Source organism: Oncorhynchus mykiss, chromosome 30, assembly GCF_013265735.2.
Source record: "Oncorhynchus mykiss isolate Arlee chromosome 30, USDA_OmykA_1.1, whole genome shotgun sequence".
Lineage (NCBI taxonomy): Eukaryota > Metazoa > Chordata > Actinopteri > Salmoniformes > Salmonidae > Oncorhynchus > Oncorhynchus mykiss.
In genome coordinates, this window is record NC_050570.1 from 38,037,362 (window position 1) to 38,151,921 (window position 114,560).

A 114,560-nucleotide genomic window follows, 5' to 3' on the forward strand; every position below is an offset into this window, starting at 1 on the left:
CAAAAAATGGACCTGCTGTAGAGCATGCTGGCTAAAATGTTCATTTGTTATTATAAATGTAAAAGATTTAGTTGATGTGTCTTCTCGTTTAGTTGAGCCAGTACCACCTAAACATTTGAAGTAAAAATGACTTTTCAATGACTGAGTTCAACTTGCTAGAAGTATTTGAGTAAAAAAATGCCTTGGGGTTCACAATGCAAACTTAGTTCTAAAGCTAAATCAATGTGGCCCAAAAACTAGTTTATTCACTGTTTCTGCAAGTTCCCAGAATCAGATGCGTCACAAAATCTGTTTTAAAACTCTGGCCCAAACAGCAAAGATGTTTAATTCTTTGATAGGAGTTGGATGGAGAGGAGAGGACGATGAAGAAGACTAAGTCGCCATCTGTTCCAGAGAGGTGAAGTTAGCACAACACACACACGCTGCATACACACAAACATACACACACAAAGTATGGCAGGTTGATAAACTAATCAAAAATACATATTTTGACAAATAGGTAAAAAATAATATGTTAATTGTGTAGATAACCCTCTACAAAAACCAATGGTCCAAACCTCATCCCAATGCGCAAAAACTGGTTGAATCAACGTCGTTTCCAAATCATTTCAACAAAATAATTCATTGTGATCACATTGAATAAACGTGGGAAAATGATTCGATTTGCAAAAAGTCATCAACGTAAATGTCGTCTTTTTTTGTATCCAACTTTGAACCTAAATCCAATGACATGGTAAAATGTTTTGGTGATTTCACGTTGAATTCACGTTAGTTGACCACTCAACCAAATGCAAATAAAAAATACACGTCGAACTGATGTCTGTGCCCAGTGTGATGTCTCTATCAGAATCCGTTCCAAAAACTTTTCCCACAGTCCCGTTAGGGGGAGTTCTCCCCTTCTCAGGTGTCTACCACAGCCTCCTGGTTTCCACCAATCAGAGTGCCTGCATGCACATTTGGACTTTGACCCCTCCCACTCTAGGTCAGAGTGGCTATCATTGTTGGCAGATGAAGACACATGTTTGGCTGCCAACACAGTTATCAGTGTGTTTAATCGGAAGATTGTGCGTGCATCCAAAAAGTGAGTTGTGGGTTTACTGTTGTGGGGTTTTTTTTGTTAGCAATGCTCAGTCACTTATATTTACTTTCTAACATTTGGAACTGCGCGTAACAGTACTGTTTGTAACACGCAGCTAATGTTTGTGTATATTTCAGATACAACATCTGCATGCTGTTTATATTGTCTGTGCCAGCATTCCCTAAATTGCATGAGTATTTATGCATAGTATGTTAGTTTAGAGATGGTTATTGTATAGCCTGTAATTCTTGCACATGCTACCACTGCACATTCATAGTTCACACTTGTGCTATGCCATGGCTAGTTTCTGGAACCTAATAGAAAGTTCACAGATGGTTCTTGGAGCTTGTGCATGTGCAGAGTAGTTTATGACCCTCTGGTACCAGGGCAGAACAGATCTCCGACAGTCACATGTTTTGTTGATGTGTACAGTGCATACGGAAAGTATTCAGACCCCTTGACTTTTTCCACATTTTGTTACGTGACAGCCATATTCAGCAACGAAAATATCCTCATCAATCTATAGACAAAACCCCACAATGACAAAGCAAGAACAGGTTTTTATACATTTTAGAAAATGTATTAAAAACAAAAAACTATCACATTTACATAATTATTCAGACCCTTTACTCAGTACTTTGTTGAAGCACCTTTGGCAATGATTACAGCCTTGAGTCTTCTTGGGTATGACGTTACAAGCTTGGCACACCTGTATTTTGGGAGTTTCCCCCATTCTTCTCTGCAAATCCTCTCAAGCACTGTCAGGTTGGACGGGGAGCGTCGATGCACAGCTCTTTTCAGGTATCTTTAGAGATGTTCGATAGGGTTCAAGTCCGGGCTCTGTTTGGGCCACTCAAGGACTTTCAGAGACTTGTCCCGAAGCCACTCCTGCACTCCTGGCTGTGTGCTTAGGGTGCTTAGGGCCTGCTCTGGAGCAGGTTCTCATCAAGGATTTCTCTGTACTTTGCTCCATTCATCTTTCCCTCGATCCTGACCAGTCTCCCAGTTCCTGTCGCTGAAAAACATCCCTGCAGCATGATTCTGCCACCACTATGCTTCACTGTAGGGATGGTACCAGGTTTCCTCCAGAAGTGACGCTTGGCATTCAGGCCAAAGAGTTCAATCTTGGTTTCATCAGACCAGAGAATACGGTTTCTTATGGTCTAAAAGTCTTTTAGGTGCCTTTTGGCAAACGCCAAGCAGGCTGCTATGTGCCTTTTACAGAGCAGTGGCTTCCATCTGGCCCCTCTTACCATACAGGCCTGATTGGTGGAGTGCTGCAGAGATAGTTGTCCTTCTGGAAGGTTCTCCCATCTCCACAGATAAACTCTGGAGCACTGGCAGAGTGACAATCAGGTTCTTGGTCAACTCCCTGACCAAGGCCCTTCCCTATTGCTCAGTTTGGCTGGGTGCCCAGCACTATGAAGAGTCTTGGTGGTTCCAAACTTCTTCCATTTAAGAATGATGGAGGCCACTATGTTCCTGGTGGACTTTCAATACTGCAGAAATGTTTGGTACCCTTCCCCAGATCTGTGCCTCAACACAATCCTGTCTCTGAGCTCTATGGACAATTCCTTCGACCTCATGGCTTGGTTTTTGCTCTGACATGCACTGTCAACTGTGGGACCTTATATAGACAGGTGTGTGCCTTTCCAAATCATGTCCAATCAATTGTATTTACCACAGGTGGACTCCATTGGATTTTAGGGGAGTTGCGGGACACTGTACAGAGTTTCTGTAAGCTACATAGGCCAAACTGACTTCACCGTTTCTCTTCCCTCTCAGCGATGATCTGTTCTTGTTCTGTGTGAAAGAGATTTAATGTGAGCATCTCATCCATCCATGGTCGCTGTGTTACTAAGAGAGAAAGAGAGGAAGAGATAGGACTCTATCGCAAAAAAAATAAAAAAATAAAACAAGTTATTGATTAAAACGATATATTGAGAGATGTTATGTTCTCATCTATGTTGATTGTTGATCACTGCATGAATGGATAATAACATGATAGTTGTGTGGTCGCTTGATTCCTTAGTTTTTTTGTGCCAAACCATTTGCTTGCAGCTCCACTAGATATATTGTAGGGTTGTGTTCCCCTGCTCAGACGTTGCATGCCTCAACCAATGGTTGCGTGCCACGTCATTGACTGTGCCATCGGGCCATGCATGACCCCAATGCATTTACAAACTACACTATGTCCAGGCCAGTATATATTTTTACCTGACCAGGTCATGAGATCAGGAAAAACTCCAGGCCGCAGAAAATACACACATTTTGCCACACCAATTTTGAACATGTGATGCCACCTCTACGAAGACCTGTTAACATTCAGACAGAGCGTCAGGGATCTTATTCTCTTCCGCATGCATGGTAAGACGAGGGATAAGACGAGGGGTGGTGTTCTGTGTCTATTTGTCAATAACAGCTGGTGCGCGAAATCTAATATTAAAGAAGTTTCAAGGTTTTGCTCGCCTGAGGTAGAATACCTCATGATAAGCTGTAGACCACCCTATTTACCAAGAGAGTTTTCATCCTTATTTTTTGTAGCTGACTATTTACCACTACAAACCGATTCTGGCACTAAGACCGCACTCAATGAGCTGAATTCCGCCATAAGCGAACAAGAAAATGCTCATGCAGAGGCGGCGTTCCTAGTGGCCGGTGAATTTAATGCAGGAAAACTTAAAGCCGTTTTACATAATATTTACCAGAATGTAACGTGCAACCAGAGGAAAACAAATCTAGACCACCTTTACTTCACACAGAGATGCGTATAAAGCTCTCCCTCACCCTCCATTTGGCAAATCTGACCATAATACTATCTTCCTGACTCCTGCTTACAAGCAAAAACTAAAGCAGGAAGCACCAATGACTCGCTCAATACGGAAGTGATCAGATGACGCAGATGCTAAGCTACGGGACTGTTTTGCTAGCACAGACTAGAATATGCTAGCACAGACTAGAATATGTTCAGGGATTCATCCAATGTCATTGAGAAGAGTACCACACCAGTCACCGTCTTATCAATAACTTCATCCCCACAGTGACCATACGTACATACCCCAACCAGAAGCCATGGATTACAGGCAACATCCGCACTGAGCTAAAGGGTAGAGCTGCTGCTTTCAAGGAGCGGGACTCTAACCCGGACGCTTATAAGAAATCCTGCTATGCCCTCAGACGAACTATCAAACAGGCAATATAGGATTAAGATTGAATCCTACTACACTGGCTCTAACGCTCGTCAGATATTGTAGGGCTTGGAAACTATTACGAACTACAAAGGGAAACCCAGCCGCGAGCTGCCCAGTGACACGGGCCACCAGATGAGCTAAATTACTTCTATGCGTGCTCCAAGGTAAGCAAAACTGAAGCATGCATGAGAGAACTAGCTGTTGCGGACGACTGTGTAATCATGCTCTCTGTAACCGATTGTGAGTAAGACCTTTAAACAGGTAAATATTCACAAGGCCGCAGGGCCAGATGGATTACCAGGACGTGTACTCAGAGCATGCACGGACCAACTGGCAAGTGTTTTCACTGACATTTTCAACCTATCCCTGACCGAGTTTGTAATACCAACATGTTTCAAGCAGACCACCATAGTCCCTCTGTCCAAGAATGGCAAGGTAACCTGCCTAAATGACTACCGACCCGTAGTACTCAAGTCTGTAGCCATGAAGTGCTTTGAAAGGCTGGTCATGGCTCACATCAACACCATCATCCAAGAAACACTAGACCCACTCCAATTTGCATACCGCCCCAACAGATTCACAGATGACGCAATCTCTATTGTACTCCACACTGCCCTTTCCCACCTGGACAAAAGAGACACCTACGTGAGAATGCTGTTCATTGACTACAGCTCAGCGTTTAACACCATAGTGAGTGCCTTCAAAGCTCATCAGTAAGCATTTCAAGGTTGTATTCAGTGTATGTTACAAATACAATTTGATTTGAGATAGCTTTGTGAATGGACAGTAAGGAGCTAGCAATTCTTCCCCATGCTATCCTTTTCTGCCTCTATCTCACAGTCAATAAAGAAGGCTCATGGTTCCATCACAAGCTCACCATCCGTTTTATTAATTTTTCTATTCAGGGCCACAACTTTCTCTGTCTACATGTACCCCCGCATTCAGAAATGGCTTTTTGACCCCCCCCCCCCCCCCCCAGTTTTATCATTGGAATGTGATACAAAACAAGGCAAATGGATAAAAAAAACAAACAACATTGTCTCTCCCACTTCTAAAACCAAAGATTTATTTATCCTTTATCTAAGGTAGTGGTTCCCAAACTTTTTATAGTCCTGTACCCCTTCAAACATTCAACCTCCAGCTGCGTACCCCCTCTAACACCAGGGTCAGTGCACTCTCAAATGTTGTTTTTTTGCCATACATTTATTAAACATAAGAATGAGTGAGTTGTCGTCACAACCCGACTCGTGGGAAGTGACAAAGAGCTCTTTTAGGACCAGGGTACAAATAATAATAATCAATAATTTTGCTCTTTATTTAGCCATCTTACATATAAAACCTTATTTGTTCATCAAAACTTGTGAATAACACCACAGGTTAATGAGAAGAGTGTGCTTGAAAGGGTGCACATAACTCTGCAATGTTGGGTTGTATTGGAGAGAGTCTCAGTCTTAAATCATTTTCCACACAGTCTGTGCCTGTATTTAATTTGCATGCTAGTGAGGACCGAGAATCCACTCTCACGTAGGTACAGTGGTTGCAAAAGGCATCAGTGTCACATCACCCAGATGGGCCAGTCGTGTGAGAAACTCGTCATCATGCAAGCAGTTAGACAAGTGAATATTGTGGTCCATAAATAAAACTTTAAGCTCGTCTCTCAATAAAAATAAAAAAAACGTGTCAATACTTTGCCCCTTGATAACTAGCGTATGTTGTAAAGGCGTTACATGGTCGCTGCCCATATCATTGCATAATGCAGAAAATACACGAGAGTTCAGGTGCCTTGCTTGGGCCTTGCTTTAACAAAGTTAACCATTTTCACTGTAGTGTCCAAAACATCTTTCAAGCTGTCAGGCATTCCCTTGGCAGCAAGAGCCTCTCGGGGGTTGCTGTAGTGTACCCAAATGGCGTTGGGAGCTGCTGCTTGCACACGCATTACCACTCCAAAATGTCTCCCTGTCATGGCTTTTGCGCCAACAGTACAGATACCAACACATCTTGACCACCAAAGTCCATTTGATGTCACAAAGCTGTCCAGTACTTTAACAATATCCTCTCCTGTTGTCCTGGTTTCCAGTGGTTTGCAGAAGAGGATGTCTTCCTTAATTGACCCCCCATAAAGGGCCTGCCAAGTCTGTTGACTCATCCAGCTGTAAGGCATATAATTCACTGGCTTGTATGCGAAGCAGTAATTATTTAAAAACATCTCCTGTCATGTCACTGATGCGTCGTAAAACAGTGTTGTTTGATGAAGACATTGTCTGTATATTTTTGGGGGGGCCTATTCCCCCAGCCATATCCGTAGCAGCAGGAAGAATTAAGTGCTCCACAATAGTATTGGTCTTGCCTGTCCTAGCCACTCGGTAGCTCATCATATAAGACACTTCTAGACCCTTATTATTAATGGTACCTGTTGCTTTTATACACGTCTTACTACTCGAAAGTCGTCTTTATTCTCGCTCCAAAAACTCCTGTGGCTTATTTTTCAAATTGTCATGTTTCGTTTCTAAATGTCTGCATGTGAATCACATTTTAATTTGGCGTACCCCCGACGGCATTGCGCGTACCTTGGGAATACCTGATCCAAGGCAAGTGTTATGGAGATAGTAATCTGAAATGTTTCCATCTTCCCTCAAACAGAGCCCCAGCTAGTAGAACCCAATAACAATATGGCGACAACATGGCCGCTTCCCCGGTTATAAAAAGGTGGTGAGGGAATGATAGAGTGCGAAGGTGTCAGAGAATTAGTCACAACCCTCTGGGCCTGGCAGACTCTGGAAAAGGGAGCACAATATGCATCCCAAATGGCACCCTATTCCCTACATATTGCACTACAAAACTAGTGTAGGAAATAATGTGACATTTAGGGATGAAGTCCCCCCCCCCCACCCACCCATTCAATCCAATCCAATCGGTTTCATCTTAGCAAACTCAATCAGGAATTCTGCCCGGGTTATTGTATTACAGGCGCTAGGGCCTTCACTTCCACTTGAACTCTGGCTTTCTAAACACAAGAGTGACAGCCCAGCCACCTCACCCATGTCTGCTGCTCACTGTAATGTCATTCCCGCAGGTTCGAGGCACAGCCTGGGTCTGTGAGTAGCCTACAGGCTGCAACAATCACATGGTGTTATTATATCATTCCACAGGTGACTAAGTCAATATACAACCAAATATAATGGTTCAGGATGGCAGCTCCTGGATCTCCTAGGACTGTCCGTCTGCAACCCTAACCTGTTTTTTTTACCTCCTCTGCTCTCTGAGTGACCGATAGCCTTGGTAACGGTGGAAGAGAAAATGCTTTTGTATTTTATATTTCTCAGCGCGGACAACCTTCAACTTGTTCACCCGTTCTCAATAAGTCGACAGTCGCGGCCATACATATTTACTTTTGAGCACGAAAAATAGACGAGGGACCGCGACACACATTGAATATCATTCTGCCTCCTACAGCAAGGGATAGTCTTCATTTTATTAATTGGTTTCAAAATGTACATTCTTCCATCAAATGTATACCTAGCAATAGCTTTTTCAATAGCAAATGGCACGCAATGAAAATAGATGGCACATTTTTTTTACATTTCGTAACACAGTTTCAAATACAGTGCAAACAACGAAGAAAAGCGACATTCATTTTTTGAGGGCTCAGTCAGCGCAAGTGCCGATCTGAACGGCAATTCTCCACAACAGTTACGGTAAATGTTCCAAAAGCATCCAAATTCACCAGCATCATGATGATCATCATCATTTGTGCACCACCAGTCAAACTATTCAGTACCAGCTGCTTTGAGACAAGATCCTATCACGTGCTTGTGTTGCGCTCAGAGCAGCCATCGGAAAGGAAATAGACCTATTCAGAAAATAGGCCTTTTTTTCCCTTTCTCTTTTTTTTTAATGACGTTCCCTTCATCACAGCATAATAGTTCCTGAAAGTGTGCAGCACTGGATAAAGGAGTCTCCTCTCCTCAGCTCTGATACATGATAGAGCTGGCCTTCTGTGGACTGAAGGTGCAGAGTAGCAGTGTGCCACTGTAGACAGGGAGGGAGCATGCTTATAAAATGGCACCCTATTCCTTATGATGTCGGCAGAGGCTTAGCACCTAGTAAGCCTAGCCCCCTCGGACACCTTGTCCCTGTTTTCTAAATTTCTGATACAAGTGCACTACTTTTGCCCAGGGCCCATAGGGATCTAAGTGCACTATACTATATAGGGAATAGGGTGTCATCTAAGACACAGCCAAGGTTCAGTGGCTGAACACCGGCCACGGAATATTGTCTGTCTCTCCTGAGTGCTGTCCCTCCGGAGGGACTAAACAGCAGCATTAGAGTAAAACAACACATTAGGCACTACCAGGTCTTACAGCTTGGGGGTGCTGCCCTGTGCTTTGAGTGGCCTGGAGGGAGAAGTTCTGAACTGGGGAAGGTAGAGGGGGACAGAAATCATCCCTATCCCTACCACCGCCGCCTCGTCACTGGACTCACTAAACATAGAGTCCCGACACCCAAGTAGAGGGTTGGACTCAATGGATGAGCCCTTTCTCCGCAGAACCACCGCCTCTTTGAGCAGCATAGCCCCGGTGTTTTCCTCCCTCTTCTCCTCCTCCTCCTCCTCCTCACTCTCCTCCTGGTAGCCCATTCCCAGGTAATACAGGTCCTTCTCCTCTATCCCCCCATCCCTCTCTCCTCCCAGGGCCTCATCCTCCTGTTCCGACGTCTCAGAAAACTCCTCCACATAATTGTAAGAGCAAGAACACTGTGGGTCCAGGTCCGACTCTACGGCTCGGGAATGGGAATTCTCCAGCTCCCACAGGCCTCCGGGGAAGGAGCCGGAAATGTCAGAGTTGTTGGCGGAGAAGTTGCCCTCGTCGCTGGAGCGGCTGAGGCTGCCGTTCTGCTTGTAGCGCCGGCAGGGGTCGTCTGAGAGCAGGACCATAGCATAGGTCACTGTCGACTGGGATGAGCTCTCCACACTCCTGGGGAGATCTGGGGGCTGGGGGGTCTCCTCCTCCTCTGGGACCTCAAGCACCTCTAAGTCCAAGAGGGATGGGGTGGAGGCTGGGATCAGAAAGCTGTCCTTGTCTGGGGCTGGGGGACAAGTCTTCTCTACGATGGTGGCCTGGGAGATAGTCTCTGAGATGAGGAGTGGTGGCCAGGCTGGCAGGCCCTCTGGTTGGCGGAACAACTGCTCCATAGTCTCAGCCTGGACAGGACCACAGAACAGTAGAGTTAGGAACACAGCAAGGTAAACTGGCCTGCCAACTGTAAGCTATAGAGTTCATGTAGTTTATAGTATAGTTGATCTAAATAGCAGCCCTACAAGTAGCCTAGTGGTTAGAGCGTGGGCCAGTAACCAAAAGGTTGCTGGATCGAATCCCCGAGTTAACAAGGCAAAGATCTGTTGTTCTGAGCAAGGCAGTTAACCCACTGTTCCCCGGGCCACGAAGAAGTGGATGTTGATTATGGCAGCCCACAGAAACTCTCTGATTCAGAGGGGTTGGGTTAAATTCGGAAGACACATTTCAGTTGAATGCATTCAGTTATACAACTGAATAGGTATCCCCCTTTCCCTACAGGTGATCTTAATTGGATCACTCTGTTGCAAGAGAACTTTAAAGGCTTCTGAAGTTCGTCATTTCAGACTTGATTTTTCCTTGTGAAAAAATTTATCAACCCCTACAAAAATCTCCATTAATTATAATCCACATTTCCTGTTGCTGCAGTATTATTTTCCTGTTGTATACAACAAGCTCAAATTAAGATCCTACATCTGTATACAGAGTGTGTTCTGGTAAATGTGGTGTGTTTTTCATGGTCTCTGCTATTTAGAGATAGTATGATTATATTCAAGAGTAAATGGGTTTGTTGTCCATCTCACCTTCCTGAAGTCCACCCCCTGGGCCCAGGAACAATTGCTTGGGTTGGGAACATCCTTCCACATGAACTTCTTCATGCTGGGATTCAGACAGAATAGGAGTTAACAACAAGGCAGGGAGCCTCTGTCTCCAATCCACCTATCTCTCCCCCCTCTCACACCCCCTTTCTCCATGTCTCCCTCTTCGTCAGAACACATTCAGCCAATCACGACAGTAATTGAACCCTCAGGACATTCTTTCTATTGTTGAAATGTCATGTAGACTCTAATTACATTCCTAATCAGTGTGTCTGACACATTCCTCAGATCAATAATCACCACCTAGAATGACCACTTTAGTCTTCACCACCTACCCAGAGGCCAAAACCATAGGTCCTCTCTTTCTTAGTGACAGACCCACTACACATAGCATCTGTTATATAATTATTGAGTAATGTCCTTATGTAGAAGAATGCAGTAAACACAGTGTTTGATCAATTATATGAGATATAATCTTACTGGTTTTGGGATATGACCAGGGTGACGAAGAGGACAATGGCAAGGAAAGCGATGATCATCATCAGCATGTAGGCAGCAGGCCCAGCGTTGGCCCCCCTAAAGGCTGGAGGACAGGACAACACTGTGGTAAGGCTATCAATCAATCCATATTGGATCACATTCAGAGGACCGTCAATAAATATATATCCCTAAGGGATACGCTGCAATGTACATATAATGTACTTATGTCCTACTGCCCAATATACATAGACTTGAAATCACTGGCCACTTTAATAATGGAACACTGGTCAATTTAAAACATTTTTTTAAACTAGGCAAGTCAGTTAAGAACAAATTCTTCTTATTACAATGACAGCCTACCAGGGAACAGTGGGTTAACTGCTTAGTTCAGGGGCAGAATGACAGATTTTTACCTTGTCAGTTCAGGGATTTGATCCAGCAACCTTTCGTTTACTGGCCCAACGCGCTAACCACTAGGCATATATTACTTGTTAGATATTACTGCACTGTTGGAGCTAGAAAAACAAGCATTTTGCTACGCCCACAATAACATCTGCTAAGCACGTGTACGTTACAAATAAAATACAATTTGTATCCTTCAGAAATATTGGTGCAAGGGTGGATTGTATTGGTTGTATTCATCCCTGGAGGTAGAGTAGAGCTTACCTTTAGTATACACTGGCTCTCCTTCTCCATCTGTAAACACTGGATACAAGATGAACACATACTCCTCAGAGCCATAGAAATCACCTGGAAAATAAAGGCAGAGAACAGAGATGCTCAGATTAGTCCGACTGAAGCATGAATATGTACTGTCACTAGAGGGCGCCAGATATTCACAGCCAACAATCTCTCAAACTGGAACTCAAAGTGGACTGAAATATTCACCTCCATTTGACAAAATCAATTGTCCTGCAGTGGTTGTGTGGGTTTATTTAGGCCATTCTAGATCCATTTAGAATGAAAATGTTAAATGGAACTGAGTGTTGCGAAAGAAAAGGAGACCCAGAGAAGAGAATACAATGGCGCTGGAGGGGATGGCTGCCGTTTTACGGCTCCTAACCAACTGTGCTATTTTGTTCATTTTTTCGCATTGTTTATAACAAATTTTGTACATAATGTTGCTTCTACTGTCTATTATGACCGAAAAGAGCTTCTGGACATCAGAACAGAGATTTCTCACCTCGAACTGGACAATATTTTTTTCTTTAATGAGTCCAGCGCAAAGGATATACTGCTTTGTCCAGACAAGGCCAAAATCCCCGTCACCAACGTGAAGAAAAGGGGGAGGAGGATTGGGTACCTTGTAAGAATTCGCTAACAAGTAGGTAAACCACCACTTCCCTTCGTATTATTGGCCAACGTGCAAACATTGGAAAACAAACTGGACAATCTACGATTAAGACTATCCTACCAACGGCACATTAAAAACTGTAATATCTTATGTTTTACCGAGACGTGGCTGAACGACGACACCAGCATCGGCAGGACAGAGCAGCTACGTCTCCTAAGACGAGGGGCGTCTATTTGTCATTAACTGCTGATTCGCGATGTCTAATATTAAAGAAGTCTCGAGGTATTGCTTGCCGGACGTAGATTACCTCATGATAAGCTGTAGACCACACTATCTATATTATTCGTAGCCGTATATTTACCACCACAAACTGATGCAGGCACTAAGACCGCACTCAACAAGCAGTATAAGGCCATAAGTAAACCAGAAAATGCTCATCCAGAAGCGGCGCTCCTAGTGGCCGGGGACTTTAATGCAGGCAAACTTAAATCCGTTTTACCTTATTTCCACCAGCGTGTCACATGTGCAACCAAAGGGGGAAAAAAACTCTCGACCACCTTTACTCCACACACTGAGACGCATACAAAGCTCTCCTTCACCCTCCATTTGACAAATCTGACCATAAATATATCCCCCTGATTCCTGCTTACGAGGTAAAAACTAAAGCAGGAAGTACCAGTGACTCGCTCAATACGGAAGTGGTCAGATGACACGAATGCTACGCTACAGGACTGTTTTGATAGCACAGACTGGAATATGTTCTGGGATTCGTCGAATGGCATTGAGGAGTGTATACAGTGGGGCAAAAAAGTATTTAGTCAGCCACCAATTGTGCAAGTTCTCCCACTTAAAAAGATGAGAGAGGCCAGATTCTCGATTGGATTCAGGTCTGGACTTTGACTTGGCCATTCTAACACCTGGATATGTTTATTTTTGAACCATTCCATTGTAGCTTTTGCTTTATGTTTTGGATCATAGTCTTGTTGGAAGACAAATCTCCGTCCCAGTCTCAGGTCTTTTGCAGACTCCATCAGGTTTTCTTCCAGAATGGTCCTGTATTTGGCTCCATACATCTTCCCATCAATTTTAACCATCTTCCCTGTCCCTGCTGAAGAAAAGCAGGCCCAAACCATGATGCTGCCACCACCATGTTTGACAGTGGGGATGGTGTGTTCAGCTGTGTTGCTTTTACGCCAAACATAACGTTTTGCATTGTTGCCAAAAAGTTCAATTTTGGTTTCATCTGACCAGAGCACCTTCTTCCACATGTTTGGTGTGTCTCCCAGGTGGCTTGTGGCAAACTTTAACCGACACTTTTTATGGATATCTTTAAGAAATGGCTTTCTTCTTGCCACTCTTCCATAAAGGCCAGATTTGTGCAATATACGACTGATTGTTGTCCTATGGACAGAGTCTCCCACCTCAGCTGTAGATCTCTGCAGTTCATCCAGAGTGATCATGGGCCTCTTGGCTGCATCTCTGATCAGTCTTCTCCTTGTATGAGCTGAAAGTTTAGAGGGACTGCCAGGGCTTGGTAGGTTTGCAGTGGTCTGATACTCCTTCCATTTCAATATTATCGCTTGCACAGTGCTCCTTGGGATGTTTAAAGCTTGGGAAATATTTTTGTATCCAAATCCGGCTTTAAACTTCTTCACAACAGTATCTCGGACCTGCCTGGTGTGTTCCTTGTTCTTCATGATGCTCTCTGCGCTTTTAACGGACCTCTGAGACTATCACAGTGCAGGTGCATTTATACGGAGACTTGATTACACACAGGTGGATTGTATTTATCATCATTAGTCATTTAGGTCAACATTGGATCATTCAGAGATCCTCACTGAACTTCTGGAGAGAGTTTGCTGCACTGAAAGTAAAGGGGCTGAATAATTTTCAGTTTTTGATTTGTTAAAAAAGTTTGAAATATCCAATAAATGTCGTTCCACTTCATGATTGTGTCCCACTTGTTGTTGATTCTTCACAAAAAAATACAGTTTTATATCTTTACGTTTGAAGCCTGAAATGTGGCAAAAGGTCGCAAAGTTCAAGGGGGCCAAATACTTTCGCAAGGCACTGTATATATATATATATATATATATATATATATGAGTGCATCAATGACGTCATCCCCACAATGACCGTACGTACATTTCCCAAACAGAAGCCATGGATTACAGGCAACATCCGCACCGAGCTAAAGGCCAGAGTTTCCGTTTTCAAGGAGCGGGACACTAAACATCAAACAGGCAAAGTGTCAATACAGGACTAAGATAGAATACCTACTTTTTTATTTAACCAGGCAAGTCAGTTAAGAACAAATTCTTATTTTGCAATGAAGGCCTACCCCAGCCAAACCCTCCCCTAACGACACTGGGCCAATTATGCGCCACCCTATGGGACCCGGGATCAAACCAGGGTCTGTAGTGATGCCTCTAACACTGAGATGCAGTGGCTGCGCCACACAGGAGCCTCAGCTTTACACTGGCTCTGACGCTCGTCGGATGTGGCATGGCTTGAAAAATATTACGGACTACAAAGGGAAGCTAAGCCGCGAGATGCCCAGTGACATGAGCCTACCAGATTAAATAAATGCCTTTTATGCTTGCTTCAAGGCAAGCAACACTGAATCATGCAACAACACATCTGCCACATCTGATCCTCAACACTGGGGCCCCTCAGGGGTGCGTGCTTAGGCCCCTCCTGTACTCCCTGTTCACCCATGACTGCGTGGCCAGGCACGACTCCAACACCATCATTAAGTTTTCTGACGACAGAGCAGTGGTAGGCCTAATCACTGACAACAATGAGACAGCCTATAGGGAGGTGTTCCGAGACCTGGCAGTGTGGTGCCAAGACAACAACCTCTCCCTCAATGTGAGCAAGACAAAGGAGCTGATCGTGCACTAAAGGAAAAGGAGGGCTGAACAGGCCCCCATTAACATCGACGGGAAGGTAGTGGAGCAGGTCGATGGTTTCAAGTTCCTTGGTGTCCACATCACCAACGGTCCAAACATGGTCCAAACACACCAAGACAGCTGTGAAGAGGGCACGACAACACCTTTCCCCCCTCAGGAGACTGAAAAGATTTGGCATGGGTCCCCAGATCCTCAAAAAGATCTACAGCTGCACCATCAAGAGCATCCTGACCGGTTGCATCACGTCCTGGTATGGCAACTGCTCGGCATCTGAACGTAAGGCGCTACAGAGGGTAGTGCGCACTGCCCAGTACATCACTGGGTCCAAGCTTCCTGACATCCAGGACCTATATACTAGGCGGTGTCAGAGGAAGGCCCTAAAAATGTTCAAAAACTCCAGTCACCCAAGTTGGGTGAGAGACTATACTCTCTGCTACCGCATTGCAATCGGTACCGGAGCCAAGTCTAGGTCCAAAAGGCTCCTTTACAGTTTCTACCACTAAGTCATAAGATTGCTGAACAATTAATCAAATGGTCACCCGGACTATTTACATTTACCTGCCATCCCCCCCTTTTTGTTTATACGTTTTGTATATGCATCGTATACGTTCTGTCTATGCATAGTTACTTTACAAATTACCTCGACTAACCTGTACCCCCACACATCGACTCGGTATTGGTTCCCCCTGTATATAGCCTCATTATTGTTATGGAATGAGAAAGAGCGACATGAGAACGTACCATGTAGGTAGAAGACTTGGTCAGTAGGGGGGACCCTGGTCCACCTCTCCCTGGCCACTGTGGTCTGACCCTGTCTGTTCTCGTGGTTCTGACCCGACCACTCTACGACCAGGGAACACGGTACACTGCTGTTGGGCTGCAGAGACCACGACAGGACCACACAACTACTGTTCACACGGGACACACAGAACGAACGCACACACTGGCCTGGAGAGAGGGAGGAAGAGGGAAGGGAGAGAGGCAAAAGGAGGGAGAGTGATAGAGGGAAAAAGAAAGATAATAACATGTTTATATTTTCTGTCCGTGTCTAACATTTTCTGTTACTCTTCTTCTACCACTGTGTGTTTTCTGCTACTTCTGACATGCGAGGGAATTAGCACAATGACGAGTGTTCCCCTCCTGTCCTTGACTATAAAATAAACTGATCAGCAGCTTTTTATTTTGGGCCCATTCATAGTCCGTTTTTTTTTCTTCAATAGGAAACCTAATAGGACCAGCACTACTTGTATCACAGTTAATGGTTTCCTCTCAACTAATTAGCTATTAATGAAAATATGAATAACAGGAGAACACACACAAAAAACACAAACATCCCGGTGTGTTACAGAGACCTGTGCTGAGAAGAGCTCCATTTTACAATCAATTCCATAACAGCTATTAGACCTCGGAAGACGACATCCTAAGCCAGAGATAATGGCTTTTAGTCCACTCTCAGGCTTTTAACTGACATTAACATGCCTGCTATGTCTCCCTGATGACTGTAATGGCAGCACACCTAGCATTTCAACTGACGTCCATGACATGAACCAAAAACACCAACTAATAAAAATAAACGTGAAAACAAACAACCAGTTCTTAATGATTTTCAAAGAAAATTGTATTTTCAGATACAGTGGGGAGAACAAGTATTTGATAACCTGCAAAATCGGCAGTGTTTCCTACTTACAAAGCATGAGGAGGTCTGTCATTTTTATCATAGGTACACTTCAACTGTGAGAGACGGAATCTAAAACAAAAATCCAGAAAATCACATTGTATGATTTTTAAATAATTAATTTGCATTTTATTGCATGACATAAGTATTTGATACATCAGAAAAGCAGAACTTAATATTTGGTACAGAAACCTTTGTTTGCAATTACAGAGATCATACTTTTCCTGTAGTTCCTGACCAGGTTTGCACACACTGCAGCAGGGATTTTGGCCCACTCCTCCATACAGACCTTCTCCAGATCGTTCAGGTTTCGGGGCTGTCGCTGGGCAATACGGACCTTCAGCTCCCTCCGAAGATTTTCTATTGGGTTCAGGTCTGGAGACTGGCTAGGCCACTCCAGGACCTTGAGATGCTTCTTACGGAGCCACTCCTTAGTTGCCCTGGCTGTATGTGTTTTGGGTCGTTGTCATGCTGGAAGACCCAGCTATGACCCATCTTCATTGCCCTTACTGAGGGAAGGAGGTTGTTGGCCAAGATCTTGCGATACATGGCCCAATCCATCCCCTCAATATGGTGAGGTCGTCCTGTCCCCTTTGCAGAAAAGCATCCCCAAAGAATGATGTTTCCACCTCCATGCTTCACGGTTGGGATGGTTTTCTTGGGGTTGTACTCATCCTTCTTCTTCCTCCAAACACGGCGAGTGGAGTTTAGACCAAAAAGCTCTATTTTTGTCTCATCAGAACACATGACCATCTCCCATTCCTCCTCTGGATCATCCAGATGGTCATTGGCAAACGTCAGACGGGCTGGCATGAGCAGGGGGACCTTGCGTGCGCTGTAGGATTTTAATCCATGACGGCGTAGTGTGTTACTAATGGTTTTCTTTGAGACTATGGTCCCAGCTCTCTTCAGGTCATTGACCAGGTCCTGCCGTGTAGCTCTGGGCTGATCCCTCACCTTCCTCATGATCATTGATGCCCCACGAGGTGAGATCTTGCATGGAGCCCCAGACCGAAGGTGATTGACCGTCATCTTGAACTTCTTCCATTTTCTAATAATTGCACCAACAGTTGTTGCCTTCTCACCAAGCTGCTTGCCTATTGTCCTGTAGCCCATCCCAGCCTTGTACAGGTCTACAATTATATCCCTGATGTCCTTACACAGCTCTCTTGTCTTGGCCATTGTAGAGAGGTTGGAGTCTGTTTGATTGAGTGTGTGGACAGGTGTCTTTTATACAGGTAACGAGTTCAAACAGGTGCAGTTAATACGGGTAATGAGTGTAGAACAGGAGGGATTCTTAAAGAAAAACTAACAGGTCTGTGAGAGCCGGAATTCTTACTGGTTGGTAGGTGATCAAATACTTATGTCATGCAATAAAATGCAAATTAATTACTTAAATCATACAATGTGATTTTCTGGATTTTTGTTTTAGATTCCATCTCACAGTTGAAGTGTAGCTATGATAAATATTACAGACCTCTACATGCTTTGTAAGTAGGGAAAACCTGCAAAATCGGCAGTGTATCAAATACTTGTTTTCCCCACTGTATATGTTTCCAACTACTAACTCTTAATTGACTAACTAGTAATCTGTGTATTGGGTATAACAATTCTTCAGCCCTATACAAATACATTCCCTTACGTTTTGGGTGTCTCTCCAGGGTCATGTTGATGTTCCTAGTGGAGTATCCCTGGCTGTTCTGAGCCTTGACCGTCACAGAGTGGACCTCCTCTCGCCACTCAAAGCGGTAGGAGGACACCAGGCCTATCCGCTCCTCAGTCACAATGCCCCCAGAGGCCTGGTGCTGTACTACAAGGCCCTCCACACAGTAGGTTGGCTCCACTATGGGGAAATGCTATGGGGAAGAGTTTAGAGACTATCAAAGACTCTAATGAGGAATCATTATCCAATGTGCTACTTCCTTATACTATTTGATCAGACAAAACAAGACAAGTGTTGGGGAAGCCAACTGAATAGGTTTTTCGGATTAAACTAAGGACAATAATGTAGTAGAAAGGAGAGGAGGCAACTTCACACACCTGTTCAATTAATGTAACTATTTGATGTTGACGTTTAAACCACATATTGTGCAATCTTTAATGTGTTCTCTGTAGGCTATGGACTGTACCTTGAAGAGAAGAGTGACGTTAGTCTGGTTCCTTGCTGGATCCTCCTGAAACACTCGCCAGAAATCAGGACCCTGGTCAGGAGCTGAGAGAACAGAACATAGATATTACAGCTCTGTGCATGTGCATGCTAGCATGCACGCTTGTGTGTGTGTTTATGTACCTATGTCCTGAGGCTTTCATTTTCTATCAGATCTAAACATCAGAGAAGCTCATATTAAAGTGCTGGCTGTAGCACTCAATAACAGCGCTTAGACAGACACCACGCAAGGTCACTGTTAGATCAGGGTCAGAAAGAGCTTATACCACACAACAAACACTGGATAATGACGGGTTTGAAATGACCCATCCATTGTGGTTGTGAGAGTTAATGTGCTATTCATACACAGTAGGTCAGACTTGATAGTTGTGGTGTGCTGGCGCAATTATAAGAGAACTTTCAAGACAGCAGCTTAATTCCCCTCAAAAGTGTATTGCTGATGCGTTTTGTCAAAGCAACTTTGTCAAAACTGTTATGTACAATACATGTGTTAACTTGCTGAATAGATTTTTTTTCTTTAATGAGACTAAATTGTATAAATGCAGTTTCAATGACATAGATGAGACGGAGACATACTGTACACACCTCTGCTGTTGTGAGGGGTGGTGTATAGAGTGTGGCTCCAGTCACTCCAGGTCCCAGACCTGTTGATATGCATACAGCGGACCTGCACGTTGTACACCCTACATACATCTGGTTCAGGGACCTCAGCCCACGACTCTGCCTGAGAAGCCAGGACCTGCAGTACACATCCCAATTAAAAAGCACATGTTAAATCACATATGCCATGATAATGTCAAAAAAGTGGGCACATTTTCTAAAGAAAAATGTTTTAATCAGGTAGGCCTATTCCTTTTCATATCCTTTTGGGCAATGATGCCACCCCCAGATTAGAGACAGACTAATTTATGCCAACCATCTGAGGCTCAAGTTACATCCAGAATGGTACCCTATTCCCTACATGAGGGCATGAGGGTCCATACACTGCAAAACGTGAAATGTAAGCAAGCCTAAATATCTTATATTGAGTGATATTTCACTTTTAAAAAATGATCTTACCAAGCTAAATTATCTAATGTCATTGGCAGATAATTTATTATTTTAACCTAAAAAAAATGCATAATGCAAAAATGTGTATTTGTCAAGATGTTTTACCCTAAAAAGGTCCAATGCAACTTAGCTCAATATCAAATAATTTCTGGGTAACAATGAAGTACCTTACTGTGATTTGTTTTCAATTAAACCACTTAGCTAGGTCTGAGAGTGGTCCGAGTGGGGGGGACAACTGACAACGAACTGTTATTGTCACGCCCTGACCTTAGTTATCTTTGTTTTCTTTATCATTTGGTTTGGTCAGGGTGTGACAATGGCGGTGTGTTTGGTTTTTTGTATGTCTAGAGGTTTTTGTATTTCTAGGGGTTTTTGTATTGTCTAGGTTTTTTTTATGTCTATGGGGGATTTGTATGTCTAGGGGGTTTTGTATGTCTAGGGGTTTTTCTAGTCTAGTGGTTTATATGTCTATGGTTGCCTGGATTGGTTCTCAATCAGAGGCAGCTGTTTATCGTTGTCTCTAATTGGGAACCATATTTAGGTAGCCATATTCCTTGGTTTATCTGTGGGTTATTGTCTGTGTAGTTGTCTGTTTCAGCACTTGTTTAAATAGCGGCACTTTTGTTTGTTTAGTGTTTCTCCATTAATAAAAGGATGTATTCAAATCACGCTGCGCCTTGGTCTCCTCGTTACGACGAACGTGACAGTTATTGGCATATATATAGACTTGCTTAGATTTCACTTTTTGCAGTGTAGGGCTCTGGTAAAAAAAAGTATGTGAAGGGAATAGGGTGCCATTTCAGACACAGCTTCAGTCTCTGTCTGCCACCACATGTCAGAGTGTACCACTACCAGTTAGGGCAATAATGGCACTGTCAGATCAGAGATAGTAGATAACAAATAGACTCAATTAGTCCGACCAACTGATGCTCATGATGCCAGGCGATTGCACCCATTGCTCCCTCCCTGCCACTCTGGATAAGCTCAAGGCTGCATCTGAAATGGCACCCTCCCTATTCCCTACATAGTGCACTACTTTTGACCAGAGCCCTATGGCCAGAGTCTTACGTACCTGCCAGATTGGATGGGCCCTGCCAGTGGAGAGGGCATAGCGAACCTGGTACTGCATATCGTAGAGGGGCAGTTCTGGGGGCACCCACGTCAGCCTCAGGACCCCACTTGGCATGCTCACTGCCTCAAGGCCCGAGGGAGGGTGGGGCTTCACTGGAGGGGGAGATGAGATGGAGAGGACAGTCATTATCTTGCATGGTCAAGCAGACTGACCACTATACAAGTAAAAAAGGAAAGGACTTATTATTATTGACACAATGCTGCTGTAGGTTCCTAAAAGCCACAACAGGTAAGAACATACATGTAAGAAAGACCAGAACATCTAAAGATGGCGCCCTACTGTAAGGTTGCGTCTTGTGAACTCCGACCCAACTTTTTGATTATTTTGGCGTTTAAATCGTAACTTTTTTTTGCACTAAATGTATCCGCTAGAATTTCTTAGGATCGACCAGAACTAACCTCAATTCCTGATTCAATTTCGACTTTGGCTTTTTGTGTACCAGGCTCCGACCAAATATTCAGGCTACCCAAGACGAAACCCTGGCAAATAAGAGGCCGGAGAGAGGGCGTCCTGGTGAGAATAAGGATTAGGGAAAAGCGGCCACCACTTCCCTCCATTCTATTGGCCAACAGTCACTTGATAATAAGATGGATGACCTCCAATCGCAGATTTGCTACCAATGGGACTCACATAACTGCAAAATTCTCAGTTTTTCTGAAACATGGCTTTCAGACAAGATACCCCCCATGGCTATCCAACTCTATGGATTCTCCATTCACTGAGTGGACAGGACATTGGATTCAGGGAAATCCAGAGGGGAGGGGTGTCTCTTCATCAACAACAAATGGTGTGCAGACTCTACCACAGTTGAAGTCTCGACCTATTGTTCACCCATCATGGAATACCTGATGGTCAAACACCGACCCTTCTACCTCCCGAGAGAGTTTTAATCTGATATCATGACTGCTGTATATTTCTCACCTCAGGACAACAACAAGCTGGCACTTGACAAACTGTACAAGGTAAGGGAAGACCCCCATAAAAATGGACAAAAATGAATGCCAACTTATTGGTATTGGGTGAACTATATACACAATCGCAAATACCACTCAAATGGACAGCAGTTCATCAAAACCATACTGCAAGTGGAACATGGCAAGTGTCAAACCCCAAAAATCCATGGCGATTCCACCATAGATTTTTATAAGGGAAATGGTCACTAAGTCAGGTCCCCAGGGTGAAATTTTGAAACCCCCCCCCCCCCCCCAAAAAAAAAATCTAAATTTTAAAACCTAAAAAAGTGATTTTGGAACGTTTGATGAAAAACAAATAATATTTGTCAATTATACATATGCAGTATGGACATATATTTATCTTATTTTATTGAGTTTGTCCATAGGGCCTATATTTTGTCCTATTGCAATATATGATCATAGGAAGTCGGCTTCCGAATGCAAAAGTCCGTGAACCATGTCAAAATGGCATAAGAAATGTCCAAATGCCATACATAAGTATTGAAAGTACCAAATCAGGATGTTATGTCCATTTGCCATACATGACCATAGGAAGTCGGCTTCCGAACCCAAAAGTCAGTGAACCATGTCAAAATGACATAAGAAATGTCCAAATAGCATTTATACTGACCAAAATATATATATCACTATGTTAAGCTCTGAATCAAGCTACAAGGTCTATTTGTCATGTTTGATCATAGAAAGTCATAGGAAGTAAGAATTTCTCTTTGATGTAGATTTCAGTCTGTCCATATAGTGATGGAAAATCCCCCATTAAATACATTGGAAATGGACAAATGTAAACTGTCCATTTGCAGTGTCTTATAATGGGTATTTACCATCACAAATTGGACATTGTCTAATATACTGCAGAAATGCCCAATTGACTGGCTCGTTGAACTCGGGATAGACGAGCAGTAATAATGGTTCTCCATCGCTCGTTGGTGCAGAGAGAGAGAAGTGGGACTCTCGTTCTATTGGATGGGCCCGGGTGCGGGGTGCTCCCTACCCAGCCATGGACCCCTTGGACCCCGCTAAAGGCATTAAAAAACGATTTAAAACCATTTTTTGCTCCTGGCTACCCGTTCAGATTACCAGGTGCACGGCTGTCCATTTGCAATGTCTTACAATGGGCATTCGGAGCCCGAACAGTATCCTTAGTGCTGAAAATGCACTTTTTCAGAATATTGCTACAGGGTCCCTGAAAGAGCTATCGGACATAAGCTTTAGGGTCCGTCTCTATGGGCTGAGGCGGTTTCAATGCACACAGTGTTTTGATTCTGGGGCTTTTCTAAATGTCATCATTTTTACAATGTTCAAAATGAATGGAAGTCATTGCAAATGGAAGAGGCTTTTCCTCGGCCTTAGAACCTTCTAGAGCCACCTAACTCACAGTGCGGCTTAAGCACTAGAACATTGTGTTTCAGAGCTCTAGGTTTGATAGTTCCAACGCAGGTAACTATTGCAGGCTCTGTGTGTCTGTAAGCCTCACACTGTGTCACTCCCCATTGACTGTGTGTGTGTGTGTGTGTGAGTTCAGAAAATCACAGAAATCACGTAGAGCTCCGAAACCTGCCTTAACGGATTCGTCTGAACACGCCGCAACTGGATCTCTAACGTTAAAACAAAAAAAAAAGTATTTAACCATCACCAAACAGAACGATTTCTTGTAAATTACGATAGTTAATGGCTGGTTCTTTTTTCCCTTACACTGTAGGTTTATGTACTTTGACGTGAAGCGGACAAATTAGCGGTGTATTACCATTTTTTACCTTTAATCCCAGAAAATGGGCCTTAACCAAAAAGCCCTGAGGCCATGAAGGCCATCTTGTTTCTGGGCTAAAAGTCCACTTGGTCAAACCTGTGCTCACTGAGTTTCGTCCTCTAAGTATTTTCCGTTTAGGAGAAACGGCCATGTCCGTTTTGGGGATGTTTTGTCCATTTGCAATAAGCAGCCAGTCGCCATCTGGTGGAATTTTCCAGTACAGTGGAAAAATTTCAAAAAATGTTACATTATATAAAACAAATCAAATGTCCGAGAGACTTTATTCGATGATTTCCCGGAAGACCAGGCCCTGGGGATCGACCTGAGGCCGTAGGCCTATTTTATTAAACCCCACGGACGTCTAGTAAGGGACCGTACTTTAGCAATATGGAAATCCTCATATGGGAAATGCCACTCGCGTCCCTTACGTAGGCTATAAACAAGTACGAAACCATGCACTAAGACACGTGATGTCCAACTTCTATCAACACGTCTCCTTCGCCACTAGGGGCGATAAAGTCCTAGACCACTGTTACTCAATCCACAAGCATGCATACAAGGTCCTCCCTCGTCCCCCCGTTCAGCAAATCAGATCGTGACTCTATACTTCTGCTTCCCCACAGGCCCCAGAGAACTCAATGATCTTGCTCTCCGACGCGAGTAAGGCTTTTAATCTGGTCAACACTCGCAAGGCCTCAGGCCGGGCGGTATTCAAGCTTGGCACCATGGGATTGAACATCTCCTTCTGCAACTGGATCCTGACAGGCCGACCCAAGGTGGTGAGAGTAAGCAACAACACATCCGCCACACTGACCCTCAACACGGGGAGCCTCCCAGTGGTGTGTGCTTTGCTCCGTCCTGTACTCCCTGTTTACCCACAACTGTATGGCCACGCACGACTTCAACTCCATCATCAACTTTGCTGACAACACGACGGTGGTAGGCCTGATCGCCAACTGTGATGAAAGCCTACAGGGGGAAGGTGAGAGACCTGGCAGTGTGGTGCCAGGGCAACAACCTTTTAAAACCTCAATGTCAGCAAGACCAAGGATCTGACCGTTGACCACAGGAAACAGGGGGGTGCACACTCATCTACATCAATGGGGCCGCAGTGGAGAGGGTCAAGTTCCTCTGTGTCCACATTACTGCTGACTTGATTGATTTTATTTGCAAGCTAAAAAAACATACTCACAGTAGATACTTTTTAAAAACAACACATGGATATCACAAAAAAGTCAGACTTATTTCCATTGTGGTCCCTACTTAACATGGTACTCTCACAGCAGCACAATCATGAAGAAGGCATGGCCCCTCAGATCCTCAGGAACTTTTACAGCTGCACCATCGAGAGCAGGTTTCTTCAAACTTTATCATACTTCTTGTGTGTTATTTTATTATATTTTATATTATTATCTATATTATTACCGTCACTGCATTGTTGGGAAAGAGCTCAAGGTAAAAATGTCACTGTACTGTTTTACACCTGTTGCATCCTGTGCACGTGGCGAATAAACTTGGAATTCCTATACTGCACATGTCTTAACTCACCGTGGTCCATAGGTGTGATGTAGACAGGATGTGACCTCGTGCCATTGTCTGTCTTGGCCTCCATCCATAGCTTGTAGCATGAAGTCACTCTGATTGGCTGCAGAGTGCAGCTCTTCACTTCTCTAGATCTGCTGGATACACACACCGCCTGCCTGACCACACCCACTGCCCCGCCCACCTCCTCCTCTGCCTCCGCCTCCTCCATGACATCGCAGGATAGGTCGGCCACCCTGGAGAATATAAACACACACACACACACACACACACAAACACACACGTTCATTTTACAATCCTTGTGGGGACCAAACAATTGATTCCCATTCAAAATCCTATTTTCCTAACTCCTAACCATAAACCTTACCTAACCTTAAGCCGAAACAGAGGATTTGAGCAGAGTAGAGTGAGGACCGGATAACATTTTTGGGGGAGTGTCGGCCTTCTCTCCCCCTCCAATTTCGCTCTGGTACCACTCAGCACTGGACAGCATTTTTTTTCCCCCTTTCATCGTTGTTCTTTTAATTAGGCCTATTCTGTTTTATTTAGTTAGCCCACCCCACCACTAATGTGCAGAGATGTTGATATGAGTCAATCAAGAAATAGGTCACACAGCCTGTGTAATTGATGGCAAGAACACCAATTAGCCCATGCAGCAGCACCGGAGACGTTTTGATTTCTAAATAGGCTACAGTAAAAAAAAAAGGAGTAAGTTTGTAACAGTGCTGAGGTTGACTAACAACTGTGAGCGCAACAGAGCACCTTACAACTGAAGTATCTGATCATCAATAGATTAGAGAAAAAGCCATTTGTTTTGTAACACAGCGGCCGCATATCATCATGCAGGTCTCGTTAAATAGCCTACTTCAAAATCAAATGGTACAGAGTCACATTAAACCTAACCCTAACCCTATCCCCTAACCCTAAACCTAACCCCTAAATCTAACCCCTAACCCTAATCATAACCCTAATCCTAAACACTAACCCTAATCCTAAACCTAACCCTAACCCTATCCCCTAACCCTAACCCTATCCCCTAACCCTAACCCCTAACCCCTAAACCTAACCCCTAACCCTAATCCTAAACACTAACCCTAATCCTAAATCTAAAATAGCCTTTTTCCTTGTGGGGACCAGCAAACTGTCCCCAACTCTCCGAATGTTCATTGTTTTACTATCTTTGTGAGGACTTCTGATCTCCACGAGGGTAGTAACACACACACACACAAAGTATTTCAGGGTGAAAACTCCTTATGGGTATGTTTTCCCTATGATGCCATAGCTCTTTGTTATGCAACAAGTCTAAACTTCCGTTCACTGCCTTAGTTTTGAAATCGTGGCAATCTACCAATAATTACATAGTCATTTGAGTTGTTTGAGGGGTCTAAATCCATTCTGTATTGTTCTACGATCTTGAACCAGTTCCTGTCCAGTATTTCTTATGAATACAACACAGAGACACCAAGCAGAGACACTGAAAAGGTGTCAATATTGCAGAGGAATCAAAAGTAATGTTGTGCTGTATTCCATGCTGGGCTTGTATTGCAAAGACTCTTTGATTGATTGGACTCATAAGATAACCAACGGTCACTGTAACAATACAGTACAAGTGTATGTGTAGGTTTTACTAGTGTATGTACAAATATATGTGTAGGTTTTACTAGTGTATGTACAAGTATATGTGTAGGTTTTACTAGTGTATGTACAAATATATGTGTAGGTTTTACTGGTGTATGTACAAGTATACAAGTGTATGTGTCGGTTTTACTAGTGTATGTACAAGTATATGTGTAGGTTTTACTGGTGTATGTAAATGTATACAAGTGTATGTGTAGGTTTTACTGGTGTATATACATGTATACAAGTGTATGTGTAGGTTTTTCTGTTGTATATACAAGTATACACGTGTATGTGTAGGTTGTACTGGTGTATGTACAAGTATACACGTGTATGTGTAGGTTTAACTGGTGTATGTACAAGTATACAAGTGTATGTGTAGGTTTTACTGGTGTATGTACAAGTATGTACAAGTGTATGTACAAGTATTAAGCTATATGTGTAGGTTTTACAGGTGTATGTTTGTGTAGGTGGTCCAATGCTGTAAGTAAAGTAGTATTGACCTGGACAGGAAGTTGATTTTAGTTTGGATGTTGTTCCACCTACAGGTCATGCTGTCCAGATCCCCATTGGTTACACAGCTGATATCTATGACCGGATCTGAAACACAGACACAAATAGAAGAGTGGAACCCTTACCCTGACATCAATATGAACCTTGAGCTTGAAACATGACCACAGCCCATTGACAGACAGACAAACACATAAATGTGGACTGGGTCTTTTACCAAATAGGGCTATCTTCTGTATACCACCCCTACCTTGTCACAACACAACTGATTGGCTCAAACGCATTAAGACATTCCACAAATGAACTTTTAACAAGGAACACCTGCATTACAGGTGTCTACATCATGAAGCTGGTTGAGAGAATGCCAAGAGTGTGTAAAGCTGTCATCAAGACAACGGGTGGCTACTTTGAAGAATCTAAAATATTACATCTATTTTGATTTGTTCAACACTTTTTTGGTTATTACATTATTCCATATGTGTTATTTCACAGTGTTGATTTCTTCACTCTTATTCTACAATGTTGAAATAGTAAAATAAAGAAAACACCTTGAATGAGTAGGTGTGTCCAAACTTTTGACTGGTACACACACACACACATATATATACTGTATATTACTGTTGACCCATCCTTTTCCTGAAGTCTAAGCCTAACCATTCTCCAATCCCAACCCTACAGGACTTCATCCATCCATACCAGCTCACCTTTAATGTATATCGTTGCGTAGCGGTAGTTACAGCTATACTTCTCCCCTGAAGGCTGGCAGCAACGCAGGATGTCGTACAGTTTCTGCTCAGACGGTTGAACCGTTATCTTACTGACACGGTCGTTGACAGCAGTGTACTGGCTCTGTGGAAGGCGGTCAAGGTTCAGAAACCAGACTGCCGTGCTGGCGTTCACCCTGCGGTCGTTGAACACGCAATGCACAGTCACACTGTCTCCAAGGCTGGCCGCCACTCTCTCAGGGAGATATGTCACATCTGAAGCCAAGCAAAGGGAATTCAGTCAGAAAAGCAAGATCACCTGACTGGCAGTTGACAGTTGAAGTATTTTTCTGCGAGAGCATCGTGATTGACTTGATACCCTGACTGAGTTGTCTAAATTCGTTGTTTCATGCAGCAACCTAATTAGTTACCATGGCAACAGGCGGCACATTTTTTTCTTTCTTTCTGCGAGTTAAAGGACCACGGTAAGAAGAAAATCTATGTCAAAGATGTATTTTTTAAAGTAACCCGAGGAACTCAATTTCATGTAACATTACCCAACCTCCAGACATAGTCTGAAAGAACAGAAGTAAAACTGCTTCTGGAATATGATCACAAACTTCCTTCCAGTTTAAATGATTTGCTATTCATCCATGAGCAGACATAATATATTGACTGACAGCTAAGGGGCCATAGCCTGGGTGACTAGCTGAATGTAATAGTCTTACTCAGGGCAAATGGGACCTCGGTAATAAAAGAGTGGATGAGAAATAGAAGTACACTTCATTTGTCACATGATTCATAAACAACAGGTGAAATGCTTCCTTTACAGGTCCTTTCTCAACAACGCAGAATAAAAGATTAAAAAAATGTAATGGTGACAAAGGGAATAAATACACAGTGGACAACAATGAGTAAAAATAACATGGCTTCACCACTGACTATACCAAACATGAGTTGTACATTTCTGCAGCATTGAAGGTCCCCAAGAACATAGTGCCTCCATCATTCTTAAATGGAAGAAGTTTGGAACCACCAAGACTCTTCCTAGAGCTGGCCACCTGGACAAATTGAGCAATCGGGGGAGAAGGACCTCGGTCAGGGAGGTGACCAAGAACCCGATGGTCACCCTGACAGAGCTCCAGAGCTCCTCTGTGGAGATGGGAGAACCTTCCAGAAGGACAACCGTCTCTGCAGCACTCCACTAATCAGGCCTTTATGGCAGAGTGGCCAGATGGAATCATCCCCTCATTAAAAGCACATGACAACCCGCTTGGAGTTTGCCAAAAGGCACCTAAAGGACTCTAAGCATGGGAAAGAAGTTTATCTGGTCTGATGAAACCAAGATTGAACTCTTTGGCCTCAATGTCAAGCGTCGCGTCTGGAGGAAACCTGGCACCAAACCTGCTGTGGTGATGTTTATCAGAGGCATGAACTAGTCAGGATGGAGGGAAAAATGAACTGAGCAAAGTACAGAGATATCCTTGATGAAAACCTGTTCCAGAGCGCTCAGGACCTCAGACTGGGGCGAAGGTTCACTTTCTAACAGGACAACAACCCTAAGCACACAGCCAAGACGACGTAGGAATGGCTTGGGGACAAGTCTCTGAATGTTATTGAGTAGCCCAGCAAGAGCCCCGACTTAAACCCAATCAAACATTTCTGGAGAGACCTGCAAATACCTGTGCAGCGACGCTCCCCATCCAACCTGACAGAGCTTGAGAGGATCTGCAGAGAAGAATGGGAGAAACTCCCCAAATACTGGTGTGCCAAGCTTGTAACGTCATATCCAAGAAGACTCAAGGCTGTAATTGCTGCCAAAGGTGCCTCGATAAAGTACTGAGTAAAGAGTCTGAATACGTATGTAAATGTGATATTTCAGTTGTTTATTTTTTGGAAATTTGCAAAAATGTCTAAAAACCTGTTTTTGCTTTGTCATTATGGGGTATTGTCTGTAAATTGATGAGGGGAAAACAATGTAATACATTTTTAGATTAAGGCTGTAACGTAACAAAATGTGGAAAAAATCAAGGGGTGTGAATGCTTTCCGAATGCACTGTACATACACAATCCATGGCTCACTTGTCTCAAGGCTTAACAATCCTTTGTTAACCTGTCTCTCCCCTTCATCTACACTGATTGAAGTGGATTTTAAGAAGTGACATCAATAAGGGATCACAGCTTTCACCTGGATTCACCAGGTCAGTCTATGTCATGGAAAGAGCTCTTAATGTTTTGTAAACTCAGTGTACAGGGAGTACCAGTACCGCGTATATGTGCAAGTGTACAAGGTAATTGAGGTAGCTATGTACATATAAGTAGGTAGGGCTAAAGTGACTAAGCAACAGGATAGGTAATAGACAGTGGCAGCAGCGGGTAGCCATTTGATTAGCTATTTAGTCTTGTTTAGCAGTGGTTTGGGGGTAGAGCGAGAGAGAGAAAGAGAGAGAGAGTGAGAGTGAGAGAGAGAGAGGAGAGAAAGGGAGATTAACTACACTACACTAAAATGCAAATCAGCCCTTTAACGAAGAACTAAATAATGTCCCCTTCATATTCATTAACTAATATTATCTTAATATTGTTGGGTTCTTATTTTTCAGAGTAAATAACTCACGGACACTAGAGAAGCTTTAACCAGGTTTATTCTTCCCAAAGGTTCTGTACAGCTAAAAACACAGCAAAAAATGTCAGACATCACAGTTTATATACAGTGCCTTGCGAAAGTATTCGGCCCCCTTGAACTTTGCGACCTTTTGCCACATTTCAGGCTTCAAACATAAAGATATAAAACTGTATTTTTTTGTGAAGAATCAACAACAAGTGGGACACAATCATGAAGTGGAACGACATTTATTGGATATTTCAAACTTTTTTAACAAATCAAAAACTGAAAAATTGGGCGTGCAAAATTATTCAGCCCCTTTACTTTCAGTGCAGCAAACTCTCTCCAGAAGTTCAGTGAGGATCTCTGAATGATCCAATGTTGACCTAAATGACTAATGATGATAAATACAATCCACCTGTGTGTAATCAAGTCTCCGTATAAATGCACCTGCACTGTGATAGTCTCAGAGGTCCGTTAAAAGCGCAGAGAGCATCATGAAGAACAAGGAACACACCAGGCAGGTCCGAGATACTGTTGTGAAGAAGTTTAAAGCCGGATTTGGATACAAAAAGATTTCCCAAGCTTTAAACATCCCAAGGAGCACTGTGCAAGCGATAATATTGAAATGGAAGGAGTATCAGACCACTGCAAATCTACCAAGACCTGGCCGTCCATTTAAACTTTCAGCTCATACAAGGAGAAGACTGATCAGAGATGCAGCCAAGAGGCCCATGATCGCTCTGGATGAACTGCAGAGATCTACAGCTGAGGTGGGAGACTCTGTCCATAGGACAACAATCAGTCGTATATTGCACAAATCTGGCCTTTATGGAAGAGTGGCAAGAAGAAAGCCATTTATTAAAGATATCCATAAAAAGTGTTGTTTAAAGTTTGCCACACGCCACCTGGGAGACACACCAAACATGTGGAAGAAGGTGCTCTGGTCAGATGAAACCAAAATTGAACTTTTTGGCAACAATGCAAAACGTTATGTTTGGCGTAAAAGCAACACAGCTGAACACACCATCCCCACTGTCAAACATGGTGGTGGCAGCATCATGGTTTGGGCCTGCTTTTCTTCAGCAGGGACAGGGAAGATGGTTAACATTGATGGGAAGATGGATGGAGCCAAATACAGGACCATTCTGGAAGAATGGATGGAGTCTGCAAAAGACCTGAGACTGGGACGGAGATTTGTCTTCCAACAAGACAATGATCCAAAACATAAAGCAAAATCTACAATGGAATGGTTCAAAAATAAACATATCCAGGTGTTAGAATGGCCAAGTCAAAGTCCAGACCTGAATCCAATCGAGAATCTATGGAAAGAACTGAAAACTGCTGTTCACAAATGCTCTCCATCCAACCTCACTGAGCTCGAGCTGTTTTGCAAGGAGGAATGGGAAAAAATGTCAGTCTCTCGATGTGCAAAACTGATAGAGACATACCCCAAGCGACTTACAGCTGTAATCGCAGCAAAAGGTGGCGCTACAAAGTATTAACTTAAGGGGGCTGAATAATTTTGCACGCCCAATTTTTCAGTTTTTGATTTGTTAAACAAAGTTTGAAATATCCAATAAATGTCGTTCCACTTCATGATTGTGTCCCACTTGTTGTTGATTCTTCACAAAAAAATACAGTTTTATATCTTTATGTTTGAAGCCTGAAATGTGGCAAAAGGTCGCAAAGTTCAAGGGGACCGAATACTTTCGCAAGGCACTGTACATCCTACTAAAGACACTCCTCTTCCTTACAGTTTATGGCTCCACAGGAAAGAAGGCGACCAGATAGCAACCCTGATCACTCCCTTAGGGGAACTGACCTCACCTCCTGACTCACAGATATCCATCTCTCTTCCCTATATCAACACATCGCTCTCCTCTCCTCTGTCAAACACATTCCAAAGCCCTTCTGGCTTTTTACAAACTCTCTCTATTCAAGGCTTTGTCTCTATCATTTATTTAATATCTCAATGTTCAAAGTTTAGCCGATTCCAACAATATAATCCCTCTGGCTCCCTCATCGCCACCCTGCTCCATTCTGATCCTCATCTCCACCCTGCTCCATTCTGATCCTCATCTACACCCTGCTCCATTCTGATCCTCATCTCCACCCTGCTCCATTCTGATCCTCATCTCCACCCTGCTCCATTCTGATCCTCATCTCCACCCTGCTCCATTCTGATCCTCATCTCCACCCTGCTCCATTCTGATCCTCATCTCCACCCTGCTCCATTCTGATCCTGTCCTCATATTTGACATTTCATGCGGTAACTTCACAGTTCAAACATCCAGCGTTTCCAAATCTGTTTGCTTAGTAACCCAGTGTATATTTAATTGAACCTTTATTTAACTAGGCAAGTCAGTTAAGAACAAATTCTTATTTACAATGACGGCCTACTCCGGCCAAACCCTCCCCTAATCCGGACGACGCTGGGCCAATTGTGCGCCGCCCTATAGGACTCCCGATCACGGCCGGGATCGAACTCAAGTCTGTAGTGACTCCTCTAGCACTGCGATACAGTGCCTTAGACCTATGCGCCTTTGACCAGTCCCCCTATATTGAGTGCATGGAAATGCAATGCCTATCTATGAATCATTCATCGTCACTAACAGTAGAGTACGCAGCAGGTACAGACCTATCCCAGTCTTAATACTATAATAGCTAGGTGTGTTTGTGCCCACACAATCTGTCAACCACAGATGATTTATGACTTCATGCAGGTAGTAGCTGTCCATTGAAAACAACCTCTTTCATACACCTAAGTGTCATGCTCAATACTAAACCCATGACAAAAGGCAGTGGGAAAGCCAACCCTAGATGTACACTGCCTACAGCCTAGTTAGATGATCTGGAACTTAGAAAAGCTTGTTTCTGCTTGCCATTAACCACTTTCTAAGTTACTGTAGATGTTTTGTTAACCTTTTCACATTTGAGTTCCAAATATCTATAACGGTCGCCCCCAGGGTGAGTTGTTTTATGTACGTGATGTCAGAATGCACTCACTATTCCAAAATGTGATTATTACACAATAGTACAGTTAACATGCGCTGATTGCCAAATATCTATAAGCTATGTTCCAACTTGTCAATTTCAAATCATTTTTTACATGTTTTATTTTCTAACAGTTTGAATTCAGGTGTGTTCCACCTCGTCATTAATTCACATAGAAGTAGCCCATTTCAGTGTTACGCACATTTATGTTTGAGGCTTTACTGAGCTGGACAAACTCTCTTCAAGGAGAGCCCGAGCACTTCATCAATGTTTCCGCAGATCAAGTATGCAGACATTTCCGCAGGCTTGCACGAATTGGACCATTTTCTGTCTGGCGCTCACATTGCCTTCCTTCTTGTTTTCCTTACAAATAATAACACATTTTCTGTATTGTGTTGTATATGTATATATGTATGTATGTATATTTTGTATGTATAGAGCATAATGTATTTACAGTTCTATTCACATGTTTTCAAGTACTGGTGACAAGTAATGCATTCCAACTATTACATAGATTGTAATGGACACCTATGATGTGTGTAAAATATTTTTTGGAAGGTTCTACTGATTATAATGAGCTAATGCTAAGCTATTTGCCAGCTATGTGTGGTGCCATGTTTGTTGACATTATACAATGCATTCTGGATGTCACGTAAACGTCTGTCGCACCAAAGATGTTATAATGAGGTGAAAGGTAAACTTCCGGAGGTGAATGAAGGGAAGTGAATGATCGTAGACGACACACCCCCTTCAACATGCATACTATAAACAGACCAAACTCATCTTGTCTCCTCTTATTATCTTTGGGTGATGCAAAAAAAAAAAACATGGCGGCACGCACAAACTACCCATCTTCGGATTAGTCTCGATTTCAAGAAAGTGTTTTACTCAATTATTTCAATCAATGGTGAGCTCACCTGTGATGAATTATAAATAGTAATTGCTATTAGCTTATTCATATTGTGGTTTCTGACAGCCGAGAGTTATCTAAATATGACCGCTTGCTTTCATGCCAATCTTTCCTCAGTTAGCGCTAGGACTAATTTAGCCTACATTTTCCGGTTTGGATGATTGTGTTATGCTGTAGCTACTTCTGTGAATGTCTGAACATAGCATCGTCACATTCAGGACAGAACTTTGTAAGGACTGTATTTGTGCAAAACGTTTCTGTGAAAAAAACAGAGTGGCTAGTTTAAAAGCTGACTGTTGCGTCCAAACTGGACGTTCTAAATAAGCTTTCTAATCACACTGGTTTGAGCGTATGCTGCAAGGACCACTGTAGAATAATCACACCCCTTTGTTGATACATGTGAAAAGGTTCAGGCAAACAGTAAAGCTATGCATATGTGTACATTGCTGTACAGCCAGAGGTCTTACTGTGTAGTATACTGTATGTGAAGGGAATATATCTGTATGTTTATTGTATGTAAGTAGAGCATGGCAGAGGTGTTACTCTGCAGGTAGATGTGAGTGGAGTATGAGTGGAGTATGGCGGCAGGTAGCCTAGCTGTTAAGAGCGTTAGGCCAATAACTGAAAGGTTGCTGGTTTGAATCCTGAGCCGACTAAGTGAAACATCTGTCGATGTGCCCTTGGACTAGGCACTTAACCCTCATTGCTCCTGTAAGAAGCTATGGATAAGAGCGTCTGATAAATGACTCATTATAAGTTAACTCTATGTTAAGGGTGTTTCTGTGCAGGCAGGGGTCTCACTTTCCAGGTAGATGTGGTGTGGCTGGCTCCAGTCACTCCACAGGTGGGGCAGAGCAGGGTGGTGAGAGTGGATCTGTACAATGTAGTGCAGACCTACCCTCAATCCAGTCAGAGACACCCACTGGTCTCCAGTCACCTCCACATGCTGAGCAAGAGGAATAGTGGAGAGAAACAAGATGTTACTCTACCTGCAAATGCAGAATTTGACACAAATACACAATGCCATTGGGATGACTAAGAATATGACTAATAAAATATGAGTGGTCTTAAGAATCTCACTTAACGTGTTTGCTCTTGTTCTCTGATAAATGATGTTTGTCTGTATTTGTTGTAGGACCTGTACTTAGATATTGTGTTTGCTCTGAGGCCAGTGTGTTCTTACCTTCCAGTTGGGGTTAGAAGTGTTGTGGGAGGTAATGTATCGGACCTCATAGCTCAGTGGGACAGGGCTGGCATGGGGCTGTGGGTTGCTCCAGCTCAGAACTAGCTCTCCCTCTGCGTTCTGGGTGTGTGTTAGGTTCACTGGTGGGCTTGGTTTACCTGTATAACACACACACCACAAGCAATACATACTAGATAAATCATCATTGGTAATTGTTAGCCAGAGCATCATCACCATCCTCCAAACTATGTAACATCATCATCGTAATGCCATCCAATACGCCGACACATTGTTCCCTCTAACTGTTTTCATCACTGAGCAAATGTATTGTCTGCGGAGCGCAAACTTGTGCAACTTCCGGTGCGTGTTTACTGTGAACACTGAAGCTGTGCCAGCTTTAAGTTAGTTTTAACAGTGGTCATGTAGTGCTACCCTCTGCCTATTAGCTACTTAGCTTGTTCAAAGCCTCTCTCAAAATACAACACTGCCCCTTTAAGACAAAAAAAAAATCTGGCTTTTCAAAGATGTCTAGAAATGTACACGTTTTGTGCTCTTGTAGGAAACAATCACTCCCCCATTGCAGACAACAAATGATCTATAACTGGGCTAATTACCCACTAACTAGAAAAGGATATGAACAAATGTACAAATGTGCACACGTTGCTACATGTATCTTTCATTTTGATCTCAAAACAAGCGCTACTACTCACGAACGCTGAAACTGTAAACACAGTCCAGTTCAAAGTGAATGGCACAGATCCAAATATGCCAATGGTCTATTTGCATATAGGCCTACTGCAGTTCTTATTGGTTATGGCGCATCTGTGTAGAGTCCTGCATGTCAATGCAATAGAATCCTACTCAGATGCGTTCTGCCGACAACAGAATCTCTTGAATAGTTAGTTTTTCATAATAAGTCTGCATACTTAATTTTGTTTTCGGTATGTTGCATTAGAAGTGGCTAATATTGTGTTGATTCGATCACAATTCCCACAGCAAAGGGAAATGTTGATAGTGTTAACTAAATGGGAAAACTCCAGAAAGTTTAGTGTAGTTCAATCTCATGCCTCTCTGAGCTGATATTTCTTCTGCGTGGCAGTCCCAGGGAGCTGCAGGCCCGCACACACGAGCAGCTTAGACGGAACATTGCTCCTACAATGATCAAATATCTCTATAATGCAGCGTCAACAATAACCTCAGGCACATACAGTAATGTAACAGCCATTGGAGACACATTGATTGTCCCTGATAACTGCATTGGTTATAGAGTCCCAGAGGCTTCATACAGGGCAGCCAGATAATGAAATCAGCAGAAACATACAGTGCCAGTTGTCATAACCCCATGACTTTTTCCACATTTTGTTACATTACAGTCACCTTATTCTGGGTAGTGAGCACCCCCCACCCGGGTTCTGCCTAAGGAATACTTATGTATTTTCACTTCGTCATTATAGGGTATTGTGTGTAGATTACTGAAGTTTTGTTTTGTTTTGTTTTGTTTTTTGTTTTGTTTTTTCCAGTGGTGCCCACTGGTCATTTTGGAACGTTTTGAGAAAATGTTCCCGAAAAACGACAGAGTCTGTTCATTGCACTGTTTGGCTGTGCGCCTGGTGATTGAACGGGTTACCAGGCCTAGATTTTCAAAATGCTTTTTAATCCATTTAATTCAAATGGATGAAAAAACAAAACTTCAGTAATCTACACACAATACCCTATAATGACGAAGTGAAAATACATAAGTATTCAGACCCTTTGCTATGAGACTCGAAATTGAGCACAGGTGCATCCTGTTTCCATTGATCATCCTTGAGATGTTTCTACAACTTGATTGGAGTCCACCTGTGGTGATTTAAATAAAGGTTAAATATTTTTTTTTTAAATAAAGTCATGAGGTCAAAGGAATTGTCCGTAGAGCTCCGATACAGGATTGTGTCGAGGCACAGATCTGGAGAAGGGTAACCAAAAAAATCTGCAGCATTGAAGGCCAGAGGAAGCCAAAATGCACAAGACAGCCAAGCGTCACATCTAGAGGAAACCAGCCCTACGGTGAATTATGTTGGTGGCAGCCTCCTGGTGGGGGATGTTTTTCAGTGGCAGGGACTGGGAGACTACTTACGATCGAGGCAAAGATGAACAGAGTAAAGTACAGAGATATCCTTGATGAAAACCTGCTCCAGAGTGCTCAGGACCTCAGACTAGGGCGAATGTTCACCTTCCAACCAGACAACAATCCTAAGCACACAGCCAAGACAACACTGGAGTGACCCAGCCAGAGACATCATGCCAATCAAACATCTCTGGAGAGACCTGAAAATACCTGTGCAGCAACGCTCCCTATCCAACCTGACAGAGCTTGATAGGATCTGCAGAGAAGAATGGGAGAACCTCCCCAAATCCAGGTGTGCCAAGCTTGTAACGTCATATCCAAGAAGACTTGAGGCTGTAATCGCTGCCAAAGGTGCTTCGATAAAGTACTGAGTAAAGGGTCTGAATACTTATGTACATTTGTGTAAATTAGCAAAAATGTCTAAAACCCTGTTTTTGCTTTGTCATTATGGGGTATAATGTGTAGATTGATGATGGGATAAATGTATTTATTTATTTCTCTGGACTTGTACTGATTACCGATCAATAAGGCCATGCTCATGTCAGGAAAATCAATACCTCAAAATTGATTTAGTCACTGAAATTGCAATTCTTTAATTGGGCAGAGTAGAGTTATAGTTTATAGAAGAGAGCCTCTCACAATTTCTTCCTGGTATTTTAACAAATATTAAAGTATTTGACAATAAGATGTAAACTAGGCAAAACTCAGTCCTTTTTTCAGGACCCTGTCTTTCAAAGATAATTTGTAAATATCCAAATAACTTCACAGATCTTCATTGTAAAGGGTTTAAACACTTTCCCATGCGTGTTCAATGAACCATAAACAATTCATGAACATGCACCTGTGGAACAGTCATTAAGACACTAACAGCTTACAGACGGTAGGCAATTAAGGTCACAGTTATGAAAACACTTAGGACACTAAAGAGGCCTTTCTACTGACTCTGAAAAACATGAAAAGAAAGAAGCCTGGGGTCCCTGATCAGCTGTGTGAATGTGCCTTAGGCATGCTGCAAAGAGGCATGAGGACTGCAGATGTGGCCAGGGCAAAAAATTGCAATGTCCGTACTGTGAGACGCCTAAGACAGCGCTACAGGGAGACAGGATGGACAGCTGATCGTCCTCGCAGTGGCAGACCACGTGTAACAACACCTGCACAGGATCAGTACATCCGAACATCACACCTGCGGGACAGGTATAGGATGGCAACAACAACTGCCCAAGTTACACCAGGAATGCACAATCCCTCCATCAGTGCTCAGACTGTCCGCAATAGGCTGAGAGAGGCTGGACTGAGGGCTTGTAGGCCTGTTGTAAGGAAGGTCCTCACCAAAAAATCACCGGCGTCGCCTATGGGCACAAACCCATCGTCGCTGGACCAGACAGGAGAGCAAAAAGTGCTCTTCACTAATGAGTCGCAGTTGTGTCTCACCAGGGGGGATGGTCGGATTCGCGTTTATTGTCGAAGGAATTTTTTATTTTTATTTTTTATTTCACCTTTATTTAACCAGGTAGGCTAGTTGAGAACAAGTTCTCATTTGCAACTGCGACCTGGCCAAGATAAAGCATAGCAGTGTGAACAGACAACACAGAGTTACACATGGAGTAAACAATTAACAAGTCAATAACACAGTAGAAAAAAGGGGAGTCTATATACATTGTGTGCAAAAGGCATGAGAAGGTAGGCGAATAATTACAATTATGCAGATTAACACTGGAGTGATAAATGATCAGATGGTTATGTACAGGTAGAGATATTGGTGTGCAAAAGAGCAGAAAAGTAAATAAATAAAAACAGTAAGGGGATGAGGTAGGTGAAAATGCGTGGGCTATTTACCAATAGACTATGTACAGCTGCAGCAATCGGTTAGCTGCTCAGATAGCAGATGTTTGAAGTTGGTGAGGGAGATAAAAGTCTCCAACTTCAGCGATTTTTGCAATTCATTCCAGTCACAGTCAGCAGAGAACTGGAACGAAAGGCGGCCAAATGAGGTGTTGGCTTTAGGGATGATCAGTGAGATACACCTGCTGGAGCGCGTTCTACGGATGGGTGTTGCCATCGTGACCAGTGAACTGAGATAAGGCGGAGCTTTACCTAGCATGGACTTGTAGATGACCTAGAGCCAGTGGGTCTGGCGACGAATGTGTAGCGAGGGCCAGCCGACTAGAGCATACAAGTCGCAGTGGTGGGTGGTATAAGGTGCTTTAGTGACAAAGCGGATGGCACTGTGATAAACTGCATCCAGTTTGCTGAGTTGAGTGTTGGAAGCTATTTTGTAGATGACATCGCCGAAGTCGAGGATCGGTAGGATAGTCAGTTTTACTAGGGTAAGTTTGGCGGCGTGAGTGAAGGAGGCTTTGTTGTGGAATAGAAAGCCGACTCTTGATTTGATTTTCGATTGGAGATGTTTGATATGGGTCTGAAAGGAGAGTTTACAGTCTAGCCAGACACCTAGGTACTTATAGATGTCCACATATTCAAGGTCGGAACCATCCAGGGTGGTGATGCTGGTCAGGCGTGCGGGTGCAGGCAGCGAACGGTTGAAAAGCATGCATTTGGTTATACTAGCGTTTAAGAGCAGTTGGAGGCCACGGAAGGAGTGTTGTATGGCATTTAAGCTCGTTTGGAGGTTAGATAGCACAGTGTCCAAGGACGGGCCGGAAGTATATAGAATGGTGTCGTCTGCGTAGAGGTGGATCAGGGAATCGCCCGCAGCATGAGCAACATCATTTATATATACAGAGAAAAGAGTCGGCCCGAGAATTGAACCCTGTGGCACCCCCATAGAGACTGCCAGAGGACCGGACAGCATGCCCTCCGATTTGACACACTGAACTCTGTCTGCAAAGTAATTGGTGAACCAGGCAAGGCAGTCATCCGAAAAACCGAGGCTACTGAGTCTGCCGATAAGAATACGGTGATTGACAGAGTCGAAAGCCTTGGCAAGGTCTATGAAGACGGCTGCACAGTACTGTCTTTTATCGATGGCGGTTATGATATCGTTAAGTACCTTGAGCGTGGCTGAGGTACACCCGTGACCGGCTCGGAAACCAGATTGCACAGCGGAGAAGGTACGGTGGGATTCGAGATGGTCAATGACCTGTTTGTTGACTTGGCTTTCGAAGACCTTAGATAGGCAGGGTAGGATGGATATAGGTCTGTAACAGTTTGGGTCCAGGGTGTCGCCCCCTTTGAAGAGGGGGATGACTGCGGCAGCTTTCCAATCCTTGGGGATCTCAGACGATATGAAAGAGAGGTTGAACAGGCTGGTAATAGGGGTTGCGACAATGGCGGCGGATAGTTTCAGGAATAGAGGGTCCAGATTGTCAAGCCCAGCTGATTTGTACGGGTCCAGGTTTTGCAGTTCTTTCAGAACATCTGCTATCTGGATTTGGGTAAAGGAGAACCTGGAGAGGCTTGGGCGAGTAGTTGCAGGGGGGGGGGGGGGGCTGTTGGCCGAGGTTGGAGTAGCCAGGCGGAAGGCATGGCCAGCCGTTGAGAAATGCTTGTTGAAGTTTTCGATAATCATGGATTTATCGATGGTGACCGTGTTACCTAGCCTCAGTGCAGTGGGCAGCTGGGAGGAGGTGCTCTTGTTCTCCATGGACTTCACAGTGTCCCAGAACTTTTTGGAGTTGGAGCTACAGGATGCAAACTTCTGCCTGAAGAAGCTGGCCTTAGCTTTCCTGACTGACTGCGTGTATTGGTTCCTGACTTCCCTGAACAGTTGCATATCGCGGGGACTATTCAATGTTATTGCAGTCCGCCACAGGATGTTTTTGTGCTGGTCGAGGGCAGTCAGGTCTGGAGTGAACCAGGGGCTATATCTGTTCTTAGTTCTGCATTTTTTGAACGGAGCATGCTTATCTAAAATCGTGAGGAAGTTACTTTTAAAGAAAGACCAGGCATCCTCAACTGACGGGATGATGTCAATGTCCTTCCAGGATACCCGGGCCAGGTCGATTAGAAAGGCCTGCTCACAGAAGTGTTTTAGGGAGCGTTTGACAGTGATGAGGGGTGGTCGTTTGACTGCGGCTCCGTAGCGGATACAGGCAATGAGGCAGTGATCGCTGAGATCCTGGTTGAAGACAGCAGAGGTGTATTTGGAGGGCCAGTTGGTCAGGATGACGTCTATGAGGGTGCCCTTGTTTGCAGAGTTAGGGTTGTACCTGGCACAGCTGGGAGCTGAGGTGGGTCGGTAGCAGGCGGCAACAGTGAGAGACTTATTTCTGGAGAGAGTAATTTTCAAAATTAGTAGTTCGAACTGTTTGGGTATGGACCTGGAAAGTATGACATTACTTTGCAGGCTCTCTCTGCAGTAGACTGCAACTCCTCCCCCTTTGGCAGTTCTATCTTGACGGAAGATGTTATAGTTGGGTATGGAAATCTCAGAATTTTTGGTGGCCTTCCTGAGCCAGGATTCAGACACGGCAAGGACATCAGGGTTAGCAGAGTGTGCTAGAGCAGTGAGTAAGACAAACTTAGGGAGGAGGCTTCTGATGTTGACATGCATGAAACCAAGGCTTTTTCGATCACAGAAGTCAACAAATGAGGGTGCCTGGGGACATGCAGGGCCTGGGTTTACCTCCACATCACCAGCAGAACAGAGAAGGAGTAGTATGAGGGTGCGGCTGAAGGCTATCAAAACTGGTCGCCTAGAGCGTTGGGGACAGAGAATAAGAGGAGCAGGTTTCTGGGCATGGTAGAATATATTCAGGGCATAATGCACAGACAGGGGTATGGTGGGGTGCGGGTACAGCGGAGGTAAGCCCAGGCACTGGGTGATGATGAGAGAGGTTGTATCTCTGGACATGCTGGTTGTAATGGGGGTGGGACAAAGGAGGTATCAGGGGTATAAAGAGTGGAACTAGGGGCTCCATTGTAAACTAAAACAATGATAACTAACCTGCACAACAGTATACAAGGCATATTGACATTTGAGAGAGACATACAGCGAGGCATACAGTAATCACAGGTGTTGAATTGGGAGAGCTAGCTAAAACAGTAGGTGAGACAACAGCTAATCAGCTAGCACAACAACAGCAGGTAGAATGGCGATTGACTAGGCAGAGGGGGGGTCGGATTAACTACACACAGAGCCTGAGTGCGGCTGGGGCCGACAGATAAAACATAAACAAGCAGAATGGATTACCGTGATTAATGGACAGTCCAGCATGCATCAGCTATGTAGCCAAGTGATCAGTGTCCAGGGGGCAGCGGTGGATGGGGCAGGGAAGCTGGACTGGCGAGTGTTATTCAGGTTAGAAAACTAACAATGACTAAATAGCTTGTAGCCAGTTAGCTGGTTAGCTTCTGGAGGTTCTTGAGTGTGTTCTAAAAATTTAAAAATAATAGCGGTTCCGTATCACATTGGGTGAGGCAGGTTACCGGAAGGTATAAACAAATTAAAAATCGAAAAGGGATAGAACGTAAATATGGGTCCAGTGAGTGTTTGGGACGCGGCGATTCAGACGGTTAGCAGGCCTGTGCTAACAGGCTAACAGTTAGTAGGCCGGTGCTAAACACGGTAGCAGTTAGCGGACCGGGCTAAACAAGCTAGCATTTAGCAGGCCGAATTTGCAAGCAAGGAGATAGCAAGGGCTAGAGAGTTAGCCTTTGGGGGGACGTCGCGATGGGGTGAGTCTGTTTATTCCTCTTCATGCGGTGACATCGATGGACCGGTCGTGGGTCCGGATATTGTAGCCCAGGAGTATGCTACGGTGGTAGCACAGGAGCTCTGGCCGGGCTAGCTTCAAGCTAAGTGGGTGGAAACACTAGCCAGGAGTAATCGTCCGGGGTTGCGGTTAGCTAGATAGCTAGTTGTGAGGAACCAGCTCAAAATGTTCCGTTTGCTGTGGGAATCCGGGGATAAAAAATAAAAATATGAAAATAGGTCCGTTATGCTCTGGTTAGATTTGCGTTGTTCGAACTGGCGAGAGCTTTCCGAGCTAAAGGTTAGCTGATGACCGGTTAGCTGAAGACCGCTAGCATGTTTTGCTGACTGAATAGCTGGTAGTTAGTTGGCTAGCTTCAGTTGAGGGGTTCCAGATCCGAAGTAAATATAAATACTTTAGGAAAAATAGCTACGTTGGGTGAGGCGGGTTGCAGGAGAGTATTTAGAAGAAGTTGAGGTTTAGCAAAATGTTTTAAAAGATATGTGAAGAAAAAACGAAAACAAACGATATATACGATATATACAAGGGACACGACACGACAACACGTCCTACTGCTACGCCATCTTGGTCATCAAAAAAAGAATGAGCGTTACACTGAGGCATGTACTCTGGAGTGGGATTGATTTGGAGGTGGAGGGTCCGTCATGGTCTGGGGCGGTGTGCCACAGACCACATCATCATTGCAGGCAATCTCAACACTGTGAATTACAGGGAAGACATCATCCTCCCTCATGTGGTACCCTTCCTGCAGGCTCACCCTGACATGACCCTCCAGCAAGACAATGCCACCAGCCATACTGCTCGTTCTGTGTGCGATTTCCTGCAAGACAGGAATGTCAGTGTTCTGCCATGGCCAGCGAAGAGCCCAGATCTCAATCCCATTGAGCACGTCTGGGACCTGTTGGATCGGACGGTAAGGGCTAGGGCCATTCCCCCCAGAAATGTCTGGGAACTTGCAGGTGCCTTGGTAGAAAAGTGGGGTAACATCTCACAGCAAGAACTGGCAAATCTGGTGCAGTCCATGTGGAGGAGATGCAGTGCAGTACTTAATGCAGCTGGTGGCCACACCTGATACTGACTTACTTTTGACCCCCCCCCCCCCCCTTGTTAAGGGACACATTATTCAAGTCACATGTCTTTGGAACTTGTTCAGTTTATGTCTCAGTTTTGGAATCTTGTTATGTTCATCCAAATATTTACACATGTTAAGTTGGCTGAAAATAAACGCAATTGACAGTGAGAGGACGTTTCTTTTTTTTGCTGAGTTTATCTTCCTGTGGTGTTGTAGTACTCGAGACAAAGTCCCGGTCTACATATTGAGTGAGTGTCTCAGGCTCGTCTCGGTGGATACATTTTTACTTGGTCGTGACTCGGTCTTGGACAGCGGAGTAAAAAACTCCTAAATTCAGGTTCCATTCAGTCAGCGCATAAAAGGCTTCACCAGGCCAGAGACATGCGCTGCATTCTTGAAAAATGAATATCTTAACAATTTGAAACCTGGGATTACTACTTTACTCGTAACATTACTGTCCTTTACTTTTATTGAAAAATATCCTCAAACTTTGTCAGAATTTCCTTGACTAGCTGGCAGGGAGGAGTGGGGGAAGTAAGGAGAGACAGGGGGAAGTTGTAGCAGTCTTTATATCTATTTTAGACATGTTTGTGCAGTGGTGAACCTATTGGACCTAGGCTTTTAGTGTGACAGGCTCGTGATGCTAAAAGGATAGTAACCATAATACATTAAAGTGATGGCTTTAGGGCTCCCGAGTGGTGCGGCGTCACTACAGACCCTGGTTCGATTCCAGGCAATCACATCCGGCCGTGATTGGGAGTCCCATAGCGCGGCGCACAATTGGCCCAGCGTCGTCCGGGTTAGGGTTTGTTCTTAACTGACTTGCCTAGTTAAATCAAATAAATTAAAATGTAGGAGAGTGCACTTTTTGTAAAACACTAAAGGGCCAGTGGTGTAGTGGAGGCTATACGCAGGTGTAAGCCATATACCCAGCGGGCAATGCCTATACTCACTTAATAATCCTTTCTGTTGCATATCAAAGTAGTGTAGTGGAGGTATACAACATATTAATAATGTAGTACAATAGAGAAATCATGCACAAAGTAGGCTACACAATCACAAAGCACGTGAAATACATTCACATGCACACAGCACACATAGCCTAGTTTCAGCAGAATATAATATTCAGGCAGCAAGAGTGCTCAGCTCTCAACTGGTTGTTGCATGGAGCAGATAGGTAGGAAAGACGTTTTAACTGATGATATTTACCAGTAAATGCTAACTAAGCCAACAATGGGTATGCAAACCAGGTATTGAAAAGGTTTCGTCTTTAGTCTTGGTTAGTAGGCTGTTTGCATGGACATTTCTAAAGGCTGTCCCAAAAAACCTTCCCAATTATATGTTGATTGCAATGTAGACCTACCTGACAGAATGATATCATGCTGATTTGTATCAATTTGGAGGGCATTTGTTTTGCTCAATTGAATTAAAGTGTAACCACACCCTCCAAAAAAAAATGGACCCACAAGACCCACTACACCACTGCATAGGGCCGATGGAAAGACAACAGCCTGTTCACTCGGACATAATAAGCCAGTCGGCCCCAATCATAAGAATACAAAAATACAACAATTAGGCTAAGAATTTCTCAACTGAAATGTACAACTATTACTTCCGATAGCAAAAAACATTACACGTTTAGCACACAAAGTAACCGGTGATCTGAAGTATAAACGCAACAATGTTTCACACACACACACACACACAATATATATGTATGTGGACACCCCTTCAAATGAGTAGATTTGACTATTTCAGCCACAGCCGTTGCTGACAGGTGTATAAAATCGAGCACACAACCAAATAATCTCCAGAGACAAACATTGGCAGTAGAATGGCCTTAATGAAGAGCCCAGTGACTTTCAACGTGGCACTGTCACAGGATGCCACATTTCCAACCAGTCACATTTCCAAATTTCCAAATTTCTGCCCTGCTAGAGCTGGCCCGGTCAACTGTAAGCTCTGTTATTGTGAAGTGGAAACGTTGAGGAGAAAACAATGGCTCAGCCACTAAGTGGTAAGTCACACAAGCTCACAGAACGAGACCGATGAGTGCTGAAGCGCGTAAAAATCGTCTGTTCTCGGTTGCAACACTCACTACAGAGCTCTAAATTGCCTCTGGGAGCAACGCCAGTGCAAGAACTGGTTGTCGGGAGCTTCATGAAATGGGTTTTCATGGCCGAGCAGCCGCACATAAGCCTAATATAACCATGCGCAATGCCAAGAGTCGGCTGGTGTGGTGTAAAGCTTGCCGCCATTAGAAACTCGTTCTCTAGAGTGAACAATCACGCTTCACCATCTGGCAGTCCAATGGACGAATCTGGGTTTGGCAGATGCCAGGAGAACGCTACCTGCCCGAATGCGTAGTGCCAACTGTAATGTTTGGTGGAGGAGGAATAATGGTCTGGGGCTGTTTTTCCATGGTTCGGGCTAGCCCCTTTGTTCCAGTGAAGGGAAATCTTAACGTTACAGTATTCAATCACATTCTAGATGATTCTGTGCTTCAAACTTTGTGACAACAGTTTGGGGAAGGCCCTTTCCTGTTTCAGCATGACAATGCCCCTGTGCATAAAGCGAGGTCCATACAAAAATGGTTTGTCCCTGCACTGAGCCCTGACCTCAACACCATCAAACACCTTTGGGATGAATTGGAATGCCGACTACGACTGTGAGCCAGGTCCAACAACAGTGCCCAACCTAACTAATGCTCTGGTGGCTGAATGGAAGCAAGTCCCCGCAGCAATGTTCCAACATCTAGTGGAAAGCCTTCCCAGACGAGTGGAGACTGTTAGCAGCAAAGGGGGGGACCAACTCCATATTAATGCCCATGAGTTTGGAATGAGATGTTCGACGAGCAGGTGTCCACATACTTTTGGTCATGTAGTATAAGTTATTTTGATTGGACATGGCTAATAACAGGATGAGAGCTGCAATAAAAAGCACAGTTCCACTCACCAGATGATGATAATTTGAAACTTGCTGAAAAGGGAGACGCTAACAAATTAGCAACAACATCCTCTTCGATAACACCTGATGCAGCCGCTGCAAACTAGCCTAAAACAAAATCTAGCTAGCTAGACCGTGGGGAAACTAATGCTCGCTATTGCACAGTGGCCTGTCGGCCTTCGAGAAGGCAGAAGTTTCCATACGTTTTTGTAAAAACGGTCCAACCCATTACAAGCCAATGTGATTGGTTGATTCCACTGTTACTCCAAAATGTTGCACAAATGCCTTTGAATGACACATGCCTTCTATCAAACTTCTGAAGGCCTAGCCAATGGCTGACTTAGCAAGCTAGATGTATCTCCCCAGAGAAAACTAAAGAAAATATCCTAATTGGATTAAATAAGATTAAATCAAAACATAATTGAAGATAAAAATAAAAATAATAATTATTTGTATTATTTTATAAATCCTTAGCTTTTCTCTAAAAGCGTAGAAGGCCCCCACTGTGTTAGGCTTAGTAAACATTTGTAGAGGGGCTCTATTTGCCCTCAGAAAGCATTTTCCCCCCATTTTGAATGTCTAAAGAATCCATTTGTTGTTCTGAAATATGAACACAGAAATACTGAACATTTTGAACTCTTATTATGGTGACAATTTGACAAAATTCACAGTAACAGTTTTGAATTGGACTCGCATTTTTCTGGCATTGGTCTAGACTCTGTCTCGTAACTCGTCCCCTTCCCGGTCTCAGTCTTGACTCAGTCTCACCCACCCTCCGGTCTTGGTCTTGACTCGGACCTGATTCGTTCCGGCCTTAGTCTTGAATCAGTCTCGCTTTAGGTGGTCTCGAACACAACACTGTCTTCCTGGTATTTAAACAGCATTTAAATTGACAATTAAACATATTTCTCTGCCTGGTATTTAAACAGCTTTGTTCATTTGAGTTGCTTGTGTTTACTCCCAGTGATTGACTTGACACAGGCGTTGTTTGTAGCCCATCGAATGAAATGGAAACGAGACATGTCATCATTATGAGACGCGTTGATGATGATTGGCAGGGGGGATAATTGAGTACTATAATGACAATGTCACTGCTAGCCGACAGAAAGAGAGAATGGATTAATTAGCATTATCTTTTATTATTTTCAGTTTTTTTTCTGTGTTTCATTATAAAATAGATTAGCACTCTCAGACATTCATGTCTCAATAAACAGGCTGTGAATGTGAAATAACTTTTTACTGTAGATTACGGAATGAATGTCAATTACCTTCATGTTGGTTGGACACTAAGGGGACTATTCAGAATTGAGATACAGAGCTTTCGGAAAGTATTCAGGCCCCTTGACTTTTTCCACATTTTATTATGTTACAGCCTTATTCTAAAATGTATTAAATTGTTTTCCTGATATTTCACACAATACCCCATAATGACAAAGCAAAAAAGATTTATAGAAATGTTTTCCAATTTTTTACAAATAAAAAACTGAAATACCATATTTACATAAGTATTCAGAACCTTTACTCAGTACAATGTTGAAGCACCCTTTGCAGCGATTACAGCCTTGAGTCTTCTTGAGTATGACACTACAAACTTGGCACATCTGTATTTGGGGAGTTTCTCACATTCTTCTCTGCAGATCCTCTCAAGCTCTGTCAGGTTGGATGGGGAGCGTCGCGGCACAGGTATTTGCAGGTCTCTCCAGAAATGTTCGCTGCACAGCTATTTTCAGGTGTCTTCAGAGGTGTTCATTTGGGTTCAAGTCCGGTCTCTGGCTGGGCCAATCAAGGACATTCAGAGACTTGTCCCAAAGCCATTCCTGGACTGTCTTGGCTGTGTGCTTAGGGTTTTTTTCCTGTTGGAAGGTGAACCTTTGCCCCAGTCTGAGGTCCTGTGTGTTATGGCACAGGTTTTAAATCAGGGATCTCTCTGTACTTTGCTCCATTCATCTTTCCCTCGATCCTGACTAGTCTCCCAGTTCATGCCTCTGAAAAACATCCCCACAGCATGCTGCTGCCACCACGCTTCACCGTAAGAATGGTGCCAGGTTCCCTCCAGACGTGAAGCTTGGCATTCAGGCCAAATGGTTCAATCTTGGTTTCATCAGACCAGAGAAACTTGTTTCCCATAGTTTGAGAGTCCTTTAGGTGCCTTTTGGCAAACTCCAAGCGGGAGTTAGTCAATAACTCTCTAGTTTCATTATGGTCCAAATGGCTCCCTAGATACCGCTAGCCTACATAATAAACAGTGCCAGCCTGCCAGGCAGTACACTGGTACTTGGCAAAATGAACACACCGATTCCACATGTTTCTCTGTTGCTCATTAAGAAAAATTAAATTTCAGTCTTGGGGTTGTGGTTTGATTTGCCAGTTACTGATGTTTGTCCCGCATGAGACACCAAAGGAACAAAGCCAGTATTACTTCCTCAAAATAGTAAGAAAGAATCTAAGATAACTCAATAAATAATTAATTCATTTGAGGTTAACATATAGCAAAGGTGTAGGGTGTAGTATTTCTCAAGTAAAAAATGTGCAACGTGTTGTCTTATGTAAACAAAGTCAGATCCACTGCGCTCATGGGCAGGTCTGTCTCACTGTCTGTGTGTTCTGCAGTAGGACTGGTTAGAATTCAAAACCCAATCCAATTAACCCAATCAAGTAAGTCATGACGATTTCACTAACAAAAATCAGTTTTGGACAGTCCTTACAGTGAAATGCTTATTACAAGCCCTTAAGCTCGAGACCCTGGGTCTCGAACCCGCCCTGTGCAACTGGATCCTGGACTTTGACGGGCCGCTCCCAGGTGGTGAGGGTAGGAAACAGCATCTCCACTACGCTGATCCTCAACACTGGGGCCCCACAAGGGTGCGTTCTCAGCCCTGTCCTCTACTCCCTGTTCACCCATGACTGAGTGGCCATGCAAGCCTCCAAGTCAATCATCAAGTTTGAAGACAACACTACAGTGGTAGGCTTGATTACCAACAACTCACACTCAACGTCAACAAAACAAAGGAGATGATCGTGGACTACAGGAAACAGCAGAGGGAGCAGCCCCCTATCCACATCGACGGGACAGTAGTGGAAAAAGTTCCTCGGGGGACACATCACGGACAAACTGAAATGGTCCACCGACACATACAGCGTGGTGAAAAAGGCGCAACAGCGCCTCTTCAACCTCAGGAGGCTAAAGAAATTTGGCTTGTCACCCAAAAACTTTTGCAGATGCACAATCGGGAGCATCCTGTCAGCCTGTATCACCGCCTGGTACGGCAACTGCTCAGCCCACAACCGTAAGGCTCTCCAGAGGGTAGTGAGGTCTGCACAACGCATCACCAGGGGAAAACTACCTGCCCTCCAGGACACCTACACCACCCGATGTCACAGGAAGGCCAAAAAGATCAAGGACAACAACCACCCGAGCCAATGCCTGTTCACCCCGCTTTCATCCAGAAGGCGAGGTCAGTACAGGTGCATCAAAGCTGGGACCGAGAGACTGAAAAACAGCTTCTATCTCAAGTCGCGGGCATGGGCAGGTCTGTCTCACTGTCTGTGTGTTCTGCGGTAGGACTGGGTAGAACGCAATAACCGCAATAACCGCAGCATCATCGAATCACAGCCTAATTCAACTTCGCCAAAGGTGATGATTTAACAATAGCACATTCGCGAAAAAAGCACATTCATTGCACAAATGTACCTAACCATAAACATCAATGCCTTTCTTAAAATCAATACACAGAAGTATATTTTTTTAACTTGCATATTTAGTTAAAATAAATGCATGTTAGCAGGCAATATTAACTAGGAAAATTTTGTCACTTCTCTTGCGTTCAGTGCAAGCAGAGTCAGGGTATATGCAACAGTTTGGGCCGCCTGGCTCGTTGCAAACTGTGTTTCTTCCTAACAAAGACCGTAATTAATTTGCCATATTTTACATAATTATGACATACCACTGAAGGTTGTGCAATGTAACAGCAATATTTAGACTTAGGGTTGCCACCCGTTCAACACAATACCGAAAGGTTCCGTATTTCACTGAAAGAATAAACAGTTTCCGGATTTTACCATATTAATGACCAAAGGCTCGTACTTCTGTGTCTTTATTATAATTAAGTCTATGATTTGATATTTGATAGAGCAGTCTGAGTGAGCGGTGGTAGGCAGCAGCAGGCTCGTAAGCATTCATTCAAACAGCACTTTACTGCGTTTGCCAGCAGCTCTTAGCAACGCTTGAAGCACAGCGCTGTTTATGACTTCAAGCCTATCAACTCCCGAGATTAGGCTGGCAATACTAAAGTGCCTATGAGCATATCCAATAGTCAAAGGTATATGAAATACAAATGGTATAGAGAGAAATAGTCAACGCGTCATAATTCCTATAATAACTTCAACCTAAAACTTCTTAACTGGGAATACTGGGAATATTGAACCACCAGCTTTCATATGTTCTCATGTTCTGAGCAAGGAACTTAAACGTTAGCTTTTTTACATGGCACATATTCCACTTTTACTTTCTTCTCCAACACTGTGTTTTTGCATTATTTAAACCAAATTGAACATGTTTCATTATTTATTTTAGACTAAATAGATTTTATTAATGTATTATGTTAAAAAAAAGGCTTCATTGTTCATTCAGTATTGTTGCAATTGTCATTATTACAAGTATATATATAAAAATTGGCCGATTAATCGTATCGGCGTTTTTTGGTCCTCCAATAAATCATTATCGTGTTGAGAAATTATTATCGGTAGACCTCTACTTGAAACATGTTGGTATTAGACTCAGACAAGGAGAGGTTGAAAATATCAGTGAAGACACCTGCCAGTTGGTCAGAGCATGCTGACGGAGTACACGTCCTGGTAATCCGTCTGGCCCTGCGGCCTTGTGAATGTTGACCTGTTTAAAGGTCTTACTCACATCGGTTGCGGAAAGCATGATCACACAATCGTCTGGAACAGCTGATGCTCTCATGCATGTTTCAGTGTTATTTGCCTCGAAGCGAGCATTGAAGTAATTTAGCTCGCCTGGTAGGCTCGTGTCACTGGGCAGCTCTCCGCTGTGCTTCCCTTTGTAGTCTGTAATAGTTTGCAAGCCCTACCACATCCGACGAGCGTCGGAGCCGGTGTAGTACGATTTGATCTTAGTCCTGTATTGATGCTTTGCCTGTTTGATGGTTAGTCGGAGGGCATAGCGGGATTTCTTTTAAGCTTCCGGGTTAGAGTCCCGCTCCTTGAAAGTGGCAGGTCTACCCTTTAGCTCAGTGCAGATGTTGCCTATAATCCATGGCTTCTGGTTGAGGTATGTAAGTACAGTCACTGTGGGAACGACAACATCGATGCACTTATTGATGAAGCCAGTGACTGATGTGGTGTACTCCTCAATGCTATCGGAAGAATCCCAAAACATATTCCAGTCTGTGCTAGCAAAACAGTCCTGTAGCTTAGCATCATCTTCATCTGACCACTTTTTTATTGACCAAGTCACTAGTGCTTCCTGCTTTAATTTTTGCTTGTAAGCAGGAATCAGGATTATGGTCAAATTTGCATGAGTCTCTGTGTGGAATAAAAGTGGTCTAGAGTTTTTTCCCTCTGGTTGCACATTTAACATACTGGTAGAAATGAGGTAAAACGGATTTAGGCTTCCCTGCATTAAATTCCCCGGCCACTAGGAGCGCCATCTCTGGATGCCAGCATTGGTTTGTTGTGGTAAATAGACAGCTACAAGGAATGTAGATAAAAACTCTCTCGGGTAGATAGTGTGCGCTAAAACTTATCATGAGATTCTCTACCTCAGGTGAGCAAAACCTCGAGACTTCCTTAGATATCGTGCACCAGTGGTTGTTTACAAATATACATAGACCGCCACCCTTTGTCTTACCAGAGGCTGCTGTTCTATCCTGCCGATACAGTGTATAACCTGCCTGCTGTATGTTATTCATGTCGTCGTTCAGCCACAACTCGTTGAAACATAAGATAATACAGTTTTTAATGTCCCGTTAGTAGGATATACAGTGACTTGCACGCCCAATTTTTCAGTTTTTGATTTGTTAAAAAAGTTTGAAATATCCAATAAATGTTGTTCCACTTCATGATTGTGTCCCACTTGTTGTTGATTCTTCACAAAAAAATACAGTTTTATATCTTTATGTTTGAAGCCTGAAATGTGGCAAAAGGTCGCAAAGTTCAAGGGGGCCGAATACTTTCGCAAGGCACTGTATTTGATCATTGTAGGAGCAATGTTCCGTCTAAGCTGCTCGTGTGTGCGGGCCTGCAGCTCCCTGGGACTGCCACGCAGAAGAAATATCAGCTCAGAGAGGCATGAGATTGAACTACACTAAACTTTCTGGAGTTTTCCCATTTAGTTAATACTTTCGCAAGGCACTGTAAGTGTTTTTAGTTCGTCCACTTTATTATCCAGTGTTTGCACGTTGGCCAATAGTACCGATGGCAAAAATATTGACCTAACACAAGCAGTCATATTTAGCTAACTGAGACAGAAACCATAATATGAATTAGCTAATATAAATTACTATTTATAATTCATCACATCACAGGTGAGCTCACCACTGATCGAAATAATTGAGTCAAACACTTTCTAAAAATGTAAATTATTCCGACGATGGGTAGTTTGTATGCGCCGCCATGTTTGTTTTTTCAGGGTCAACCAAAAACAAGAGGAGACAGGATGAGTTTGGCCTTTTTTCAGTATGCATGTTGAAGGGGGTGTGTCGTCTACGATCATTCACTTCTCTAAATTCACTTCCGGAAGTTTACTCCGAAAGATGAGTGAACCATCCCTCACCTCATTTGTTATAATATCTTTGGTCTGACAGACATTTACGTGACACCCAGAATGCATTGTATAATGTCAACACACCCAGCTGGCAAATAGCTTAGCATTAGCTCATCATAATCAGCACAACCTTCATAAAAGTATTTTACACACATCATACGTGTCCATTACAATAAAAAAAAAATGGAAATAAATGTGAATAAAACAGTAAATACATTATGCTCTATTCATACATACAGTATGCTAAAGTAGAAATGAAAACACGATATACAGAAAATAAGGAACTTACTTGGACTGGAACGCACACATGTCCTAAGTTATTACTTGTAAACAACAATGAAGGCAATGCGAACATCAGCCAGGAGATGTGCCAGGGGGAAAAAGTTTGTGCTAGACTGCGCAAATGTCTGCATACATGATCTGGGGAAACACTGGGGAGGTTTGTTGGGCTCTCATCGAAGAGAGAAGTTGTCGGTAAAGCCTCACACATAAATTGTCTGCAACAGTGAAATGGGCTACTTCTATGTGAAATTATGAGAAGGTGGAACACAACTCAATTAAATCCTCTAAGAAAATAATTTCAAATTGACAAGTTGAAATATAGTCTATAGATAATTGGCAGGCAGCGTGTGTCTTAGTTTGAACACAGCGCAGGTTCTGTCCTGTTGCGTAACAATCACATTTTGGAACAGTGAGTGCATTCTGACATCACGATCATAAAAAAAAAACTCACGCTGGGGCGACCGTTAGACACATTTGGAATTCATATATGAAAAGGTTAAAAGAATAATCAATTCAAAAAACGATCAAAAACAAAAGCAAATTGTCACTTGCCACATCATGATGATGCATGACAATTTTCTTTTTGTAAGTTCTATATCTTGATAACTTGATTGCTGACATGCAAAACATTTTGGGATTGTATCAACAGTGGACTAATGAAAAAAAGGTTTAAGCAATATCCTTTAGGCTCTGAATTTGAGGTCCAGATAGATAAGCCACCTGGCCATCAAAGCAATTAACATCCTCTATCATCTGCAGACAAGAGGGTGAAGGAGGGATCAGATGTATTTACCACTCCTTACCGAGACGCGGAGGGACGATGAGAACTATCAGGGGACCTGCTGTGGTGTTTGACACGTTGGCTGTTACAACGACGATACTGCTGACCGCGGGGATGACGATAGAACAGGTGATGGAATCCTTTCCCACACAGTCCATGCTGTCAGGCCCATGCGTGGTGTTTACCTCTCTGTCAGGCTGTGATCTGAAATAGACAGGGAACATTTATTTACTTAAAACCAGTTCAGGTACAAGGTCTGTGTCCCAAATGGCATGGTATTCCCTACAGTTGAAGTCGGAAGTTTACATACACCTTAGCCAAATACATTTAAACTCTGTTTTTCACAATTCCTGACATTTAATCCTAGTAAACTTCCTTCTTTTAGCTCAGATAGGATCACCACTTTATTTTAAGAATGTGAAATGTCACAATAATAGTAGACAGAATGATTTATTTCAGCTTTTATTTCTTTCATCACATTCCCAGTGGGTCCAAAATTTACATACACTCAATTAGTATTTGGTAGCATTGCCTTTAAAATTGTTAAACTTGGGTGAAACTTTTCCGGTAGCCTTCCGCAAGCTTCCCACAATACGTTGGGGGAATTGTTGCCCATTCCTCCTGACAGCTGGTGAAACCGAGTCAGGTTTGTAGGCCTCCTTGCTTGCACACACTTTTACAGTTCTGCCCACACATTTTCTATAGGATTGAGGTCAGGGCTTTGTGATGGCCACTCCAGTACCTTGACTTTGTTGTCTTTAAGCAATTTTGCCACAACTTTGGAAGTATGCTTGGGGTCATTGTCCATTTGGAAGACCCATTTGAGACCGAGCTTTAACTTCCTGACTGATGTCTTGAGATGTTGCTTCAATATATCCACATTATTTTCTTTCCTCATCATGCCATCTATTTTCTGAAGTGCCTCAGTCCCTCTTACAGCAAAGCACCCCCACAACATGATGCTGCCACCCCCGTGCTTCAGGGTTGGGATGGTGTTCCTCGCATTGCAAGCCTCCCCCTGTCACGAGTCCGACCGAGGGTGGCTCCCCTTCCTGTTCGGGTGGCGCTCGGCACTCGTCGTCGCCGGCCTATTAGCTGCCACTGATTTTTGTTTTAGCACCTGTTAGTTAGTGATTAGTTGGGCTTTATTAGACAGCCGGCCCGCCTGTTTCTTTATGCGGGATTAATTATTGTAACCTTCGTGTATGAAGTAGACGAACGTGTTTGTTCCTGGTCGTGTTTTCTGCTGTACTGTTTTCGTCCCCCGTGTTTGGGGCATTTGTTTTTGAGCACCCTGTTTCCTGCGTCTGACTCCACACCCAAGACACCCGGAGCGTTACAGAATCCCGCACCTGAAAATGGAGTTAGCAGGAGCAGCAGCCAACCCTCTCCCATCGATGGAGGAACGGGTTCTCCACCATACCACCGTCCTCCATCGGATCGGATCGGCTATGGATCAAATTATGGAGAGAAGGGACCGATGGGAGAGGAGTGGTCTCCTCTCTCCACCTTCGGCAAGCCCGGCTCCGGACTCCCCATCTCCCGACTCCAGCACTCTCCATCTGACGCTCCCGAGGGCTTATGATGGAGCGGCGGCGGAGTGCCAGGGGTTTTTACTCCAACTGGAGCTATACCTGGCCACCGTCAGACCCACTCCCTCGGGAGCGGAGAGGGTGAGTGTCCTCATCTCCTGCCTCACAGGTCGTGCTCTGGAGTGGGCGAACACAGTCTGGAATGGCCCAGACTCAGCGAAAGAGCACTACCCAGAGTTTTCCCGCCACTTCCGTGCCGTGTTTGATCACCCTCCAGAGGGCCGAGCGACGGCAGAACGACTATTTCATCTCAGGCAGGAGAAGAGGAGCGCCCAGGATTACGCGCTGGAGTTCCGGACCTTGGCAGCAGGATCTGGGTGGAACGACAGGGCCCTTATCGACCACTATAGGTGTAGTCTCCGGGAGGACGTCCGCAGGGAGCTAGCATGTCGGGACACCGCTCTTTCCCTGGATGGGCTAAACGAGATGTCTATTCGATTAGACAATCTACTGGCTGCCCGCGGGCATTCGGAGAGGGTCCTGTGTGTTCCACCACCCAGCCCCTCCGCTCCCATTCCGATGGAGTTGGGAGGGGCCGTGCCGAGGGGTACCGGAGGAGGAGGCCCCCCCTGCACCAGCTGTGGTCGGAAAGGACACACGGACGATCGGTGCTGGGGGGGTCCGTCTGGGAGTAGAGATGGCAGGCGGAACGCTTCTCGATCACCCCAGGTGAGTCAGCATCAAACTCACCCAGAACCCCCTGTTGGCCACATGTTTGTCTTAACTTTTTTCCCTCTTCCCAGCATAGGGCGCTAGTCGATTCAGGCACAACTGGGAACTTTATGGATCGCGGACTCGCCCTTAAGTTAGGGGTTGGTGCTGGTGCCGATAGATTCTCCCTTTCCCGTGCACTCCCTAGATAGCCGGCCATTAGGGTCAGGGATGGTCAGGGAGACCACGGTTCCACTGGACATGGTGACGCAGGGGAATCATAGAGAGCGTAGCAGTCTTTATATGATTGATTCGCCTGCGTTTCCAGTGGTGCTAGGGAGTCCCTGGCTGGCCCGGCACAATCCTAACATTTTGTGGGAGTCTGGGAGTTTCCATCGGTGCCACGTCGGTGGAGAGTCCAGAACAGGGTTCCACGGTGTGCATTCCCCCTGAGTATGCCAATTAGGCAATCGCTTTCAGTAAAAAGAAAGCGACTAAATTACCACCTTATCGACCGGGAAGGGATTGTACGATAGATCTCCAGGTAAACACTGCGCTTCCCAAGAGTCACATGTACCCATTGTCCCAGGAGGAGACGTTGGCGATGGAGACATATGTCACGGAGTCACTGGGACAGGGGTACATTCGGCCCTCCATCTCACCCGTCTCCTCAAGTTTTTGGGGGGTGAAGAAAAAGGAGGGAGGTTTGCGTCCGTGTGTTGATTATAGAGGTCTAAACGCCATCACAGTGGGGTATAGTTACGCACTACTACGGCGGTGGAATCATTTCACGGAGTGCAGTTCTTCACAAAACTGGATCTCAGGAGCGCGTATAGTCTGGTGCGTATTCGGAAGGGAGACGAGTGGAAAACCGCATTTAGTACCACATCGGGCCACTATGAGTACCTCGTCATGCCGAATGGGTTAAAGAATGCTCCAACTGTTTTTCAATCCTTTGTAGACGAGATACTCAGGGACCTGTGTGGGCAGGGAGTGGTTGTTTATATCGATGACATTCTGATCTACTCAGCCACTCACACCGCGCATGTGTCTCTGGTACGCAAGGTGCTTGGTAGACTGCTGGAGCATGACCTATACGTCAAGGCTGAGAAATGCGTGTTCTCTAAACGAGCCGTCTCCTTCCTGGGTTATCGCATTTCCAACTCGGGGGTGGTGATGGAGTGTGACCGCATTAGGGCCGTGCGTAATTGGCCGACTCCGACCATGGTAAAAGAGGTGCAGCGGGTTTTGGGTTTTGCCAACTACTACCGGAGGTTTATCCGGGATTTTGGCCAGGTAGCGGCTCCCATTACCTCACTACTGAAGGGGGGCCCGGTGCGGTTGCAGTGGTCAGCAGAGGCGGACAGAGCTTTCAACAGGTTGAAGGCGCTGTTCACGGATGCACCTGTGTTGGCGCATCCGGACCCCTCTCTAACATTCATAGTGGAGGTGGACGCCTCCGAGGCTGGGGTGGGTGCCGTGCTATCACAGCGCTCGGGTACGCCACCAAAACTCCACCCCTGCGCTTTCTTCTCAAGGAAGCTCAGCCCAGCGGAGCGTAACTATGACACCCAGTTCCTTTTTACATCGTCTTATAGACCAGGCTCTCTGACGCACTTTCCCGCCTTTACGACACGGAGGATAGGTCCACCGACCTATTCCCATCCTTCCCGCCTCGAGGCTGATAGCACCAGTGGTATGGGAGGTGGACTCGGACGTCGAGCGGGCGTTACGGTTGGAACCCGCGCCTCCTCAGTGTCCGGCGGGGCGAAGGTGCGTGCCGCTTGGTGTTCGGGACCAACTGATTCGGTGGGCTCACGTCCTACCCTCCTCGGGTCACCCTGGGGTGGCAAGGACAGTGGGAGCCTTCGGGGGAGGTATTGGGGGCCCACCTTGGCTAGAGACGTTAAGGGTTTATGTCCTCCTGTTCGGTGTGCGCCCAGAGTACGGCTCCTAGGCATCTTCCTAGAGGGAAGTTACAACCCCTCCCCGTTCCACAACGGCCATGGTCGCATCTATCCGTAGATTTCCTGACCGATCTTCCCCCGTCTCAGGGGAACACCACGGTTCTGGTGATTGTGGATCGGTTCTCTAAGTCCTGCCGTCTCCTCCCGTTGCCCGGTCTCCCTACAGCCCAACAGACTGCGGAGGCATTATTCACCCACGTCTTTCGGCACTACGGGGTACCGGAGGACATCGTTTCTGATCGGGGCCCCCAATTCACGTCCCGAGTATGGAGGGCGTTCATGGAGCGTTTGGGGGTCTCGGTCAGCCTGACCTCCGGTTATCACCCCGAGAGTAATGGGCAGGTGGAGAGAGTGAACCAGGAGGTGGGTAGGTTTCTGCGGTCGTATTGCCAAGATCGGCCAGGGGAGTGGGCGAGATACATTCCCTGGGCTGAAATGGCCCAGAACTCACTACGCCACTTTTCTACTAATGTGTCTCCTTTTCAGTGTGTGTTGGGGTACCAGCCGGTCCTGGCACCATGGCATCCGAGCCAGACCGAGGCTCCTGCGGTGGAGGAATGGGTACAGCTCTCCAAGGAGACCTCTCCAACAAGCGAGTGGACGGCAGAAGAGGAGTGCTGACCGCCACCGCAGTGAGGCCACTGTGTTTGTACCGGGGGACAGGGTCTGGCTCTCGACCCAAAACCTGCCCCTCCGCTTGCTCTGCCGGAAGCTGGGTCCGCAGTGTGTAGGGCCCTTTAAAGTCCTGAGGAGAATAAACGAGGTGTGTTATCGATTACAACTCCCTTCCTATTATCGTATTAACCCCTCGTTTCATGTCTCTCTCCTCAGGCCGGTGGTAGCTGGTCCCCTGCAGGACAGTGAGATGCCGGAGGTCCCTCCCCTCCCTTTGAACATCGAGGGGTCCCCGACATATACGATACGGGCCATTCTGGACTCAAGAAGCCGGGTGAGGGGCCTGCAGTACCTCGTGGACTGGGAGGAGTATGGTCCGGAGGAGAGGTGCTGGGTACCGGTGGGGGACATCTTGGATCCATCAATGTTGAGGGACTTTCATCGCCTCCATCCGGATCACCCTGCACCTCGTCCTCCGGGTCGACCTCGAGGCCGGTGTCGGCGCGTGGCTGGCACCGCGCGTCGGGGGGGGGGGGGGTACTGACTCCACACCCACGACACCCGGAGCGTTACACCCCCTTTTTCCTCCAAACATATCGATGGTCATTATGGCCAAAAAGTTATATTTTTGTTTCATCAGACCAGAGGACATTTCTCCAAAAAGTACGATCTTTGTCCCCATGTGCAGTTGCAAACCATAGTCTGGCTTTTTTATGACAGATTTGGAGCAGTGGCTTCTCCTTGATGAGCGGCCTTTCCGGTTATGTCGATATAGGACTCGTTTTTACTGCGGATATAGATACTTTTGTACCCGTTTCCTCCAGCATCTTCACAAGGTCCTTTGCTGTTGTTCTGGGATTGATTTTCACTTTTCGCACCAAAGTACGTTCATCTCTAAGAGACAGAACGCGTCTCCTTCCTGAGCGGTAAGACGGCTGCATGTTCCCATGGTGTTTATACTTGCATACCATTGTTTGTACAGATAAATGTGGTACCTTCAAGTGTTTGGAAATTGCTCCCAAGGATGAACCAGACTTGTGGAGGTCTACAATTATTGGCTGATTTCTTTTGATTTTACCATGATGTCAAGCAAAGAGGCACTGAGTTTGAAGGTAGACCTTGAAAACATCCACAGGTACGCCTCCAACTGACTCAAATTATGTCAATTATTCTATCAGAAGCTTCTAATGTCATGACATAATTTTCTGCAATTTTCCAAGCTGTTTAAAGGCACAGTCAACTTAGTGTATGTAAGCTTCTGACCCACTGGAATTGTGAAACAGTGAATTATAAGTGAAATAATCTGTCTGTAAAACAATTGTTGGAAAAATGACTTGTGTCATGCACAAAGTAGATGTCCTAACCGACTTGCCAAAACTCGTTAACAAGAAATTTGTGGAGTGGTTGAAAAACTAAACTCCAACCTAAGTGTATGTAAACTTCTGACTTCAGCTGTAGTAGTGCACTACATAGGGAATAGGGTGCCATTTGGGACACACACATGTTCTCATCACAAATGCCAGCCTAAATAAATATACATTCATACATAAAGATAATAGGCTAGTGTAATGTGGAAATCATAGACAAAGCACAGGTCAGGGTGCAACCTAGCCTGGTCCCAGATCTGTTTGTGCTATCATGTGAAATTCCTTGTCATGCCATGTTTGAAATGATTGCACAAACATCTGAGACCAGGCTAGGTGCAATCCACATGAAAGCAATGAGTATGTAATAGCACTTTGGTTGCATTTACACAGGCAGCCCGATTCTGATCTCAATTATAAGCAAAATATTTAATTAGCCAAAAGACCAATTATTGGCAAAATATCACAATTGGGCTACCTGTGTTAACACAGTCATTGTGACAACTGCTGATACATCTGATTGATTGACAAGTTGACATTGATGTTTTAATGTTTGAATAGTTCAAACACAATTCATAAACTGTTTGAGTATGGAACAAGATGATCCTGTTTGAATGACTGTATCATAGGCTTATTGAGTGACAACAGTAGTGTGTTCTTGTTGTCTATTTAGCACGGTGCCAGCAATCCCAGTTTTCCTGGTGCTGGTGTGTTATCAACCAGCCGATAATTGATCTGCTACCTGCACCGCAGTAGATTCACCTACACACACATGCTTAACCCTGCTGTGGGAGATGAATAGGCTCATAGCACGCACGCGCGCACACACACACACACACGTGCTCTTATCGCCTTAGGTAGGTTTTGGGCCAAGGCCAACACTAGACAGGAATAACAAAAAGTAATGGAAGAGGAGAGAGACTCTAGAGAGGAGCAGCAAGTTATAGTAACTGATCAGTGAAAATATCACTTTTAAATGTTAATATTCTGTTAACTCATACCCAAGCAATATTGTTGACTCATCTTATACTTGTATTTGTGGCCAGAGCATACATTGAATAAAAAAACAGTTAAAAAAACCCACCTCCATCTTGTATCTCAAATGGACTGTTTCAAAAATGCTTGCTCTTTCCTCATAGAGGATGTTGTCATCCTATTTTACTCACAATGTCATTAATTATAGGTCATATTTAATAGAAATCTAGTATCACTGGACTTTAAATTAAACTTGATACTCACACCAAGCGCTGCAAGCAAATGGTCACCAACCCAGGAGTGGAGGTGTCTGAAGAAGTGGCGCGGTGTTTTAGATCACATATGACATTTTCCCAGGTCTCATCGACACGACACAGGATGTCCCAACAGGTGGCTGGAGAGAGATATAATTAGCATGTTTGCATCAAGACTGTCTGTCTGACTGTCTCTCTGGTTGCTGTAAAACCCAATATTCTCTCCATGACCAAAAGTATGTGCTCGTCAAACGTGTCATTCCAAAATCATGGGCATTAATATGGAGTTGGTCCCCCCTTATCTGCTATAACAACCTACACTATTCTGGGAAGGCTTTCCACAAGATATTGGAACATTGCTGCGGTGACTTGCGAGGTCGAGCACTGACGTTAGGCGATTAGGCCTGGCTCGCAGTTGTCGTTCCAATTTATCCCAAAGGTGTTCGATGGGGTTGAGGTCAGGGCTCTGTGCAGGCCAGTCAAGTCCTTCGACACAGATCTCAACAAACCATTTCTGAATGGACCTCGCTTTGTGTACAGAAGCATTGTCATGCTGAAACAGGAAATGGCTTTCCCCAAACTGTTGCCACAAAGTTGGAAGCACAGAATCGTCTAGAATGTCACTGTATTCTGAAGCTAACGGGCCTAGGCCGAACCATGAAAAAAAGCGCCAGACCATTGTTCCTCCTCCACCAAACTTTACAATTGACACTTAGCATTCGGGCAGGTAGCGTTCGCCTGGCATCCACGTTACCCAGATTCACCAGTCGAACTGTCAGATGTTGAAGCGTGATTCATCACTCCAGAAAACGCGTTTCCACTGCACCAGAGTCCAAAGGCAGGGCAAGCTTTACGCCACTCCAGCAGACGCTTGGCACTGCGCATGGTGATCTTAAGCTTGTGTGCTGCTGCTCGGCCATGGAAACCCATTTCATGAAGCTCCCTACGAACAGTTATTGTGCTTCCAGAGGCAGTTTGGAACTCGGTAGTGAGTGTTGCAACTGAGGACAGGCGAGTTTTACCCAATACACGCTTCAGCACTTGGCGGTCCCATTCTGTGAGCTTGTGCGGCCTACCACTTCGCGGCTGAGCCGTTGTTGCTCCTAGACATTTCCACTTCACAATAACAGCACTTACAGTTGACCGGGGCAGCTCTAGCAGGGCAGAAATTTGATGAACTGACTTGTTGGAAAGGTGGCATCCTATGACGATGCTATGTTGAAAATCACTGAGCTCTTCAGTAAGGCCATTCTACGGAGATTGCATGGCTGTGTGGTCAACTTTATACACCTGTCAGCAATAGGTTCGGCTGAAACAGCCAAATAAACTAATTTGAAGGGGTGTCCACATACTTTTGTATATATAGTGTATGAACTCACCAACCACACACACACACACACACCTAGTTAAATAAATAATAAACCCACACCTAATTAGGACAGTCATAGCAAAACCGCCATGGAATATATTCTGAAAAATAGTCCTTGAATCTGGACAACGTTATCTCAGGATCCACTTTGATGAATTAAACACACAGTGAATGGGAAGATGTTATCCATTCATTCACCCCCTCTTATCAAAATAACTCTGTCTAACGCAGGTATTGTGTACCTCCGGTATAAACTACCGTTCAAAAGTTTGGGGTCACTTAGAAATGTCCTTGTTTTTGAAAGAAAAGCTAATTTTAACATTAAATTGATCAGAAATACAGTGTAGACATTGTTAAAGTTGCTAATGACTATTGTAGCTGGAAACGGCAGATTATTTCATGGAATATCTACATAGGTGTACAGAGGCCCATTATCAGCAACCATCACTCCTGTGTTCCAATGGCATGTTGTGTTAGGTAATCCAAGTTAATCATTTTAAAAGGCAAATTGATCATGAGAAAACCATTGTTCTCTTATGTTAGCACAGCTGTAACTGTTGTTCTCATTAAAGAAGCAATAAAACTGGCCTTCTTTAGACTAGTTGAGTATCTAGAGCATCAGCATTTGTGGGTGATGAAGGCTATTCCATGTGAGAAACTGCCAAGAAACTGAAGATCTCGTACAGCGCTGTGTACTACTCCCTTCACAGAACAGCGTAAACTGTCTCTAACCAGAATAGAAAAAGGAGTGGGAGGTCCCGGTGCACAACTGAGCAGAGTTGCAAAGAAAAAGCCATATCTCAGACTGGCCAATAAAAAGAAAAGATTAAGAACACAGAACACAGACACTGGACGGAGGAACTGTGCCTCGAAGGCCCGCACCCCGGAGTCGCCTCTTTTCTGTAGAGGTTGAGACTGGTATTTTGCAGGTACTATTTAATTAAGCTGCCAGTTGAGGACTTGTGAGGCGTCTGTTTCTCAAACTAGACACTCTAATATACTTGTCCTCTTGCCCAGTTGTGCACCGGGGCCTCCCACTCCTCCTTCTATTCTGGTTAGAGACAGTTTCCACTATTCTGTAAATGGAGTAGTACACAGCGCTGTACGAGATCTTCAGTTTCTTGGCAATTTCTCGCATGAAATAGCCATAATTTATCAGAACAAGAATAAACTGATGAGTTTCAGAAGAAATGTATTTGTTTCTGGCCATTTTCAGCCTGTAATCGAACACACAAATGCTGATGCTCCAGATACTCAACTAGTCTAAAGAATGCCAGTTTATTGCTTCTTTAAATCAGGACAACAGTTTTCAGCTGTGCTAACATAATTCCAAAGGGTTTTCTCATGATCAATTAGCCTGATAAACTTGGATTAGCTAACACAACGTGCCATTGGAACACAGGAGTGATGGTTGCTGATAATTGGCCTCTGTACGCCTACGTAGAAATTCCATTAAAAATCTGCAATTTCCAGCTACAATAGTCATTTACAACATTAATGTCTACACTGTATTTCTGATCAATTTGATGTTATTTTAATGGACAAAAAAATTTGCTTTTCTTTCAAAAACAAGGACATTTCTAAGTGACCCCAAACTTTTTAACGGTAGTATATACAAAGCATCTCTGAGGAGGAGTGCTGATTAAGGAGCAGGTCCCCACTCCTATTCATTACGATTTAAAAGGCAGAACTGATCCTGGCTCAACACTGCTACTCTAAGATCCTTTGTGAATACAGGCCCAAGACTAGCAGAGAGAACTATCACCCAGGGAACTGTAATGTCATTAAAACAGGGCATGACTCTGACCTCCACTGGGATTTGTATCCTGGAGAGGTATTAGTGTGCTTGTGGAGTTCCTAAAGAGGCACTGGGGTGTGTGTGGGTGTCCCGGATCAGATGGTGCCCTCCTGGACCCCGCAGACCCCTCGTCAACTCCCACTCCCCAATGATGACGCTGGGCTGGGGGTGATGCACAGCAGAGCTCTGTCTGCCAGGGGAGTTCTAGAACATCTCCATGGGGGGATTCTTGCATAGGCTCCACAGACAAAACACCTTAGGCAGAAATGGGAAGTTAACATGGTTGACAGGAAATGACATCAGACACAGGGCAGAAGCTGTGGCATGATGATGCTGGTAACACCAGAGTTGTGGGTTTGATTCCTCACATGGTATTCCATCCCCACAATAGGATTTGTTCCTAGGCAGAATCAAAAATATTTAAATGGAGGTCATTGACCTAAATTGACAATAATGATACATTACAAAGATCAATCATTCAAGACATGTTCATGAAGTTGGCAAAAGTATTATAAAAAGGCAATACTATTGTTCAGAAAACAATTAGTAGAATAAACTCTGGTAACCTCAGTCTTTACCAGAGGGATTCTATAGCTTAAGGATACAGTTGAAGTCAGAAGTTTCCATTCACTTAGGTTGGAGTCATTAAAACTCGTTTTTCAACCACTCCACAAATTTCTTGCGAACAAACTATAGTTGGGGCAAGTTGGTTAGGACATCTACTTTGTGCATGACACAAGTAATTTTTCCAACAATTGTTTACAGACAGATTATTTCACTTATAATTCACTGTATCACAATTCCAGTGGGTCAGAAGTTTACATACACTAAGTTGAATGTGCCTTCAAACAGTTTGGAAAATTCCAGAAAATTATGTCATGGCTTTAGAAGCTTCTGATAGGCTAATTGACATCATTTGAGCCAATTGGAGGTGTACCTGTGGATGTATTTCAAGGTCTACCTTCAAACTCAGTGCCTCTTTGCTTGATATCATGGGAAAATCAAAAGAAATCAGCCAAGACCTCAGAAAAACAATTGTAGACCTCCACAAGTCTGGTTCGTCCTTGGGAGCAATTGCCAAATGCCTGAAGGTACCACGTTCATCTGTACAAACAATAGTACGCAAGTATAAACACCATGGGACCACGCAGCCGTCATACCGCTCAGGAAGGAGACGCAGTCTGTCTCCTAGTAATGAACTTACTTTGGTGCGAAAAGTACAAATCAATCCCAGAACAACAGCAAAAGACCCTGGGAAAATGCTAGAGGAAACAGTTACAAAAGTATCTATGTTCACAGTAAAACAAGTCCTACATCAGCATAACCAGAAAGGCTGCTCAGCAAGGAAGAAGCCTCTGCTCCAAATCCGCCGTAAAAAAGCCAGACTACAGTTTGCAACTGCACATGGGGACAAGGAGTGTACTTTTTGGAGAAATGTCCTCTGGTCTGATGAAACAAAAATAGAACTGTTTGGCCATAATGACCATTGTTATGTTCGGAGGAAAAAGGGGGAAGCTTGCAAGCCGAAGAACACCATCCCAACCATGAAGCACGGGGGTGGCAGCATCATGTTGTGGGGGTGCTTTGCTGCAGGACGGACTGGTGCACTTTACAAAATAGATGGCACCATGTGGGAGGAAAATCATTTGGATATATTGAAGCAACATCTCAAGACATCAGTCAGGAACTTAAAGCTTGGTTGCAAATGGGTCTTCCAAATGGACAATGACCCCAAGCATACTTCCAAAGTTGTGGCAAAATGGCTTAAGGACAACAAAGTCAAGGTATTGGAGTGGCCATCACAAAGCCCTGACCTCAATCCTATAGAAGATTTGTGGGCATAACTCAAAAAGTGTGTGCAAGCAAGGAGGCCTACAAACCTGACTCGGTTACACTAGCTCTGTCAGGAGAAATGCACCAAAATTCACCCAATGTATTGTGGGAAGCTTGTGGAAGGCTACCTGAAATGTTTGACCCAAGTTAAACAATTTAAAGGCAATGCTACCAAATACTAATTGAGTGTATGTAAACTTCTGACCCACTGGGAATGTGATGAAAGAAATAAAAGCTGAAATAAATCACTCTACTATTATTCTAACATGTCACATTCCTAAAATAAAGTGGTGATCCTAACTGACCTAAGACAGGGAATTTTTACTAGGATTAAATGTCAGTAATTGTGAAAAACAGAGTTTAAATGTATTTGGTAAGGTGTATGTAAACTTCCGAATTCAACTGTAAATACTGAACATGGTCCTATTTCAACAGGTGAAACAATGTGATTGACACAATATGAAGGCACGTCATAGGGATACAATGCCTCAGGGAGACATTTCAGTATTTTTGATATTTGTTTTACCTTTATTTAACTAGGCAAGTCAGTTAAGAACAAAATCTTATTTTCAATGACAGCCTAGGAACAGTGGGTTAACTGCCTTGTTCAGGGGAAGAATGACAGATTTTCACCTTGTTAGCTAGGGGATTCAAGCTTGCAACCTTTCAATTACTAGTCCAACGCTCTGACCACTAGGCTACCTGCCGCCCATGACGAAGGAAGAGAATGACAACAACTATCCTCACCATCCTCCATCCCACCAGACCCCCTCTGCCCAACAAAACCAAACCTCTGCAGGCTCCTCCAAGACCATGATTCATTCCACCCATTAGAAGGATTGTTTCCTTACACATTAGATGACGTCCAACATTAAAAGGATGGGTAACCGCAGAGAACAGCGCACTTCTATTTAGATCACACAGTGTCACACCAATGAAATGCAACACTCAATGGCCCTTTTGAGTTTTGGCAATAATGGACTGTAGCTAAGGGGTGTGATAGTGTGTAATGCTGCGTTCCCAAACTATGTCCTCGGGATCCCATGGGGTGCACGTTTTGTTGTTTTGCCCTAACACTACACAGCTGATTCAAACGATCAAAGCTTGGTGATTCGTTGATTATTTGAATCAGCTGTGTAGTGCCAGGGCAAAACAACTAAAAGTGCACCCCATGGGGTCCTGAGGACATAGTTTAGGAAACCCTGGTGTAGTGGATGTGAAAGTATAGGAAGAGGCCCTGTGTTTCTGTGTATACGAATACAAGTGCACCGTACTCTATTTGCTGACATGGGTAGGCCTAGTTCTGGCGAAAAGCCGCTAGGGAACTACGCGTAACATGTAACTGCATGTGGTGTTGCTTCTGAAATGTTTGCTAGTCATTATTCCAGGGTAGAGTGAGTGAAATTGTGCGATTACAGGCAGAACCCCCTTTACGATCCGTGTGGGCACACGCACAAAGCACTCGAGGCAAAGCAGATTAAGCACTGCCTTCGCCATATCCGGAACTAATGCTGCTCTGATCTAACGCATCCCATTCAGTCTTGGCAGATTCTCTCGGTCTACGCGAAGGAATCTGCCCACGGGAGGTTGTAGGGGTGGTAATGTGGATGGACGCAAGTGAGATTGTTACGAATCTTCTAATGGGGAAGGAACTCAACTCACCATGGTAGATGATGAGGATATGCACCAGGAATGTTAGCATTGCAGACAGGATCCTGCAGAGATAGAGAGAGAGGAGGAGGAAGGAACGAGAGCAAGCGAGGGAGGGAGAGATAAAATGTTTCAAATGTTCTGTAAGTGATGAGAGATGGTATGGGGAGGAACTTAGAGAGGGAAGGGGGATCAGGAAAGATGTACAGGTGAATAAAAAGAGAAATGGATGAATAAAGAAAGACAAGATAGAGAACATGCGATAAAAGAGAGAGACAGAGAGATAGATGAAGAGAGGAAAGCAGAGAGAGTCTTGTCAACCCAATGCTAACTCAACCCAAAACTAGTTTCACAGGAGAACAGGAGAATGTTTAACAGTAGGTACTAAAGTCAGCAGTGTCACTGAGCTTCATCAGGGCCTTTAGTCACAACGTTGAGTCACTGATGTGTCCTTCCTGTCCGGTTTTGCATCCCCTCGGGCTAGTGCGGTGGGAGAGATCTTTGTGGGCTATACTCGGCCTTGTCTCAGAGTCTGTTGATATCCCTTTGGCAAAGTGGGTGGGGTTATGTACTGCCTGGTTGGCCCTGTCCAGGAGTATCTTTGGACTGGGCCACAGTTTCCCCGAGTACCTATGCTGCAATAGTCTATGTGCCAGGGGGCTAGGGTCAGTCTGTCCTATCTGGTGTCCTGTGTGATCTTCGGTATGCTTCCTCTAATTCTCCCATCTCTCTCTCGCTCTCTCTCCCTTCCCGGAGGACCTGAGCCTCAGGACTACCTGGCCTGACGACTTCTGGCTGTTCCTGTCTCCAGTCCACCTGGTCGTGCTGCCTGTTGTTCTGCCTGTGGCTATAGAACCGTAATCTTGTCCCGGACCTGCTGTTTCGACCCTCTTCCTCTCTCTCCCTCCAACTCTCTCGCTCTACTCTACCACTGAATAGTCGGCTATGAAAAGCCAATTGACATTTACTCCTGATGTGCTGACCTGTTGCACCATCTACAACTACTGTGATTATTATTTCACCCTGCTGGTCATCTATGAACATTTGACCGGCCACCCCTCAGAGCCTCGTTCCTCTCTCTAAGTTTCTTCCTAGGTTCCTGGCTTTCAAGGGAGTTTTTCCTAGCCACATTGCTTCTACATCTGCATTGCTTGCTCTTTGGGGTTTTAGTCTGGGTGTCTGTATAAAGCACTTTGACATCTGCTGATGTAAAAAGAGCTTTATAAATACATTTGATTGATTGATTGACCACACCACGACCACAGTATTCCACAGTATTCTGCTGTAAAGGCCTGGGTGTTGCCCACAATCATACTTACATTGTCTTCATGAGTTAGAGTTGGCGAGCATGGCCTCCACTGCAGTTGTGATGACTCTCACTGAGGAGAGAGCAAAGGTAGAGAGGACCTTAGGGACTACTTGGGAAGACACAACACATTTTACATTTGAGTAATTTAGCAGACCGACTGATCAAGAGTGACTTACAGTTTGTGCATTGATCTTAAAGGAAAAATCCACCAAAAAAAATCATATGACGCAAAACGCATCAAAACGTGACTGCTGACATGCAAAATGTTTTGGAACCGTATCAACAGTGGACCAATGAAAACATACCAAAGGATCGTTTTTGAGTGGATTTTTAGTCTGCACTTTAATAAATCATGTTGATTTAAAAATGACATGTCACTGCGACTCAGATAATAATACACCATTTCAGTTTCCAGTTTTATTAGTATTATGTACAGGATACACAAGGTCCAACAAAACGCTTACTTGCAGGTTCCTTCTCGACAATGCAACAACAATAAGAAATAATAAAATATAAGAATATGAACATAAAGTAAATGGCTCAGTAGAATAGAATAAACATTTTAGCATAAGTATAATACAGGAATCACAATTAATAGTCCAATATTTACTTGTGTTTTGGGGAAGGGAAGGGAAGATTGGGGAGGAAGTGTTTGAATTGTGCAGTATTTAGCAATCATAACAAGAGTCTGGTACAATAGATAGAAACTGTCTCTGAGCCTGTTGGTATGAGACCTCATGCTCCGAAACAGTCTGCCTGACAGTAAGTGAGTGAACAGCTCGTGGCTGGGGTGTGTAGGTTCCTTGAAGATGCTGCGGGTATTCCTCAGGCACCATTTCGAGTAGACGTCCTGGATGGGTGGGAGCACGGTCCCAGTGATGTACTGGGCTGTCTACACCACACGATGGAGGGCCTTGAGGTTGTGAACATAGAAATTCCCATATCAGGCCGTGATGCAACTGGTCAGGACACTGTTGATGGTGCAGCAAAAGTATTTGGAGATAACCCAGGGTGGCACGCCTTAGGAAAAAGAGACGCTGTTGCACCCTCTTTGTCCATGTCAAGTCCTCTGTGATGTGGACGGCGAGGAACTTAACATTGCTGACTCTCTACTAGAGGTCGACCGATTAATCGGCATGGACGATTAATTAGGGCCGATTTTAAGGTTTCATAACAATCGGTAATCTCCCTTTTTGGATACCGATTATGGCCGATTACATTGCAATCCACGAGGAAACTGTGTGCCAGGCTGACCACCTGTTACGCGAGTGCAGCGTCAAAAAGACCTTGTGGCTGCATGCTATACGTTATAATGTTATAAAAAACAATCTTCACATAATCACCAGTTAACTACACATGGTTGATGATATTACTAGGTTAACTAGCTTGTCCTGCGTTGCATATAATCAATGCGGTGCCTGTTAATTTATCATCGAATCACAACCTGATTCAACTTCGCCAAACGGTGTTGATTTAACAATAGCACATTTGTGGGAAAAAGCTCATTCGTTGCACAAATGTACCTAACCATAAACATCAATGCCTTTCTTAAAATCAATACACAAGTATATTTTTTTACACCTGCATATTTAGTTAAAATAAATGCATGTTAGCAGGCAATATTAACTAGGGAAATTTTGTCACTTCTCTTGCGTTCAGTGCAAGCAGAGTCAGGGTATATGCAACAGTTTGGGCCGCCTGGCTCGTTGCAAACTGTGTTTCCTCCTAACAAAGACCGCAATTAATTTGCCAGATTTTTACATGATTATGACATACCACTGAAGGTTGTGCAATGTAACAGCAATATTTAGACTTAGGGTTGCCACCCGTTCAACACAATACGGAATGGTTCCGTATTTCACTGAAATAATAAATATTTTATAAATGACAGTTTCCGGATTTGACCATATTAATGACCAAAGGCTCGTACTTCTGTGTGTTTATTATAATTAAGTCTATGATTTGATATTTGATAAAGCAGTCTGACTGAGCGGTGGTAGGCAGCAGCAGGGCTCGTAAGCATTCATTCAAACAGCACTTTACTGCGTTTGCGAGCAGCTCTTAGCAACGCATGAAGCACAGCGCTGTTTATGACTTCAAGCCAATCAACTCCCGAGATTACGCTAGCAATACTAGTGCCTATGAGCACATCCAATAGTCAAAGCTATATGAAATACAAATGCTATAGAGGGAAATAGTTGACGTGTCATAATTCCTATAACTGCAACCTAAAACTTCTTAAATGGGAACATTGAAGAACTGGGAATATTGAACCACCAGCTTTAATATGTTCTCGTGTTCTGGGCAAGGAACTTAAACGTTATCTTTTTTACATGGCACATATTGCACTTTTACTTTCCAACACTGTGTTTTTAAATGATTTAAACCAAATTGAACATGTTTCATTATTTATTTGAGACTAAATAGATGTTATTTGTGTATTATATTAAGTTAAAATAAAAGGGTTCATTGTACATTCAGTATTGTTGTAATTGTCATTATTACGAATATATAAAAATCGGCCGATATCAGCTTTTTTGGTCCTCCAATAATCGGTATCGGCGTTCAAAAATTATAAATCGGTCGACCTCTACTCTCTACAGCAATCCTGTTGATGTGGATCAGGGCATGTTCCACCCTCTGCTTCCTGAAGTCAACAATCAACTCCTTTGTTTTGCTGACATTGAGGGCGAGGTAGTTGTCCTGGCTTCACAATGCCAGTTCACTTACCTCCTCCCTCTAGACTGACTCGTCGTTTTTGGTTATCAGTCCTACAACCGTGGTGTCGTCATAAAACTTGATGATAGAGTTGGTGCTGTGCAAAGCAACGGAGTTGTGGGTGACAAGGGAGTACAGCAGACGGCTGAGGACACACCCCTGGGGGGCCCCTGGGAGGAGGTGTTGTTGCCAATCCTCACAGCTTATGGTCCAATATTCACAGCTTATGGTCTGCCCGTCAGGAATTATTGGATCCAGCTGCAGAGGGTGGAGTCAAGACCCAGGGCTCTGAGCTTGGTGTCATGCATGGAGGGAACAATAGTGTTGAATTCTGAACTGAAGTCAATGAACAGCATTCTCACATAGGTGTTATTATTGTCCAGATGTGTTAAGGCCGTGTGAAAAGCAATGGAAATGGCATCTTCCGTGGATCTGTTGGAGAGGTAGGCAAATTGGAGTGGGTCCAATTTGCTTTGCTTCCTGCTGAGTGCCACAACAACAGCCTGAGAGGAGCCTTCCATTTAGTTTCTAGTGTTTCCATCAACGCCTGGATTGTGTTGAGGGGTACCGTGTCTGAAAGCCAAGGTAGGCACAGGAGGCAAGTATTAAGAAAGGAAAACATCTCAATAAACACCATTTTAAGAACAGTGGAAGTCGGTGCTGTTAAAGATGAGGGAGGATGATTGTTTTTTTTATGAGCATGGCCTTATTTCTTTTACAGCATACAGGATGACTGTCATTCATTTTGCATTCACCCAGCTCAATGTAACATTGACAGATTTAGGCTACTACATGATACTAAAATGTTCCCTATACCCATGATGTTGTTGCTACAACCTAGCCTATGACCTACATTTTACAACGTACTGTAGGTACAGAGGTGGAGAGAAATTTGAGTGCTCAAGGTGCCAGACATTGGAACATTCAATACCGCCTTGCACAATCTTGCCTGCATCTAGCTGATCTAGGGTGTAATCATTAGTCCAACAGTTGCAAACAAGAGTTTCTATTGGACAAATTCAGGTATGTTTATCGCCGTTTTGTTCTGTTTGCTTCCATTTCAGAAATGCTTTTCAACAGAATCAGTGGAATGAATACACCCCGGATCACACGCTTACACAGTTCACTTTCGTAGCAGCCACATTCAAACAGCATGATCCCTTTGATCGTTGGACAATACCTTCTCGCATCTAAGCACTCTCCTCCTCTCACCGTTTCCCTTTGCTTGTGGACTTAAGTGTGCACAACACATCAGCTGTCTGTGCCCGGTAAAAATAACTTTCCAAGTCAAAACGTCATATCTTAACCGCTAACCGCTACATACAGCCTACATCAATGTCACCATATTAGCTAACGTCAAGTCAACATACAGTTGAAGTCGGAAGTTTATATACACCTTAGCCAAATGCATTTAAACTCAGTTTTTCACAATTCCTGACATTTAATCCTTGTAAAAATTCCCTGTTTTAGCTCAGTTAGGATCACCACTTTATTTTAAGAATGTGAAATGTCTGAATAATAGGAGAGATAATGATTTATTTCAGCTTTTATTTCTTTCATCACGTTCTCAGTGGGTCAGAAGTTTACATACACTCAATTAGTATTTGGTAGCGTTGCCTTTAAATTGTTTAACTTGGGTCAAACTTTTCGGGTAGCCTTCCACAAGCTTCCCACAATACGTTGGGTGAATTTTGTCCCATTTCTCCTAACAGAGCTGGTGTAACTGAGTCAGGTTTGTAGGCCTCAAATTGTCTGTAGGATTGAGGTCAGGGCTTTGTGATGACCATTCCAATAACTTGATTTTGTTGTCCTTAAGCCGTTTTGACACAACTTTGGAAGTATGCTTGGGGTCATTGTCCATTTGGAAGACCCATTTGCAACCAAGCTTTAACTTCTTGACTGATGTCTTGAGATGTTGCTTCAATATATCCACATAATTTTCTTTCCTCATGATGCATTCTATTTTGTGAAGTGCACCAGTTCCTCCTGCAGCAAAGCACCCCCACAACATGATGCTGCCACCCCCGTGCTTCACGGTTGCTATGATGTTCTTCAGCTTGCAAGCCTCCCCCTTTTTCCTCCAAACATAACGAGGGTCGTTATGGCCAAACAGTTCTATTTTTGTTTCATCAGACCAGAGGACATTTCTCCAAAAAGTACGATCTTTGTCCCCATCTGCAGTTGCAAATCATAGTCTGGCTTTTTTATGGCGGTTTTGGAGCAAAGGCTTCTTCCTTACTGAGCGGCCTTTCAGGTTATGTCGTTATATGACTCGTTTTACTGTGGATATAGATACTCTTGTACCTGTTTCTCCAGCATCTTCACAATGTCCTTTGCTGTTGTTCTGGGATTGATTTGCACTTTTCACACTAATGTACGTTCAACTCTAGGAGACAGAACGCGTCTCCTTCCTGAGCGGTATGACGGCTGCATGGTCCAATGGTGTTTATACTTGCGTACTATTGTTTGTACAGATAATTGTGGTACCTTCAGGTGTTTGGAAATTGCTCCCAAATATGAACCAGACTTGTGGAGGTCTACAATTATTTTTCTGAGGTCTTGGCTGATGTATTTTGATTTTCCCATGATGTCAAGCAAAGAGGCACTGAGTTTGAAGGTAGGCCTTGAAATACATCCACAGGTACACCTCCAATTGACTCAAATTATGTCAATTAGCCTATCAGAAGCTTCTAAAGCCATGACATAATTTTCTGGAATTGTCCAAGCTGTTTAAAAGCACAGTCAACTTACTGTATGTAAACTTCTAACCCACTGGAATTGTGATACAGTGAATTATAAGTGAAATAATCTGTCTGTAAACAGTTGTTGGAAAAATTACTTGTGTTATGCACAAAATAGATGTCCTAACCGACTTGCCAAAACTATAGTTTGTTAACAAGAAATGTTTGGAGTGGTTGAAAAATGAGTTTTAATGTGTATGTAAGTGTATGTAAACTTCCAACTTCAAATGTTGTTACTAGCAGTTACACAGGTGGGCCCCAGTGGCAATACATTTATAAAACCAAAAGCTTACCTTGACTAGGAAGAGTTCCGGAAACTAGCTGTCCTCCGGAAAAAGAGTTCCGGAAACTAACCTTACTTTCATAGCAGCCACATACAAACAGCATGATCCCTGTAAGCTTGGATAATGCCTTCTCGCATCTATGCTCTCTCCTCCTCTCACCTTTCCCTTCGCTTGTGGACTTCAGTGCACAACACATCAGCAGTCTGTGACCAGGCGGGGAAAAAATTTACAAGCCAAACCTTCATATCATAACCATTACACAAGCCTACATCTTTGTCACCATATTAGCTAACGTCAAGTCAACATAGCTACTAGAACTAACGCGTTAGTAAACCAATCATCATGCAGTACAGTGTACAGTTAGCAAGCAGTTTAGCAGTTACACCACAGGCCCAGTTGACAATAAGCATGTCAGTTCATGCTGCAAGAGCTCTGATAGGTTGGAGGATGTCCTCCGGAAGTTGTCATAATTACTGTATATGTCTATGGAAGGGGGTGAGAACCACAAGCCTCCTAGGTTTTGTATTGAAGTCAATGTATCCAAAGGAGGTCGGAAACTAGCTGTCCTCCGGCTATACAATGCTACCTTACAGAGCGCTGTTGAGGCTACGGTAGACCTTCATTGCAAAACAGTGTTTTAATCAATTATTTGGTGACATGTGAACACATTTAGTATATTTTTTCTAAAAAGGGTAACTTTTTAATGTTTCACTATTTTTATTTCTCAGAAATTCATTGAGGAGGATGATCCTCCTCTTCCTCCTATGAGGAACCTCAAACTCTTCCCAAAAGTAAGCTCCCCTGTCGCTGCGGCGATCATTTATATGCTCATTCCCAAACTATTACCAGTGGTCCCCAGCGCGCATGCACACCTTTACAACCCCCCGGAGTGGACAGAGAAATACAACTTCAATCTATCCAATCAGAGCAGCAGGATCAACGTACAGCCCTCCCTTCTCTTTACAGACAGGCAAACTAGCCAGTTTAGTTAATTAGACTGCCCATGGATGACTCAAATCATTCTGGAATGATAACTCAAGATTAATAAAACTGAGAAGAGCCAGGGAAAATATAAACAAAGACATTACTGTAATGAGCTGAGCTACAGGGGATATGGCTGAGACAAGAACATGTAGCCAAATCGTGGTCTGCTTTGACAATGGACATGAATCTCTGTCATAGCATTCGCAAACTGTTTGCAGTGTTTTCGGGACCAATGCGACATACAGCCTAATCAATTAGATGTTAGTGGCAACAAATGCTGTAAAACATTCAGCAGCATGTTTTCAGTATGTAGTGTGAGATAGGCTACACATTTTGTCTGACCTTTGTCTGTGTGAATTTGTATGTAGGGGAAATGGCACGCTTTTTACAGTCCCAGGGCTCATGCGCAGCATATGATGAGCCCATCATCAGACTACCTCAACAAGCACATCCAAACAGTAAATGTAAATGGATTGTTGTGTGTGGTTTACTTGGTCTTTTCTGAAGCTAAGGTGATCACAGAGCTAGGCCTATTCTACCCACTTAGTAATTGAGAAGGTGTTTTCACCTGGTCTAGGAACCTGATTCCCATACCAAACATCAATAGCCTCCTACCCTTAGCATGCAAGTTCATGAAAATTAATTCATGAAAATGACTCCAAACATGAACACAGATTAATGACTGCATCCATTCATTCATGGGTTCTCTGGATCAAAACAATAACATCCCAGGTTACAATACAGTACGATGGACAGCTGCCCAGTTCTACCAAGTGACCACCTGCAGATGAGAGCTGAGTGGCCTAATCCTAAACCATCCATAGGAATGACTTGTGTTACTGAACGATAACAATCAGGCCTAGGTGTTATTCAGTGAGATATAACAACGTGTGTGTGTGTGTGTGTGTGTGTGTGTGTGCGTGCGTGTGTTATATCAAACGACTATCAGCATAATGATGAGAAGGAAGCACTGGGCACGATCAGGCTCTACATTAAAAACAAAAGTGAATCCTTTCAATGACAACCAGTGCTGGTACACACAAGCCTCATGCCTCATTTTCATTAGATCACATATCAAAACAAGTTGTACTCTGCAAGTGACAATAACAAGATATGACAGTAGGCCTATCACAAATAATCAAATTACCAGAAAAGTAATGAATGTTAATGTAGATTTGTCCAACAAATGTGGCCCACATTGGAATAGGCACCTCATGCATATTTACGCATAGACCACTGGCCAAATCAAATCTCTCAAATCTAACTTTGGTGGCTGATTGAATTTCATCCAGAGCCAGAATGTCAGTGTAGATTAACCTATAAAGGTGTGAAGCCTGTTTTTTGTCACACAAATCTCAGCCTCTCGATTGCAAGCCCCTGGGAGTATAGCTTAATAACGTACTCCGCCAAGCCAGTGAGTCACAGTGTAATCTTGGTTTCTCACAAGTAAAACTCTCTGGAATTTTGCCACTTCCCAATTAGTCAAGGGGTTGAACCAGTTCCAAACTCTGTGTTCTGGGGCTTGCATCACCGGGAGGAAATCCTGGTTGATTTCTCAACTGAAGCAGTTCCCTCCTCTCAAGGGACTTCCAAGACATTCTTTACGCATGGAGGAACTGACCACTGATTCCATGTACCTCAGTGGCGTGTATTCATGGATGCCAAAACATTAAATAATGTATCTTTCGTCTCTCTGTGTTTCATCATTTTCGAACCAGGGTCTGTAGTGACACCTCTAGCACTGAGATGCAGTGCCTAGCTACAATGGCCCCTTTCCTAAATTAGCAATGGATGGAGATAGGGATTTGAACTTTACTTGGTTTTACTCCGTGCTGGCCAATGATTATACTGCCAATTTTGACAGCGATTCTTGCCTGAGAGGATGGAAGTTCAATATGTGGCCAGATGTAGTAGATGAATGTTAACTACCTGGCTCATCGTTGCCCATGAAAGGAAGTTGGGCTAGCGAGCAAGCATTTTAGCCAGGTAGCCTAGGACAACAAAAAATAAAAGCGTGGACTGTATGACAGAGTCATAGACCGTTTTGGCAACATGAAAGAGAGGACGGCATTGGCTTCTCTACAAGTAGGTTGAGTCAACATGTTTTTTCTACTTGCAAGCACACACACACACACACACACACACAGAAATCAGTACCATGGACATATTCATCATATTTAGCTTATGTTGATTGGACTCAATTCTGTTTGGTATCTTTTAGTTGTCACTGTATTAGACTAAGCAGAGGTGAGTTGATGATGTTGAAATGTTAAATTTGAAATGGTGCTGGAATATTGGAGGCAGCTCCCGTTTTCTTTGCGACTTGCGGCAGCCTAACTCTCCATGGTTCTAAATCAATAGTTAATTAGTAGTCTGAAAATGTCGGAAAGATGAACTTGCTTGACCATGCTGTAGGTCATGTAACTGTTTGTTACGTACAATATGTTTTGTGGACTTCACCGGACAGATGTTGCTTTCCGGTTTTGTGATGAAACACAGGTGTGGTTGAATTTATTCTGCCTATGTGTCTTACTTGTCTCAGCCTAAAGCCTATATATCACAGTAGCAAGGCATATGAACTAGCAGGTTATAGAGCAAACAACGCAACTATCACAACATGGGTTGTAATATTCAGCAAAAAAATGTTATGGTTATTCAGACAGTTCAATGTAATATCAATAGGTTTAGGCTACTACATGATACTCTAATTTTCTCTACGTCCATCATGAGGTTTCTACAACCTAACCTATGAATAACATTTTACAACGTAGGTGCGTGGAGAGAAATTTGAGTAATCAAGGTGACAGGCAGTGACATATTCAATACCGCCTCGCACAATCTTGCCTGCATCTACTGTGGCTCATCTAGGTTGTAATCATTAGTCCAACAGTTGCAAACCAGACTTCATGTTGGACCAATTCAGTTATGTTTATACCCATTTTGTTCTGTTTGCTTCCGTTTAAGGAAGGTATTTCAACCGAATCGACAGAAGGAACAGGACACAGACAAACACACACACCCTTCTGCACACTGCTATGTGTGTGCGGAAAAAACAGAAGCGCTTTAATGTGCTCCAAATCTGCAAAAAAAATGCACATTAGGTACACATTAAAGCGCTTCTATTCTTTCCGATCACGACGATCATCCGATCCGCCTATCAACTGTCAATTTACGGATACGATTATGAATACGAGTATCGCCATGTCTGCACAACCTTACTTTCATAGCAGCCACATACAAACAGCATGATCCCTGTAAGCTTGGATAATGCCTTCTCGCATCTATGCTCTCTCCTCCTCTCACCTTTTCCCTTCGCTTGTGGACTTCAGTGCACAACACATCAGCAGTCTGTGACCAGGCGGGGAAAAAATGTACAAGCCAAACCTTCATATCATAACCATTACACAAGCCTACATCTTTGTCACCATATTAGCTAACGTCAAGTCAACATAGCTACTAGAACTAACGCGTTAGTAAACCAATCATCATGCAGTACAGTGTACAGTTAGCAAGCAGTTTAGCAGTTACACCACAGGCCCAGATGACAATAAGCATGTCAGTTCATGCTGCAAGAGCTCTGATAGGTTGGAGGATGTCCTCCGGAAGTTGTCATAATTACTGTATATGTCTATGGAAGGGGGTAGGAACCACAAGCCTCCTAGGTTTTGTATTGAAGTCAATGTATCCAAAGGAGGTCGGAAAATAGCTGTCCTCAGGCTACATCATGATGATATCCAGGGAGTGCTGTTGAGGCTACTGTTGACCTTCATTGCAAAACAGTGTGTTTTAATCAATTATTTGGTGACGTGAATATATTTAGTATAGTTTTATCTAAAAAGGTTAACTTTAACGTTTCACTATTACACCATTTTTTATCAAAACTAACTTTCTTCCAAAATTAAGGAAAAGCAAGAGAGAGAGAGATATATTTGGTTGTATTTGTTTTTACTTTCACTTTCACTTAGCTAGCAGATGCAGCTATCTAGTTTAGCCTACTCAAACACCTGGATAAAACAGAGATGGATGCTATATTAGCTAGCTGGCTATCCAACACTGGAACTCTTCCAAGTCAAGGTAAGCTTTTGGTTTTATTAATTTATTGTCACCGGGGCCACCAGTGCAACTGCTAAACTGATTTCTGACCGTACACTGTAATGCATGATTGTAGCATGTTAACACATTAGTTCAAGTAGCTATGTTGACTATGACGTTAATATGGTGACAACGATGTAGGCTATGTGTAGCGGTTAGCGGTCATGACATGGCTGAGAAAGGTTTTACAGTCTGGTCACAGACAGCTGATGTGTCGTGCACTGAAGTCCACAAGCGAAGAGAAAAAGTGAGAGGAGAGGGCGTGATCATGCTGTTTTTTTATGTGGCTGCTATGACTTTGTCCAATGGAAAGTCTCCTTTTCAACTTTTGGACTAATGATTACACCCTAAATCAGTTAGATGTGCATCTACGTTGTAAACTTTCATTCATTGGCTAGGTTGTAGCAACCTCATGATGAGTATCATGTAGTAGCCTAAACCTATCGATGTTACATTGAGCTGGGTGAATGGAATATAAATGAGAGTCATCGGCAACGACTGCCACTGACACACACGCACACACACACACACACACACACACACACACACATCACAACTGCTGCTACCAGTCTCTTGTTATGATCGATAAATACTGCACACTTTAAACACATGCTCCCCAATCCCCCCTTCCTCTAAATATGAGAGGGTGACACAACAGTAGTAGGCTTGATTACCAACAACGATGATATAGCCTACAGGGAGGAGGTGGGGGCTCTAGGAGTGTGGTGCCAGGAAAACAACCTCTCACTCAACGTCAACAAAACTAAGGAGATGATAGTGGACTACAGGAAACAGCAGAGGGAGCACCCCCTCCCCCATCCACATCAACGAGACCGCAGTGGAGAAGGTGGAAAGCTTCAAGTTCCTCGGCGTACATATCACTTCCAAACTGAAATGGTCCACCCACATAGACAGTGTGGTGAAGAAGGCGCAAAGCGCTCCAGTGGGTGGTGCGGTCTGCCCAACGCATTACCGGGGACAAAATTCCTGCCCTCCTGGACACCTACAGCACCCAATGCCATAGGAAAGCCAAAAAGATCATCAAGGACACCAACCACCAGAGCCACGGCCTGTTCACCCCGCTATCATCCAGAAGGCGAGGTCAGTACAGGTGCATCAAAGCTGGGACCGAGAGACTGAAAAACAGCTTCTATCTCAAGGCCATCAGACTGCTAAACAGCCATCTCCAGCACATCAGAGGCGGCTGCCTATAGACATAGATTAGGAATCACTGGCCGGCCACTTTTAGAAATGGATCACTAGCCACTTTAATCAAGTTTCCGTATCTAGCATTACTCATCTCATATGTATAAACTGAACTCCACAATATTCTATGTTAGTCACTTTTAAATTGTGTTTACATATTGCATCACCCATCTCATATGACCAATACATTTGATTTGAATATAAGACTATAAATTGTGCATTCCTGTATTATACTTATGCTAAAATGTTTATTCTACTGAGATATTTACTTTGTTTATATTTTATTGTTTCTTATTATTGTTGCATTGTCAAGAATGAACCTGCAAGTAGACAATTCGTGGACGAGTATACCATGTGTATCCCGTACATACGACTAATAAAACTTCAAACTTGAAATTGCAAATGGCTATAAGAGTTTGTTTAACTTGCAATCTTTAACCAGAAATACATGTAGGCCTATGCATATATAGGCTATAGGCAAACAGCCTGGATAAATGAGAAGACTCAAACAAAATGTTTAAACACTTTATAGATAAGCAGAAACAAATCTGCAGTAGCCTTTCTTCCCAGTTGAGAGACTTCAAGAGAGATCAAGATGAGGATCCGCTTGCGTTCTCACACCTGGACCACAAAAATGCATAGAATGTTGTGGTGATCTAGAGAGTAGCGGATAGTAGTCTAGGCTTTATCTCACAAAAAAATGTCAAAGTGAAAAATAATTAATAGTTTTCCTTACTTGATATCTTGGTTCCTCTCTGAATCGCCACTGTCCCGCACAGTAACCGATAGTTATCCGGTCCGCGAATCACTAGGGTACAAATACCGAAGTTTGAATCTTTGTAAGTAGCCAATAGTTTGCCTCGATCTATCACAAATACACATGAGAGATAATACGTTACTTTGTTATAGACTGTATAAAAAAAGAACGCTTATAACATTGTTGGAAGGCAGCTACAGTTCCTTAGCATTCAAGTCCGGTGTGTCTCCCCTATACCCGATATGAAGGTTACTGAAAGGCGCCACAACGAACGCTATACTCTATTTGGAGAAGGGAGTGGCGTGAGCCAATACCGTCACCGGAACTATCCCGCACCAAATAATAACACTTGCAATACGCATTAAAAGCACTATTATAATAAAAAACATGTTCAATACAACATAACATTATTAACAAATCACAATTAAGTTGAAATTTGTCTAATAAAAATACAACGTATTAATATAATTTTGCCCCATAGGCATTTACAATAGCATAATCATTAAAAACGGGAACAATTATCATGAAATTGCTTATGAGTACGATGTCACATTTTTAAAATGGAAAAAGGTTAATTATGTTTAGGCCTATATTTACCTTACATCAGTGGAGTGATCTCATCCTCAAGGTGAAGTCATAGGACAATTTCATAGCTGATTCATGGAAAGTTTGTAGCTTCAGTAAACATTTCGTATTTTGTGTAGTTAATGGTTAGCTGAAAGGTATAGTCTACACGTGTAATTCATGGTAGTTGTGTTAGTCTAACTGGAATATAGTAGACAGGAATAATAATCCATATTTGACCATATTTTTCTAAAGGGGTGCATGCTTATGGACTAATGTTTACCACCCTGAGGTGATAGTAATTTATCACATTATTCTATAATATTAATCATATTCCCTTGAAATTCCCTTCAAATCTTCTTCCAAAAACAACCTTGGGGGATAGCTATTGTAGCTATTATTGTCGGATGAAGCATAAACCGAAGGATTACATTGATGTTTGCGTCACCCAAAACAAAGATCAGTGAAGAAGAAGCAAGGACACCAGCCTCCAGGCTCTGTTGTACTGTTCTCTACAAAATAACAAGAGACAACCCTGCCTGGAATTGAAAAATGAACCTCGCACTATGGAGGTGGATAGCTGATTGATTATATTTGAGTACACATTCCTTGCTTTCACCAAAGTAGAATTTCAGTCCTGAGCAACCTGAACAACCCATTTAAAATCTGTCCATCCCAGACCCAGTAGTGTCACTGGATCCAAAAGTAAATAGACAGACAGGGTGTATATCAGGGTCTCAATGCCTGGCATGAATGGACAGTCCCAGCCGTTCTGATTTAAAGTGAGGACAGAGGGTTCTGTCCTAACTCCTCTCTCAAAGAGTCACTGCAGTTGGTCAGATAGATTTCTCATCAGTGTTGAAGTCCTGAAACTAGTTTCTCTCACCATAGTAACTGGCCAAAAGCACAGTGTTGACTACAGATCAAAGGAGAGGGAAGAAGTTCCCACAGCCTAAAGTATGAAGCTTATCTCTTCAATTTCATATGATCTCCGTAGACTAATTCTTCAGATTAGAAACATATTTATTTGATCAAACAGGTGTTTGTAGTGGTTCCCCTCTACAAGGGCCGCGGCTTTTGTGGAGCGATGGGTAACGATGCTTCGTGGGTGACTGTTGTCTGTGTGCAGAGAGTAGGGGTAGGGGCGAGGGGACGGACTAAAGTTATACTGTTACATAAACATGATAAATATCAGATCACATGACAAATGTACATAATAGGTAATATGCATATCAGAGTAAATAGGTATCCTACCTCTACCTGGTCCTCTGTGAGGCATTAAAGGCATTAGATACTACATGTGGATAATAATAATTGGTCTAGGATAATTCATCTCTAATTCCCTGGGTGATTCAGTATGAGAGGCACACAGCCAAAGCAGAGGTAGGTGTTTGTTCCCTGACAGAGATGACAGTCTGCTTTATCAGTGAAACACAGTGTGACGCCTGGAGCCTAGTCCTTGTGTAACAAAAGACTGTTTTGCATGTAAGGACACAAAACAATTTCCCCACCTTTTCACAAAATCTTCTCAAGGTTTTCCTTGTCTAACAGTCAGCAGATGTGGTTGCATTGTAAAGTTTGACTTTGACAGATCTTTGTTGTCAGGTAATGTGTCTGTGTGTGTGTGTGTGTGTTTCAAGATTCTACGTTTATTCGCGACATGCACAGGATACAACAGGTGTAAAACAGTACAGTGAAATTCTTACTTGAGAGCTCTTGCAGTGATGATGATAATAATAATAATAACATAGATAATAATAAAACATCAAATAAAAAAAAAACACAAAGAGGAAGCACAATATAAATTGAAGAAACATGAGAATGCAAGTATATACAGGTCAATGGCAGTACCTTATTCAATGTGCAGGGGTACTGGAGTGGTTGAGGTGTACACACACAAAGTGACTGGTAGTAGGATATACATTGCCTTCAGAAAGTATTCACACGCCTTGATTTTTCCCACATTTTGTTGTGTTACAGCCTGAAGGTAACATTTATTAAATGGAGATGTTGTGTCACTGGCCTACACACAATACCCCGTGATGTCCAAGTAGAATGAAGTTTTTATAAATTTTTTCTAATTCATTAATTATTCATGCTTACCAAGACGATATTGAATGTTCCTGAGTGGCCTAGTCATAGTTTTGACTTAAATGGGCTTAAATATCTATGGCAAGACTCGCAAATGGCTGTCTAGCAATGATCAACAACCAACTTGATAGAGCTTAAAGAATTTTTAAAAGAATAATGTACAAATATTGTACAATCCAGGTATGCAAATCTCTGTAATTTCTGCCACCTGGTACGGCAACTGCACTGCATGCAACCGCAGGGTCTTTCCAGAAGGTGGTGCGGTCTGCCCAACGCATCACCGGGGGCAAACTACCTGCCCTCAAGGACAGCTATAGCACACGATGTCACAGGAAGGCCAAAAAGATAATCAAGGTGCATCAAAGCTGGGACCGAGAGACTGAAAAACAGCTTCTATCTCAAGGCCATGAGACTGTTAAACAGCCATCTCTAACATTGAGTGGCTGCTGCCAACATACAGACTCAATCTCTAGCCTCAATCTCTAGCCACTTTAATAATGAATAATTGATGTAATAAATGTATCACTAGTCACTTAAACAATGCCACTTTATATAATGTTTACATACCCTACATTACTCATCTCATATGCATATACTGTACTCTATACCATCTACTGCATCTTGCCTATGCCGTTCGTCCATCGCTCATCCATATATTTATATGTACATATTCTTAATCATTCCTTTACACTAGTGTGTATAAGGTAGTTGAGAAATTGTTAGATTACTTGTTAGATATTGCTGCACGGCTGGAACTAGAAGCACAAACATTTCGCTACACTCGCATTAACATCCGCTAACTCTGTGTACGTGATAAAATTTGATTTGATTTGGGTGGTGGACCATTCTTGATACACACAGGAAACTATTGAACATGAAATACCCAGCAGCATTGCAGTTCTTCACACAAACCGGTGCACCTGTACTTACTACCATACCCCGTTCAAAGGCACATAAATCTTTTGTCTTGCCCATTTACCCTCTGAACGGTACACAAACTCATAGCAACACCATCATCCCAGAAACCCTAGACCCACTCCAACTTGCATACCGCCCCAACAGATCCACGGATGACACAATCTCCATTGCATTCAACACTGTCCTTTCCAACCTGGACAAAAGGAACACCTACATGAGAATGCTGTTCATTGACTACAGCTCAGCGTTCACACCATAGTGCCCTCAAAGCTCATCACTAAGCTAAGGACACTTGGACTAAACACCTCCCTCTGCAAAAACGGGCCGCCCCCCAGGTGGTAAGGGTAGGCAACAACACATCTGCCACGCTGATCCTCAAACGGGGGCATCTCAGAGTGCGATCTTAGTCCCCTCCTGTACTCCCTGTTTACCCATGACTGCGTGGCCAAGACGACTCCAACACCATCATTAAGTTTGCCGAGGACATAACGGTGGTAGGCCTGATCACCGACAACAATGAGACAGCCTATAGAGAGGAGGTCAGATACCTGGCAGTGTGGTGCAAGAACAACATCCTCTCCCTCAACGTGATCAAGACAAAGGAGATGATCGTGGACTACAGAAAAAGGAGAGCAGAGCACTCCCCCATTCTCACTGACGGGGCTGTAGTAGAGCAGGTTGAGAGCTTCAAGTTCCTAGGTGTCCACATCACCAACGAACTATCATGGTCCAAACACACCAAGACAGTCGTGAAGATGGCCCGACAACACCTATTCTCTTCAGGAGACTGAAAAGATTTTGCATGGGTCCTCAGATCCTCAAAAGTTTTACAGCTGCACCATCGAGAGCACTGGTTCCATCACTGCCTGGTATGGCAACTGCTCGGCCTCCGACTGCAAGGCACTGCAGAGAGTAGTGCATATGACCCAGTACATAACTAGGGCCAAGCTTCCTGCCATCCAGGACCTCTTTACCAGGCCGTAAAGACTCCAGCCACTCTAGTCATGTTCTCTCTGCTTCCGCACGGCAAGCGGAACCAGAGTGCCAAGTCTAGGTCCAAAAGGCTCCATAACAGCTTCTACCACCAAGCCATAAGACTGCTGAACAGCTAATCAATTGGCTACCCAGACTATTTGCATTGATTGACCCCCCCCCCCCCCGCCGCCTTTTTTACACTGCTGCTACTCACTTTACCCCTACCTCAATTATCTGGACTAACCTGTACATTGACTCGGCTAACCTGTACCCCCTGTATATAGCCCCCTTATTGTTATTTTATTGTTTCTCTTTAATTTTTTTGTTTAGTTTATTTAGTAAATATTTTTCTTAAAGTCTTATTTTTCTTAAAACTGCTTAGTTGGTTAAGGGCTTGTAAGTAAGCATTTTACGTTAAGTTCTACACCTGTTGTATTCGGCGCATGTGAAAAATACAATCCGATTTGATGTTCAGAATCCATGTCTCAATTGTCTCGAGGCTTAAAATCCTTCTTTAACCTGTTCACCCCACCTTCATCTACACTGATTGAAGTGGATTTAACAACTGACATCAATAATGGATCACAGCTTTCACCTGGATTCACCTGGAAAGAGCAGGTGTTCTTAATGCATAAGTGTTGCTTTCCACTTTCTGGAGGACCGAGTTTTGAAATCAGTGGAAATAGAGTATGATTGCTAAGGAGATGGAGAAAACACCTGTCTCCGGATTACATCTTCAAACTAAGGGCAACCATGGCATCCGTGACAAGGAGAAGCTTCCATCCATGATGTATACAGGTAAGATAGTCTAACTAGCTACATTTTCAGATATGACACGTTGCTAATTTTTTCATAAAGTTGTTTTCATTTCAAGTTAAATTGGGCTGTTAGCTAGCTAGCATTAGCTGGCTGGCTTACTAGCTAACGTTACATGCATGATCTTATTATGCATTCCTTTTGCTTTGCTAGTTATAGCCTAATGTTAGCTAGCTAGCTAACATTGAACCTGGTTGGTTAGCTACCTGTAGATTCATGCAGGGTACTAACACCATGAGCTGGGATAATGGTTCATTGTTTACCTAGCTAGCTACATGGCTTAACAAAAGACTTCACTATGCAGGTAACCATTTCAATAGAATGTCACTGCAACAACTGATAGACGTAGCTGAGGAATTTACGATCGCTCAACACAGGTTGAATATGGCCGGTGTCAGTAAACGTTGGCAAAAAAGCATACATTTTTGCCAGCAGCACGGTTGCAGTCACCAACTCTCTGGATGACATAAAAACGTGTTTCACCTGTCTTGTTCTTGTCTTCACCCCCCACCAGGTCTCTCCCATTTTTTCCCATTATCCCCTCTGTATTTATACCTGCATTTTTTGTTTGTGTGTTGCTAGTTCATCTTGCCTTGTCAGGTCATTCCAGCATGTTTCCAATTTTTTCTGTTTCTCAAGTTTTGTGTTCTAGTCTTCCCGGATCTGACCATTCTGCCTGCCCTGACCCTGAGCCTGCCTGCTGTTCTGTCCCTGATTGACTATGACTTGGATTATTGACCTCTGCCTGCCCCCTGTTTTAAAATGCATTTCTGAGATTATAACCGTCTGCTTCCTGTGTCTGGGTCTTATCCTGAGTCGTGATAGTACGAACTGACCATGACTGACCCGGCAGACTGGGACCAGCTCCTCCCAAGGAGCCACCATTGGAAGACAAGGAGCTACTTCAAAACCTTATGAAAGCACTCCAGATCTTAGCGGAAAAGCCAATACCATGCTTTCAATGCATTGCTGGAGCAATTACGCCGATTATCTACTAGGCAGCAAACCACTATGCAAACCCCTAGACTCTCAGTAATCCCGCTACCAGCGGTGCTTCTACCCAGCCTACTCTGGCTTCCCGGGAACCCCGCTTACCTCCTTCGGAGCGCTACGCTGAAGATTCACAAACCTGCCAGGCATTTCTCTTCCAGTGCTCCCTCATCTTCAAGCTGCAGCCCTCTTTGTTTCACTCGGATCGCTAGAAGATAGCTTTCCTGATATCCGGGTGGGCATTCGCCTGGTCTACGGTGCGGGAGCAACAAGTGTGTGGCAGTGGTTAGAAAGGTGTTCGATTCACCGTTGTCCGGGAGAGAGGCTGCTCGGAAGCTACTTCAACTGCGTCAAGACTTCCATAGTGTGGCCTCCCGGGTGGCGCAGTGGTCTAGGGCACTGCATCGCTAGCTCTGTCGCAGTCGGCCGCGACCGAGAGGTCCGTGGGGCGACGCACAATTGGCCTAGTGTCGTAGGGATATCCTTGTCTCATCGTGCACCTACAACTCCTGTGGTGGGCCGGGTGCAGTGCGCGCTAACCAAGGTCACCAGGTGCACAGTGTTTCCTCCGACACATTGGTGCGGATGGCTTCCGAGTTGGAGGCGCGCTGTGTTAAGAAGCAGTGCAGCTTGGTTGGGTTGTGTTTCGGAGGACGCATGGCTTTCGACCTTTGTCTCTCCCGAGCCTGTACGGGAGTTGTAGCGATGAGACAAGATAGTAATTACTAACAATTGGATACCATGAATTTGGGGGTAAAATGTACAAATTTTAAAAAGACTTCCGTAGTGTGGCACACTACGCGTTAGATTTTCGCACTTTGGCCGCAGAGAGTGCCTGGAACCTGGAATCTCAGTTCGACACATTCCTTCATGGATTATCGGAGTTGTTTAAAGATGAGCTTGCAGCCAGGGAGCTTCCCAAGGACCTCAACTCTCTCATAGCCTTGACCATGCTCGATAGGCGGTAAGAGGGAGAGGAGGTCTGTTGCCGGTCATACTCCCTCGTCAACGGCTCCCACCTCACCTCAAAGGAATCCCAGAAGTCCCTGACGTCTACCCTACCGGGGGAATCCGATGTCACCCAAGTTCCATCGGGAATCACAGAGGGCTGTCGACTCGCCTTCTCCGGAGCCCATGCAACTGGGCAGGGCTAGATTGTCTCCTGCTGAACACTTACACAGACTGAGCACCAAGAGCTGTCTGTATTGTGGAACGACAGGACATTACATTTCTACATGTCCATTAAAAGACCAGGCTCATCAGTAGGTACTAGTACGCCAGGCCAAATCTCTCATTCTCATGAACGCTGGATGATAGTACATAGAGCCATGACTACATGGAACTCTATTCCACATCAAGTAACTAATGCAAGCAGTAAAAATTTGATTTAAAAAACATAAAAATACACCTGATGGAACAGCGGGGACTGTGAAGCAACACAAACATGGGCACAGACACATGCATACACACACTCACACGATAACATACACACGTTGTAGTGGTGGAGTAGGGGCCTGAGGGCACACAGTGTGTTGTGAAATCGGTTAATGTATTGTAATGTTTTTAAAATTGTATAAACTGCCATCATTTTGCCTTGGCAGCAGCTAATGGGGATCCAAAATAAAAACAAATACATTGATCCCTAATATTCTGAACCGTTTTCTCCATATATTCTAGGAAGTCTGTCTAGAAAATTTGAATTAATGAAACACCAACTTTAAAGGTATGGCTTTAGGGCTCCCGAGTGCCGCAGCGGTCTAAGTCACTGCATCTCAGTGCTAGAGGCGTCCCTGCGGACCCTGGTTCAATTCCAGGCTGTATCACAACTGGCTGTGATTGGGAGTGCCATAGGGCGGCGCACAATTGGCCCAGCGTCGTTAGGGTTTGGCCGGGGTAGGTCATCATTGTAAATAACAATTAGTTCTTTACTGACTTGCCTAGTTAAATAAAGGTTAAATATTTTAAAAAAATAGATACAGTAAATGTACTGGAAACTCTATTGAACAAAAACTCCACGAGAAAATCTGTTGGCCAGCAAGTGAGAGGGTTTTCAGCAGTTGAATTACACGCCTGTGAAGCCTGTTACGCACCTCGATAAGGTAAGTCTGAATACTAACTACAGAGAATTGCATAGGGAAGTTGTACGTTTGTCTGAATTAGGTCCCACGTGCATAGTAAAATAAATAAAACACTCAAAACAAATAAACACTAGAAGACAATTCAACGTGGTATGCTTGTGTAGCCGGCAGTGCATAGTTCACTCTCAATGGGCTACACACAATCACAGTGGATAAGATCATGGTTTGGATTTGATTTGACCTAGGAGGGAGACAGCTGTCAAAGAGCATGTGTGAGACAGTACTGTAGGCTACATTACCAGCCAGGTCCCCCGTGATTACAAGCGTAGATTATTGGACGTCCATCCATGTCTGAGTATGTCGGGAGATGACGTGGAAACCACCCACTAACCGCCCACTAGGGGCATCAGTGAGTGTTGAGAAACATGGAGGAACATCTAATTCTGATGTGAGAATGTCAGAGCTTGTTGACATTACAGTATGTCAGGATTATCCTTACATCCATAATAAGGGGGTGACATCATTCTCCTCTCACCAGGTATCATCCCACTGCATGTAAGAATGATATCATCCTCCCGGGAGAGTGGTCACATGGTGCACTGCATGCGGATTAATAATACATAAACAGATTCTTCCATTTGAAGTGCTGAGTAGACGGCCGTAGCCTATATTAGGGTCGAATATTGTCCTGGTATTTTACAATTGTTCCATCCTGAAAATAAATCACTTTTCTCCTGGGAAACTCGGTATTTCCCACCAAAACCAGAAGTGTCATTCTAAAGCATATAAATATGTCAGGATTTGATTAGAGCTTTGATGGGCATGAAAATTCAAGCCTGATGCTACCTGAGCCTGATGAGCCATAAGTTAAAGACATTTTATGAGCCCTATGTTATAGACATTTTATGAGCCCAAGGCCATAAAAGTCCAAATGATTGTGCCGTTATCCAATAAATAGCCTATGATAAACAGTAGGCTATATGCTACTGCACATTCCTCGCAACAGGAAAACATAAAAGCCCACACTATGCTCTCTTAAATAAATGAAACAAGCTCCAGTAGGCACATTTTTGTGGACTGAATTATTTGGACTGGAATTACTCACCTTGTTCAAACCATGAAGCTGGCAGAGAACATGCGTTGCTGGTGCAGGACATGCGGCCTACAAAGTTCATAAACATTTTGAAATATAACAGGGCCTATTTTACACTATTTTATACTTAGTAGTCTGACACATATACTGTCATAATATTTCCCCTAGTGTTGTGCGATGTGCATTTTAGCCTCATCTCTCTATTGTTGCTTCATCCCTTCCAGCAGTTAGATGAAGTACATTCTGCTGCCTTTACACCAAATCCTGACACTCAACAGTAACCAGGATTCACCTGACCAAGTGATGTTTTTCCACTCCTCAATTGTCCAGTGTTGGTGATCACATGCCCACTGGAGCCACTTCTTGTTTTGAGCGGAAACCAGTGTGGTTGTCTACTGCAATAGCCCATCCATGACAAGGATCGACAAGTTGTGCATTGCGAGATGTCATTCTCACACACTTTACATTTGAGTCATTTAGCAGACACTCTTATCCAGACTGACGTACAGTAGTGAGTGCAAACATGTTCATACTTATTTCATAATGGTTCCTCATGGGAATTAAATCCACAATCCTGGCATATGCAAGCACCATGCTCTACCAACTGAGCTACACAGCACACAAGGGACAACCTGCTGTTGTACTGCGCTGTTATTTGTCTGTTTGTGGCCCTCCTGTTAGCTTGCACAATTCTTGCCATTCTCATTCGACCCCTCATCAGCAAGCTGTTTTCCTCCCACAGGACTGCAGCTGACTGAATGTTTTTTGTTTGTCACACCGTTCTCGGTAAACCCTAGACACTGTCATGTGTGAAAAGCCCAGGAGTGCGGTCGTTTCCTGAGGGACTGGATCCGCTTAGGGACTGAGTCGCTTAGGTCACTAGTTTTGAAAATTCAAACATTCTGTCGAACAGTAAATAAAAAATGAATGCGACACTCTGCTTTACATAGCAAGCCAAAGCCATGTGACTCGTGTCTGTGGGGCTATCCGTTTTTGTGAACGGGAAGATGTACCTAATAAACTGTCCGATAAGTGTAGGTGCGCCCCAATAATGTATCCTTTCTCCTGAAGTGGGTGGAAGGAAGGAGAGATTAGGCCCAGGCTGGTGTTGGAGAGGTAAACTCAGTTTAGCAGGCACATCAATTCTTTGACATACTATTGATTAATAACCTCTACAAGTCTAAGCATCTACCAAGCTAACGTATGGAATTGTTTTAAAATGCTCATACCATGGATCATTAAGCTATTTGATTTAAAATTTTAGGACCCCTGTATGTATAATAAAGACAGTTGAAGTCGGACGTTTACGTATACTTAGGTTGGAGTCCTTAAAACTCGTTTTTCAACCACTCCACAAATTTCTTGTTAACAAACTATAGTTTTGGCAAGTCGGTTAGGACATCTACTTCATGCATGACAGAAGCAATTTTTCCAACGATTGTTTACAGACAGATTATTTCACTTATAATTCACTGTATCACAATTCCAGTGGGTCAGACGTTTACATACAGTAAGTTGACTGTGAATTTAAACAGCTTGGAAAATTCCAGAAAAAGGATTACATGGCTTTAGAAGCTTTCTGATAGGCTAATTGACATAATTTGAGTCAATTGGAGGTGTACCTGTCGATGTATTTCAAGGCCTACCTAAAATTGTAGACCTCCACAAGTCTGGTTCATCCTTGGGAGCAATTTCCAAATGCCTGAAGGTACCACGTTCATCTGTACAAACAATATTACACATGTACAAACACCATGGGACCACGCAGCCATCATACCACTCAGGAAGGAGACGTGTTCTGCCTCCTAGAGATGAACATACTTTGGTGCGAAAAGTGCAAATCAATCCCAGAACAGCAAAGGACCTTGTGAAGATGCTGGAGGAAACAGGTACAAAAGTATCTATATCCACAGTAAATCGAGTCCTATATTGACATAACCTGACCGCTCAGCAAGGAAGAAGCCACTGCTCCAAAACCGCATAAAAAAGCTAGACTACAGTTTGCAACTGCACATGGGGACAAAGATCATACTTTTTGGAGAAATGTCCTCTGGTCTGATGAAACAAAAATATAACTTTTTGGCCATAATGACCATCGTTATGTTTGGAGGATGAAGGGGGAGTCTTGCAAGCTAAAGAAGACCATCCCAACCGTGAAGCACTGGGGTGGCAGCATCATGTTGTGGGGGTGCTTTGCTGCACGAGGGCCTGGTGCACTTCACAAAATAGATGGCATCATAAGGGAGAAAAATTATGTGGATATCCCGACTCCGGGATGCTGGCCTTCTAGGCAGAGTTCCTCTGTCCAGTGTCTGTATTCTTTTGCCCATCTTAATATTTTGTTTTTATTGGCCAGTCTGAGAAATTGCTTTTTCTTTGCAACTCTGCCTAGAAGGCCAGCATCCCGGAGTCGCCTCTTCACTGTTAACGTTGAGACAGGTGTTTTGCGGGTACTATTTAATGAAGGTGTCTGTTTGGGACTTCTGAGGTGTCTGTTTCTCAAACTAGACACTCTAATGTACTTGTCCTCTTGCTCAGTTAATAGTAGTAGGAATAGTAGTAGTAGTCAAAATCACATTTTATTTGTCACATGCTTCGTAAACAGGTGTAGACTGACAGTAAAATGTTTCCTTACTGGCCCTTCTCAACAATTCAGAGAGAAAAAAAAGTAAATAGAAGAAAAAATAGTAGTTGTACCTCTAAAAGTCTTTACATCCTGTGCATAGCTTGGAGATGAAGTGTCTGGTGCGGTGCGCAAGACTTCTCTAGCAAGGGCTTTACAATTTTCCAATATTCCAACTAGTGCTCTGACCTGAATGAATGAATAAGAGGTTGAAACACATATCAGTAACAGTTGTTTATTGCATTGGAGGGTTCAGGGAAGGAACTTTAATTATGGCATGGCTGAGATAAACACTGCTGTCTGACTCAGAGGAAGTAGCAGACAAGAAAAACAGCTCTCATACAAAAGCAATTTAACCAAAAAATCTCCCGGAACTAAACAACTTAAAGAATGGAGGCTTAAAAGACCTGTATTTAATTGCAATGCATTTGTTCCCAATTACAATCCCATAAGACTTATTGGATATTGGTTTAAATTTACATTTCAAAAGAACACCCTGTTTAGGCTAATCTTTCCTCTAAAGTATGAATATATAATGCACTCGAGCACAATGCAATACATGTAAGCCTATTGTTGGGGAATAATCAGAATTAGTTGGTAACATAGGTAAGATGTTTTATATTCATCATATGTTTGTAAGTTACTTCTCATCAGAATGTTTATTTTTGTATAATACTGTGGCCGGGTTGCAGTCATCTGTTCTCTGTCAGGACTAAGTTACTTGGGCCGCAGAGAGGGGAGAGGTCAAGCGTGTATCTCTTGGCTCCACAATGTTTTTGTGCCAGTCAATGTGTTTCTGTGATCTTGTCAAGATAGGGTGGATGTGATATATGCCTGTTGATATAAGGATTTGTTTTATGGTTCTGAGTTTGAGAAAAGAACATAGTTTAGGAGACAAAGCTGAACAATAAATGATGGCCAATGCTGTCTGGCTATGTGTGTCTTTGCGATAAAGGATCTCAGTTGCAATGTGTAAGGACTCTCAGATAATTCATTTATAGACACTGAATTGATCTGAGAGTCACAGGGTTGTGATGGAGCTCATATAATTAAAGATGGACTTTCTGATAACTCTGACTTGTGTGCGGTTTGCTCTCATGATTTGGTAAATTGAGGAAATTTCCACGACACTATACATACAGTATGTCCTAAAATACTAGGCTACATTACTGAGAATTTGGGGCGTTCCTGCATGTGGGCATTCCTGCATCTGCTGGAACCCCTCTTTATACTTATATTGGTCAATTTTGAAGGTAGTACTCCGGTGCACAGGCGGGAGCACTCATGGACAGTATGTGGCGGCGATGCACCATAACGTTGGATGCCAACCACTGATAAACCCAACAGAAAAAGAAGGACACTGTTGACTAGCTAGCTACGACTCCAGTACACAGCAGGCAGGAGTGACACCGGTGGCTATCTAGCTAGGATACTGGTAGACAGCGTCCTTCACCCCTGCCTGTCGGGCACTGCTTTTCCGCAGTTCTGTTAACGATGGCGAGGGCAGGTGGGAGTGAAGGACTCTGTGCTAGCTAGCTAGGTGTGACTCTGGTAAACAGCAGGCAGGAGGTGGGGTGACACCAGTAACTAGCTAGCTAGGACACCGGTAGACAGTGGTAATTTCAGATTTTTTGTTTTGTTTTATAGTATGTGACATTTAAAAAATGGAGTATACTTTGCCCGCATGTCATACTCATTTCGGCTTTGACAACAGCTGATAATCAGGCATGGGGATGTGCTACCGGAATTAACCGCTAACACTAAACAACGTACTCACGCATGACGCATTCTCAGTATGCGAAAATATGTTTTATAGTACGTGAATTTTCAAAAATTTAGTATGGTTTAAATGCCAGGATGTTACTCATTTCGGTCTCTTCATCTAGTAGAATTCAATGCACACTTCCCACAATACGTTGGAAGATGTGGGGCCTAGTTCTCTTCAAGGAACCTAACAACAAAACTACTGTCACGTTCTGACCTTTATTTCCTTTGTTTTGTATTTATTTAGTATGGTCAGGGCGTGAGTTGGGTGGGCAGTCTGTTTGTTTTTCTATGTTTTGGGGCATTTCTTTGTTTCGGCCTAGTATGGTTCTCAATCAGAGGCAGGTGTCATTAGTTGTCTCTGATTGAGAATCATACTTAGGTAGCCTGGGTTGCACTGTTTGTTTGTGGGTGATTGTCTATGTCAGTGGCTTGTGTCAGCACAGGTCTAATTTGTTAGCTTCACGGTCGTCGTTTGTTTATTGTTTTGTATGCAGTGTCAGTATTTTCTTTATTAAAGATTTACCATGGACACTTACCACGCCACATTTTGGTCTTCCGATCCATCTCGCCTCTCCTCTTCAGATGAAGAGGAGGACGACCGTGACAACTACAGCACTTTGGTTTCACTAATAAATACAGTATGTTGAAATGGAACCTAATTATCCTGTTTCTATAACGACACAGGGCAAGACCCAGATGCAGACGGTTTGAGTCTCTATTTATTAAAATACAAGGTGTAGGCAATAGGCAGGTCAAGGACAGGCAGAAGTTCATTAACCAAGTCAGTCTGAAAGGTAAAAGTCTGAATGGTCACGCAGGCAGGCAGAACAGGTCAGAACCGGGAGCGCTGGAAAACAGAGACACGGAAAAACATGCTGGTAGGCTTGACAAGGCGAACTGGCAACCGACAAACAAATACAGGTATAAATACACTGGGGATAATGGGGATGATGGAGGACACCTGGAGGGGGGTGGAGACAAGCACAAAGACAGGTGAAACAGATCAGGGTGTGATAGTATCTGTCTTTAGTCCTTTATAGATAGCATATATGGGCTACGATACAGGTCAAATGGGATATTCTGCCTATAACCAGTGTCGTGTCTTTGTCTATGCCGGATTAAGTGATATGACATGCTATTCTATAAAATAATTTCTCTGTAATTAATATTACCTGATTAAGCTAATCAGGTAATTGTAATTAACTAGAAAGTTGGGGCACCAACTTTTCTTCCGAATAAACTCTTAAAGACCTGGTAATCTTTTGCATCAGTAGCAGTCACTATTTAATCGTCACTTTATTCAGTCTCATCTGAAAGTTGTACATTCTTGGTTATCTTCACGAACCTTGGCTAACAAGTTGAATCAGCAATACAAAATTTGGTTTAATTATTTATTTAATCACACAGAATTACATACACAGAATGGATCATACATTGATTAGAAATGATGTCATAAAGGAAAACGTCCCTAGCAGACAGAACAGATATGACGGCTGGTTACACAAAAAAAGGGGGTTGGGTTTTGAATGAGAGAGCGGGAAGACTGAGGAACAAAGATATTTTGTGTCTCTATCGGGCCATAAGCAGCTATGCTATCGTATATACAGTATCTTGTGCATTCTAAATAACCGCACATTTGAAAAAGGAAAATGCAATAAATATTTACTCTGAGCTGCGCTTCGGTAGATTGGTTGTAGATAGACGGCAGGGTTGTCCAGCATGGATCTCTTGTCCTCTGAAGAATGTCTAGTGGTGAACTGGAGTGTGGTAGAATGGATACACTTCTTTAGTGAATAAGAGTTCAAAGTTCATACCAAGTTGCCATGCTATATGCTCATGCTATTTTCTGGCTGGTATAGTCAAAATGTATCCTTCCGGTGTGTAGGTCGTGTAGACCTTCACGTTGAGATTGGAGTCTAATTTCGTTAGGTTCCTGTCGTTGAACCAGAGCTCACGCTGAGGTTGGCTTAGTTCTGCAGGTGACCTTGTCCTTTTAACGCAAGGACTGCAAGTCCTCACGTCCTTGGAACAGGAAGTAGAATTTTCATCAACAGAGTTTATATTGTGGTGAAAGAAGGGCGTGTTTCATAGTTTAAGACCAAAGTCTGTTCACTTGGGCGGGGCCTCTGAGTGAGCAGAGTTTCTCTTTGACAAACCGTTCTCGCATTTCATAAGCTAAAATTACCTTTCATCTTTTCACTAATAGTTTCATATTTAATAATTTTAATTGCACAACAACTCCATGTGAATCTGATAACTGGAATGTGTCGACTTTCCAAGATACAGTTTATGTCGTCCTATCATCAGTAATCATGTCTCAGGCGCCAACTGACCTGACATCATATTCACTAAGTACCAATACATGGGGCGCTAGAGAGCGTGCTATGGAGTAGACGTGCTTTGCTAGAGCTCCGCTCTATTTTGAGACAAATGAGTATTTATCTTAACCTCTCACGACCCATAACTTCAAACAAATATGACAAAGGGAAAAGGCACCAAAAAAGGGGGCATTAAACAAGATAATTTGAATGAGAGACAACGAACCAATTTCAACGTCGCCGACCCACGAGGAGTTAGCTGAAGAGGCTAGCTTCCAAGAGTTCCCCACAGAGCCTACTCAAAGTGACATACTGGCTGCCATAAACTCACTAAGCAAGAAGGTGGACACAAGGTTGTCTGATATCTCAAAGAGTATTGGGACTTTGGCCGAAACTGTGAAGGCAACTCAGGGAAGGGTGCATGAGGTTGAGCAGACGACAGTCGATCACAAGGCCAGGCCAAGGGCGGGCCACCAAGGCCATTCATTGTACGGCTGCACTATCCTCAGACCAGGGATCTCATCCTCAAGCTGGCTAGTCAAAAGTTCCCCCTTAACATCAACGGAGCCAGGGTCTCTTTCTACCCCGATCTTACCTTGGAGGTGAAGAACCAATGAAAAGAGTATGATGAGGTACGCAAACAAATGCAGGGCGGCCAACATCTGATATGTATTCCTCTTCCCAGCCCGGTTTAAGGTGACAGTCGAAGGATCAACACGTACGTTTGACAACCTAAAAGAGGCCGATCTGTTCTTGACAAGCAAGCTCCCTGGCTGAGGATACAGAACGGCTGTGTCAGTCGGCTAAATGACCAAATACAGGCCAGGAATGGGTTTGAATTTCCGGCCTATGTCTTTTCGATTAGAAGATCAGAATTTGGGACTTATATGATAGGTGAGATGTTGTGGCTAATATAGCATTGTTTAGCATATCATGTTTTAGCGCCACTCACCCCCTAACGTGAGAGTTAAGTGTTAAGTGTTATCTAATATTAGTTTATATGCGGAGCATCTATAGACGAGTTAGTTCAAGCTGTATGTCTAGACACCCTAAGGTTTGTGTATTAGCCAAGGAGTGCTTCGTTTGGGGAAGTCACTCAGTAAAGGGACGGGAGGGGGGATGGGGTCTGTGTTTTATGTTCACGTTTATTATTTGTACAGGTGGCATGACAAGCTCCCGCACGGCGGGACGTTTTTCTTCAGGGTTTTGTATGACAGCAACAATTTGCTCTAAAAAAAAGAAATGCCACATAGTGACAGAGCAGAGTAGACCAGGTGGAATAAAGATAGTCAGCTGGAACTGTAATGGCTTAGGGCATGTGGTGAAACGAGCTAAGGTTTTTTCTCATCTTAAATCACTGGGTGCTGACATAGTGCTTCTTCAAGAAACTCATATTAAACGCTCCGCTCAGGCCAAGCTACGAGTCGGCTGGATCGGTCAGATATACCAGTCTAACTTTGATGCAAAAGCGAGAGGGGTAGCAATCCTGATAAGAAAAAACATTCCTTTTGTTTACTCATCCTCGATTTCAGATCCTAATGGTCGATATATTATTGTGGCTGGTACACTGAATTCGAAACCAGTAACCTTGGTCAATTTATATGGACCCAACTTCGATGATCCATTAATTTTTCAAAGGGTATTTAAGGACATACCAAATATCTCGGATACAAGTGTTATTGTTGGAGGGGACTTTAACTGTACGTTAGATCCTCTTTTAGATAAACAGCTATCAAGGTCACTTCAACAATCAAATGCCAGTGTCTGTCTAAATACATTGATGACAAACCTTAACATTGTCGATATTTGGAGACTGACGCACCCAACAGACAGGGATTATTCTTTCTTTTCATCAGTTCATAAATCATATTCCAGAATTGACTTTTTTGTTGGACTCCAAACTAATTTCAGCAGCTGAGTCGGTTACCTATCACCCTATTCTAATTACGGACTACTCTCCTGTGTCCATGGTGCTGAAACTCGACAGTATGTCGACAGGTCGGTGACCGTGGCGCTTAGACGCATACCTGCTGAAAGATGAGGCTTTTTGTCAGTATTTGAAGGAGCAGATTACCTTTTTGCTCTGAACTAACGACACGGGGGATGTTGACGACTCCACCCTTTGGGAATCTCTAAAGGCTGTGATTAGAGGTTACATTATTTCTTATACATCAGAGAGGAAGAAACGCGCCAATACTAGGCTGAGAGAAATTGAAAGAGAGTTAGGGGAACAGGAGAACGTTTTTAGGACGAATTCCTCGTATACAGTCCTTGAGAAGATCACAAAGTTAAAATATGAATATAATACCATCCTTTCGAAACGGTTGGGCTCTTTACTTGCTAGAACGCAACAAAGTTATTTTGAACTGGGTGACAAATCACAAATGATTATAAAGACAGCTAAGGCATGTACAGGCATCTAGAGCTATTCACAAAATAAAAGACAAGGGTAAAATAGTAACAGATCCGCAGGATATTAATAAATGCTTTGCGTAGTTTTACTCAGAGCTATTCCAATCAAACTGCGATGCTACTGATCCACAAACTATGGAACGCTTTCTCGCTGAATGTGAACTTCCTAAACTAGACAGGGGGGCAGCTGCTGCACTCGATGCAGGGATAACTTTGGAGGAAATTAACACAGCGATAGCACAATTTCCAAACAGCAAGGCCCCTGGGCCCGATGGATATGTAATAGAATTCTATAAGAAGTACTGCGCCAGTCTATCTCCACTTATGTTGCGAATGTTTAAACAATCCAAAGAAAATGCCAAACTCCCGCTAACACTGTATGATGCTACAATAGCACTGATCTTGAAAAAAGATAGAGATTCCATGGAGATGTCGTCTTATCACCCCGTGTCGTTACTCCCCATAGAAAACAAGGTGTTGACAAAGATATTGGCAAACCGATTGAAAACGTATATTTCTGACATCATACACCCTGACCAGACAGGTTTTATCCAGGGCCGACATATATACTACAATTTGAGACGCCTTTTCAACGTAATGTATAACGATCATAAGGTTGAGGCAGTGGTAATAGCTCTTGATGCAGAGAAGGAGTTTGATCGGATTGAGTGGAAGTATATGATGACGGTTCTGGAGCACTTCGGGTTTGGAAAGGAATTTATTAATTGGATAAGAATTATTTATGCACACCCAATGGCGTCCATGGTAACCAATCAAGAAATGTCGCAGTCATTCCGCTTGTTTAAGGGGTGCCGACAGGGGTGCCCTATTTCGCCTGCTCTCTTCGCTATAGCCATGGAACCCCTTGCTACTTGCATTCGGGCATGTGCCTGTTACGGTTTTCTTCAGTCGAAGGAGAGGCGGACCAAAATGCAGCGTGGTTATTTCGATACATCTTTAATAAAGAATATAACGAACAAATACAAACCAAGAAAACCTAAACAGCCTTATCTGGTGCAAACAAACACAGAGACGGGAACAATCACCCACGAAACACTCAAAGAATATGGCTGCCTAAATATGGTTCCCAATCAGAGACAACGATAAACACCTGCCTCTGATTGAGAATCACTCCAGGCAGCCATAGACTATTCTAGACAACCCCACTAACCACTATCCCATAACCTACAACAAACCCCTAGACAAAACACACCACATAAAATAACCCATGTCACACCCTGGCCTGATCAAAATAATAAAGAAAACACAAAATACTAAGACCAGAGCCGATATAGCTTCGGTTAAAATAAAGGACACACAGCACAAAATTTCCCTATATGCAGACGATGTTCTTTTGTTTTTGTCCAAGCCTAAAACTTCTATTTCACCCTTACTTAACTTGATAAACACATTTGGCTCCTTCTCTGGCTACAAGATAAACTGGCAAAAAAGTGAGTTGATGCCAATATCACGGCCTGTGGATATGCAATTTCTGCAATCTACCCCGTTTAGAACAGTGATGGACAAGTTCACAAGCCTTGGCATTGTAATGACAAGAGACCTTGATCAGCTATTGAAAGCGAATTGGGACATGAAAATATATCAGCTTAAACAAAATGTAGATTTTTGGAAAACTGCCTATCTCCGTGGTTGGTCGTATAAACGCTATTAAAATGGTTTTCCTACCCAGGTTTCTTTACCTCTTCCAATGTCTACCCAATTTCATACCACAAAGCTATTTTAAGAAACTGGATTCAATAGTAACTCCATTTTTATGGGATAACAAGGCAGCCAGAATTTCAAAGAAGCATTTATGCAAGTACAAGATAGAGGGGGGCTTTGGCCTTCCTCACTTTAAACTGTATTATCGGGCTGCTAATTTGAACATTGTGTCTTTCTGGAGGGAAAGTTTACCTGTGATGAGACAGAAGGATATGCCTTCATGGCCTTTGATTGAGCAGGCCTCCTGTCAACGTTCCTCACTCCCTGCACTTGTTAATAGCCCATCATATGTGAAAAAATCCACTTATGACTCTAACCCAGTCATTTGTCATACGCTTAGGATCTGGAAACAGATTAGGTATTGTAGAAAACTTCTAGTAGCCTCAGCCTATGGAATTCCCAGACCCAAACTGCCATACTTTGAAAACGGAAAGGAGAGTGAATTTGTCCTTTTGGAAATGGCATTGGAGAGTCTACTGGGTATTCACAGTCATCTGTCAGAACGCTACAAATACCAAGTACTAATGGATCATTTGCGGTTTCCCAGTGCATACAGGCTGGCCCAATCCTTTATGCACTCCGCAACACCATACACTGCTGCTCTCCAGGCCCTGAAGGCGAGATATGGTGAGCCACGTCAGCTAGTCCAGAATGAACTAAACAACATCCTGAACACGTCTCCAATTAAAATGGGAGACCATGCTGCCGTCCAAGAATTCTCCCTGTCTGTCCAATCCCTGACCTCGATGCTCCAATCCGTTGAAGGAGAAGACGGGAACAAGCTTAAATGTGGCTCCCACGTGGACAGGCTTCTTAGCAAACTTCCAGTGTACCTCAGAGACAGTTTCATTGAACATTGTTTGAATAAGGGCATCCTGAAAGAGGGCTCGAGAAGCACCTATGCTCTTAGAGACCTGGCCGCATGGTTGGAGGTGAAGGCAAAGGCGAAGAGCATCGCTCACCAGGCCACAATCTCAGCCATAGCCATCGGGGGAAAGAAGGAATTTGAACGCCAGGAGGGACAGAAAAGGCCAAATCCCACTACCATGTACTTAAATAGTGAGGCCGGGGAGGAACCCGGGAAGAAGACCCCTCTCAAGAGCAAGAACATCAAATTCCAGACTTACTGCCCATATTGCAATAGTAAGGGGCACTTCCTTGGCTCATGCCCCAGGGTAAAAAAGCTCACTCAAACTCAATTGAAGGCCTGGATCACTTCAGGCGAGCGATGCTACAAGTGTGCCCGTAGCCATAAGGCAGAGACCTGCACATTGAGGAAACCCTGCAACCACTGTAAAGGAATCCATCTCACCGTGTTGCATGATCTAATTCCGCAAGCACAGAAGGAGCAGAGTATGCTCATGGTAGGAGCTGCAAAGGAGCTGTAACTCGACCAGCAGAACCGGTCTCCAAGGGTCATGTTGAAGGTGGTCAAGGTCACTCTGAAAAGTGAAGGGAGAAGCATTGATACATTCGCTGTTCTAGATGATGGGTCAGAAAGAACAATCATTCTCACGGCGGCCACTCGTCAGCTTAACCTGGAGGGGACCCCCGAGACCCTTAATCTCAGAACGTTGCGACATGATGTTATCCAAATGAAAGGCTCTGCTGTAACATTTAGCATTTCACCTTCAGGAAACAGGGACGTGGCCTATAACATCACCAATGCCTTCACGGCAGATGGCTTGAATCTCGCAGAGCACTCCTGCCCGGTAAGTGTTCTACAGAAACAATATCCTCATCTACGAGGATTGCCTCTTCCTAACCTGGCCAGAGTAGCGCCACTTATCCTGATTGGGTCAGACCACCCACATCTCGTCACCCCGACTGAGCCTATACGAGTTGGACCAGAAGGAGGGCCCATTGCTGTCCATACATCCTTGGGTTGGGCTGTGCAAGGTCCATCCCATCTACTTCTCTCCACCCAAGCTGTACAGTCACAGCAAGTCCTCTTCACCAGAAGCAATCCAGATGCAGCCACTGACCTCCTTCGGAATGTTGAGATGCTCTGGAAGATGGACACATTCTCCAACCGGAAGCTACAGGAGGTCACTCGCTCGAAACATGACTCCTATGCATTAGACCTCCTGGAGAAGAGCACCACCACCACTGAAATGGATGGCGTTCGCAGGTATGCAACCCCACTGCTGCGGGTGCCCAACCATCCTCCTCTGGCAACCACGACACGGGCTGTACTCCCCCTATTGCGTGGAACGGAGCGACGCCTGGTGAAGAATCCTGAGCTTGCAGAAGTTCATAACCGAGAGATTCATAACCTTGTGAAGGCAGGCTACGTCACTGAAGTGACAGCTCATGAAGAGGGAAAAGCACAATGCCAGAAATTCCTGCCTCAGTCTCATCCATTCCTCTGTCACCTGACACGTGACCACCTGTTCACCTTCACTGTCAGTCATCCTACCTGTCCAGCTACCCACACAGATTCCACTAATCTTTCAGGTATTTTCTTAACATACCCACTGTATACATTGACAGTCCGATTTGCCTGAACCATGCTTTCCACCCCGCATTGGATGACGTGGTGTTTTCACAGTGGAGGGAGAAGGGACTCACAACAATTGGTAATCTATACATAGATGGTCAGTTAGCTTCATTTCAACAATTACAGGGAAAGTTCAACATGCCAACAACACATTTTTTCAGATACCTCCAAATCAGGAATTTCGTAAGGACACATATCCCACAGTATGGCATGAAGCCAAATAGTCCTACATTAGATAGCTTGATCCTTGTCAAACCCCATTCAAAAGGGTCGGTCTCTAGACTGTATGATGTGCTACAGGCCCACATAGAGGTATCCACAGACACCATTAAAAGGGCTTGGGAACAAGAACTTGGTTCAGAAATCTCAGATGAGGACTGGGTAGAAGCTCTCAGGAAAATAAACCACAGTTCAGTGAATGCCAGACACAACCTTGTACAGTTTAAGGTGATACACAGGTTACATTACTCAAAAGTGAAACTGCATAAAATATTCCCGGACACCTCACCACTGTGTGAGAGGTGCAAGCAGGATGAGGGGACGTTGACCCACTTATTCTGGACATGTCCTAAGTTACATGTTTACTGGGCTCTCATTTTTGATTACTTATCTAGAGCCTTTGATAGAGTTCTAGCCCCAGACCCATTGATCGCTCTGTTTGGTACAGTTGATGGGAATAACCAGGAGGAGAAGCTGTCTCTCTTTGTACTCTATTAGCCAAAAGGCTCATATTGCAATTTTGGAAATTGGAGACTGTACCTACTGCAAAATGTGGTTATGTGATTTAAGGAATGTAATACATATGGAAAAGATTCGATACAATACCTCCAATAGCAGTCCAATGTTTTACAAAATATGGCAGCCGATACTGGATAAATGGTCTAGTCCCGCTTCATAACTGGGTTGACGATCTGCTGCTACTCTGTGCTGTACTCCACTCAATATTTATTTTGGGCTTAACTACACTGCTTGTAATGACTATATGCTGTCTTCTTATACATGTACCACCTAATAGGATTTTGTTTTATTTTGTGTATGTGTTAAGGGATTTTTTATCAATAATGACTAATTATGTATACATTTCCATCAGGACTGACTAATCAGAATACTATTATGTTACTGTATATGTATGAATTTTCTTTTAATCCTAGTACTGAATATAATGTGTGTAAATATAATCAAGAATTAGAACAATGACTGTCTGTTCCTTGGTAGAAATGAATGAACTTATCGCTAGACTGGCTAGAATGCTTATCTACACAGGCAGACCTTGTCTCGGATCATAAATTATCTAAATTAGGAGAGAGGATGTAGGAAGGCTTGAGAACTATACAGCCTTTGTACCAGGGTGAAGAAGAGACGGGACAGTTCGAAAACTAATGACGTCATGGGGGGACAAAATGGCGCCGTAGAGAAAACACTGTGTTTCAGCGAGCTCTCGTGACATTCGTAAATGTAAATTTTTACATTAATCGCCTAGCTTGAAAAAGTGGTAGAATTGGCTAAATAAGTTACCATATAATGAGTCTTGACGGCTATTTCGCAAAAATCTCCGACAACATGCCCAACAGAACTACTAAGAAGTCGACCAAAACCACCACCCCTGTGGATGTGCATGAGGAGCTAGCTAACGTTAGCGAAGCTAACACCATTGCGGATCCAGGCACAATGGACCTGGTGATTCAAAAGATGACTGATAACATTACTAAAGTGATCGATGCTGAGATAAGAACGGTCTTGGAAGCAATAGCAGGCCATTCAGCTGAACTACAGAGGGTTGTGAAACGTGTTGTTGAGGCGGAAGGAAGAAATGCTGCAGTGGAAACTTCAACTACATCTATGGACGCTAAGATAAAAGCACTTGAGAAACAGGTGAGTAAAATGGCGGAGCACAATGACGACTTGGATAATCGAGGACGCAGATGCAATATTTGTGTTGTGGGACTCCTGAAAAATTCTGAAGGGACACGTTCAGTAAAATTCTTTGAGGAATGGATCCCTGGCTACCTACAAATGGACACTAAGGCTGGTCGTGTGAAGCTGGACAGGGCCCATCGCTCTCAAGCACCGATACCCGGTCCCAATCAGCGCCCACGGCCGGTGGTTATAAAGTTCCACAACTTCACTGACAAGCAGCGCGTCATGGACGTGGCTAGAAACATTGGCTCTGATGGTAGTCAACGTAAAAGTTCCACTGTGGTTGTACGAAGACGCAAAGCGTTTGATGAGGTGAAGGCTCGACCCAGGATAATGAAGATGGACTACGCACTGTTGTACCCGGCCACATTGAAGATTATGGTCAACGGATCACCTAAAAAGCTCTACACACCTGAAGAGGCTGCTGCGTTTATTGACTCTCTCGGGTAAATAACTTTAAGCTGCACCTCCGCAGCATAGGATAACTTTGTTTATTTTTGGTTGAATCTGATCACGAAACATACATACATATAAAGGATGAGGCTATTGAGCGGCAATGCGGACTTAAGAGTCTACATTGGAGAGTTGAAATCCCCTGCATGTTAGCTAGTGGGAAAACCCCCTTTTGGATCTTTACATGTTTAATTTTTGGGTTTAGTATAGTTCGAGTTCAGGGTTCATATCGTTTGTTTATGCTTGGTGAGATAGAGGAGAGTTCAACACATGGAAAAAGGTACCATCCCACTTTTACAGTAGGATCCAGTCTGGATATTGAATGGTCAAGATACAATGGCAGGTAACGGACTGCGTGTATGTACATGGAACATTAGAGGGAGCCATAACCCCATTAAAAGGAAGAAGGTACCGTCTTTTTTGAAAAAAGAAAATATTGATATTGCCCTGTTGCAAGAAACTCATTTGGATGATAAGGAGCACCTGAAATTACAACAAGGGGGGTTTGGTCAAGTGTTTTTCTCATCATTTACATCCAGAAGTAGAAGCGTTTAGCAATTCTGGTGAAAAAGAACTTACCACTTAAGTTCTTGAATTGTGTGAAAGATACATTTGGTCGCTTTGTTATAATTAATAGTACTTTACAAGGGCAGAACATTTCCATAATGAATATTTACTTCCCCCCTGCTCACCCCCCTGATTTCCTCACTAAGGTATTTCTAGACTTTTCAGAATTAAACTCGGACACTGCAGTGGTTGGAGGAGATTTTAACTGCTTGTTGAACCCCCTTATTGATAAGTTTCCCAGCGGTATAGCTTCACTCTCTCCTCAAGCTAAGTCACTTAAAGCTATTAGTGATGATCTGGGGTATGCGGATGTCTGGAGAGCTTTTCATCCCTCCAACAGAGAGTTCACTTTTTTCTCTGCACCTCATGGATGTCAGACTAGAATAGATTATTTTTTTTATGCCCAGGACGTCTTTGCAGTCTGTTTTATCCGCTAGGATAGGAAGCATACTCATATCTGATCATGCTGAGGTGATCCTGGACAGAAAACTCAATGGGGCATTCAATCGGTCAAGTTATTGGAGGTTGAACACAACCATTCTTAAAGACTATACATTCACATCATATTTTATTACAGAGTTTAAAGCATTTCTCTCTATTAACTCTCAATCAACAGATAACTCCTCGCTCCTTTGGGAGACCTGTGAAGCGTATGCCAGGGGTCTGATTTTGTCATACACAGCTACTAAGAGATGGAAAAAGTGTGAAAAGCCAAAAATGTTAGAGGGTGAATTAGGAACTAAAGAGAAGGACTACATTAAAACGCCCACTCCTGCCCTATTAAAAGTCAGTCCACTATCAGTCATTAGATCGACATTAGACTCTCTCCTAACACAGGACGCTGAAAAGAAAATGAGATTTGGCAGGCAAAAGCTGTATGAACATGGCGACAAGCCAGGAAAGTACTTGGCATACCTAGCTAAAAAGAGAGCTGACTCTCAGTCAAATGCTACTATTACTGATTCTGATGGTAATCATTTATATGAAAATAAATTGATAAGTGACTCATTTAAGAAATTTTATACAAACCTTTATGCCTCAGAACTGCCAAAGGATGCACCCAAATTAATGGAGAACTTATTTTGTAAGATTGAGCTCCCTACTATCTCCGAAGAGCAGAGGTCCCTCCTTAATGCCCCTATTACCAAGGAAGAGATAATGTTCACAATTAAGAATCTTCAAAATGGTAAGGCCCCAGGACCAGACGGGTTTTGTAGTGAGTTCTATAAAAAGTTCCATGGCCTGATCCTTGAGCCATTGCGTGATATGTTTAACCACTCATTTTCAAATGACCAACTCCCTCAAACGCTGAGAGAAGCCAACATTTCACTTATTCTCAAAAAGGGAAAAGAGTCTTGTTCCTCGTACAGACCAATTTCCCTTCTGAATGTGGATAGAAAATTGCTTTCTAAAATTCTAGCCACAAGATTAGAGGACTCACTGCCACTAATTGTGAAAGGAGACCAAACTGGCTTCATTAAGGGCCGTAAGTCATGCAACAATGTCAGGCGGCTTCTTAATGTAATTCAAGCCTACCAACAAAGTGCTGTGGATGGTCTTGTGCTCTCCCTAGATGCTGAGAAAGCATTTGATTGTGTGGAGTGGTCTTACCTATTATTTGCTCTAAATAAATTTGGTCTGGGGGACAACTTTATAAAATGGGTGAAAGTTTTGTATGATAATCCTCAGGCTGCTGTCCTTACTAATGGGCTAAGGTCAAATAGCTTCTCTATACACAGAGGTACCAGACAGGGCTGTCCTTTATCCCCCCTCCTCTTTGCACTCGTTATGGAACCACTGGCCGAGGCCATCAGGGTAACGCCTGCTATACAGGGGCTGCTCATTGGTGATGTTCACCATAAAATAAGCTTGTATGCTGATGATGTCCTGATATTCATCTCTAGTCCCGAGACTTCAATTACATCTCTTATTAATATTATTGAATTATTCAGCGAATTCTCAGGCTACAAGATTAACCTAACTAAGTCAGAGGCTATGCCACTCGGTAGCCTACACTCTGTACCTAATACTTCTCCCCCTTCCCTTTTAAATGGTCTCCCTCAGGTTTCATGTATCTGGGTATATTTGTAACTCCTAAATTCCAGTAAATGTACAAAGCCAATTTTGTTCCCTTGTTTGATACAGTAAGACAGGATCTGGAGTGCTGGAACTCTCTCCCGATTTCTTGGTTGGGTAGAATATCCCTCTTGAAAATGTACATTTTACCTAGACTACTTTACCCAATCCAAATGATCCCAGTATTACTTTCCAATAAGGTAATAAAGGATGTAAATGGATGGCTAAGTTCCTTTATATGGAGTCAACTTAAGCCAAGACTTAAGATGGCAATATTGCAGCTGCCAAGTTCTATGGGCGGTTTGGACCTGCCCAATATCAGGTTCTATCAATGGTGTGCCCACCTTTGTTATATTTCTGACTGGATCAAAAATGATGACTCCTCTATTTGGTTAGACATTGAGACTTCTCTTTCAAAATACCCCTTACAGGATCTTTTATTTTTCAGAAGTTTCAAGTCTGTAGAAGATCACTGCAATAATCCCATTACACTTAACACACTCAAAGTATGGACGCTTTCTGGGAAGGTCCAAACTAACCTCTGCTCTTACCCCAATTCTTAACAACCCAGATTTCAGTCCAGGATTGCTGGGTGCTGGCTTTAACTTATGGCTTAATAAGGGCATACGCAGGCTAAATGACTTATTTGCTGATAAGATTTTGTTGTCAGTTGAGCAGATGGTCGAGAAATATCGACTCCCAAAGCAGGACTTTTTCCGCTTCCTACAAGTAAGACATTATATTCTGAAGAGCACCACCTTAATTGGTAACCCTGACGTGTCTGTCATTGAAAGAATGCTTTTTTTCCCCACAAAGGAAAATGTCTGTAAGTCTGTTTTATGATACTTTAAGGTCCTTTTCTGCTGTCAACACACAAAGGGTGAAACAAGTGTGGGAGAAAGAATTGTCTGTTACTATTGACGAAGAGATGTGGGAGGACATTTGGAGATATACAAAAACAATATCTATATGTAATCGTACTAGAGCAATCCAATTAAGAATAATACACAGATTGCATATATCCCCAAATCGCAGACATGCTTTTAGCCCCACTTCCTCTTCCCCTCAGTGTCTTAAATGCAAAACTGATACAGGCACCCTAACACATTGTTTAGGGTCATGTACCAAAATACAAAGATACTGGTCTGGTGTTCTGCAAGAAATTGAAAAGATCCTAGGGGTTGATCTAGAATTGGACCCAGTTTCTTTACTGTTGGTTCTCCCTAGTAGGCATGCTACTTCTGTGGGTAAAAGGAGGCTTTACAACATCCTTACCTTCGCAGCGAGGAAAAACATCCTTTTACAGTGGATTAGTGATAAGGTTCCTTCTATTAAAGATTGGCATAAGATACTATTTGAATGGGTGCCTCTGGAATATCTGACATGTACATTGCATTCTAAAACAGACCAGTTCTAAGTATGGGAACCTTATCTAAATTACCTAGAACCTGAGGTATCAGCTATTATGCTGCAAGGATTCTCTTAGAATGGCGGGGATCTATGTATTTCAGAACTACACTGTACGTTCCATGTGTGGAACCTAACCTCTTGGTTTAAACTGAGCTTTTTTGTTTAATTTCTGTTTTTAAGTTTGTTTAAAATGTATGTATTGAGAGACAATGATGGGGATGGGGTGAGAGAAGCACCGAGCGGGAAGAGGAAAATGGTGTACGTACTGTATGTAGGGTGTGTATGTATGTGTGTGCGTACGCGTATATATGTGTATATGCATTAGTGTATGTATGTATATGTATGTGTGTGTATGTATATGTATATATACAGTGGGGCAAAAAAGTATTTAGTCAGCCACCAATTGTGCAAGTTCTCCCACTTAAAAAGATGAGAGGCCTGTAATTTTCATCATAGGTACACTTCAACTATGACAGACAAAATGAGAAAAAAAATCCAGAAAATCACATTGTAGGATTTTTTATGAATTTATTTGCAAATTATGGTGGAAAATAAGTATTTATTATATACCATCCCATGTGGTTTGTGTTTGTGTCTAAAATAACACTTTTTTTGGATACTATATGATGTGTTATTTCATAGTTTTGATGCCTTCATTACTATTCTACAATGTAGAAAAACCCTTGAATGAGTAGGTATGTCCAAACTTTTGACTGGTACTGTATGTAAATGTGATATTTCAGTTTTTCGTTTTTTAATAAATGTGCAAAAATGTCTAAAAACCTGTTTTTGCTTTGTCATTATGGGGTATTGTGTGTAGATTGATGATGATCATTTTTTAAAGTAGCAAAATGTGGAAAAATTCAAGGGGTCTGATTACTTCCAAATGCACTGCATTTGTTGCTGTTTACTTATTTCACTCACCTCGACATCGTCGCTTTCTAAGTGCAAGTACGTGTTCGAATCCGTCTCACCAACCAGCATAGATACACAGCCTCTTCCACTTTGGCGCCATCATTTTGAGTAATTAAGTGTTTTTTTCTGTTAAAAGTCAAATGACAGCGAATACGACAACAGGTTTGTTTGCAAGATAATTTTGCAATATTGACAAAGATATTGTTAGAAAAACAAATCCACTATAGTAACTTAAAGAAAGTCAGTTGCAGCCTCTATGGGTTCTAAAGAGTTATTAATATTGTTTGTTAATTCCGATTTTTCAGGTGTTGCAGCACCCTCAGCACCCCTACTTCCTGCAGCTATGCTTACTAGCTAGTATGTTTTACTAATAGTTATTGCTTTAAGTCTGAAATGGGTCATTTAATTACAATGGTTTGAATATTAATCTTTGTCAAATCCATGAATTAAAGAAAAGTCTAACATATCTCCTTATTTCTCCTGGTTAGCAACGGTTGTTACATTGTAACTACAAAGTAATTAAAACAGTCACTTCACTTTACATTAAGTTGCTTGCATTGTAAATACATGTCTACTGGTTAGTCTGTTGTCTGCAAAGATTGCTAAATTGTATCCACATAGTGATTTTAAAGGTTATACCCAACTGGGTTTCACTTTACATTAAGTTGCTTTCTCTGGGTAGATACATGGTAATTCCAGTATATCCCATGTGAATACATTGTTCTTACGTTACACTTGATTCGGTATAGCCTTTGAGCCAGGTCATATCATAGAACTTAACTACTTGAAAATGACTGGTAGTTAATGACAGGTGTGACTTGTTACAGTTGTTGTTTCTAGGTCCTAGACTAATTATCAACCCTGGTATTACCTGTAGATTTGATGGTAGTGGCA

At 43.4% G+C, this 114,560-nt stretch overlaps 1 protein-coding gene and 1 long non-coding RNA gene across 4 annotated transcripts; one reads left to right on the plus strand and one right to left on the minus strand.

The window, feature by feature from the left end:
• Positions 1 to 1,005: 1,005 nt before the first annotated feature.
• On the plus strand, positions 1,006 to 19,279 carry LOC118945789. The gene is made up of 3 exons (XR_005040901.1): positions 1,006 to 1,081; positions 18,182 to 18,349; positions 18,636 to 19,279. It is a non-coding gene; the product is annotated as an uncharacterized LOC118945789 (long non-coding RNA).
• Positions 8,170 to 83,717, minus strand: LOC110521795 (leptin receptor). Of its 3 annotated transcripts, XM_021599666.2 has the most exons (20): positions 83,441 to 83,717; positions 70,690 to 70,749; positions 69,383 to 69,435; positions 65,897 to 66,142; positions 62,731 to 62,860; positions 55,325 to 55,506; positions 35,653 to 35,810; positions 35,271 to 35,415; positions 27,961 to 28,236; positions 27,250 to 27,346; positions 25,136 to 25,365; positions 20,810 to 20,961; positions 19,273 to 19,426; positions 18,650 to 18,732; positions 18,163 to 18,376; positions 15,587 to 15,793; positions 11,306 to 11,389; positions 10,640 to 10,742; positions 10,145 to 10,220; positions 8,170 to 9,469 (listed from the first exon to the last, which is right to left on the minus strand). In XM_021599666.2, exons 2-20 carry the CDS (start codon positions 70,698 to 70,700, stop codon positions 8,627 to 8,629), a joined length of 3,444 nt encoding a protein of 1,147 aa, XP_021455341.2. In that variant the 5' UTR covers positions 70,701 to 70,749; positions 83,441 to 83,717; the 3' UTR covers positions 8,170 to 8,626. The 3 variants fall into 3 exon arrangements, with proteins under 3 accessions (XP_021455341.2, XP_021455342.2, XP_021455337.2); XM_021599667.2 differs by lacking the exon at positions 69,383 to 69,435; XM_021599662.2 differs by lacking the exons at positions 70,690 to 70,749; positions 83,441 to 83,717 and having other exon boundaries at positions 69,383 to 70,068.
• Positions 83,718 to 114,560: the final 30,843 nt, after the last annotated feature.

Bases quoted from the DNA above. Each gene is read 5' to 3' on its own strand.
- LOC110521795 (XM_021599662.2), bottom strand. From the start codon at position 69,629: ATGTTCTCTATCTTGTCTTTCTTTATTCATCCATTTCTCTTTTTATTC. The intron at 20,962-25,135 runs GTGAGTTAAGAC...CTCCCCCTCCAG, and splicing joins CATCACACCTATGGACCACG to TGAAGCCCCACCCTCCCTCG. The intron at 18,733-19,272 runs GTGTGTACAGTA...CTGTTCTCTCAG, and splicing joins CACCCCTCACAACAGCAGAG to CTCCTGACCAGGGTCCTGAT.